Source organism: Acipenser ruthenus, chromosome 44 (genome assembly GCF_902713425.1).
Source record: "Acipenser ruthenus chromosome 44, fAciRut3.2 maternal haplotype, whole genome shotgun sequence".
In the NCBI taxonomy this organism is placed as follows: Eukaryota; Metazoa; Chordata; class Actinopteri; order Acipenseriformes; family Acipenseridae; genus Acipenser; species Acipenser ruthenus.
The window spans coordinates 7,268,593-7,390,204 of NC_081232.1; the positions used below are offsets into that span (position 1 = coordinate 7,268,593).

General features: G+C 40.3%; 5 protein-coding genes across 18 annotated transcripts; 4 read left to right on the forward strand and 1 right to left on the reverse strand.

Moving 5' to 3' along the window:
- The first annotated feature begins 2,524 nt into the window (after positions 1 to 2,524).
- Positions 2,525 to 8,487, forward strand: LOC117967124 (CD276 antigen-like). 2 transcript variants are annotated; one of them, XM_059012264.1, is made up of 3 exons: positions 2,525 to 2,658; positions 6,354 to 6,435; positions 6,906 to 8,487. In XM_059012264.1, the coding sequence occupies exons 2-3, from the start codon at positions 6,356 to 6,358 to the stop codon at positions 7,675 to 7,677; spliced, it is 852 nt and encodes a 283-aa protein (XP_058868247.1). In that variant the 5' UTR covers positions 2,525 to 2,658; positions 6,354 to 6,355; the 3' UTR covers positions 7,678 to 8,487. The 2 variants fall into 2 exon arrangements, with proteins under 2 accessions (XP_058868247.1, XP_058868248.1); XM_059012265.1 differs by lacking the exon at positions 2,525 to 2,658 and adding an exon at positions 4,556 to 4,945.
- Positions 8,488 to 39,839: 31,352 nt separating this feature from the next.
- Positions 39,840 to 70,936, forward strand: LOC117967141 (E3 ubiquitin-protein ligase TRIM39-like). 11 transcript variants are annotated; one of them, XM_059012295.1, is made up of 29 exons: positions 39,848 to 40,280; positions 42,692 to 42,758; positions 44,566 to 44,607; positions 45,249 to 45,338; positions 47,125 to 47,160; positions 47,524 to 47,565; positions 47,976 to 48,002; positions 48,102 to 48,137; positions 49,568 to 49,651; positions 54,780 to 54,815; positions 55,037 to 55,063; positions 55,174 to 55,209; positions 55,798 to 55,824; positions 55,934 to 55,969; positions 56,610 to 56,699; positions 62,714 to 62,749; positions 63,248 to 63,274; positions 63,374 to 63,409; positions 64,825 to 64,878; positions 66,771 to 66,851; positions 67,903 to 67,938; positions 68,167 to 68,193; positions 68,304 to 68,339; positions 68,703 to 68,729; positions 68,842 to 68,877; positions 69,094 to 69,120; positions 69,501 to 69,527; positions 69,625 to 69,651; positions 69,962 to 70,932. In XM_059012295.1, exons 2-29 carry the CDS (start codon positions 42,737 to 42,739, stop codon positions 70,462 to 70,464), a joined length of 1,611 nt encoding a protein of 536 aa, XP_058868278.1. In that variant the 5' UTR covers positions 39,848 to 40,280; positions 42,692 to 42,736; the 3' UTR covers positions 70,465 to 70,932. The 11 variants fall into 11 exon arrangements, with proteins under 11 accessions (XP_058868286.1, XP_058868281.1, XP_058868283.1 ...); XM_059012293.1 differs by having other exon boundaries at positions 39,851 to 40,280; positions 55,928 to 55,969; positions 69,962 to 70,930; XM_059012294.1 differs by lacking the exon at positions 39,848 to 40,280 and adding an exon at positions 40,521 to 41,270 and having other exon boundaries at positions 55,928 to 55,969; positions 69,962 to 70,931.
- A 6,017-nt stretch (positions 70,937 to 76,953) lies between these two features.
- Positions 76,954 to 83,077, forward strand: LOC117967127 (uncharacterized). Of its 2 annotated transcripts, XR_009311571.1 has the most exons (3): positions 76,954 to 77,090; positions 77,560 to 80,446; positions 82,945 to 83,077. XR_009311571.1 is itself a non-coding variant. In XM_059012344.1 (2 exons), the coding sequence occupies exons 1-2, from the start codon at positions 76,975 to 76,977 to the stop codon at positions 78,386 to 78,388; spliced, it is 945 nt and encodes a 314-aa protein (XP_058868327.1). In that variant the 5' UTR covers positions 76,954 to 76,974; the 3' UTR covers positions 78,389 to 81,966. The 2 variants fall into 2 exon arrangements, 1 of the variants encoding a protein (XP_058868327.1); XM_059012344.1 differs by lacking the exon at positions 82,945 to 83,077 and having other exon boundaries at positions 77,560 to 81,966.
- LOC131709687 (uncharacterized) lies at positions 80,955 to 83,429 on the reverse strand. Its single transcript, XM_059012356.1, has 2 exons — positions 83,067 to 83,429; positions 80,955 to 82,649 (listed from the first exon to the last, which is right to left on the reverse strand). Exons 1-2 carry the CDS (start codon positions 83,427 to 83,429, stop codon positions 82,152 to 82,154), a joined length of 861 nt encoding a protein of 286 aa, XP_058868339.1. The 3' UTR covers positions 80,955 to 82,151.
- A 2,773-nt stretch (positions 83,430 to 86,202) lies between these two features.
- Positions 86,203 to 93,598, forward strand: LOC117967146 (CD276 antigen-like). Of its 2 annotated transcripts, none has more exons than XM_059012372.1 (3): positions 86,203 to 86,386; positions 90,550 to 90,631; positions 90,901 to 93,598. In XM_059012372.1, the coding sequence occupies exons 2-3, from the start codon at positions 90,552 to 90,554 to the stop codon at positions 91,502 to 91,504; spliced, it is 684 nt and encodes a 227-aa protein (XP_058868355.1). In that variant the 5' UTR covers positions 86,203 to 86,386; positions 90,550 to 90,551; the 3' UTR covers positions 91,505 to 93,598. The 2 variants fall into 2 exon arrangements, with proteins under 2 accessions (XP_058868355.1, XP_058868354.1); XM_059012371.1 differs by lacking the exon at positions 86,203 to 86,386 and adding an exon at positions 88,287 to 88,383.
- The last annotated feature ends 28,014 nt before the right edge of the window (positions 93,599 to 121,612 follow it).

Consider the following 121,612-nt stretch of genomic DNA (forward strand, 5'->3'; position numbering starts at 1 on the left):
TGCACTGTCACCTGCCTGGAAGACAGCTAGACTGCACTGACACCTGCCTGGAAGACAGCTAGACTGCACTGACACCTGCCTGGAAGGCAGCTAGACTGCACTGACACCTGCCTGGAAGACAGCTAGACTGCACTGACACCTGCCTGGAAGACAGCTAGACTGCACTGACACCTGCCTGGAAGACAGCTAGACTGCACTGACACCTGCCTGGAAGACAGCTAGACTGCACTGACACCTGCCTGGAAGACAGCTAGACTGCACTGACACCTGCCTGGAAGACAGCTAGACTGCACTGACACCTGCCTGGAAGACAGCTAGACTGCACTGACACCTGCCTGGAAGACAGCTAGACTGCACTGACACCTGCCTGGAAGACAGCTAGACTGCACTGACACCTGCCTGGAAGACAGCTAGACTGCACTGACACCTGCCTGGAAGACAGCTAGACTGCACTGACACCTGCCTGGAAGACAGCTAGACTGCACTGACACCTGCCTGGAAGACAGCTAGACTGCACTGACACCTGCCTGGAAGACAGCTAGACTGCACTGACACCTGCCTGGAAGACAGCTAGACTGCACTGACACCTGCCTGGAAGACAGCTAGACTGCACTGACACCTGCCTGGAAGACAGCTAGACTGCACTGACACCTGCCTGGAAGACAGCTAGACTGCACTGACACCCGCCTGGAAGACAGCTAGACTGCACTGACACCCGCCTGGAAGACAGCTAGACTGCACTGACACCTGCCTGGAAGACAGCTAGACTGCACTGACACCTGCCTGGAAGACAGGTAGACTGCACTGACACCTGCCTGGAAGACAGCTAGACTGCACTGACACCTGCCTGGAAGACAGCTAGACTGCACTGTCACCTGCCTGGAAGACAGCTAGACTGCACTGACACCTGCCTGGAAGACAGCTAGACTGCACTGACACCTGCCTGGAAGGCAGCTAGACTGCACTGACACCTGCCTGGAAGACAGCTAGACTGCACTGACACCTGCCTGGAATACAGCTAGACTGCACTGACACCTGCCTGGAAGACAGCTAGACTGCACTGACACCTGCCTGGAAGACAGCTAGACTGCACTGACACCTGCCTGGAAGACAGCTAGACTGCACTGACACCTGCCTGGAAGACAGCTAGACTGCACTGACACCTGCCTGGAAGACAGCTAGACTGCACTGACACCTGCCTGGAAGACAGCTAGACTGCACTGACACCTGCCTGGAAGACAGCTAGACTGCACTGACACCTGCCTGGAAGACAGCTAGACTGCACTGACAGCTGCCTGGAAGACAGCTAGACTGCACTGACACCTGCCTGGAAGACAGCTAGACTGCACTGACACCCGCCTGGAAGACAGCTAGACTGCACTGACACCTGCCTGGAAGACAGCTAGACTGCACTGACACCCGCCTGGAAGACAGCTAGACTGCACTGACACCTGCCTGGAAGACAGCTAGACTGCACTGACACCTGCCTGGAAGACAGCTAGACTGCACTGACACCTGCCTGGAAGACAGCTAGACTGCACTGACACCTGCCTGGAAGACAGCTAGACTGCACTGACACCTGCCTGGAAGGCAGCTAGACTGCACTGACACCTGCCTGGAAGACAGCTAGACTGCACTGACACCTGCCTGGAAGACAGCTAGACTGCACTGACACCTGCCTGGAAGACAGCTAGACTGCACTGAAACCTGCCTGGAAGACAGCTACAGACTGCACTGACACCTGCCTGGAAGACAGCTAGACTGCACTGACACCTGCCTGGAAGGCAGCTAGACTGCACTGACACCTGCCTGGAAGACAGCTAGACTGCACTGACACCTGCCTGGAAGACAGCTAGACTGTACTGACACCTGCCTGGAAGACAGCTAGACTGCACTGACACCTGCCTGGAAGACAGCTAGACTGCACTGACACCTGCCTGGAAGACAGCTAGACTGCACTGAAACCTGCCTGGAAGACAGCTACAGACTGCACTGACACCTGCCTGGAAGACAGCTAGACTGCACTGACACCTGCCTGGAAGACAGCTAGACTGCACTGACACCTGCCTGGAAGACAGCTAGACTGCACTGACACCTGCCTGGAAGACAGCTAGACTGCACTGACACCTGCCTGGAAGACAGCTACAGACTGCACTGACACCTGCCTGGAAGACAGCTAGACTGCACTGACACCTGCCTGGAAGACAGCTACAGACTGCACTGACACCTGCCTGGAAGACAGCTAGACTGCACTGACACCTGCCTGGAAGTTTGTTTCTATAATAACCACCTGCTAGCGGTTATTATAGAAACAAACAAATACACGTCTAACTTTAAATATGCTCGCTTATAAATACAAAAAAAGAGGAACTTTAAATATACAGATTTTACAATCGAAGGGTATTTACCACGAGCATTACCCTGTCTTCAAAGCCAGGCCGCCACAAGAAAAAAAGGGCAGGATAAAGACAGAAATAAATGAATAATCACATGCATTAAACCTGTCCTGTGTGGGTGTGTCTGGTGTCGCTCCCTCTGCTTTAGACGAGTCTCCTCCTGCAGCCAGAGAGCCGGGACTCCGCCCACAAACACTACAGGCGGAGTGATACCAGACCCACAGCAAGTCGGCTGAGTGAACACAGCGGATAAGCGTTTAAGGTAAAGTGTTTTAAAGTTGTGTTTTTATTGTTTGCAAAGGGAATGCTTTGTCTCGTTATATTTATTAATGTATGTGTTTATTTATCCTGCCTTTTATTCTTTAGTCTGGCTTTGAGTTTGAAGACGGGGTAATGCTCGTGTTAAATACCCTTCGACTGTACAATCTGTGTTTTAAATACATTATTTATAAAAGAAAAATAGGTTTTGTTGAGCCTGATTCGAGTATATAATTTTTTTTTAACATTGTTTGAATTTTATTTATTTTAAAATGCTGTGATGGCATTTGAAAGCTCTGCAGTTTTAAACATAGCGCCGGATTAAAACGAATAGCAAACTACAACCCTGTACTCGGTGGCGGTTTTAGATTTTGTCAGATGCTTCTTTCTTCCATTCATAAATATAATCTCTATTAAATACAGGTTTGTAGTTTGCTATTAGTGGTTGGGTCAAAGTGTTTTTAAACTACGGTCCAGCGCTACAACACATTACAGAAGCGCATTACCGCACGGAATTGTGGGCATTGTAGTTTTCTGTAGAAACGGGTCGAAGTGGCCGAGTAATAGACACGAAGCGAAACTCAGGGAAGTTGACTCGCTGCTCCCATTAAGACCCGTTATTACTCTCTTTGACTTGAATTTTTACTTAATTTCTATTATAGGAAAAATAAAAATAAATAAATACATCCACATTTTTATTTTCATTTCCAAATATGAACTGGGTCTCGAGAAGGCAGTGAGTTACTGTTTTGGGTCCTAACATAGAAACGTTTAAGAACCCACAGTATGGAGGATATTCCATGCCCAAATTCAAAATAAATAAATACAGGAATAAATAAATACATTAATTAACTAAAATAAATACATGGGCATTTATTCATTCATTTATTTATTCATTCATTCATTCATTTATTTCCCTTTTTATTTATTCATTTATTTATTTATTTCCCTTTTTATTTATTTATTCATTTATTTATTCATTTCTCTTTTGTCACTTTTCATTTCACTGTCCATTTCATTTTCTGCTTCGTTTTCATTTCGATGTGACGCGAGCTGCTGTTCTTTTTACATTTCACTGTGCTGAAACTACTACTGTCAATCACAGCCAGTGGGCGGTATCAACAACTCCATTGGCTGATGATTAGCCAATGGCGTTGATGCTGCCCACTGACTGACACATTAGTTGATTGTTGGCTGTGAAATTCAAAACGAGTTTGACTAAAGTTACAGTTTATCAAACAGAGCCTGTCCTGTGTTGTATTTTTTTTTCATTGAGAAATACTCATACATGTTGGTAGTGTCTCGCTACTTAATTTAAAATAATATGCAAATGAAATGACACGTGCGAATCAAATTGATGCAAACTCTGTGTCTCAGAACTGCGATATATATTTTTTACATAATTACAATGTTAAGCCCCGTGTTAGTGGGGTAAGGGGGAGTTTGTGTGTGTGTGTCGAGTTCTGGTAATTTACATATTATAGTTAAATTGTCTAGAAAACAATGTGCTTTTTAAAATTCCACGTGATTGATGAGCTCTAGTAATGCTAGTTGGAAAATGCACATTTCAGCATTACAAGAGCCAATCAAATGACGTGAGAGCACAGTGGGTGGAGCTCATTTGCATACAAACTCCAGATTTAGCTGGCCAGTTAAATATTTAGCTAAATGTTAAATCTTGTAAGTAGATTTATAAATTATATGTGAATGTACACATTTAATATATATATATATATATATATATATATATATATATATAATTTCACAACATTTTATAAATCTGGGGAAATATACAAGATTTAAGTTGAATCTGGAAAAAAAGAAAATATGAATCCTTTTTTTTACACATGGAACTCCATATTTTAAGGTTTTAAGATAATTTCTTTCATTAAAAGAGCAGATTAACAATGCGCTTTTCCTGCCATGGCGTTAACTATTGAACCTTTTATTTAACCGCAGTGATTAATGGATTATGTGCTCAGTGTTTGATTAGATAAGACAGTCATTTCACTTACTCGTAAACTTAATTAAAAAAAAAAAAATCGTGGCCGCTACCAAAAGCCTGGTCTTCGCTGCTGCATTTTTAAAAATAAATAATTAAATAAAATCTAAACACTGTAAAGATTCAACTTTTAGAAATGTGAATTATCTGCAACACAAGAACAACTTGTTTTGACATTACGCAGCAAATGAGCTTTTCAGGGTTTAAGCTTATATAAATTGATGTAAGTGAACAGAAGTGAGGTGCCCCAACACATAGCCCACATGTTTGAATTTCTTTTATATTACCGGTAAGTAACTTCCATTTATAAACCCGGTTTATATCAAGTCTTTAAGAAATCGCACTGGTGGTTTTATGGTATAAAATAAAAAGTGCATTGCTTAGATGTTATTAAACTCGACTGTGTTTGACTCGATCGCATCGTCAGCGCGGAAAACAAAGCCTGGATCTGCAGCTGTGCTGTGAGCTGCATGCAGCTTGGAGAGAGAGAGAGAGATGTAAATACTAGTTTATTAAATATTGTGTTTAAAATAGATACCTTTTCGGAACAGACTGTTAAGTATGCAAGGTATACCGATATTAAAGTACGTGTTTCTTATATAAAGAACATCAAATATGTAGGCTGTGTGTTTGTATCCTAATGTCCTAAAGTGAAGCCGGACTATTTTTGTAAATAAGATTGTGTTTGGAATTAAAATGCAAACGAAGTCTAACAATGAGTTTACATGGCCTATGTTAACTTACATATCTGCAGTATACGGTTCTTTTTCTAATGTCTAAACAGCGGCAATTTTGAGGTGGATAATGGAAATGAACGCTCCGAATAAGCGGCTGTCCCAATTAAACGAGAGGCAGTTGAGACGACCCGAGTCACGCTTTTTTGATTCTTAATGAAAAGAAAACGAATGAAATCACATCACATTACGATTAAATGATAAATACATAATTGAAAATACGAGTCAATGTTTTTATTATTACTAAACAAACTGAATCGCACCTGCGATGCTGACACGCCAACTTTCTTTACAAGAGCAACCTGAGAAACCACAGGAGACTCCGACACCGACTCCGACTCCTCCTTCACCTTCAAGAGCTCAGCGTGCTTTACTCAATGTACTCAAGTCACAGTGTAATCACACACTCCCTGCACAGCGCTGCACCACCTGTCTTGCTCTGAAAAGCGATCTCCATTCATCATTTGAAAATACTGCATCCCAATTAAACAAAGTGACGTCCCAATTAAACAACGTCAACAGCATTGAGAAGAACCGTCTCCAAGAGTTGTATCCCATTTCAGCAGCAATCCCAATTAGGCGACGCGCGCGTGTGTGCAGCCAGGTTAGTTTATAATAAGCAGTGTTGGAGTGTATTCACAAGGGTTCAAAGTTGGCATGTTTGCTGCAGGCTGTCGGTCCTGAAAAAAAGGGAGAGACCCTGTGTCTCCTGCAGCTGAAGTGAACCTGCAAGAGAGGGTCATGGGAAGTGTAGTTTTTCTGGTTGTTAATCTGTAGGCATTCACAATGGCTCTTTCCTTGTGGGGTTAATTTCATGAAACTTTCCTGGAGTATATAGTCTATAACTAAGAGCGCTGTGATGTGTAATAATAATGATAAACAGACAGACGAGTCTTTGAATATTTAGTGACTCCAGTGTGTAACATGGTATGAATTTAAGATTTCTCTTGTGTGTCGGTACAGAGATGCAGACGGAGCGTGCAAAGAGGATGGACCCTGCAGGAGAAGAAGCGTCCCTGAATTCACCTGAGCTGCCCTGGAACCAGTAAGACCCCCGATCCAGTATTGTACTCCAGAGTTTCTTTTCTCTTGGCTTCAATGTGTGCCCTTCTCGTCCTGCTCACTGCGCTGAGTTTGATGCTTCACTTTCTCCTCTTCTTGTCTTCTGTTCTGTTTCAAGTTTCTGCTCGCTATTGAACTTGTTTCATTGGCACCGGATCACATCAGGCAGCCTGGGAGCAAACTGTCCCAGTGAGTGTCCGAGTCATAAATGTGCTGAACCCTGCGTGTCTGTTTACAACCCTCTGTGTGTGTGTTTATAACCCTTTGTGTGTGTGTTTATAACCCTGTGTGTGTGTGTGTGTCTCTCTCTCTCTCTCTTTCTGTGTTTCTGAACCCTGGTGCTGTGTGTGTGTGTGTGTCTCTCTCTTACTCATTCACTCACTCACTCACTCTCTGTCTCTCTCACTCTCTGACTCTCTCACTCTCTGAACTTTTTGCTCTTCTCCTGTTCAGGCTCTATTTGAAGAGAAGGACCGAGTCCAGGATCCAGTTAAGGAGGAGAGTGTTCTTCACTGGCCCTGCTGCTGCTGCTGTTACCGGGGTATTGGCAATCCTCATACTGGCTGCTGGCAGTGTGAGAAGCGACAGTGAGTTTGTGACAGTCCCGATCTCAGTGAACTGTACTGAGGGGCAGGACTGTATCCTGAGCTGCACCTTCTACTACACAGCCTGGGATGAGACGTCAGGTGTGATCTGGAGAAGAGCAGAAACGGATCACATCGTTCACAGTTACTATAAGAATACAGACCAGCTTGCCCATCAGCTCCCTCAGTATGTGAACAGGACCAGTCTGTTTGATTCTGAGCTGCAGCGTGGGAACGCTTCTCTACTGCTGAGGAGAGTCAGGGAGGAAGACGCTGGGAAATACAAGTGCTCTGTTTCCACTCCCAGACTGTCCGGGTCGGGCCTGACTGAGGTAGTCGTGGTTCCGGCTCCACCCACAACAGCACCAGCTCATGTGACAGTCCCGAGCTCTGACCGACACGCCTGGTGGGGTTTAGGAGCAGTTCTTCTTTGTGTGATTGCAGGGCTCTGTGTCGGTCTGTGGCTCTATAAAATACGCGCGGGTCACAGGTGGAAGTACAACAAGGCTTCTAGTCCAGCACAGGCAGTGCCGTTATCAGACGTGATCGAGGAGCCCAGTGAAGTCAGACCGCTCCCCTGCACTGCTCAATTTACCCAGTTTAATACAAGCTCCCAAAACGAAATAGTCACTTTGAATTAGGAAACGTGATCAGTGTTGAAGAGAAGTTTTTTAAATCGCATTGTTTCCGAGACAATTGAACTATAATCTGTACTCTCGTTGTCTTTGCACGATATCAGAACACTCCAGCAAATAGATACAGTAGTTTATTCAAAATGACATTAACCTCTTCAGCTCCAGGATGCACATCAAAGGAAAGAGCACTTGCATTACCATGCTTTTAAAATTAACTATAAAAGCAATAAGTATTATCTTTATCAAAACATATGTTATTTATTGTTCAGCCTGAAACTTGTACATTGATAAGCATGAACAAACCATGGAAAATGAACCAGCAAAGCATCTTCATTGCAAAACAACCTCATGAAATACTGTTAATAGGAAAATAAGGAAACTGTGTAAATATGAAGAAATAAGTTTATACTGTGGGCTCACAACACACTCAAAATGCTTAAACTGGTAAAGCCATAAATATTTTCAAGCCTTAGAAAACTTGCAACAATATTTCACAGTGTAACTCTATATAACTGTTTATTGTTCATAAAAATTACACATGTATATTTAACCTTTTACAAAAATGTTTTTTATGCATAATTTTGTATGTGGTTTACATTAAAAATATATATATATATTTCTGTTATATATATATATATATATAAAATATTTTTTTGCAGTGTACATTTTTCTAACTAACATATAGATATATAATGTATGTCTGTTTTGTTCTACAAAATAAAATGTAAAAAAAAGATAAAACGTTTCTGTCTGTCTTGCTTTATTGAATATGACTATCGAGCACACAGGAGCCTAAAGGGTTAATAAAATGTTATAAATGTATTGACTTTTTTCCAAATATTATTTTATACCAATTTCGGGGGTGAAATTACCAATTAGAATAATGTCTAAATCTGGTACCTGGAGTGCACATTCATTTTGAATCTGGAGTTGAAGAGGTTAACTCAGACACTGGCACACAGATACAGCAGTTATGAAACATGACATTAACTCAGACACTGGCACACAGATACAGCAGTTATTAAACATGACATTAACTCAGACACTGGCACACAGATACAGCAGTTATTAAACGTGACATTAACTCAGTCACTGGCACACAGATACAGCAGTTATGAAACATGACATTAACTCAGACACTGGCACACAGATACAGCAGTTATTAAACATGACATTAACTCAGACACTGGCTCACAGATACAGCAGTTATGAAACATGACATTAACTCAGACACTGGCACACAGATACAGCAGTTATTAAACATGACATTAACTCAGACACTGGCACACAGATACAGCAGTTATTAAACATGACATTAACTCAGACACTGGCACACAGATACAGCAGTTATTAAACATGACATTAACTCAGACACTGGCACACAGATACAGCAGTTATTAAACATGACATTAACTCAGACACTGGCACACAGATACAGCAGTTATGAAACATGACATTAACTCAGACACTGGCACGCAGATACAGCAGTTATTAAACATGACATTAACTCAGACACTGGCACACAGATACAGCAGTTATGAAACATGACATTAACTCAGACACTGGCACACAGATACAGCAGTTATTAAACATGACATTAACTCAGACACTGACACACAGATACAGCAGTTATTAAACATGACATTAACTCAGACACTGGCACACAGATACAGCAGTTATTAAACATGACATTAACTCAGACACTGGCACACAGATACAGCAGTTATTAAACATGACATTAACTCAGACACTGGCACACAGATACAGCAGTTATTAAACATGACATTAACTCAGACACTGGCACACAGATACAGCAGTTATTAAACATGACATTAACTCAGACACTGGCACACAGATACAGCAGTTATTAAACATGACATTAACCATTTCAAAGGAAAGAGCACCTCAAGGTTTGCCGTCTATTCTATTTTGTTTTTGTTTCAATCTGATCTCTTTGTGTTCATGCTCTGAGGCAGGGTTAGTAATATGATGTGTGTTTTGAAGTCAGGAAGGAGAGATTTTTTTTTTAATTATTCTGTTGGGATGAAACCACATGTCCTTATTTTTTATATATTTTTAGTTAATCATACGTTTCTAAATCACAGACTTTTTGAACTGTAGTTTAAAATTGGAAAAAGCTTTTTATTTATTTATTTATTTTATTTTGCTAATAAAAGTTAATAAGAGTTTTTGTTTATTATACAGTGAAGTAATTACCTGTTTATTACAAATGCAACTATGAATAACTGAACGATGACAAAACTGCCTCTGAATGTCCCTGATCAAAATATTCTGGAATGCCCCACTGGTAACTGTATTAACAAAATGTGAAGAGGATGCCTTTAATCCTCAAAAATGTGATTTAAAAAATGGATTTCTCGTGTGTGCACCGATCCCTGTGGAAGCTGTGGAAACATATGTAAGCTGTTTATTTTTATTTTATGTGTTATTACAGTATTATTGGTTTTGTTTTGTTTTTCTTTGAATAAAATGTAAATAAATAAAAATTCATATGTTCATATGGAGCTGTGGGAGGGAGGTGAAATTCACTGGACACCAGCAGGGGTGTATTTAATAATTCAGCCACAAGGTGGCACTGCGCTGCTGGCTCGCTTGGATACCAACAATGATAAACATAAGAACATAAGAAAGTTTACAAACGAGAGGAGGCCATTCAGCCAATCTTGCTCGTTTGGTTGTTAGTAGCTTATTGATCCCAGAATCTCATCAAGCAGCTTCTTGAAGGAACCCAGGGTGTCAGCTTCAACAACATTACTGGGTTCCAGACCCTCACAATTCTCTGTGTAAAAAAGTGCCTCCTATTTTCTGTTCTGAATGCCCCTTTATCTAATCTCCATTTGTGACCCCTGGTCCTTGTTTCCCTGGGTCGACATTGTCAATATCTTTTAGAAACTCAGACACTAAATAAGGAGCCAATGCTTTCTGCACACACACACGCAGGTGCGTCAAAATAATAATACAAACAAAAGACTAAAGCAAAAAGGGAAAATAAAACACAGTAACCAAACTACAACCTGCGCCCTGCTGTTCTTTTAACTATACATTATGGGGCTGCCCAGGGTTTCCCCGATAACTAATCCACCCCGTCTGGTCTTGTTCCACGGCTGTCTTGTCTGTCTGTCTCTCCTCCTCGCTTCAGAAGCTGTGTAGGGTCTGGAACGCAGTTTCCAACCACAGCTCCCGCTGTCATGCTTCCTAAAGGGACAGACCTGAGGAATAGCACAGCATTATTTATATAGGTCGAGTACCCCTCAAGGCCCGCCTCCCGACCACTCACAGAGAGAGAGAGATCTGAACGCCAGGACAGGCACACTGCCTGACTGTAACAGCACACAGGGAGACAACCACATATTTGGTCAAAAACCCCTATACTGCACACCCAGAAAAATACTGCAATTGGAAACCCAGAAATCCAATCATTAACAGACACCTTTCTGGTCACCCCATACCCACATAGTAAATAAGGTGTAAATCTGAGTAGATAATCTGAATAATATATATATAATCAGACAGCTCTAAAATCTAAATTAAAAATAAATAGGAACACTAAACAGAAAAAAATGGAAAGAAGACAATTGGTTTGACGAAGATTGTAAGAATTTAAGAAAACAACTTCGACAATTATCAAATAGAAAACACAGACAACCAAGATCTACGCCTCAGTTACAGTGAGACATTAAATAATTACAAACACACACTCAAAAAGAAAAAGAACAACCACATCAATAAACAACTGACAGAAATCGAGGAGTCTGTTAACTCAAACCAATCCTGGGAAAATTGGAACAAACGGAATAAATCAAAACCTGACAAATTGGCTATTCAAAATGGAAATACATGGAAAGAACATTTTGAAAAACTATACAAAACAATACCACAAAATGAACAAATATTAGACCAAAACAATATTTATGAAAAACTAAAACAAATGGAATTGTCAATTAAAGACAATCCGAACCCCCTCGACTCCCCGATCACTGAGCAGGAGCTAAAGGAGAAACTGCAGGCCCTCCAGAATAGAAAAGCCAGCGGGGCAGACAGCGTCTCCAATGAGATGCTGAAACACAGCAGCCCCAAGCTGCAGGAGGCCCTGCTCAAACTCCTCAATATCATTCTAAAGGGGGGTTATTTCCCTGACATCTGGAATCAAGGATTAATTACACCCATATATAAAAATGGAGACAAATTCGACCCCAATAACTACCGGGGCATCTGTGTGAGCAGTAATCTGGGGAAGGTGTTCTGCAGTATCATTAACGCCCAGATACTGGCCTTCCTTACCGAACACAGTGTCACACACTACACCTATCTAGCCTAGAAATCAGCGCGTCAGGGAGTTTCAACCTGGAAGTGAATGCACTAAAAGAAAAAACACACAGGGCATTTTATGCTATTAAGAGAAAAAAAAAGCTGGTCCTGAAGCTCACTGCACTAACACACACAACACCAACCAGCTTCAGGACAGCTCCACTCTAACACATACAATCAGAGTCAACCAAATTATAGCACAAAACAAGCAAGAATATCTTATTCATTGGGGGGCACACAGTTTGCTATCAGGCCCTAGAAAGACACTACACCCTGGCTGAACACCTGACCAGGCTGAAAAACAGTAAACAGACACAGACCTTAACAAAGTACAGGCTCAGTGAGCACAGCCTGGCCATCGAGAAGGGCCGACACAGGCAGACATGGCTGCCCAAAGAGGACAGGCTGTGTGATCACTGTCAGCTCAACCAGGTCAAGACAGAGATACACTTTTTACTGCAGTGCACAAAATATAAGAATATAAGAGTGTAGCGGTTCGCTACAGTACTGACTTTGATGCCAGTAATGTTGTCTTTTAGTTTAAGTATAAATGTAGTTTTATCCTATAGCAGTGTTAAAGAACTTCAGTACCCAGAAGGCATGGCGTTTATAAAGCAGTATGGCTTAATTTTATTGGGCTGTTTTTAGCTTTAATACCTACTGGCAGAGGAAGCACCAAATGAAACTATACCTGTTCAAATACTTCCAGCTGACTCGTATTGTGTTCACAATGTGCTATATCTGTTGATTTGTTTACTTGGTTGTTTGCTGATGTGGTTATTTTGTATTGCTGGGATCAGGGGTGAACGGGATGTTGTCATTTCAATGCTGTGTCAGTATTTATTGTATATGGTGAGTTATCTGCTGGTACGGAACATAAACACCATAGTACAATTTGAATAGTTATTAATTGTCCCTTGTGTTTTTTTTGCTGTCGGTATTTCCAGCTGATTTGGGAGTTATTAATTTTGTAACCTTGATCGGTGGTTATTTGAGTGTTAATCTGTACCCAGATACACTCGATATAGAGCGTCCACTACAAGGGAAGCCTTCTTCCCAAAAATACAAAATCTCTGCACAGATTTTTCAGACTTGCCAGACCCAGAAAAACTCCCCATCCTCCTCGGAGAGCAGACAAGCTGTATAGAAGTGGCAGCCCAGGACACAAGCGCCTGCCACAGCATGAGGGACAGGGAGTGACACTGAGGCTCCTCACACAGCCTGAGGGACAGGGAGCGACACTGAGGCTCCTCACACAGCATGAGGGACAGGGAGTGACACTGAGGCTCCTCACACAGCCTGAGGGACAGGGAGTGACACTGAGGCTCCTCACACAGCCTGAGGGACAGGGAGCGACACTGAGGCTCCTCACACAGCATGAGGGACAGGGAGCGACACTGAGGCTCCTCACACAGCATGAGGGACAGGGAGTGACACTGAGGCTCCTCACACAGCCTGAGGGACAGGGAGTGACACTGAGGCTCCCCACACAGCCTGAGGGACAGGGAGTGACACTGAGGCTCCCCACACAGCCTGAGGGACAGGGAGTGACACTGAGGCTCCTCACACAGCCTGAGGGACAGGGAGTGACACTGAGGCTCCCCACACAGCCTGAGGGACAGGGAGCGACACTGAGGCTCCTCACACAGCCTGAGGGACAGGGAGTGACACTGAGGCTCCTCACACAGCCTGAGGGACAGGGAGTGACACTGAGGCTCCTCACACAGCCTGAGGGACAGGGAGTGACACTGAGGCTCCTCACACAGCATGAGGGACAGGGAGTGACACTGAGGCTCCTCACACAGCATGAGGGACAGGGAGTGACACTGAGGCTCCTCACACAGCCTGAGGGACAGGGAGTGACACTGAGGCTCCTCACACAGGGAGGAAAAGAAGAAGAAATAAATACATAAATAAATAAACGTTATAGAATACATATATAAATGTATATCATTATTCTCATTATTACTGTTGTTGTGATGTGTTTGAAGTACCATGTTGTTTTTGTTTTATTTAGACATGTTTTAAATGTTACTTGTAAAGATGGAAATTACTCATCATTGCTTTGGCAATACTTGAGAGAGAGAGAGAGAGAGAGAGAGAGAGAGAGAGAGAGAGAGAGAGAGAGAGAGAGAGAGAGAGAGAGAGAGAGAGAGAGAGAGAGAGAGAGAGACAGAGACTTCTCTTGTGTGTCGTATATTAACCCCTTTTCACGTTAGAGCATATCCTGGCACACCGGGTGATCTAAAGGCATGCCTATATATGGGAGTAGAGTGTGTGGTGTGACGAGGAACTGGTAAGATCCACCAATCAGAATGTGTCTATAACATCACCTGTAAATGAGTCAGCTGGGGACTGCTTGTTTAAAAACGATGTGATGTGTTTCACATTTGTGAAGCAAGGCAAGGTCTGGTGGCAACATCTATTAAACAGACTGCTACACAGATGGCTTTAAAACCACTTACTAGAGGATAAGTTGATCATAGGAATTTAAGAAGATAACTGCACTCGGACCACTCTACCAAGGACGCACTGTAAGAGGCTTTTTAAATATACTGTTACATTATCACTGTAATGATTTGTTTTCACTTTAAGTCTTTACAAGAAATTGCTTCACAATCTACTAATGGAAGGTCATTATTCTCATATTATTGTGCTTTAAAATATTTAAAAGCATGCCATGTGGTTGCTAAAACGTGATATATATTGAAACTAAACTCTTACTAAACTGTACACGATCTGCATATATGATTTGATTATTTTAACATACTGTCCTTTATGCAGTTAGTAGAGTTTTCCATTTGGTGATTTAAATGTTATTGAACACATGTATATTCTTGCTTGTCTCGGGGTCTTTGGAGTTGGGTTTATATTAATATATTATTTTCCAGTTTATATTGATTGTGATGGATTTTGTATCTGACATATTACAGTGAACAAACTACCATGCACAAGTGAAGAGTTAGAATTATATTCAGAATGGAAAAGGCATTTCGTAGGTGCGGTTGAACTGCAGAACAAAATGCCTAGTTTCCAGAGAGGATAAGGTTACAGAATCTTGAATTTAAGATTTCTCTTGTGTGTCGGTACAGAGATGCAGACGGAGCGTGCAAAGAGGATGGACTCTGCAGGAGAAGAAGCGTCCCTGAATTCACCTGAGCTGCCCTGGAACCAGTAAGACCCCCAATCCAGTATTGTACTCCCGGGTTTCTTTTCTCTTGGCTTCAATGTGTGCCCTTCTCGTCCTGCTCTCTGCGATGAGTTTTGTCATGAATTCTGAGGGTTCAGGTTTCATACATACTCTTTTTATTTGCTCAGCACACACTCTTATCTCAGGGGACATGCTAGGAGGACAGAGATGTTATTACTCCTAATGGGGTATGGTTCATGCATTGGACCCGCAATATATCCACATTACTATTTTAGTACTCAAGAAATTCACTCATGTATTTAAAGTTCTTTTTACGAATCAGAGTATGATCAGTACTCATTCGGTTTATTAACGGTTAAATATTGGATTGAGTAGCTACAGGCTACTTCATATCCCCAGCTGATAGACGCTCTGGGCAGTCCAGTGTCTTAACAGATATCAACGTTAACACTTTAATACATTTATATGTATTTGCAAGGCCTGCGGGCAGGCCAAGAACACATCACCCAAAGCACCCAATGCTATATTTCAGCACATTCAACAGAATACTCTATTAATTCGAAAACATAGTGTGAATCCCTTATAGCAATGCATTCAGTACATGTGAGATAAAATAATAATTGATTAATGCTTACCCTTTAATATGAATCGTAAAAGAATATAAATGTCTTCACCAGGCAAATGAAACTGAGTTCAATCAACTCAGTTGTGTAGGTCTGCAGATAATGGACCACCTCCATATTTTATTAGAAATTCCCAGATTACTAAATAATTAATTTTCTGCAAAACAACGAGTGGACTGACCTATTTCATGGAGCAAGGGAGCCATCTACTGGCGGTACAAGTATAGTCTCTCTTTATCCTTCCTTCAAAAAAACCTCTAACCCTTTATTTTTTATATCAAAGTACATTCCATATTTGAAATCGCCTAGTACATGTCTAGCATATCTGCCCGTTCCCAGCAGGATTCAACTTCTGTACCACGTTCAACTCTAGTTGGTTCCATAACAAGTCCCTTGATCCAAAGTTTCTCCAGCACAGGTGTGGATTTCCATGGCCTGACTTCATTCCTATAAGATACTTGGACACGTTTAGCTGTACATATTATTTCTATATATTTCCTTTTGTTCACACCGGGTCATTTTGCAAGGTATGCCTTCCATCCAGAATACTAAAGGAGGTCAAAACTCACTGTGATTCATATTTTTAGGCACTCAGTTGTTGCCTTGCCCTACATCATCAGTTGGCAGACTTAACATAACTGAATCTGAATCAGTTGATGAACCATGCATTGTAGCTTACTGAGATCCTCCATGCAAAGGAGTCTAGTGTTTAAATACACGGAATAACTAGTTCAGCGTCACCTGCGACATTTCCCCCTCTAGGTTCTTTAAATGAATCAGATTCAAACCAAGACTCTGGGTCCTCATAAAGGACACGAATAGAGGAAAGCTGAGGTGCATATAACAATATGTTTACATGGGTTATAAAAATCCTCATTATTTTACTTACGTTTTTCAAATATTAACACGTTTCCAAAATCCTTACTGCTTTATGAAATGGATATTTATCATTCCCCACATCCAGGAGTTACACAAATATATCTCTTTATATACCATAAGGTCTGCTGGAAAGGTATTTAAAGATCATCCTATATAAATGTCCCATTAATCCCTGGGACATAAGGAACATCTTCAGCAGATTTCAATGCTCATGATATGGGTCCTTGTTTATTCATCTTATTATTTTATTTTATTTTATTTTTTAATGTATTTGTATTATTATTATTATTATTATTATTATTATTATTATTATTATTATTATTATTATCTGGGAAAGCAGCTTGTAACAGAGAAAAAAAACTCGCTTCTCGATCAACGACCTGTCTCACCTTTCGGTTATTTATTCACAAGGTCTTTATTGAAATATGAGTGCAAGTTTTTATTTTGTCTTATTACAAGCAGATATACAGTATCTGTTATAATTAATATATCTCCCAGACTTGAATAAACTTCAAAGTGTCTTAATGTTAAAATGTTCTCAAAATGATGTTACAAAAACCCATAGGTCTTAACAAAGTATACATAATTACTAAAACCAAGACAGGCTCAACTATCCAAGAAGTTATTTTTATTTCAAACTTATAATATTTCATTGCTTACAGCAGCATACCCTATTGGCTGCTTCCACTGTATCTGTACCTAAGGAGTTAATCTGGCTTCCAGCTGGCTTGCTTATCAGTGTTGCTATGGTTTCCAAGCAAGTTTCACTCCCTCTTTTCAGTCCTGGCCAGTACATATACATTTAAAGCACAGACTAATCTCCTTATCTCCTTCATTTGGCAAAATGCCCAGAATACATCAAAACTGAATTTAAGAAAGTGTTAAAAGGAAAAATATTGATTGTACATTTTCTTTCTTTTTTTAAAAATAGTTTTGCAATACAGAAGCTGCTTGCTGTATTTCCAGAGGACAGTGTATATTAACACACTTTTTCAATTACTTTCCAAATTGCTCTCTTAAATCTCCGTTATTTTCCTTTGCATGGTTTTACTTTACTTAACAAGACAATAATTCTGTTACATTCCTTTTATGAAAGCAGTTTTATTTTAATAATAGTCAAATGGATCCATTAAAATAATTACATTTATTGTATAAACGGTTTTACTTTCATTACTATTCAAATGTATTATTACTAATTTTGATTTCAAAGTTGTTTTTTTTCAATTCATGTAATACAATAAAACCATGTCGTGCTTCAATTACAACCCTTACAGAATTACTAGTAAACTGCAATAACAATTTTCTTTCATTGTTAACAGAATTTCATTTATTTAAATTATACTCTAGTTATAAATAGTATAATGCATTCTTTCTTTTCCTAAATTATTTTAGCCAAATTAATAAATATGTCTTTAATTTTTCATGCAATTTATAATCCAAATATTTATTTTTGATTCTTAAGAAACAGTTACTTCATTCATGAAAATATTTTCAATATAATATTTCCAGGTACAGTTCTTAATTTGTTCCATTTGCACAGTGACTTTATCAAACAGAAGTCTCTCTCTCTCTTACCTCTGCCTGCCTGCATGTACCACTAAAGTACTGGCAAAGTAACACACTCTATCTGCTGTTCTCATATTACCTCAGTAGTTGTCAGCTGTTTCTTTATGTTTTTGGTATCTCCTACTTTTGAGGAGTGGTTCCACAAAATCCATCATTACTTTTTACCAAGGCTGTTCCCTTTCAAGCTGAGCATGGGTTCCACTGCCCTTCTATTGTTTTCCATTTGTTATAGGCAGGGCAAACATTCTTTGCAAGCTTCCACAGTTTCAGCATACAATTCAGGACACCTGACTTAAGATTCCCCTGAGTGCACTATGTAATGCATTTACTCCTTAGTGAGCTGTCAGTAATATGATCTGTCAGCTTGCTTCAGGAGGCACTATCTTTCTGCTTGTTTTAAACAGTTTGTATAAGATCCCTGGTTCCAGCTGGTATCTGTCTCCATTTAGCAGATATTCAGACAACAATTGGCTATCAGTGAGCAAACTAATCAGCCTTGCTGCTGATGCTAGGTAGGTCAAATTTTAATAACCTTGCACTGCTTCTTATGCCAATTCATCAGCATGATTATTTCCAATTATTGTTACTTCCTTCCCCCTCTGCTGTATGCTGAACACTGATTCTATTACTTATTCATTTGTAAATCTCTCTCCATATACCAGCATGTGCTATAGGACTACCCCTACAACAGAATACTCTCTTAATTCTAAAACATAGTGCGAATCCCTTATAACAATGCATTCAATGCATGTGAGATAAAATAACACTATGTAACACAATTTTTGTTCCTGGGTAGTAAGTGTTATTTCCTAATTGCTTATGCCTCAAAAGTATAGAAAATGGCTATTATTCCCCACAGACTTTGCTTTTGTGACCAGGACAGTGATATTTTGAAATGTACCTATTTCCAATGAGAAAACAGGCAAATTTGTGTCTTTTCGTTCACATAAAGTCAGAAAAAAACAACATATGAATCCAAATTAACATGTATTTATACTAAAGTAATACAAAAATGACTACAAAAGATTTAGAAGTGAGTAGTTTTTCAAGATTTACGATTATACTGTAAATCACTTTCACGAATCAGCCCCCAAATGTAGTCTCCCATCATGTTCTCATTATACTGTCCTTGGTAGCGGCGTTCAAAGTCCAGTATATCCTGGTGGAAGCACTCGCCTTGCTCCTCCGAATACGCTCCCATGTTCTCCTTGAATTTATCAAGATGAGCATCAAGGATATGGACTTTGAGGGACATCCTACAGCCCATTGTGCCGTAGTTCTTCACCAGTCTCAACCAGCTCCACATAGTTTTTGGCCTTGTGATTGCCCAGGAAGCCCCGAACCACTGCGACAAAGCTGTTCCAAGCCGCTTTCTCCTTACTAGTGAGCTTCTTGGGGAATTCATTGCACTCCAGGATCTTCTTTATCTGTGGTCCGACGAAGACACCGGCTTTGACCTTTGCCTCAGACAGCTTAGGGAAGAAGTCTTGAAGGTACTTGAAGGCTGCCAACTCCTTATCTAGAGCTCTGACAAATTGTTTCATAAGGCCCAATTTGATGTGCAGTGGTGGCATCAGCACCTTCCGGGGGTCCACCAGTGGCTCCCACTTGACGTTGTTCCTCCCCACAGAGAACTCGGTCCGCTGTGGCCAGTCCCGCCTGTGGTAGTGCGCCTTGGTGTCCCTGCTGTCCCAAAGGCAAAGATAGCAGGGAAACTTGGTAAAACCGCGCTGGAGACCCATCAGGAATGCCACCATTTTGAAGTCTCCTATGACCTTGATGCCATCTCAGAAAAATGCAGATATGTATCCACTTAGGCAGCTGGAACTAAACTGAACTGGTGGGCTTAAGGCCCCTGTATTTATACTACTATTTATATTACTGGAAAGTTCTAGAAAGTTCTAGAAGTTACTCCAAGTTTACTCAGCACTGAATCTATCTGGAATGTTCTGAAAAATAGGTAAATTTCAAAATATCACTGTCCTGGTCACAAAAGCAAAGTTTGTGGGGAATAATAGCCATTTTCTATACTTTTGAGGCATAAGCAATTAGGAAATAACACTTACTACCCAGGAACCAAAAAAAAAAAAAAAATGTGTTACACGGTGTAATAATTGATTAGCGCTTACCCTTTAATATAGATCGTAAAAGAATATAACTGTCTTCACCAGGCAAATGAAACTGAGTTCAATCAGCTCAATTGTGTAGGTCTGCAGATAATGGACCTCCTCACCCTGCATGGTGTGAGTGTGGTGCTCCATTGTAATTATTTGGAGTTATATAGGTTTTTCGTCTCATTGGAATACATGGGATGCCTCAATTAAGTCCAGTCGTTAATCTGTTGAGACAGTTCATAGCTTTTTTTTTTTTTTTTTTTTACAAATAATAGTTTTCAAAAGATCCGGGCCATCTTTTCAGAATTAATTGGAGTCATGTACCAATAAATTCAAGACTTCATATTTGTCAAACTCCAAACCTATGATCTCATTCCTTGTTTTCCTCCGAGCCCCTCCTTTATCTGAAAAGTCAAGTGAACCAAGGTTCCCAGGATCCTGGTCTATAATATAATATAAAAACACTACTGTTATATGTGCAAGCAAACACTATTTATATATGTGTTATATATGAGAGATGTTCTTAATATGTGACATCATCTCTAATTGATTATATTTTAAAAATTAAAGGTATGTGTTTCTTTTAACCTCATATTGTGTTTCATCATGTTTTTAATGAGTCAGTTTTGATTCCATATACTATTGTCTAACAGAGTATTTGACAAAAGATTGCCCCATACAATATTCAAGTCAATTAGTTTCACTAAGTTTAAGTGGTAATAATTTTCATTACAATTATTTATCCCTTAAAAGGTGCACTAACCAGACTCTAACCTGTACCTCTCTGAGAATATGCTATTGCAAGCAATTTCCAGTGTCTCTTGTTTTTTCAAGGCCAAAGTCTATGCAAACACTTTTTTAGATATATGACCTATCAATGTCTGTTATGCCATAATTATTGCATATTATTTCAAGATATATTCTAATCTGTGCTAAACCACTAATTCCATAAACCTTAAATTCCAAATCTATAAGACTTGCAGCTTTGCTAGCGTGGAATGTAAGAAGACCCCTCCTTTCTCTACAGCCTGTACATCTTGATAAGGAGAGAGGCCCCTTTTTCAATACTAGGCAGCAGTTTCAAAGAATCACATTATAATGACTCCATCTACCATCATTAGACAATAGTATAGTGCATTAATAACAAGGTACATTGTAGTATATTATTACAAACTAACACACAAACATAGCATAATACCTTTTATATTCTGTAATGCAATGGATATCATAATGTCTAAAGGTCTTTTTGATCAATAGAAGGAGAAAGAAACTGTACCACTTTCCCATTTAATTAAATTGAATACTGCTCCGGCTTTTAATGTTTTTATCACTATAGTAAAGTCATGAACAAGCAATACCACTCGTCAGTTTAAATAATATGCTTTCTCATTATACCAAATACTTAAAACATATTATTAATCCTATGAAATCCAATAGGTATTTTTAGTTTCAAATATAATTCTGTCTAGAAAAGGTTAATCATTTACTTTATTAATTTGAAATACCTTTGTGTCTAATTTCTATTTTTTGACCATAATAAACTATAAACAGTGTCAATTAGCACTGAAACTTTTTTAACTATAAATGTGGCATTATAAGATCAACTTTTAATTAATTTACTTCAGTTTAACAGTTGCCCCTAGAATTTATAATATCACTTTATTTCTTTGGTGATTCCCTCTAAGATTTAAATGGAAATACAGGCCAGTTATTTATACATTCAACTTATATATATTTTATAATGACTGAACTAGGTTTGACCCTGTCCTTTGTTCATACAAAATCCAGTCGAAACTGGTTTTTTTCTTAAGACCTTGGCTGCTAAATTTTAATTGTTGATTTATATGTTGCAAATAATCCTTTCTAATCTTGTCTTTGGAAACATACATTTATAGGTGGGATTAATGCCCACTTTTTTAGCCGAAATTGTGCATTTTTATCAAGCGTCATGCTTTCTAAAGATAAGATATATAAGCAATAAATTGTTTATTCCATATTTTATTAGAAATTCCCAGATTACTAAATACTTAATTAGTTTTCTGCAAAACAACGAGTGGACTGACCTAGGTCATGGAGCAAGGGAGCCACCTACTGGCGGTACAAAGATACTCTCTCTTTATCCTTGTGTGTGTGGGTGTGTTATAACCCTGGTGGTCTGTGTGTGTGTGGGTGGGGTGTGGGGGGGTGCTCTGTCTGTCTGTCTGTCTGTCTGTCTGTCTGTCTGTCTGTCTCTGTGTTTCTGAACCCTGGTGTTTTTTTCTGAACTTTTTGCTGTTCTCCTGTTCAGGCTCTATTTGAAGAGAAGGACCGAGTCCAGGATCCAGTTAAGGAGGAGAGTGTTCTTCACTGGCCCTGCTGCTGCTGCTGCTGTTACCGGGGTATTGGCAATCCTCATACTGGCTGCTGGCAGTGTGAGCAGCGACAGTGAGTTTGTGAAAGTCCCGAGCTCAGTGAAGTGTACTGAGGGGCAGGACTGTATCCTGAGCTGCTCTTTCAACTACACAGCTGGAGGCTGGGATGAGAAGTCAGGTGTGATCTGGAGAAGAACAGAATCGGACCACATCGTTCACAGGTTCCGCAACAACATAGACCAGCTTGCCGATCAGTCCCCTCAGTATGTGAACAGGACCAGCCTGTTTGATTCTGAGCTGCAGTGCGGGAACGCTTCACTGCTGATGAGGAGAGTCAGGGAGGAAGATGCTGGAGAATACAAGTGCTCTGTTTACACTCCTAGACTGCCCGGGTCGGGCCTGACTGAGGTAGTCGTGGTTCCGGCTCAACGACATGCCTGGTGGGTTTCAGGAGCTCTTCTTCTTCCAGTTCTTCTTGCTCTTTGTGTGATTGCCGGGCTCTGTGTTGGTCTGTGGCTCTATAAAAAACGCACAGGTCACAGGTGGAAGTCCAACAAGGCTTCTAGTCCAGCACAGGCAGTGCCGTTATCAGACGTGATCGAGGATCCCAGTGAAGTCAGACCGCTCCCCTGCACTGCTCAATATACCCTGTTTAATACAAGCTCCCAAAACTAAATAGTCACATTGAATTAAGAAATGTGACCAGTGTTGAAGAGAAACTTTAAAAATCACATTGTTTCCCAAGACAATTGAACTATAATCTGTACTAGTATTGTCTTCGCTCGATATCAGAACAATCCAGCAAAGAGATACAGTAGTTTATTCAACATGACATTGACCTCTTCAGCTTCAGGATGCACATCAAAGGAAAGAGCACTTGCAGTACCACGCCCTGCCTGCGCACGTCAAGGTTTGCCGTCTGTTCTCTGGGGTTTTTATTTTCAATCTGATCTCTTTGTATTCATGCTCTGAGGCAGGGTTAGTGTGTGTGTTTTGAAGTCGGGGAGGAGAGATGGAAATCATCAGTTGACTTTATTATGCAGTTGCACAAATCCCTGTCTATCTGTGATGACATTGACAAGAGCTGGAGACGATCAACGATCTCAAGTATATACAGAGTATTTCATTGTATTATTTCTGCAGTTTTGCTTGTCTACCTTTATTTTATATTCGTATTTGATTGCAAAATATACAGATGTGTTCAAATTTGTTGGTACCCCTCCACAAAAAACGAAGAATGCACAATTTTCTCTGAAATAACTTGAAACTGACAAAAACATGCAGGTCACAGCTGGAAGTCCAGCAAGGCTTCTAGTCCAGCACAGGCAGTGCTGTTATCAGACGTGATCGAGGAGCCCAGTGAAGTCAGACCGCTCCCCTGCACTGCTCAATATACCCAGTTTAATACAAGCTCCCAAAACAAAATAGTCACTTTAAAAATCACATTGTTTCCCAAGACAATTGAACTATAATCTGTACTAGCATTGTTTCCGAGACAATTGCAATATAATCTGTACTCTCGTTGTCTTTGCACGATATTAGAACAATCCAGCAGAGATACAGGAGTTTATTCAACATGACATTAACCTCTTCAGCTCCAGGATGCACATCAAAGGAAAGAGCACTTGCAATACCATGCTTTTAAAATTAACTATAAAAGCAATAAGTATTAGCTTTATCAAAACATATTTTATTTATTGTTCAGCCTCAAACTTGTACATTGATAAGCATGAACAAACAATGGAAAATTAACTAGCAAAGCATCTACATTGCAAAACAACCTCATGAAATACTGTTAATAGGAAAATAAGGAATCCGTGTAAATATGAAGAAATAGGTTTATACTGTGGGCTCACAACATACTCACAAAATGCTTAAACTGGTAAAGACATAAATAATTCCAAGCTTTAAATATATTTTTTGTTTATAAAAATTACATTTGTATATTTTACCTTTTAGAAAAATGTTTGATTCTTTTTTTATGTATAATTTTGTATATGGTTTACATTAAAAAAAAAACTTGAATATTTTATGTATATATATAATGTATATTTATGTATAAAATATATATTTTGCAGTGTACATTTTGCTAACTAATATATAAATATAATGTATGTTTGTTCTACAATATAAAATGTAAAAAAGATCAAACGTTTGTCCTGTCTTGCTTTATTGAATATGACTATCTAGCACACAGGAGCATAAAGGCTTGTGGCAATGTCGTCCCCCCCCCCCCCGTGTGCAATTGTGTGTTATATGTTGTATGTTGCGTGTGTTAATGTTAGTGTATAGAGATTGGTACACGGGATATACGCGGGTCTGTGTTTCACGTGTGTGTAAAAATGTAGATTTGTATTTAGGCACGAGGAGGGCACAAATCACTTCACTTGCTTGTAAAATGTAATGTGTGGTCACGGGAGTACACTTAACTAATTCACGTGCTGGGATTCAAGTGACTAATTAATTAGTAATTGAATCCCAGCACAACAGTATATATAGATGCACATTTCTGTCACTCAGGGTTGGGTGTTCGGTGAGTGGAGAACGGGATTGGGGACGGAGGTAAAACTGAAAGTATCTGCTCATCGTGTTTGTTTGTCTGTCTGGTCCGTTTTGTTCGTCTATTTATTTTGGCCTCAAGTGCCGTGTCCTGTGTTTTTGTTGTTTCAAACCTTTTATTTTCTGTTCTGTTTAATTATTAAATGCTGAGCGCAATCACACGATCAGCTTCACCAAACCACATCTCTCTGTTTATTTATTTCCTGGCTCTGGTCTGACACCACCCACTCCGGCCGTCTTTGTGACAAGGCTTCATAAAAATGTTATAAATGTATTTACTTTTTTCCAAATATTATTTTACACCAATTTCAGGGGTAAAATTACCAATTACAATAATGTCTAAATCTGGTACCTGGAGTGCACGTTCATTTTGAATCTGGAGTTGAAGAGGTTAACGATTATCATGCGAGTTGTTATAATAGATATGAAATCTGCAATGGAGTGCTACGGAGTGCGGCTCATGTGAAATGTATACAGCTGTTGATCCAGCATGATTTTATATTAAATGGGGAGGAAGGGTGTTTTGTTATAGAGGTCCCAAACTTTGGAATGAGCTGCCAGCACATGTGGGGGAAGCTGAGACTCGATCTGTTTTTAAAACCAGACTAAAAAACATGTTTGAGATGGCATTTTTATAATATGTATATATCTGTTTAGTTTTTATTGTTGTATCTGTTTGTATTTGATCTGAATTTTTATATATATATATATATATATATATATATATATATATATATATATATATATATATATATATATATTACACACAGACATGCTCAAATTTGTTGTTACCCCTCCACAAAAAACGAAGAATGCACAATTTTCTCTGAAATAACTTGAAACTGACAAAAGTATTTGGCATCCACCATTGTTTATTCCATATTTAATAGAAATCAGACTTTGCTTTTGATTTTTTTTTTCAACATAATATTGTAAATAATAAAACAAATGAAAATGGCATGGACTAAAACGATGGGACTACTAACCTAATATTTTGTTGCACAACCTTTAGAGGCAATCACTGCAATCAAACGCTTTCTGTAGCTCTCAATGAGACTTCTGCACCTGTTAACAAGTAGTTTGGCCCACCCTTCCTGAGCAAACTGCTCCAGCTGTCTCAGGTTTGATGGGTGCCTTCTCCAGACTGCAAGTTTCAGCTCTTTCCATAGATGTTCAATAGGATTCAGATCAGGACTCATAGAAGGCCACTTCAGAATAGTCCAATGTTTTGTTCTTATCCATTCTTGGTTGCTCTTAGCTGTGTGTTTTGGGTCATTATCCTGTTGGAGGACCCATGACCTGCAACTGAGACAGAACTTTCTGACACTGGGCAGTACGTTTCGCTCCAGAATGCTTTGATAGTCTTGAGATTTCATTGTGCCCTGCACAGATTCAAGGCACCCTGTGCCAGGCGCAGCAAAGCAGCCCCAAAACATAACCGAGCCTCCTCCATGTTTCACTGTAGGTATGGTGTTCTTTTCTTTGAAAGCTTCATTTTTTCGTCTGTGAACATAGAGCTGATGTGACTTGCCAAAAAGCTCCAGTTTTGACTCGTCTGTCCAAAGGACATTCTCCCAGAAGGATTGTGGCTTGTCAATATGCATTTTAGCAAATTCCAGTCTGGCTTTTTTATGTTTTTCTTTCAAAAGTGTCCTCCTGGGTCTTCTTCCATGGAGCCCACTTTCACTCAAAAAGCGACGGATGGTGCGATCAGAAACTCACCTTGGAGTTCAGCTTGTATCTCTTTGGCAGTTATCCTTGGTTCTTTTTCTACCATTCGCACTATCCTTCTGGTCAATCTGGGGTCGATTTTCCTCTTGCGGCCGCGCCCAGGGAGGTTGGCTACAGTTCCATGGACCCTAAACTTCTTAATATTTGCAACTGTTGTCACAGGAACATCAAGCTGCTTGGAGATGGTCTTGTAGCCTTTACCTTTACCATGCTTGTCTATTATTTTCTTTCTGATCTCCTCAGACAACTCTCTCCTTTGCTTTCTCTGGTCCATGTTCAGTGTGGTGCACACAATGATACCAAACAGCACAGTGACTACTTTTCTCCATTTAAATAGGCTGAATGACTGATTACAAGATTGGAGATATGTGTGATACTAATTAAAGAAACTAATTAGTTTGAAATATCACTATAATCCAATTATTTATTATCTTTTCTAAGGGGTACCAATAAATGTGTCCAGGCCATTTCAGAATATCTTTGTAGAATAAGCAATAATTCATCTCTTTTCACAGCTTCTTTGCTTTATTCTATGACATACCAAAAGCATGCAAGTATACATGATAAAATAGCTTTTAATTTCATCACTTTTCAGGAGGAATGAAGCATTATTTCAATGAGCTGTAAGGGTGCCAACAAATTTGAGCACGTCTGTATATGGCAGCGTACATGGATTGTGAGAAGGGGAGCGCTGAAGAGTTTGAGCCGTGTTCGGAGGATTTCTGAAAGCAGCGACAGCACTTGGAGTATCTTTTACAGTGCTGGGACAAAATACTGTCATACCTCGAGGTTCACCGGCGTAGATTTAGCTAGGGACGGTAGGGACATGTCCCTACCAATGGCAAGGGACCGTTGAATTGTCACTACCAATAATTTTGATAAATCTGAAACGTCTTTTGTCAAGTCATTTTATCCGCTCCACAAAGGGTTAACTCTCTCAAGATCCCCTGGTTGCTCCTCCCTCCTCCAAAAAAAAACAACGCTAATTTGATTGGCTTAGGCCCTAGGTTCTCAACCAGGGGGTGCCGTGAAACCTTCCAGGGGGGGCGGTGAACGTTTGAATAATAACGTACTAGTAATAATAACAGTGACGTGCCAAACAATACTCCCGATTTCGCCCTTTGAGTGCAGCGAGTTATTAAAGAGAGAAAAAGAGATACCGGTAGCTTTAAAAAGAATGGCACCCTGGGATGTGTAGGTGTTTGGTGGGGTTTTGGGGTGTAATTAGCATACAAGAAAACTACAAATTCCATAATGCATCACTGTAACACGGACTCAGTGCGCGGCTGACGTCAGGGACCAAGCAGAGTGTGTTGTTTTCATTGAGGCGCGAAAGTGCACAAGGACTCGGGAGTGAAACGTCGTGTTCCGGGTTTAAAATTTTAAAAAATCTAGTCATTCTTAAAGGGTGTATATTGTGCCACAATATTTATGTTGTGTTTGTTGGTTAATGAGTTGTCGCATTATTTCTATCCTCCGCCTTCATCCCTTTCTAACTAACTTACTCCTTGCTAGATATTTTTGTATCGTGTGTGTAAAAAGCGAACACGAACATATGTTTTTGATTGAATGGACAGTGTGACTATCCAGGAGGCTAAATAAACGCACTATATTATATAGGCAGTACAAAAAATACATATTAAAAAGTCAAATTAACCGGGTGGCGGGGGCAGGGGCACAGATATAAAAAATAATTCCAGTGGGGCGTGAGTAAAACAAGGTTGGGAATCACTGGCTTAGGCTGGACTCTGGAAAGACGCTCATCTGAAGTTGCCGCTTGCCGGTCAGTCTGATATGAGTGTGAGCCACTGACTGAATGAAAGCCAGGTACCGGGGCTGAAGGTATTGTCAGCTCGTCAGCAACATAGTTTGAGAGAATAAACATACCTACCTACCTAATGGGTAGGTAAGTAGGTTTATTACGTTAGCGACCCATTGCTAGCTGCTAACCCCACGTCATTGGTGGCTAGCTAGCTTGTTTCACAGCTAAATCATTGTGTGTGAGAGAGAGAGAGAGAGAGAGACTTTTTGACTTTTAAGATCCTTTATTAAACCATTCCAATAAAAATCCATTCAATAACAATAATAAGGTAAAACACGATTAAGATACTTGCTGGCTCCGGGGAACAGCCGAAACCTCCCCAGCACATCAGCATAAAGTCCTAAAAAACAACATCGTGTTCTCCTTTTAAAAACAGATTTTAACCAAATAAAAGGATCATAAAATATAAATAAAACACAAAAAGCCAATATTAAAAAACTAAACAGTGTTTTCCTGTAAAAACAGTAAAGTGATAAAAACACTGTAAAAACAATAAAACAAAAATAAATTCAAACTAGAAATTAAACAGCAGCTCTCCCTCCTCACTCAATGAGCACAAGGCGTCTCCCACACACCACCTCTCCTGAAAGCCCTCCAGGTTACTGACCATTTTAAAATAGTTAAAATCCACCATTACCCGGGTGACAACTAAAATACGAAATAATCTGGCAGCATCTGCTAGCCCTGCCTCTAAAATCTTATTTTTCCTAGATTTTAAAATGGCCAATTTTGCCTGCCCTAAAATAAAATTGATTAAAAAACACCTATCCCTATTTTTAAAACTATAGGGGAACCCAAAAATAAAAGTATCTTTGCTGAAAAACACCCCAAGGATCTGCAGGAGCCCCTGCAAGAGGTGAAAGAGCGACCCCAGCCTGACACAGTCAGTGAATGTGTGGAACACGGTCTCCTCCTCCCCACAGAAGCAGCACTCAGCACTGATGCTGGGGTCCACTCTGTGGAGGAACCTACCGGTAGATACGGCACAGTGCAGGATCCTCCACTGCAGGTCCCCTGCTCTCTTGCTTAAAGGCAGTTTATACAGCACCCTCCATACTGGCTGTCTCTCTTCTGCTACCTGCAAATTGCTTCTCCATTTTGTGTCCACAGTCCCTTTTAGGTGGCTGGACTGGACTGTTTTAACATGCAGCTTGTATAGTTTTTTCCCCTCTGCTTCTTGGAGTGCTATATTTTTAACTCCCTCCATATTCCTTATTCTCTCTCCATCCCTACCCTCTTCCTCACCTAAACCTGGGGATAAAAAAACTGTGGGAAAAAAGGGGTCCCCTCCCTGATCAGGCCCCCCAGCTATTCCCTCCCCCAAAGCCTCCTTGAGCTTTGGTGAGAGAGAGTTCTTCAACTCATGAATCATCTTCTCAGCCAGCCTCTCCGAGTGCCAGCCCAGCCGCCTAGCCAGCTGAGCTGCTGAGATCCAACAGGGGGGCCCTGACACGATCAGGTGAGCCAGTCGGGTTACACCAGCCCTGACAAAACTGGTACACAGTGCCCCCGACTGAAAAAACTGAATGGGAAAAAGGAGATTAAAAAAGAGGGGTTCCTCCAGTAGAGACTGGCCTGTCACCGACCCCTCCTCCCTCTCCACGCTTACTGTCTGCCACACTTTAAAAAGATTCACATAAAAAGAGGGGAGACCTGTCTTGTCTAGCCTGGAGAAATCAATTAAAAACAAGCTGCGATCTAACCCCATTCCTCCTACCCGTCTCAGAAAATAAAAAGCTATCTCTCTCCAGTGAGTCCCTTCCTCGGCGTACAGGAGCCTCTTCACTGCCTGCAGTCTGAAAGCTGCCACCCTGCTGGCAATGCTGACCAGGCCTTGCCCCCCTTCATCAGTGGGGAGGTACAGGACTGCCGGCCTCAACCAATGTCTCCCGCTCCAGAAGAAATCCAGCAGTACTCTCTGAATTTCCTCTACCATTCCCCGTGGAGGGTCCAGGCACACCAGCTTGTGCCATAACATAGAGGCCACCAAATTATTGATGACCAGGACCCTCCCCTTGAATGACAGCTGAGCCAGCAGCCCCTGCCAGCTGAGCAGCCGCCCCTTCACCTTCTCCACCAGGCCCTCCCAATTCCTCTGCATGAAAAGCTCTGTCCCAAAGAACACCCCCAGCACCTTAATCCCAGTCCGATCCCACTGCAGGGCCTGAGGCAGCATGGTGTTGCATTTTTCCCAGTTTATCCGTGCTGAAGATGCTCTCTGAAACACTGCTAAGCTCTCCTCCAGGACCTGGACGTCCCCATCACTGCACACAAACACATTCACATCATCAGCGTAAGCTGATACTTTCACAGAGACAGGGACAGGTGAGGCAGGCACCGCCCAGCCAGACAACCTGCCCCTCAGAAGATGCAACAGTGGCTCTATAGACAATGAATACAGCATGCCAGACAGAGAGCAGCCCTGTCTAATGCCCATGCTCACCGAGAAAGGTTTACTCAACCCGTTATTAATCTTTAAGACACTAAAAACATTTGAGTATAAAAGCTCTATGTAAGAAATAAAAACAGGGCCAAACCCGAAGGCTCTCAGGACTTTCACAAGGTAGGTGTAGTCGACCCTATCAAAAGCCTTCTCCTGATCAAGGGAGACCAATCCCACATTAAAATGACATGTTTCACTCAGGGTTAAAAAATCTCTAATTAAAAACAGGTTATCAAAAATAGATCTTCCTGGGATACAATATGTTTGATCCTTATGTATTACAGTACCTATACATTTCTTAACCCTATTTGCGATACACTTGGAAATTATTTTCGAATCGGCACATAACAGCGAAACTGGTCTCCAGTTCTTTAAAAGGCAGAGGTCTCCTTTCTTAGGCAGCAGTGTGATCACTGCCCTGCGGCAGCTGAGAGGCAGTTCTTTTCTCTCCAGACTTTCCTTCAGCACCTGGAATAAGTCCTCCCCGATCACTGTCTAGAAATGTTTGAAAAACTCAGCGGGGAGGCCATCTATCCCAGGCGCCTTCCCGCTGGAGAGCTGTGTCATCGCAATGGTCAGTTCTTCAAAGGTCAGCTCTTTGTCCAGTCCACCCTGCTCCTCTTTGCTCAGGCTGGGTAGATCCTGGAACAGGGTCTCTGTGTCATCTTGATCACACTGTTCTTTTGTGAACAGCTGCTTGTAGAACTGCACAGCCGCCTCACTGATCTCCTCTCTGCTGTGTAGTTCTCTGCCGCAGGGCGTCCGCACACACCTCAGCTGCTGGCTGCATGCTCTCTTCTTCTCCAGGCCAAAGAAGAAGGAAGTGGGTGCATCCATGTCCCTCAGCGCCACGAAGCGAGAACGCACCAACGCCCCCTTCACCTTCTCCTCCAGCAAGCTGCCCAACACATGTCTTTTCTCTTTTATTTTTTGAAAGGTTTGCTCATTAGAGAGATCCCCATTATTCTCTATGTTTAGAATGTCTCTCTCTAACTCCCTGACTGCCTTGTCCAGTGACCTGGTAGCCTCCAGGGTGTACTGCTGACAAAAAATTTGAATTTGTTTTTTCCCAATGTCCCACCACTGCCTTAAATCTTGATAATTGTTTTTTTGATTTTGCCAAACTTTCCAAAACTCTTTAAAAACATTTCCAAATTTACAGTCTTTTAATAATTGAATGTTGAAATGCCAATAAGAAGATTTGTGTCCTTCAGTTGGAATAAGTACACTGACTAACAGGCAGTGGTGGTCCGATAGACTGTTAGGAATTATGCTTGCCCCTACAAAAAAATTGAGGTGACAACGAAATGAATAAAACTGATCCAGTCGTGCTCTAGATGTATAGTTGTTACGGGACTGGGACCAGGTGTACTGTCGGGCTTGAGGGTGCAGACACCTCCATACGTCAACCAGGTCACCGGACTGTAAAACTGCAGTCAGCTCTCTGGAGGATTGAGGATGTGGCTCTTCAGTATTCCTATCATTGGTAAAATCTATAGTGCAGTTAAAATCACCCGCAACCACTAATACGTCATTATTACTGCATTTTAAAATAGTTTGTTTCAACTTGTTAAACAATAAAATTCTGTCTCTTCCCGTATTTGGTGCATAAATATTTATAAAAGTAAAGTTAAAACCAGCTATTTGTGTCTCTACTTTTAAAAGCCGCCCCTTCTCAATCTCTTCTACGTGCTGTACACTGACAGGCAGGTCTGATTTAAAAAGCACCGCTACTCCCGCGCTGGTGCTGGAGCCGTGACTGAACACACCCTGACCGCCTCACTCTCCTGTTCAATATGCGTCTCCTGCACCATCACAACCCCAGCCCTTTTCTGCTTTAAAAATTCAAATAACTGTGCTCTTTTAAAAGACTGTCTACAACCATTAACGTTAAAAGAAATAAAAGTACACTTTTCCATGGCGGATAAAATATTTAAGACCATCAAGTTAAAACAAACACTAAAAAATAAAATGTTCCTTTTTTAAAAAAAATCCATTTTAAAATAAAGTTTTTGATCGTACCATCATTTTCTTAACAGTCTGCACTACTTTTTTTAAACGGTACCTCTTCTGCTGATCTAGCTCCTCAAGCGTTGACTTCCTGGAGACTATATGCGCAGAATGTAAAAACAATTTTAAATCGGGAAAAAACTTTTAATGTCCACTCCCCTCTTACCTTTGGTACTGTCGAGAAAGTTGTTAATGTGTTGCAGTGTATAGAGTTTTCTCCTGACTGGTTGGCTGTCAGGGACGTCCGAGATTAACGAGGAATCAGAGAGCCCCTCATCATCCGACTCGTACATGCCCTCATCTTGTTCGCCATCCGCCCCGTCCTCTTCAGCGGCCTCGCTGCTCTCCACAGCCACAGCTTCAGCTTCAGTGCCCCCTGTCTTGTAGCCAGACTGGGGGAGATCTGTGATTCTGCCTCCTTCTTCAGGGAAAGGTGGCACAGCCTCCGGGGAAGACGTCAGTTCCCCCTCAGGCATCGGTTGTGGATCGCCTCCACTCTCTGCAACTTTCACGCCGAGAGTCTTCTCTCTGCTGCTCACAGATACTGACCCAGAGTCCCGCCTTGGCTCTCCTTCCTCAGAGTGCTTGTTTTTCTTTTTCTTTTTTTTTGCCACCACTTCATCAGTTTGCCCAGCCTCTTGCCCCGAAGCTGTTTTCGCTTGGCTGTGTCTTTTGAGTTGTATCGACTCTGCTTCAGGTACCGCTGACCCGGGCTCTGCTGGTTCTACTGACCCGGGCTCTGCTGGTTCTGCTGACCCAGGCTTTGCTGTCCCGGGCTCTGCTGGTTCTACTGACCCGGGCTCTGCTGGTTCTGCTGACCCAGGCTTTGCTGTCCCGGGCTCTGCTGGCTCCGCTGACCCGGGCTCTGCTGGCTCCGGGGGCTGCTCATCCTCCCGCTCTTCCCGATCGCCCCCGACCTCCTCCCCGCCAGGAGCTCCCTTATCCTGCTCTGTTTCAGCCCGATCCCTGTTTCTGTTTTTAATGTCCCCTCGACATTAAAATTCCACGCTACTTCAATAGTTAAATTAGGATCATGCTGTAAAATGAACGCCTGTCTTCTAAAAGACAAAACATGTTTTACACTGGGATTTTTACATCCCAGAGGAATCGTTTTAATAGGATACATTAATTTTCCGTATCTTGATAACTCTCTTTCCAGTAACTCATTTTTTAAGAAGGGAGGGACATTAGACAGTATTACTTTGGTTACAGGTGTTACTAAAGGTGAAACTTCAATAAAAGACCCCTGCACACTAAACCCCTCCTCCACTAGCTTGTTTACCAACTCCAAATCAGTTTAAAAAATGACTAGAGCTTTACTCATCCTCGATGCCGATTTTATTTTATTAAAGCCCACAACCTCTCCTACCGCTACCAGGCATTCCTCCACCGACACCCCGATATCAGGCACACATCGGCAGCCGTGCCGGCGAGTCAGTACCCCCCCTCCCCCCGAGCTACACGCCATATCGGCGTTTCTGCTGATCTACGACCAGCTAAACAAACAACAATGACTCACAAATATACTAAAACTATTACGATAGACAGATAAACAAACAAACAAATTTTACATAAAACACAAAAATATAAATATATATAAATAAATAATTGCAAAAGTTTAGACTCTGCTGAATCACAACTCCCGCGCTCCACTCACCACCTGGCTCCTCCCACAATCCCACAATCCGAGAGAGAGAGAGAGAGAGAGAGAGAGAGAGAGAGAGAGAGAGAGAGAGAGAGAATACAGAGGCAGGGAACACCACAAAGAGGAGCCTGTGAAGGGCTGACAGAGAGAGAGAGTCAGACAGAGGGAAGAGAGAGTCATACTTTCTCTGGTGAGTTCTGTGGGGTTCTCCTTCCACACCTTGTGCAGAGTTCTGCAGAACTGGCCCATGGCATCGTAGGCAGCTTTGCGCACATTCTCATGGGGAAACTGGAGCACAAATTAAACATACAGATCAGGTCGGCACCAAAGAACCAGAGGGGTGGGCTGCTGAGGGAGGAGGGGGGGGGGCATTTATTTTGTGATTTCTAAGAGGTTAATACATCGTGTGGTGGGTGTCTTGTTACCTAGACACACTGGGGCTGATCAAGCTGGTAGTAAAACCTGGAATGGGTGACACTGCTGTGCAATTAGAGTCTGATTCCCATCCCTGGACAGGCAGAGACATGCACAGAGTGAATACAGAGATACAAAACAGAACAGACAGACTCAAAGTATGTCTATAATAATTCAACAAGCCCCTGAACAATACAAGACCATGCAGCTGAACTCACATCAAGCATCTTGTAGACCTCCTGAAAGCAGGACTCAATGTTGGGCAGGAAGTCAGAGCTGGGGGAGAGAGGGATGGAGGGATGCAGGGAGGAGGGAAAGAGTTTCTTTTGTTTTGGTTTTTTGTTAAATTGCACAAGTTTTTGAATGCAATAACACGACACCTGTGCTTGAGGGGGCACTTGAAAGTGCAGGTATCGTAAAACTACTGCACCTTGTGTGTTGAGGTTCTATTATAAAAATCAAGCAGGAGAAAATCAACCAGCAGAAAAACCATCTAAAACATCAATCATATACATCCATATTATAACTACACATTACCCAACCCCCAACGCTGACCCCCCCCCACCCCACCCCCAGCCTCAAACCCCAACCCCCACCAACCTCAAGTCCAACCCCCACCAATCTCAAGTCCAACCCCCACCAACCTCAAGTCCAACCCCCACCAACCTCAACTCCAACCCCCACCAACCTCAACTCCAACCCCAACCCGAACCCCACACTCAACTTCAACCCCCAATGCCAACGCCCCACCCCGCAAACCCCGACCCCAACTGCAACCGCCCACCCCCAACCCTTTTTAAAAGTGTAGATCCCACGCAACAGGACACTGAGGGCTCTCTTTTCACACATGTGCTTGCTATGCTGTTGAAATGACGGGGTTTCTGTGTCTGATCCACCCCTCCTTACCCAGAGTGAAAGGCGATCTTTTGATTCAGTTTGTATTGTGCTGTTGTATCGGTAGGATTTTAACTGGCACTCAGTCGGTTGGTTTCACTGGCGTTTCTCCTATTTAAAAAGTGCAATAGCTGCACAAAACAAGTTCTTCCTATAAATACTTACCCTTTCTATGCAGGTGGGTAACATGTGTTTTCCTGTTTGTTCAGCCCAGGGTAATATTAGTAATATAGAAACTCCACAAACTGGGCAGCAGTGTGGAGTAGTGGTTAGGGCTCTGGACTCTTGACCGGAGGGTCGTGTTCAATCCCAGGTGGGGGGACACTGCTGCTGTACCCTTGAGCAAGGTACTTTACCTAGATTGCTCCAGTAAAAACCCAACTGTATAAATGGGTAATTGTATGTAAAAAATAATGATATCTTGTAACAATTGTAAGTCGCCCTGGATAAGGGCGTCTGCTAAGAAATAAATAATAATAATAACTGCCACTCGATTTTTCTTCCACTCTCGTAAAAAGAACCGCCAGAAACAGCAGGAGACTCTCCATTGTATTATGGGGCTGGTTTTTACAGGGATATTAATAGTAGGCTACTGTTTATATATATTTATGTATTTAATGCACCATCATGTAATGAAAATAAACTACATAATGATATTGCAAATAATAGTAGAACAGCAGTATTTCGTGTTAGATTTAGAAAGATCACGTTTTTCACTTTGTCAGCTTTTCATTAAGCATATGGGAAAACTACAAAGCGGTGTGTAATTCAATATTTTAACATAACATTATTCACACGGTTTCATTGGACTTCATGAGCTCAATTCATTCTCTAGTGATGCAAAACTTTTGGCCAGAGCTGTACTAACTTCATAGCTTCACCCTTCATGGAGTCGCACGCGGTCCCACAGCAGATGCGCGTGCTCTCCTCAACACGCCTGTTAGTTTTTAGAACGTGTCACCCTTTCTCTAAAGATGTTTATATGGGTTTATTTCTTAAGCCCTGATGTTCAGTAAATCAAACTAGCAGCGTAATTCATATATCTTAACCGCTAATGTTAACGTTATTGATATTAATTATAATTTATAACCAGGCCCACCTAGAGGGCGGGGAAGACGGGAACATTTCCCCGGGGCCCACCGCCTCGAAGGGGGCCCAACGCCCCAAAGGGGGCCCTGATGAGGTGGGGGGGGTGGGGACTTTTTTTAAAAATATATAAATTAAATATTTTAAAACAACTAGCCCTGCACAAGACCCTTTGCGTTCCCACCACCACATTAAAAAGAAAAACTGCCGTCCTGCACACGGAGCCGATGTGCTTCTGTTGTGTAATGATTGTGTATCCAGGCGCTGTCAAACACTTCCTTTCACACAATGATCTGAACTTTAGCATTTCATGTTTTACACCAAAAAGCTGAAAAAAGGCGACATAGCAATTTAATGTATTTTTTAAAAGACTTTAAAAAACTTTAAAAGAACCCTACAGTTGCACAATATATACCACAGTAGAAATTATTATATTATTAATATCTATAATTTGCTCAAAAGAACGTGCTGCAGCTGTTTGTTATAAAAATTGTACCGTATAAATAAATAAAGTACTTTGTTCAGCTGGTGGTAAACACAGTTAGAGAATGATCGCTTATATTGCATCAAATACAACTATATTTACCAATACAAGCTATTAGTTAAGAACAGAGATGAGAGGTTTATTTTTGGCACAGGATAAATAAAATAGTGTATAACAGCAAAATTTAGTTTATTCTAAAATCGAATGTTATTTGATGTTAATTAAGCTTCTGATTAATGACCATTACACGTGGAGTTTGTACAGAAAAACATTTTTTCACTTACCTAAAAAAAAGTTTGAATACTGTAAATAAAATTGAGATTTTACACTTTAAGCGTCGTTGACAGTTTCCTTCAAACCCATTATCAAAATAATGTATAGGTTGAAATGACTTTCCTCAGACACTGGTAAGATTGCAAGTATCATTGCTTGGTTTAGACTACAGTAGACTACAAAGTCGGATAAATTTAGTACCACTTTAATTTGATCAACCTACATATACCCTGTTAGGATAAACAAGACCTGGATTTGTTTTAGAGCATTTTACAGCACTGGGGACTCCAAAAGTGCCGCATCATGTGATAGGCTGTAGGTTTATTCACATCCGATTGGATCCCAGGCCAGTAGAGTCTGAGAGTATAGTTATTTCGCCACTGCAGCCTCTAAACATGGAAACACAGTTGTTGAAATGTTTGTCTGCTTTACTGAGATTAATATGCACCACATCACTCACAATCCATACTGCTGTAGATTGATAGCACTGAAGACATTACCAGGGCTGTTATTGACTGGTATTGAAAATCTTCTATTTTCTTTCAACAGAATCCAAAGAATTTTTCCTCAAATCAGCTAAACTGGACATTTTTAGTCTAATTTTTTTTTTTTTTTTTTTTTTTTTTTACCAGGGCAGAGTTACTGATTGAAGTTCTGCATGAGCTGCCGGTAATCTCACAAGATCCACTTAACAAACAAACAAACAGACAGGAGAAGAAACAAACACTTCCAATATCTCTCACATCGTGTGGCAAAGTGGTTGATTGGGTTCAGGTGCAGGAGTGATGCAGTGCATGAATGAAACAGAGATTATAATCCAGACAGGAGAAGAAACAGACACTTCCAATATCTCTCACATCGTGTGGCAAAGTGGTTGATTGGGTACAGGTGCAGGAGTGATGCAGTGCGTGAATGAAACAGACAGAGATTATAATCCAGACAGGAGAAGAAACAGACACTTCCAATATCTCTCACATCGTGTGGCAAAGTGGTTGATTGGGTACAGGTGCAGGAGTGATGCAGTGCATGAATGAAACAGACAGAGATTATAATCCAGACAGGAGAAGAAACAGACACTTCCAATATCTCACATCGTGTGGCAAAGTGGTTGATTGGGTACAGGTGCAGGAGTGATGCAGTGCGTGAATGAAACAGACAGAGATTATAATCCAGACAGGAGAAGAAACAGACACTTCCAATATCTCTCACATCGTGTGGCAAAGTGGTTGATTGGGTACAGGTGCAGGAGTGATGCAGTGCGTGAATGAAACAGACAGAGATTATAATCCAGACAGGAGAAGAAACAGACACTTCCAATATCTCTCACATCGTGTGGCAAAGTGGTTGATTGGGTACAGGTGCAGGAGTGATGCAGTGCGTGAATGAAACAGACAGAGATTATAATCCAGACAGGAGAAGAAACAGACACTTCCAATATCTCTCACATCGTGTGGCAAAGTGGTTGATTGGGTACAAGTGCAGGAGTGATGCAGTGCGTGAATGAAACAGACAGAGATTATAATCCAGTTTGGAAAGGAGTTTTATTTTGTTTTCCAGGTCATTGATATTAATACATAGACTTTATGAAGCACAATTAGTTCATTCTATATAGAGGGGAATGCAACGCGTTTGGCCGGAGCTGTATATTGTATTCTCGGAGGATTTATGAATCCTAAACATATGGATCGAGAGCTCTTATTATTCATCCAAATATCAGCATATAACTTCTCGTTCATTATAGTGACACTCTCCGCTCGCTCCTCCCTCTCAACTCATGTAACGCATCGTCTATAATACATCTTTGTTAGTCTATTAACGCAACACTGTGTTGATGGTGCTGTTGCCAGCGTGTGAATTGCATGGGGTGTATCATTATACACAGAGTACAGGACAGATAGATAACGGGATGTGAGGTTCTGATTCATAGGGCTTGTTTTATAATGAAGTGTTTGCATCCTCCCCACTGCTCTGCTCAAAATCCCCTCGGCTACCGGCGGCGGAAGGGAGCGGTGAAAGAGAAAACGAAAGCGAAAGTATTGCCAGATTCTACAAAACAACAAAACCCGAGCCTACAGTCACACGAACAAGGTTATATTCTGCGATCCGTCGTCATGCTGTAGTGCGGGCTTCATATAACACTATATTGTGCAAATACATACAATATTGGGTGTTCAGAAGAAGACTTTAACAGCACATTATTGTCGGTTCGTGATAGTTTATCAATCACAAGGGACGGTAAGTGTGCATTGTTTCTGTTTATTTATCTGTTTGGTTGTTTGTTTAACTATTTTGTCGCCTTTTTTTCTGTTATACGTTTTCTTTGTTGCCTTTAATTCAGAATTTGCACTCATGGTGTTCGGACACGCCCAACCAACCTGCCAGGCAAAAATATTTCCATTACCCTATATATGTAGAATTAACTAACTTTGCTTCAGAAAATACTACTATTATGGCTTCTGGCAGACTTTTGCGATGTCGTTTTGTAGTTTCTTTGACTACATGAGATGTTAAATAAAAGACCTAAATGATGTTCATCTAGTTGTTTTTTTTAAATGGTGTATTCTGAATGCGCCTTGTTATTATTTGGTCACACTCGCCCGCCACCAAAGTGACGACTAATAGAATAATTCATACTGTGGTATATATTGTGAAACTTTAGGGTTATTTTAAAGTTTTTAAAAGTCTTTTAAAAAATACATAAAATTGCTATGCCTTTTTTCCAGCTTTTTGGTGTAAAATATGAGATGCGAAAGTTCAAATCATTGTGTGAAAGGAAGTGTTTGACAGCGCCTGGATACACAATCATTGTTATGTTAACATATTGAATTACACACCGCTTTGGAGTTTTCCCATATGCTTAATGAAAAGCTGACAAAGTGAAAAACGTGATCTTTCTAAATCTAACATGAAATACTACTGTTCTACTATTATTTGCAATATCATTTAGTAGTTTATTTTCATTACATGATGGTGCATTAAATACATAAATATATATAAACAATAGCCTACTATTAATATCCCTGTAAAAACCAACCCCATAATACAATGGAGAGTCTTCTGCTGTTTCTGGCGGTTCTTTTTACGAGAGTGGAAGAAAAATCGAGCGGCAGTTTGTGGAGTTTCTATATTACTAATATTACAGGAAAATCTCAAACTAGCGCCGCCATTTTACACCAGGGCTGAACAAACAGGAACTCTCACATGTTACCGACCTGCACAGAAAGGGTAAGTATTTATAGGAGGAACTTGTTTTGTGCAGCTATTGCACATTTTAAACGAGGGGAAACGCCAGTGAAACCAGCCGACTGAGCGCCAGTTAAAATCCTACCGATACAACAGCATGCATATATATATATATATATATATATATATATATATATATATATATATATATATATATATATATATGACCAAATAACAACAAGGCGCATTCAGAATGCACGTGTTTACTGTCAGCAATGTGAAGGGATGTGTCTATGAACCACGGCGCTTAAAATAGCTTACAACTATACATAGGTTTTGAATCAACTAGAATCTTAGGACTGAGGCCATTTTAAAAAAAACAACTATATGGACAGCATTTAGCTCTTTTTTTAACATCTCATGTAAAGAAACTACAAAACGACACCGCAAAAGTCTGCCGGAAGCCATAATAGTAGTATTTTCTGAAGCAAAGTTAGTTCATTCTATATATAGGGTGATGGATGCCCTGGCACGTGTATTTGCACACTGTATATAGTGTTAAATGAAGCCTGCACTACAGCACGACGAAGGATCGCAGAATATAACCTTGTTCGTGTGACTGTAGGCTCGGGTTTTGTTGTTTTGTAGAATCGGCAATACTTTCACTTTCGTGTTCTCTTTCACCGCTCCCTTCCGCAGCTAGTAGCCGAGGGGATGTTGAGCAGAGCAGTGGGGAGGATGCAAACGCTTCATTATAAAACAACCACTATGAATCAGAACCTCATATCCTCACGTTATCTATCTGTCCTATACTCTGTGTATAATTATACACCCCATGTAATTCACACGCTGGCAACAGCACCATCAACACAGTGTTGTGTTAATAGACTAACAAATATGTGTATTATAGATTATACGTTACATGAGTTGAGAGGGAGGAGCGAGCGGAGAGTGTCACTATAATGAACGAGAAGTTATATGCTAATATTTGGATGAATAATAAGAGCTCTCGATCCATATGTTTAGGTTTCATAAATCCTCCGAGAATACAATATACAGCTCCGGCCAAACGTGTTGCATCCCCCTCTATATAGAATGAACTAATTGTGCTTCATAAAGTCTAGGTATTAATATCAATGTGGGGACAACATTTGAGAAAATATCCCCACAAAAATAGTACATGTATAATTTTCCGGTCCCACAGAAATTCCTCTTTTTGTTCGCCTAGCTAAAAACAATAAGAAAACCGACGTTTTGAGACACTCCCGAATAGAACAAAACCTTTCACTGGAGGCTGAGGCAACGAGAAGAACGAGAACGAGAGAGAGGAGAGAGAGAGAGGGGACAGTTTGTGATAGTTGAACTGAAATACTCATTTCTAAACCGCCAATGAGATGCATGTTGAATATATTATTGGTGTTCTGAAATAGACAGAGATTTATTTATTTTTTGTCACTAACCAGGTCCGGTTTCTGTGCAACCTGCCACCCTATATAAAGTGAAAGTCTATGGCGACACAACACAGTTTAGGTAATTATTATTATTATTATTATTATTATTATTATTATTATTATTATTATTATTATTATTATTATTATTATTGGGTCATTCCACCAAAGCGGTACGATTTGGACTTTGACATTTTATTTTTTTACCAAAATAAATAATTATTCTGAACTCCCCATGACATGAAGGACATGTTTAACCTCCAAGAAAACATATTTTCCCATCTCAGGCATCAAAGCCCTATTATTATCAGCCATTTTCTTGTGATATGGACACCATTTGTCTTCAACTCTGTTACAGACACTATGGAAGTTGTCTGAATATGATTTTAAAAGATTCTTGTAATAAAATCAACATTTTCTTATTAATCATATGTCCCTCAAATGAATTCAATAATTGCAAATATAAAATTCATATAAAATCTCACACTTTTGCTAAACTAAAGCCTCAAATTCACACTTTGTGTGTCAGAGGCCTCATCATTTTTTATCAAAAGTATGGTTTCACTTTAGAATTTGAACTAAAATCAACAAACATTGAATTCATATTCCATAACCCTTCCAACATTTTATCACAAAATTGTCATGTAACAGGGTTGAGACTAGGGTAACGGGGTTGAAGAGACAAATAGGGCTTCCATATAAATTGGTTTTGTTTACTCTCAAATTCACTCAAAGATGTTCCATAAACATTGCATTTCTCATATATATAACCATGTAATGAGGACAATAGAAAGATCAATTTGAATTAAACTGAGTTTTATTAACCCAACTGCAGTAAAAAAAAAAAAAACAAACAAAAACATAGCAGACATTAATAACAGGTCAACAAGTTAGAACAGGTCATCAGAATCATAAAAACATTGTCTGCACATAGACATGGAGACACTCAGGAGCACTATGGTGCTGGTCTCACAGGTAGGTACATACTTTTGGTGTGTGTGTGTCTTGCTTCATGGCGTTCATCCCGAAAGTCTGTCCCACGCCTCTTTCAAGATCTCTACGTGGCATGATATCACAGGCTGTGGGGGTGGAATGATTTCAAGGACATCATCAAACAGGTACCAGAGGATGTCATCATGAACAGGCCAGAAGAATCTGTTTGATCCAGCGCGATGCATACACTTTACTTGGACATGCATTTCATCTGTGTTAAGGATGATGCCTGGATATAGGTCTTCATCGTATCTGAGCATACACCACTGCCCAAGCAGCCCTGGACTTCCCCACTGGATTTCCTTCACTGGTTGTGGCTTTCCTTCACTGGCTGTCTGTGGCGCAGCAGTTGGAACCTTCCTGCTGAAACTGAAATGCTTTGTGTTGACGCACTTGCAGTCGAGTTGCTTCTGTGTTGACCACATGCAGCTGACATCACGATATACCAGCTCTCTTGGAGCAAGAGTAATCACCTGGTGGATCCTCATTGTTGATGGCACTGCTGGTATCTGGGCTGGCATCTTCTCCAATGCGTTCAGAAAGAAAATCCATTTCAATCTCCCTTTATCAGAAACCCTAGCAGTTCTAATTCTAAATGCTCTGCAGTTTGTTTGGAGAATATTAAAGAGTTACAAACACACATCTCTCTTGTAATTGAACTACATTTAAAACTGAAATGAGGGAATGCTGTACCGCTAATGAAATGAAGGCAAAATCAAGCACTGGACAACGCGTTTGAGCATTGGGACCATTTTGTGTCTTTTAGAAAACGAGGATCTTCAGAAGCAAAATGGCAAGATGAATACATTCATCTCAATATTCTTTTTCTTAAATATTGTATCGAATTACATGAGTTCATCAGCTAAAATACAAACTAAACTTTTCATTGTTTTCAGTTTTAGGCATTGTAAGTGGAGCTTACGAGAGACTGAGAGAAGGTAAGCTTATAAATCAATCATTTGAAGAAAGAAAGTTTAACAAAATGCTCTGCAGTTTGTTTGGAGAATATTAAAGAGTTACAAACACACGAATTAACTTCTTTAAACAAAATGTAAATACATTAAAAACACCAGAACACGAATTACCAGAGAGAAAAAAAGACTCGTGTCTCTTTAGCTAACCTGTAGCTGTGTGTGGCGTGACAGTGCAGATTAGACAACCACGAGCTGATCATGAGATCGTCACCCGAAGAATCATAGAACACAAAAGAAATCACGGAAACAAAAAGGAAACAGTGGTCAAAACTTGATATGATTTGGCCACAAAATGCTCGCTCCAGACACCGCAGCACCGCACGCACGCATGTACGCACACGCATACACACACACACACACACACACACACACACACGCACACACACACACAGGAACCTGAAAATTAGCTTCTCCGGTCCATTTGAACGGAAGTGGCTTTTATCTCCGCTTCTATATCCAGCTTCCATAGACTTGCATCATAGAGGCGCAATGTGATTCTGTATTAACTCGCATCCCTTCATCCAGAGCCTCTCTCACCCAGCACACACAGCGCGCTTTCACAGGTTTGTTCATTTATGGATTTCTCCTCTTTCTTGTGTTTATAGAAGACTCTTTTCAAGCGGGTTTATACGTTGCGTTAGCTGCTGCTGTGGGGATTTTAGTGGCAGTAATCCTCTATTTTACTTGTTATACAGGTAATGTATTCTTTCTATATTCTTATGATTTATATTCTGTCATGACTGTATCCTCACCATGAGTAGCTCAATGCGCTGCTAGAGAGTTTAGAGGAGGAAAGGGATAATGTACCGAATTAACATGAAAAATAAATACACAAATACATCAATTAATACATAAACAAATCTATAAATACATACATACATGTCTGTATATGTATTTATTTCGACATGTATTTATTTGTTTATTTATTTATGCATTAATTTATTTATTTTTCATTTTGGCATAAAATATCATCCATAACCAAAACTATAATTTAATAGAGTGTACGTTTGGCTACATTAAAATAGGAGCTCTCTAACTTTATTTTGTTTTCTCTCTGTCCTGAGGTACTTTATTTTATCATTGTGTTCTATTAAATGTATCTTCTCTTGTTTCTCCGTATCTCATGAAACTCGCAACTGTTTTGTCAGAGTTTCCCTGAATATCTAACGTGTCTCCCGACAGTCCGAAACTCACTAGCTCCGTCTGTTTGAACCCGACTCTTAACCCGAACGCTGTTTCCATCATAAAATGAAAAACTTTTCTGCTGTTTTCCGACAGGCGGAATGGGTGTTATTTACATAAAGGCGGCGGAACAACTAATCAGGATTTAAATGAGAAACCTCTATGTTAATGACAGCTTTTACGTCATTTCACGATTTCAGTCACCTGACAGGTGGGATCGAAAGGTGTAAAGGCGGAGCGTGTTTAAGGAGACTCTGAGAAACAAGAGAAGATACATTTCACAGAACACAATAATAAAACAAAGTACATCAGGACAGAGAAAAAAATATATACTGTATTAAATTATAGTTTGTATTTATTTATTTCTATATTTATTCATTTATTTATGTGTTTGTTTATTTATTTTTCATGTCATTTCGGTAGCCGCTTCATTTGCATAACATTCCTCATACTGTCAGAATCGTGGTTTTGCGACTGTTCTCATCCTTCCTGGCCTTTTCTTATGTTTGCTCGGAACTTGAAAAACAGTCGGAAAACTGAAACTCAGCCACAAAAGCCCGCCCGACGGTCTGAAAAGCTTTGATATTCAAGCAAGTAAGTGGAAAGACAGTGGCGAGCATGCGCAGTACAAAAAGAAGCAAAAACTGATGAGAAGCAAAAAATGAGTGAACACCGGAACACAAACCTGACCTTGTTTTCTGTTTTGGCTCGTTTAAAAAGAGAGATGAAGAGGTAAGTGTTTAAATAATCTGTAGAAGGAAAGTTTCCATTTCAATCTCCCTTTATCAGAAACCCTAGCAGTTCTAATTCTAAATGCTCTGCAGTTTGTTTGGAGAATATTAAAGAGTTACAAACACACGTCCCTGTTGTGATTGAACTACATTTAAAACTGAATTGAGGGAATGCTGTACCGCTAATGAAATGGAGGCAATATCGTCCATTGGACAACGTGTTTGAGCATTGGGACCATTTTTGGTCTTATAAGTATATTAATAATGTAACTAATGCAGTGAAATCTAGTCACATCACTCTTCATGATGAATCTCAACTGTTCCAAACTAACAAAACTAACATAGCTGTCTTTGTTTGTGTACTTTAGAAAAGGAGGGTCTTCAGAAGAATTGTCAAGATTATATATGTTTAATATATATATATATATATATATATATATATATATATATATATATATATATATATATATATATTAATGTCAAATATAATTTTTTAAAATATTTTATTGAATTACATGAGTTCATGAGCTAAAATACAAACTAAACTTTTCATTGTTTTCTGTTTTAGGCATTTTAAAAAGAGAGAATGAGAGACTGGGAAAAGGTAAGTGTATAAATAATCTGCAGAAAGAAAATTTAACAAAAATGATGGAATGCTGTATCGCTAATTAAATTACAAAAAAAGAATGCATTGGGCAACGCCTATGTTTGGTCTTCTAAGTATATTAATAATGTAACTAATGCAATGAAATCTAGTCATATCACCGTTAATGATGAATCTCAACTGTTCCAAACTAGTAAAACTAACATAGCTGTCTTTGTTTGTGTATTTTAGAAAAGGAGGGTCTTCAGAAGAATTGTCGATATTATATATGTTATATATGTCAAATATTATTTTTTAAAATATTGTATTGAATTACATGAGTTCATGAGCTAAAATACAAACTAAACTTTTCATTGTTTTCAGTTTTAGGCAGTTTAAAAAGAGAGAAAGAGACACTGGGAAAAGGTAAGTGTATAAATAAATCATTTGAAGAAAGAAAGTTTAACAAAAATGATGGAATGCTGTATCGCTAATTAAATTACAACAAAAGAATGCATTGGGCAAAGCCTATGTTTGACTCTCAACTTCAAGGAGGCTGTGTGGTCCAGTGGTTAAAGAAAAGGGCTTGTAACCAGGAGGTCTCCGGTTCAAATCCCACCTCAGCCACTGACTCATTGTGTGACCCTGAGCAAGTCACAACCTCCTTGTGCTCCGTCTTTTGGGTGAGACGTAGTTGTAAGTGACTCTGCAGCTGATGCATAGTTCACACACCCTAGTCTCTGTCAGTCGCCTTGGATAAAGGCGTCTGCTAAATAAACAAATAACTGTTCTAAACTAGTAAAACTAACCAAGCTGTCTTTGTTTGTGTCTTTTAGAAAAGGAGGCTCTTCAGAAGAATTATGGCAAGATTAATACATTCATCATAATAATATTATTTTTATTAAATTACTTAAATTATAAGGCAGAACACAAACTAAACTTTTCACTCTATTCTGTTGTAGAAATTTTAAAAAGCAAGAATGAGAGACTGGGAAAAGGTAAGTGTATAAATAATCTGCAGAAAGAAAGTTTCCATTTCAATCTCCCTTTATCAGAAACCCTAGCAGTTCTAATTCTAAATGCTCTGCAGTTTGTTTGGAGAATATTAAAGAGTTACAAACACACAAATTAACTTCTTTAAACAAAATGTAAATACATTAAAAACATCAGAACACAAATTACCGAGAGAAAAAAAGACTCGTGTCTCTTTAGCTAGCCTGTAGCGAACTTCTTGGCTCTCTTTTCCCTTCTGTACCATCCTGCAAAAATACATTTATTTCACCCATGACTAATGTGTAAGAGATTCTCACAACATTTTTCATATATGATATATTTTTTCAATAACATTGAAAATTGTAAAACATTTTAAAATTAAATACTTTTACAATTTTAAAAATTAACAAATTTTATAACACAAAATTCCGAGCAACAATTGTCCATCTTACCTTCCTGAGTTTATTTGTAGTGCTTGCAGGTGAAATGAGGTGCCCAGGGTTTGTCTTGATCCCCGACAGGCATGCCGAAATATGCCTTGTAGGCCTCACACATCTTAGCAGATGCTTCCACGGAGTACTTTTTCACTCTTGTCTTGATAAATTGGCCGCAGACATAGCAAAATGCGTCTGCCGGATGCTTGCAGCCTCTTGATGCCATCTCAGAAAAATGCAGATATGTATCCATTTAGGCAGCTGGAACTAAACTGAACTGGTGGGCTTAAGGCCCCTGTATTTATACTACTATTTATATTACTGGAAAGTTCTAGAAAGTTCTAGAAGTTACTCCAAGTTTACTCAGCACTGAATCTATCTGGAATGGTCTGGAAAATAGGTAAATTTCAAAATATCACTGTCCTGGTCACAAAAGCAAAGTTTGTGGGGAATAATAGCCATTTTCTATACTTTTGCGGCATAAGCAATTAGGAAATAACACTTACTACCCAGGAACCAAAAAAAAAAAAATTGTTACATGGTGTTGTGATCATCACCCGAAGAATCATAGAACACAAAAGAAATCACGGAAACAAGAAGGAAACAGTGGTCAAGACTTGATATGATTTGGCCACGAAATGCTCGCTCCAGACACCGCAGCACCGCACGCACGCACACGCACACACACACACGCACACACGCACACACGCACACACGCACACACGCACACACGCACACACGCACACACACACACACACACACACACACACACACACACACACACACAGGAACCTGAAAATTAGCTTCTCCGGTCCATTTGAACGGAAGTGGCTTTTATCTCCGCTTCTATATCCAGCTTCCATAGACTTGCATCATAGAGGCGCAATGTGATTCTGTATTAACTCGCATCCCTTCATCCAGAGCCTCTCTCACCCAGCACACACAGCGCGCTTTTACAGGTTTGTTCATTTATGGATTTCTCCTCTTTCTTGTGTTTATAGAAGACTCTTCTAAAGTGGGTTTCTGCGTTGTGGTAGTTGTGGGGATTTTAGTGGCAGTAATCCTCTGGTGTGCTTATTATATAGGTAATGTATTCTTTCTATATTCTTATGATTTATATTCTGTCATGACTGTGTCCTCACCATGAGTAGCTCAATGCGCTGCTAGAGAGTTTAGAGGAGGAAAGGGATAATGTACCGAATTAACATGAAAAATAAATACACGAATACATCAATTAATACATAAACAAATCTATAAATAAATACATACATGTCTGTATATTTATTTATTTTGACATGTATTTATTTATTTATTTATGCATTCATTTATTTATTTTGGCATAAAATATCATCCATAACCAAAACTATAATTTAACACAGTATACGTTTGGCTACATTAAAATCGGAGTTCTCTAACTTTATTTTGTTTTCTCTCTGTCCTGAGGTACTTTATTTTATCATTGTGTTCTATTAAATGTATCTTCTCTTGTTTCTCCGTATCTCATGAAACTCGCGGCTGTTTTGTCAGAGTTTCCCTGAATATCTAACGTGTCTCCCAACAGTCCAAAACTCGCTGGCTCCGTTGTTTGAACCCGACTCTTAACCCGAACGCTGTTTCCATCATAAAATGAAAAACTTTTCTGCTATTTTCTGACAGACGGAATGGGTGTTATTTACATAAAGGCGGCGGAACAACTAATCAGTATTTAAATGAGAAACCTCTATGTTAATGACAGCTTTTACGTCATTTCAGGATTTCAGTCACCTGACAGGTGGGATCGAAAGGTGTAAAGGCGGAGCGTGTTTAAGGAGACTGTAACAGGGCGAGCAGCCCTGTACATTGATTTGTTTATTTTTAGAACGAGGGTTCCCCCTCCGCTCCTGTGTTATTTTGTGTTTGTTTATTTTGATTGTTGTATGCATGACGGCGAGCGCCGTATGTTTGTTATTGTTTCGTTTAGTTTTAAAACATGTCCTGGCAGAGGCGAGATCGGTGCTCGTCCTCTGCCAGGTGTAATGAAAAAACTCGTGCAGAAGGTGGCCATCTCCCGAATTAATTAAGTGATTAATTTTGTTGCTAATCGGGAGATGGTCACCTGAATATAAAAAGCCTGCAGCTCTCCAGCTCGGGGTGGGTGATAGAGACAGAGAGCGAGAGAAGGTTTATTTAAAAACGAAACTAAAGCATAGCCTACAGGAACAGTGACAGCGACTGCCCAGCCTGACCTGTATGGTTTATTTATTTTGGATTTTGTGTTCGAGATTTGTTTTTGTTTACACTTTTATTTTGCTCTGTGAGCAAGTGTTCTTTTGTTTAAATATTTATTTTATTTTTGGATTCATTAAATAAAACGGCGCCCGCGCCACTGCACAATACCTTTTTGTTTTTGTTGTCCCTGCTTCTGCCGTGACGTCAGACCACTCAGCCGTTCCTGCCACACGTGGTGTCCTGCGTGGGATTGCAGCGCCTCCAGGACGCAGGCAGAAGAGGGTACTGCAGGTTTTTTCGTTTTTTTTCGTTTTTGTGTGTGGAGAAAAGGAGAGTGAAGAGGAGGATGGGAGGAAGGAAGATGGGAGGAAGAAGGAGGATGAGGAGACAGCAGCCGCTGCAGCAACAAGAGCAGGCACAGGAGGAGATGAGCTGGGAAGCCCTCCTCCATAGCATAAGCCAGCTGAGTTGTTGCTGCATCTGTGGGGAGCGGGGGCATTTCCCAGTTAATTGCCCCCTCCCTGAAGACTGGGATTACAGCTGCTGGAGGGGAGACAAGAGGGAGGAGTTGGAACGTCCTGCGCCTAAAAGGGAGGAGCCCGAACGTCCTGCGCCTAAAAGGGAGGAGCCCGAACGTCCTGCGCCTGAGTGGGAGGAGCCCGAACGTCCTGCGCCTAAAAGGGAGGAGCCCGAACGTCCTGCGCCTAAAAGGGGGGAGTCGGTGCGTCCACGTCCCGAGAGGGGGGAGTCGGTGCGTCCACGTCCCGAGAGGGGGGAGTCGGTGCGTCCACGTCCCGAGAGGGGGGAGTCGGTGCGTCCACGTCCCGAGAGGGGGGAGTCGGTGCGTCCACGGCCCAAGAAGGGGAAGGCCGAAGGTCCACAGCCCAGGTACCTGCCAGCAGAGGGGGAATACCTGCTGGTGCCGCCTCCGTCTCCGTGGGAGGACTGTGAGTCGCTCCCACCTTCGCCAGCAGAGGGAGAATACCTGCTGGTGCTACCTCCGTCTCCGTGGGAGGACTGTGAGCCGCTCCCACCTCCACCAGCAGAGGGAGCATACCTGCTGGTTCCACCTCCACTGCCCTGGGAGGACTGTGAGTCGCTCCCACCTCCGCCAGCAGAGGGAGCATTCCTGCTGGTTCCACCTCCACCGCCCTGGGAGGACTGTGAGTCGCTCCCACCTCCGCCAGCAGAGGGAGAATACCTGCTGGTGCCACCTCCGTCTCCGTGGGAGGACGACATGTTGCTCCCACCACCACCACCAGCAGAGGGAGCATGCCTGCTGGTTCCGCTTCCACCACAACCAGCAGAGGGAACATGTCTGCTGGTTTCCCTGTCGCTGCCAGAAGGGGAGGAGCCGCCTTCGCAGCCTGAAGGGGAGGAAGCCCTGCCGCCTTCGCAGCCTGAAGGAGAGGAAGCCCTGCCGCCTGAAGGGGAGGAAGCCCTGCCGCCTTGGCCGCTTGAGGGGGAGGAAGCCCTGCCGCCTTGGCCGCCTGAAGGGGAGGAAGCCCTGCCGCCTGAAGGGGAGGAAGCCCTGCCGCCTTGGCCGCCTGAAGGGGAGGAAGCCCTGCCGCCTTGGCCGCCTGAAGGGGAGGAGCCCCTACCACCTCGGCCAGAAGGGGAGAAGCCCCTGCCGCCTGGGCCGCCTGAAGGCGAGGAAGCCCTGCCGCCTGGGCCGCCTGAAGGGGAGGAAGCCCTGCCGCCTTCGCAGCCTGAAGGGGAGGAAGCCCTGCCGCCTTCGCAGCCTGAAGGGGAGGAAGCCCTGCCGCCTTCGCAGCCTGAAGGGGAGGAAGCCCTGCCGCCTTCGCAGCCTGAAGGGGAGGAAGCCCTGCCGCCTTCGCAGCCTGAAGGGGAGGAAGCCCTGCCGCCTTCGCAGCCTGAAGGGGAGGAAGCCCTGCCGCCTTCGCAGCCTGAAGGGGAGGAAGCCCTGCCGCCTTCGCAGCCTGAAGGGGAGGAGCCCCTGCCGCCTTCGCAGCCTGAAGGGGAGGAAGCCCTGCCGCCTTGGCCGCCTGAAGGGGAGGAGCCCATGCCGCCTTGGCCGCCTGAAGGGGAGGAGCCCATGCCGCCTTGGCCGCCTGAAGGGGAGGAGCCCCTGCCGCCTTGGCCGCCAGAAGAGGAGGAGCCCCTGCCGCCTTTACCGTCTAGAGGAGAGGAGCAGGAGCTACCTCTACCTCCACCACCACCACCATTGGGAGAAGTGGAGCTCCTGCTGCCGCCTTCATGGCCAGGGGCTCCCCTCCCGCCGTCGGCATCGCCTGGGGTCGCCTGTGTTTCCCTTGCGTCTCCTAGGGTTGCTGCCGGTCCTGCGTCGCCTCCCGAGGGTCCGCTGCCGTCGCCTCCCGAGGGTCCGCTGCCGTCGCCTCCCGAGGGTCCGCTGCCGTCGCCTGGGGTCGCCAGGGATCCGGCTTCGCCTGGGGTCGCCAGGGATCCGGTTTCGCCTGGGATCACTACGCTATGGCCGGCGCCCCACGGAGGGGAACGGACGGCCATGAAGAAAGGGGGAGAGGTCCGGAGACCAGCTCCCCCAGCCGCACTTTCGCGGCAGGAGTTTGTGTGGTCGGAGCCCCACGGAGGGGAACTGCCGGCCATGAAGAAGGGGGGGGAGGTCAGGAGACCAGCTCCCCCAGCCGCACTTTCGCGGCCGGAGTCTGTGTGGTCAGAGCCCCACGGAGGGGAACTGCTGGCCATGAAGAGGAGGGGGAAGGTCAGGAGACCAGCTCCCCCAGCCGCAATTTCGCGGCAGGAGAGAGTGTGGCGGGAGCCCCGGAAGAGGGAGCTGCCGGCCATGAAGAATTGGGGGGTGGAGGACATCCCACCCTGGCCACCCCCATGGACACTGGGCTTTCCCCTCTTCCGGGACTATGAGACTGAGGGGGAAGGTGGCCGTTGGGCCATGTGTGCTTTGCACAAGGGGGGGGATATGTAACAGGGCGAGCAGCCCTGTACATTGATTTGTTTATTTTTAGAACGAGGGTTCCCCCTCCGCTCCTGTGTTATTTTGTGTTTGTTTATTTTGATTGTTGTATGCATGACGGCGAGCGCCGTATGTTTGTTATTGTTTCGTTTAGTTTTAAAACATGTCCTGGCAGAGGCGAGATCGGTGCTCGTCCTCTGCCAGGTGTAATGAAAAAACTCGTGCAGAAGGTGGCCATCTCCCGAATTAATTAAGTGATTAATTTTGTTGCTAATCGGGAGATGGTCACCTGAATATAAAAAGCCTGCAGCTCTCCAGCTCGGGGTGGGTGATAGAGACAGAGAGCGAGAGAAGGTTTATTTAAAAACGAAACTAAAGCATAGCCTACAGGAACAGTGACAGCGACTGCCCAGCCTGACCTGTATGGTTTATTTATTTTGGATTTTGTGTTCGAGATTTGTTTTTGTTTACACTTTTATTTTGCTCTGTGAGCAAGTGTTCTTTTGTTTAAATATTTATTTTATTTTTGGATTCATTAAATAAAACGGCGCCCGCGCCACTGCACAATACCTTTTTGTTTTTGTTGTCCCTGCTTCTGCCGTGACGTCAGACCACTCAGCCGTTCCTGCCACAGAGACACTGAGAAACATGAGGAGATACATTTCACAGAACACAATAATAAAGCAAAGTACATCAGGACAGATAGAAAACATATATATACTGTATTAAATTATAGTTTGTATTTATTTATTTCTATATTTGTTAATTTATTTATGTGTTCGTTTATTTATTTTCATGTTATTTCGGTAGCCGTTTCATTTCCGTAACATTCCTCATACTGTCAGAATCGTGGTTTTGCGACTGTTCTCATCCTTCCTGACCATTTCTTATGTTTGCTCGGAACTTGACAAACAGTCGGAAAACTGAAACTCCGCCACAAAAGCCCGCCCGACGGTCTGAAAAGCTTTGATATTCAGGCAAGTAAGTGGAAAGACAGTGGCGAGCAAGCGCAGTACAAAAAGAAGCAAAAACTGACGAGAAGCAAAAAATGAGTGAACACCGGAACACAAACCTGTCCTTGTTTTCTGTTTTAGCTTGTTTTAAAAGAGACATCAAGAGACTGACAAGAGGTAAATGTAATTAATTTGCAGAAAGAAAGTGTAACAAAAATGATGGAATGTTGTATCGCTAATGAAATTACGACAAATGCATTGGGCAACTCCCATATTTGGCTTTCTAAGTATATTTATAATGTAACCAATGCAATGAAATCTAGTCACATCACCCTTAATGATGAATCCCAACTGTTCTAAACTAGTAAAACTAACCAAGCTTTCTTTGTGTCTTTTAGAAAAGGAGGATCTTCAGAAGAATTATGGCAAGATTAATCCATTTATCTCAATATTCTTTTTCTTAAACTATTGTATTGAATCACATGAGTTCATGAGCTCAAATATAAACTAAACTTTTCACTCTTTTCTGTTTTAGACAGTTTGAAAGGCAAGAATGAAAGACTGGGAAAAGGTATGTGCATAAATAATTTGCAGAAAGAACGTTTAAGAAAAATTATGGAGTCTTCTTGAACAAAGAAGACTATGCGGTGATCTGATTCAAACATTCAAAATCCTAAAAGGTATAGACAATGTCGACCCAGGTGACTTCTTTGACCTGAAAAAGGAAACAAGAACCAGAGATCACAAATGGAAATTAGATAAAGGGGCATTCAGAACAGAAAATAGGAGGCACTTTTTTACACAGAGAATTGTAAGGGTCTGGAACCAGCTCCCCAGTAATGTTGTTGAAGCTGACACCCTGGGATCCTTCAAGAACCTGCTTGATGAGATTCTGGGATCAATAAGCTACTAACAACCAAACGAGCAAGATGGGCTGAATGGCCTCCTCTCGTTTGTAAACTTTCTTATGTTTCTTATGTTCTTATCACTAATAAAATTACGACAAAATAATGCATTGGGCACCTCCCATATTTGGTCTGATAAGTATATTAATAATGTAACTAATGCAATGAAATCTAGTCATATCACCCTTAATGATGAATCTCAACTGTTCTAAACTAGCAAAACTAACCAAGCTTTCTTTGTTTGTGTCTTTTAGAAAAGGAGGATCTTCAGAAGCAAAATGGCAAGATGAATACATTCCTCTCAATATTCTTTTTCTTAAATATTGTATTGAATTACATGAGTTCATGAGCTAAAATACAAACTAAACTTTTCATTGTTTTCAGTTTTAGGCATTGTAAGTGGAGAGAACGAGAGACTGGGAAAAGGTAAGTGTATAAATCAATCATTTGAAGAAAGAAAGTTTAACAAAATGCTCTGCAGTTTGTTTGGAGAATATTAAAGAGTTACAAACACACGAATTAACTTCTTTAAACAAAATGTAAATACATTAAAAACACCAGAACATGAATTACCAGAGAGAAAAAAAAGACTCATGTCTCTTTATCTAGCCTGTAGCTGTGTGTGGCGTGACAGTGCAGATTAGACAACCACGAGCTGATCATGAGATCGTCACCCGAAGAATCATAGAACACAAAAGAAATCACGGAAACAAAAAGGAAACAGTGGTCAAGACTTGATATGATTTGGCCACAAAATGCTCGCTCCAGACACCGCAGCACCGCACGCACGCATGTACGCACACGCATACACACACACACACACACACACACACGCACACGCACACACACACACAGGAACCTGAAATTAGCTTCTCCGGTCCATTTGAACGGAAGTGTCTTTTATCTCCGCTTCAATATCCAGCTTCCATAGACTTGCATCATAGAGGCGCAATGTGATTCTGTATTAACTCGCAGCCCTTCATCCAGAGCCTCTCTCACCCAGCACACACAGCGCGCTTTCACAGGTTTGTTCATTTATGGATTTCTCCTCTTTCTTGTGTTACAGGAGACTCTTTTGAAGCGGGTTTATACTTTGCGTTCGCTGCTGCTGTGGGGATTTTACTGTTAGTAATCCTCTATTTTGCTTGTTATACAGGTAATGTATTCTTTCTATATTCTTATGATTTATATTCTGTCATGACTGTGTCCTCACCATGAGTAGCTCAATGCGCTGCTAGAGAGTTTAGAGGAGGAAAGGGATAATGTACTGAATTAACATGAAAAATAAATACACGAATACATAAATTAATACATAAACAAATCTATAAATAAATACATACATGTCTGTATATTTATTTATTTCGACATGTATTTATTTGTTTATTTATTTATGCATTAATTTATTTTTCATTTTGGCATAAAATATCATCCATAACCAAAACTATAATTTAATAGAGTGTACGTTTGGCTACATTAAAATAAGAGTTATCTAACTTTATTTTGTTTTCTCTCTGTCTTGACGTACTTTATTTTATCATTGTGTTCTATTAAATGTATCTTCTCTTGTTTCTTCGTATCTCATGAAACTCGCAACTGTTTTGTCAGAGTTTCCCTGAATATCTAACGTGTCTCCCGACAGTCCGAAACTCGCTGGCTCCGTCTGTTTGAACCCGACTCTTAACCCGAACGCTGTTTCCATCATAAAATGAAAAACTCTTCTGCTGTTTTCCGACAGGCGGAATGGGTGTTATTTACATAAAGGCGGCGGAACAACTAATCAGTATTTAAATGAGAAACCTCTATGTTAATGACAGCTTTTACGTCATTTGAGGATTTCAGTCACCTGACAGGTGGGATCGAAAGGTGTAAAGGCGGAGCGTGTTTAAGGAGACACTGAGAAACAAGAGGAGATACATTTCACAGAACACAATAATAAAACAAAGTACATCAGGACAGAGAAAAAAATATATACTGTATTAAATTATAGTTTGTATTTATTTATTTATATATTTGTTCATTTATTTATGTGTTAGTTTATTTATTTTTCATGTTATTTCGGTAGCCGCTTCATTTCCGTAACATTCCTCATACTGTCAGAGTCGTGGTATTGCGACTGTTCTCATCCTTCCTGGTCATTTCTTATGTTTGCTCGGAACTTGACAAACAGTCGGAAAACTGAAACTCTGCCACAAAAGCCCGCGCGACGATCTGAAAAGCTTTGATATTCAAGCAAGTAAGTGAGGTATGACACAGGCCCGGTTTTTGGGATGGAACCGCATAACAGTCTCGCGTTTTGATTGGTCCATGTCTGTCACATGAATACGTCGTCACACGAGTGGAAAGCGTGCAGGCATTTTTAACATTGTGATCATATAGAGAGCGTGATCTGCTTTCCACAACCGTACTATTAAAATATAATGTGGTATTACACTGTACTGATATTACAAACTATGAGGAATTACTTTATATAAATTATGTTAAGAACGAATGTAAGAATTGGCTTTCTGTGGTGATGTACTTTTTTCTTTCAAGTAGCATATATCTATAATCGTTTTTGCGATATATTTTAATATAAAAGATATACGCTATTGCAATGTAATCACAGTTTTACATATAGACTGCCCCTGTTTTCATTTACGTCGCAAATTCTGGGGCGCTTTACTTTTCAGATAATGTCCCAAATTCTGGGCCGATTTGGTTTGCAGATAACATCCCAAATTCTGGGCCGCCTTGGTTTTTAGACAACGTCCCAAATTCTGGGCCGATTTGGTTTTTAGATAACGTCCCAAATTCTGGGCCGCTTTGATAACATCCCAATTTCTGGGCTGCTCTGGTTTTCAGATAACGTTCCGAATTCTGCATTTTCGAATTCAGGCCAGTTTTTGAGATATTCTGCTTAGCTGACAGCCGAGTTTGTAAGTCATGCATGCACAGTTTACCGTAAACTGGACCATTAATTCATTTAAGAGTACATGAATCAAAGTTAATGTATTTTTTACTCTCCTCAGAAAACATTTAGGAACATGGTATACCAAAAAAAAAAAAAAAAAGGTCATCTCATTTGCTTATGTAATGTCCATCAATATATAGTGAGGCATAGGGGTTTATCTGAACTTCTTGGTTTAAGAGACCAGTGCCCTTCAACAACTTCAAATAAATCCTATTTCATTGTATTAGTCAGCATTTCCCTTATCTATTCCTGATCATTTATACTGTAGGTCAGGGGTTTTCAACCTTTTTTTGAAACTGTACCCCTTCTATCTGGAGGTTTCAGCTCGAGTACCCCTTTACAATTTTCGCTCAACTGAATGGTACCTCAGTTACAATAAAATGGAGAATAATCTGATGACCCCCCCCCCCCCCCCCCCCCCCGTTTATTTAATAAATCTGGGTGACAAACTGCTGGTTTAGGACAGAACAACAAACAGTAAGCTTAATTCTTAAAACTTTTAACTACAAGTATTTGGATGCACAGAATTAAAAAGACAAGTATTGGGTTAGGAGCACACCTATTTTTTTGTAACTTTGACGGCCTTTTGTAAAAGTTTGAAGGCCTTTTGATACCCTGCAATACCCAGCAAAGTTATACACTGATATTCTGATAGCACAGCAATTCAAATGAAGTTTGTAATTGGTTGTGTTCCTCAAATACACAATAAAAAGTGATATTTATAGGGTATACAGTTATACAGCGATACAGTGGTTTTGGACATTTAAGAACAGGTACTGCGAGCATCTGGATTCATACTCAGAGGTACTCTGTAGCCTCCTGGGACATTCACAGCTTGTTTGACACCCTCTTGTAGTTGCCCATTTCTGCATATAAAGCAAAATGCTGTTTGTCAATCTCTCTTTTTTCTTATAAATCAGTCTTTGCAAGAATCATTCCAAAAACACTTGAATCAGTTAGGCACTACCAGTCTGACACTACAGGCCTTTAAATTGCAGTACCAATTTGCAAGTTGCTAAGTGGTTGCGTTCCTCAAATTTGCACTGCAAAGTGATATCTTAAAGAATAGGGTATATAGTGCTTTTTTTCGCCTCTGCTCGCTTTTGGTGCAAAACTGTGCTCCGATACACTCAGGCTGATACTGTGATCACAAAACACTTGGAATGGACTTAAATTGGTGCTTCTGTACTCTTTTTAGATGCACAACAATCTTAGCTAAAGAAAATGGGTTCCTCGAGTTTGTAAGACCCACGACCGCCATTAGCTGAGCCTTACCCCGATGGTGTTTTTATTATGGGATTTGCCATAGTGAAGGGGGTGGTCTCTTATCGTACCCGTATCTCCACGACCCCTGGGCCAACAAACTCAGAAGGACATTCTTTGCGTGCACAAGAGTCTTAGCTAAAGAAAGACATCAGCCACGGGTTCAAACGCCACCCCACCGCCAGATGGTGGGCGTTGCCCCAAAGGGGTTTTATAATGGGATTTCCCATAGACATTTTTCAGGGTGCTGTATCTCGGGTTCCGGGGGTCCCCAAGACTTGAAAATCGGTATGGAGGTCCACCTCAGGGCCCCTGTCTATCCCCCCAAGTGACGTGTCCCCAGCTAGAAAGGACACTAGTTTAGACTTTTTTTGCCAACCTGGAGCTTAAAAGCTATTGGAAATGCAACCTTGACATGCCATCATGCTGAAAATGTGAAAATTTGTTGAAAATGTAGCATTTGAAAACGGGTGGCTCCCTGTGAAAGAGGGCCCCCAGACATGACCCTAGGAAGTTCAACCCGGTTTCTAGGCCCCGGGGTCATGGAGATATGACCCCGAAAAGGGTAGTTTTTGGACATTTTTGACAGGGCGTATCTCGGGTTCTGTGGGGGTTAGGAACTTGATTTTTTTTTTGCGTTGGGGCCCCATGGGGCCCCGCACAAGGAGTCACCATTTTCATGGTTCAAATGCCAGGACGGCTTGGCAAAGTGAATTTTTTCGTCATGACATGAGTTTTTGGGTGAACCACCACACCTTTTTATGGGGTGGTTTGGGGTGCTCCCCTGAGTCTATATCACTTTGAATGGTGGTTCTACGTGCTCAGGTTCGAGAGATATGCCTGAAAATGTGTTTTAAAACACTGCCATAGACATGAATGGGGCTGAATACCCGAAAATATATTTTGCAAAGAATTGCTACGGTGGGTGTATGCGTGCAGGGGTTGCATGGAGGTGTGTGGGTGCAGGGGTTGCATGGTGGGTGTATGCGTGCAGGGGTTGCATGGTGGGTGTATGCGTGCAGGGGTTGCATGGTGGTGTGTGCGTGCCAGGGTTGCATGGTGGTACACGTGTGTGGAGGGGAATTGGAGTTCAGGTTTTGCGCACAAGAGGGGCGGGGAAAAGACTGGGAAGGGTAGGGTAAAAGAAAAATTACTACAGTCATTTATTTTCACTTTCGACTCCCAGTCTCCTTTCCCTCACTTTATGATTTTATTTTGTGATTATTTAATTATTGTCAAAATAAACGGCCTTCATCTACTCACAGTTGCAGTCTCATTTCTGTCCAAAAAGAACCTGAAACACTTCAATATATTGATGGACGTTACATAAGAAAACGAGATGTCCTTTTTTCGGAATACCATGTTCCTTCCCAAAAATGTGTTTTAATATTAGCCTTTAATAAAGGAAAACGACTGCTTAAATTAATTTTCATGTATCTATTTCAGTGCAATGTAGTTTCTTCGTGTAATAAGAAATACGTTTTTTAACATTTACATTTTTGTTTTTTTCATAAAAAAAAAAAAAAAAAAAAAAAGATTTCTGGGGAGAGTAAAAAATACATGAACTTTGATTAATGTACTAAGGGTTACTCTCAAATGAATTCACGATCCAGTTTATGGTAAACTGTGCATGCATGACTTAGAAACTCGGCTGTCAGCTGATTCCCCAAAACTGGGCTGAATTCGGAAATGCAAAGCGGACCAGAATTTGAGATGTTATCTAAAAACCAAGGCTGCCCAGAATTTGGGATGTTATCTAAAAACCAAAGCGGCCCATAATTTGGGACGTTATCTAAAAACCAAGGCGGCCCAGAATTTGGGACGTTATCTGAAAAGCAAAGCGGCCCAGAATTTGGGACGTAAATGAAAACAGGGGCAGTCTATATGTAAAACTGTGATTACATTAGAGATAAACTCATGTATCCTGTAACAAAACTGCAATAGCGTATATGTTTTATATTAAAATATATCGCAAAAACGATTATAGATATATGCTACTTGAAAGAAAAAAGTACACCACCACAGAAAGCCAATTCTTACATTCGTGCATAACATGATAATTTATATAAAGTAATTCCTCATAGTTTGTTATATCAGTACAGTGTAATACCACATTATATTTTAATGGTAAGGTTGTGGAAAGCAGATCACGCTCTCTATCTGATCACAATGTTAAAAATGCCTGCACGCTTCTCCACTCGTGTGACGACATATTCATGTGACAGACATGGACCATTCAAAACGCGAGACTGTTATGCGGTTCCATCCCAAAAACCGGGCCTGTGTCATACCTCAAGTAAGTGGAAAGACAGTGGCGAGCATGCGCAGTACAAAAAGAAGCAAAAACTGATCAGAAGCAAAAAATGAGTGAACACCGGAACACAAACCTGTCCTTGTTTTCTGTTTTGGCTCGTTTAAAAAGAGAGATGAAGAGGCAAGTGTTTAAATAATCTGTAGAAGGAAAGTTTCCATTTCAATCTCCCTTTATCAGAAACCCTAGCAGTTCTAATTCTAAATGCTCTGCAGTTTGTTTGGAGAATATTAAAGAGTTACAAACACACGTCCCTGTTGTGATTGAACTACATTTAAAACTGACATGAGGGAATGCTGTACCGCAAATGAAATGGAGGCAATGTCGTCCATTGGACAACGTGTTTGAGCATTGGGACCATTTTTGGTCTTATAAGTATATTAATAATGTAACTAATGCAGTGAAATCTAGTCACATCACTCTTCATGATGAATCTCAACTGTTCCAAACTAACAAAACTAACATAGCTGTCTTTGTTTGTGTACTTTAGAAAAGGAGGGTCTTCAGAAGAATTGTCAAGATTATATATGTTAAATATATATATATATATATATATGTCAAATATTATTTTTTAAAATATTGTATTGAATTACATGAGTTCATGAGCTAAAATACAAACTAAACTTTTCACTGTTTTCTGTTTTAGGCATTTTAAAAAGAGAGAACGAGAGACTGGGAAAAGGTAAGTGTATAAATAATCTGCAGAAAGAAAATTTAACAGAAATGATGGAATGCTGTATCGCTAATTAAATTACAAAAAAAGAATGCATTGGGCAACGCCTATGTTTGGTCTTCTAAGTATATTAATAATGTAACTAATGCAATGAAATCTAGTTATATCACCGTTAATGATGAATCTCAACTGTTCCAAACTAGTAAAACTAACATAGCTGTCTTTGTTTGTGTAATTTAGAAAAGGAGGGTCTTCAGAAGAATTGTCAAGAATTTATATGTTATATATGTCAAACACTGACTCATTGTGTGACCCTGAGCAAGTCACTTAACCTCCTTGTGCTCCATCTTTTGGGTGAGACGTAGTTGTAAGTGACTCTGCAGCTGATGCGTAGTTCACACACCCTAGTCTCTGTCAGTCGCCTTGGATAAAGGCGTCTGCTAAATAAACAAATAACTGTTCTAAACTAGTAAAACTCACCAAGCTGTCTTTGTTTGTGTCTTTTAGAAAAGAAGGCTCTTCAGAAGAATTATGGCAAGATTAATACATTCATCATAATAATATTATTTTTATTAAATTACTTAAATTATAAGCCAGAACACAAACTAAACTTTTCACTCTATTCTGTTGTAGAAATTTTAAAAAGCAAGAATGAGAGACTGGGAAAAGGTAAGTGTATAAATAATCTGCAGAAAGAAAGTTTCAATTTCAATCTCCCTTTATCAGAAACCCTAGCAGTTCTAATTCTAAATGCTCTGCAGTTTGTTTGGAGAATATTAAAGAGTTACAAACACACGAATTAACTTCTTTAAACAAAATGTAAATACATTAAAAACATCAGAACACAAATTACCGAGAGAAAAAAAGACTCGTGTCTCTTTAGCTAGCCTGTAGCGAACTTCTTGGCTCTCTTTTCCCCTCTGTACCATCCTGCAAAAATACATTTATTTCACCCATGACTAATGTGTAAGAGATTCTCGCAACATTTTTCATATATGATATATTTTTTCAATAACATTGAAAATCGTAAAACATTTTAAAATTAAATACTTTTACAATTTTAAAAATTAACAAATTCTATAACACAAAATTCCGAGCAACAATTGTCCATCTTACCTTCCTGAGTTTTTTTGTAGTGCTTGCAGGTGAAATGAGGTGCCCAGGGTTTGTCTTGATCCCCGACAGGCATGCCGAAATATGCCTTGTAGGCCTCACACATCTTAGCAGATGCTTCCACGGAGTACTTTTTCGCTCTTGTCTTGATAAATTGTCCGCAGACATAGCAAAATGCGTCTGCCGGATGCTTGCAGCCTCTTGATGCCATCTCAGAAAAATGCAGATATGTATCCACTTAGGCAGCTGGAACTAAACTGAACTGGTGGGCTTAAGGCCCCTGTATTTATACTACTATTTATATTACTGGAAAGTTCTAGAAGTTACTCCAAGTTTACTCAGCACTGAATCTATCTGGAATGTTCTGGAAAGTAGGTAAATTTCAAAATATCACTGTCCTGGTCACAAAAGCAAAGTTTGTGGGGAATAATAGCCATTTTCTATACTTTTGCGGCATAAGCAATTAGGAAATAACACTTACTACCCAGGAACCAAAAAAAAAAAAAAAAATTGTTACATGGTGTTGTGATCATCACCCGAAGAATCATAGAACACAAAAGAAATCGCGGAAACAAAAAGGAAACAGTGGTCAAGACTTGATATAATTTGGCCACGAAATGCTCGCTCCAGACACCGCAGCACCGCACGCACACGCACACACACACGCACACACACACACACACACACACACGCACACACACACACACGCACACACACACGCACACACACACGCACACGCACACGCACACACACACACAGGAACCTGAAAATTAGCTTCTCCGGTCCATTTGAACGGAAGTGTCTTTTATCTCCGCTTCTATATCCAGCTTCCATAGACTTGCATCATAGAGGCGCAATGTGATTCTGTATTAACTCACAGCCCTTCATCCAGAGCCTCTCTCACCCAGCACACACAGCGCGCTTTCACAGGTTTGTTCATTTATGGATTTCTCCTCTTTCTTGTGTTACAGGAGACTCTTTTGAAGCGGGTTTATTCGTAATCCTCTGTTTTGCTTTTTGTATAGGTAATGTATTCTTTCTATATTCTTATGATTTATATTCTGTCATGACTGTGTCCTCACCATGAGTAGCTCAATGCGCTGCTAGAGAGTTTAGAGGAGGAAAGGGATAATGTACCGAATTAACATGAAAAATAAATACACGAATACATCAATTAATACATAAACAAATCTATAAATAAATACATACATGTCTGTATATTTATTTATTTCGACATGTATTTATTTGTTTATTTATTTATGCATTCATTTATTTATTTTTCATTTTGGCATAAAATATCATCCATAACCAAAACTATAATTTAATACAGTATACGTTTGGCTACATTAAAATAGGAGTTCTCTAACTTTATTTTGTTTTCTCTCTGTCCTGAGGTACTTTATTTTATCATTGTGTTCTATTAAATGTATCTTCTCTTGTTTCTCCGTGTCTCATGAAACTCGCAACTGTTTTGTCAGAGTTTCTCTGAATATCTAACGTGTCTCCCGACAGTCCAAAACTCACTGGCTCCGTCTGTTTGAACCCGACTCTTATCCCAAACGCTGTTTCCATCATAAAATGAAAAACTTTTCTGCTGTTTTCCGACAGGCGGAATGAGTGTTATTTACATAAAGGCGACGGAACAACTAATCAGGATTTAAATGAGAAACCTCTATGTTAATGACAGCTTTTACGTCATTTCAGGATTTCAGTCACCTGACAGGTGTGATCGAAAGGTGTAAAGGCGGAGCGTGTTTAAGGAGACTCTGAGAAACAAGAGGAGATACATTTCACAGAACACAATAATAAAGCAAAGTACATCAGGACAGATAGAAAACATATATATATATACTGTATTAAATTATAGTTTGTATTTATTTATGTGTTCGTTTATTTATTTTTCATGTTATTTCGGTAGCCGCTTCATTTCCGTAACATTCCTCATACTGTTGTCATCCTTCCTGGTCATTTCTTATGTTTGCTCGGAACTTGACAAACAGTCGGAAAACTGAAACTCCGCCACAAAAGCCCGCGCGACGGTCTGAAAAGCTTTGATATTCAAGCAAGTAAGTGGAAAGACAGTGGCGAGCATGCGCAGTACAAAAAGAAGCAAAAACTGATGAGAAGCAAAAAATGAGTGAACACCGGAACACAAACCTGACCTTGTTTTCTGTTTTGGCTTGTTTAAAAAAAAGACCAAGACACTGGAAAAAGGTAAGTGTATAAATAATCTGCAGACAAAAAGTTTCCATTTCAATCTCCCTTTATCAGAAACCCTAGCAGTTCTAATTCTAAATGCTCTTTAGTTTGTTTGGAGAATATTAAAGAGTTACAAACACACGAATTAACTTCTTTAAACAAAATGTAAATACATTAAAAACACCACAACACGAATTACCAGAGAGAAAAAAAGTCTCGTGTCTCTTTAGCTAGCCTGTAGCTGTGTGTGGCGTGACAGTGCAGATTAGACAACCACGAGCTGATTATGCGATCGTCACCCGAAGAATCATAGAACACAAAAGAAATCGCGGAAACAAAAAGGAAACAGTGGTCAAGACTTGATATGATTTGGCCACGAAATGCTCGTTCCAGACACCGCAGCACCACACGCACGCATGTACGCACACGCACGCACACGCACACACACACACACACACACGCACACACACGCACGCGCACACACACACACACACACACACACAGAGGAACCTGAAAATTAGCTTCTCCGGTCCATTTGAACGGAAGTGTCTTTTATCTCCGCTTCTATATCCAGCTTCCATAGACTTGCATCATAGAGGCGCAATGTGATTCTGTATTAACTCGCAGCCCTTCATCCAGAGCCTCTCTCACCCAGCACACACAGCGCGCTTTCACAGGTTTGTTCATTTATGGATTTCTCCTCTTTCTTGTGTTACAGGAGCCTCTTCTGAAGAGGGTTTCTGCGTTGCGGTAGTGGGGATTTTAGTGGCAGTAATCCTCTGGTGTGCTTTTCGTATAGGTATTGTATTCTTTCTATATTCTTATGATTTATATTCTGTCATGACTGTGTCCTCACCATGAGTAGCTCAATGCGCTGCTAGAGAGTTTAGAGGAGGAAAGGGATAATGTACCGAATTAACATGAAAAATAAATACGGGAATACATAAATTAATACATAAACAAATCTAGAAATAAATACATACATGTCTGAATATTTATTTATTTCGACATGTATTTATTTGTTTATTTATGCATTAAATTATTTATTTTTTCATTTTGGCATAAAATATCATCCATAACCAAAACTATAATTTAATACAGTGTACGTTTGGCTACATTAAAATAGGAGTTCTCTAACTTTATTTGGTTTTCTCTCTGTCCTGAGGTACTTTATTTTATCATTGTGTTCTATTAAATGTATCTTCTCTTGTTTCTCCGTATCTCATGAAACACGCGGCTGTTTTGTCAGAGTGGCCCTGAGTATATAAATGCGGCGGAACAACTAATCAGTATTTAAATGAGAAACCTCTATGTTAATGACAGCTTTTACGTCATTTCACGATTTCAGTCACCTGACTGGTGTGATCGAAAGGTGTAAAGGCGGAGCGTTTTTAAGGAGACACTGAGAAACAAGAGGAGATACATTTCACAGAACACAATAATAAAGCAAAGTACATCAGGACAGAGAAAAAAATATATACCGTATTAAATTATAGTTTGTATTTAATTATTTATAAATTTGTTCATTTATTTATGTGTTCGTTTATTTATTTTTCATGTTATTTCGGTAGCCGCTTCATTTCCGTAACATTCCTCATACTGTCAGAATCGTGGTTTTGCGACTGTTCTCATTCTTCCTGGTCATTTGTTTGCTCGGAACTTGACAAACAGTCGGAAAACTGAAACTCCGCCACAAAAACCCGCCTGACGATCTGAAAAGCTTTGATATTCAAGCAAGTAAGTGGAAAGACAGTGGCGAGCATGCGCAGTACAAAAAGAAGCAAAAACTGATGAGAAGCAAGAATTGAGTGAACACCGGAACACAAACCTGTCCTTGTTTTCTGTTTTAGCCCGTGTGAAAAGAGAGATCAAGAAACTGACAAGAGGTAAGTGTATAAATAATCTGCAGAAAGAAAGTGTAACAAAAATGGTGGAATGCTGTATCACTAATGAAATTACAAAAAAGAATGCATTGGAAAAACCTATATTTGGGCTTTACGTATATTACTAATGTAACCAATGCAATGAAATCTAGTCATATAACCCTTAATGATAAATCTCAACTGTTCTAAACTAGTAAAACTAACCAAGCTGTCTTTGTTTGTGTCTTTTAGAAAAGGAGGATCTTCAGAAGAATTATGGCAAGATTAATACATTCATCTCAATATTATTTTTATTAAACTATTGTATTGAATCACATGAGTTCATGAGCTAAAATACAAACTCAACTTTTCACTCTTTTCTGTTTTAGACATTTTAAAAAGGGAGAATGAGAGTCTGGAAGAAGGTAAGTGTATAAATAATCTGCAGAAAGAAATTCCATTTCAATCTCCCTTTATCAGAAACCCTAGCAGTTCTAATTATAAATGCTCTGCAGTTTGTTTGGAGAATATTAGAGTTACAAACACACGCCTCTGTTGTGATTGAACTACATTTAAAACTGAAATGAGGGAATGCTGTACCGCTAATGAAATCAAGGCAAAATCATCCATTGGACAATGCGATTGAGCTTTGGGACCATTTATGGTCTTCTAAGTATATTAATAATGTAACTAATGCAATGAAATCTAGTCATATCACCCTTAATGATGAATCTCAACTGTTCTAAACTAGCAAAACTAACCAAGCCGTCTTTGTTTGCATCTTTTAGAAAAGGAGGATCTTCAGAAGAAATATGGCAAGATTAATACATTCATCTCATTATTCTTTATTAAATTAAACCATTGTATTGCATCACATGAGTTCATGAGCAGAAATACAATCTCAACTTTTCATTTTCTATCTTTTAGAGACTTTAAAACAGGAGAAAGAGAAGGTTGAAGCAGGTAAGATCATTATAAATCATATAAAAGCAGTCTGTACAATTTCAAATGCAATTGATCAGAAACACGTTATTATTTTATTAAAGTAACACTGAAAACCAATTGTAGAGAGAATATTAAATAGTTCAGAACTCTGTTGTGGTTTCTTTACATTGAAAACAGAAATGAGGGGAATGCTACTGCACTTAATGAAATGGTTTCTGTGTGTTTCATTCCTAGATTTTAAAGAACTTCTAAGAAATACCAGTAAGAAAATGTGTTGTGTTTTTTTCTATTGAGGATCTATATCTTTCTATCTCATATAAGTGAATTCAACATGTGTCATTGGTTCACTTCAATATTAATAAACTCCTGTCCTCTCTCTCTTTTGTTGTTTTTTCATTATGAATAATAAATTATCTTTCAAAACTGGTTCATTGGGTGTATTGAAAAAAGCAGCTGCTATCGAGGTCAGGTTTAATTGATTAGTTTAGATGTGTAAATTATTTAATGGGGTGGATCAAACCCTCTGTACCAAGTTGTGTGCAGATTAGAAGAGTCCCATTAAGGGTTTGTTTGAACACTAATTATAATTTTATTGTGGCAATTTCCTCTCACCCTTAAATATATTCTCTTCTCTCAAACAGACATGTGTGTCTATGCCGTTGACAGAGGTATAACATTTTAATCTGCATTAATACACTTACAGTAATCAGAATCCACAGATTCATTATCTTACACTTGATTCATTCTTCTATTCATTTATTTCAGATTGGAAAAAATTAATTGAAGTTTGTGGTAAGTTTGCATTGAATAAATCATATTCTCAAAATTCTCATTGAACACATTTAGTTTTAAATGTGTTTAAAAAAATATTAAATGTAGCATCGCTTGCAATTTCTAATGTAATATATAGAAGGAAAAAATATTAAATGTTTGTTTCCAGTTACAAGCATTAAAATCTGTCTAAATACAGTTGTTATGGTCAAAGAATGAAAGTGTTGTTGTTCATAATCGTGAGAGAGAGAAAGCATCAGTAGTCAAGTTCCCTGCTTTCTGCTTTTCCTGTGATTCTCAATAACACACTCTTCTCATCCCTTTACCCCAGTCAAAGTGACTCTAGACCCCGACACAGCCAGTCCCTGCCTCACAGTCTCTGAAGACGGCTCACGAGTGAGATTCACAGGGGAGGGATCAGCAGAGTGGCCCAGTGTGCTGGGCAGGGAGGGGTTCACCTCAGGGGGGCACTACTGGGAGGTGGAGGTGGGGGAGAAGGGCTACTGGGTCCTGGGGGTCTCCACACACCCTCATGAGAAGAGCATACCTGAGAAACCAGGGGAGGGCTACTGGCTTGTGAGGCTGGTTAAAGGGAAGACCTGTAAAGCTGTGAGCCAGTCAGTGGATCAGACCTTAAATCTGGAGAAGATGTGCAAGATGTGGGGGGTGTATCTGGATCACGGGGGAGGGAGGCTGTCGTTTTACAATGCAGAGACCAGATTTCACATCCATACTTTAGAAGGCTCATTCCCTGGGCAGGTCTACCCCATTTTCAGCCCAGGGTCACACGATAAAGGACCCTTGATAATCAATACAAAAGTGAAGAATGTGTAGTCCTGACTAGTAGCCTACTACACTATATTATATTATATATATATATATATATATATATATATATATATATATATATATATATATATATATATATATATATATATATATATCCACACAGTTATGTGCTGTGGATTCTAATTGAAGGACATAGATATTTTAACAACACATTGACACCACGATTTTATTTCAAATATTTAGACTCGTATTTCCTCAATCAGATATCCTGCTTGCATATTCATATTAGATTTGCTGGTTTAAGAGTGGTATTGGTTTGTATAGAAAAGCCACATGGATGAATGCTTGTTTTTCCATGTAGTTGATATTTACACTGAAGCTGGAATCACCTGGATATTATTGCTGGCTGAGATTAATGTTCTGACTTGTGCTATATTGATGCTAATCTTTTACATTTTTTTTTTCAATGTATTATTTTACTAACTTTAATAAAAATATATATACATAAATGTACTGATTTTTTTTCCTGGCCTGATGCTATTATATCATTTTAACTTCAAACATGGAAATATTATAATTAGTATTGTAAAAATGTGTTTTTAATTTCTGTTGAAAAAACACATAAGGAAAAGACACATTTTAAAAATTCAATTATTATTAATCTGTACCCTGGTAGTTAATCTGTACCCAAATCACTACAATTAAGAAATGTTGTCTATGGAAAGGATGGGAACAAAATATTTACAAACTGCTGTCTGTCTGTCTGTCTGTGACAGAATACAGGAAGGTATTGGAGTTTCGTTATTATTAGATATTTTGTATTCAGGTTATGAAAAGAAGAGTCTATAGGGGAAGAATGTGTGCTGGTGAGAGAAAAGAACGCGGGTTTTAAAGAAGCCTTGTATTGCGTATTTAAAATAAAACTTCAAGTCAAGGTTTCATCAGTGTATTGTATTGCATCCATGGTTGACTGTGGGTGAAGGTTCTGTTACATATTAAAGCACTGTATTCTGCATTATATATATAGCTGTGTGATACAGTGTATAACTATAGCAGGTTGTGCTTTGTTTCTTGTCTCTGTTTCTACTGTTCTGTGTGTTTTAAATACAGTAGCACCCTAAATAACAGGCGCGGACTGGCCATCGGGAAGTGCAGGAGAATCCCCGGTGGGCCGGTATGTTTGGACCTGCGTGGGACGCTGGTCTCTGTTTGATTTATAATTATTATTTTTTTCTTATTACATGCTGAGAATTACGCTGTTATTAACTCGCTCTCTCGCGCGCATACATCACCACACCAGTCATCTCTTGGGTAGATCCAATATCGCAATATCTAAGGGGGGGGGGGGCAAGGAGTGGCCACTCCCTGATTGGACTTGCCCGGATTTTCTTAGAAAGGGATTGGTCAGCCAGATTTCGTCTTTTGTTTGAACCTCTTGTATTGATAGTGAATGAGTTTCAGTGTAGAAAATGGAGAGAAAAAGAAAAGGTGGGGCAGAAAAGATTAGAGACAAACGGCAACGGTCTCTCGAGGCAGATGCCGCGAAGCGCACAAAAATGACTGACATGTTCTGTAGGCCGGCTGGTAGTAGGGAGAGCGAGGGACGCCAGGATGCCAGTGTTAATCAGACCCCTCAGCGGATGATTAACACTGTGGCAGGGTTGAGCACAGCAGGTACAAGCAGTAGAGTTTATGGATGCATTAAAATAGATTAAAGACTTGGCTGCGCCTCGTACCTAATAACACCCTAGCTGTGACGATATACACGATATATCACTGCCTCTCGTACCTTATTGATTTTATAAAACAGCTACACCAATATGTGTGACGTTAGTCACTTTTTGCGATCTAGTCAGTCATGTATAGCTATGCTATGCTAGCTGGGTTACTAAAAAAACATTAGCTCAAACATTTCCGAGGTCGCGTCTCTCTTTCTCTCCACCATTTAGCTGGTTACCCCTGATAGAAACTGAAACAAAATCATGGCAAGCCGAGCTGATGGTGGTATTAGCCAATTTTTATTTGTATAACTATAGCATGACATGCTATTTGGCTATAGTATTGCCCCCTGCTGGACACTCACAGCGTATTATTATTTATTTCTATCCAAGGGCGACTTACAATTGTTACAAGATATAACTTTTTTTTTTTTTTTTACATACAATTACATTATTTTTTACACATTATTTTTACATAGAATTACCCATTTATACAGTTGGGTTTTTACTGGAGCAATCTAGGTAAAGTACCTTGCACAAGGGTACAGCAGCAGTGTCAGATGCTGCTGAGCTTGAGGCGCGAGAGAGGGAGAGAATGGATGCTGTTGCAGGGTCCAGTGCAGAGAGAACAACAGCTGAGGAAAGAGAAGGAGAGCAAGAAGATGCAGGCATATGAAATGAATGCAGGGGGGTCAGCTGGTAGCTTTGATTACTTCACACGCCCTCAGTCCAAAGAGCTGGACACATTTTTTTGTTATCACTCAAACACAGTGTGATAGACTGAAGATGTCAGCTTGGGATGGATACAGAGTCAACACAACAAGTGAGATGCCTGAGGAGGATGGAAACAGTGGAGCATGTGAAGAAGAGCTGGAGCTAGAGAACAAAACGTGCACTTCATGCAAAAACTGTGCAATATGTTGCTATTTGATTCTATCCCGATACAATTTATTGACTGATGCCTATCATGTAATTGGTTTGGGCTACAAATTCCTCCTGACTTTGTCAGTAACGCAAGTAGCATGTGAAAGGTGTTTCTCTACTCTGAAGTTTGTCAAGAATAGACTGAGAAGCACAAGACCACTTGGAAGGGTTCATGTTAATGTCTACAGAGAAAGAGATACTGATGGCCCTAGACAGTGATGAGTTATTGACAGGATTGCGCAGAAGAGTGCACTGCTGCGACGTCTGCTGGCGACGTAAGGTAGGACAGTCTCATTAACTTTGGTTTTGGGTGAAGTAGTTGACTGTATTTTGAGATATAATTGGGGGTTCTGGAACCCTATTGTAATTTTGGGTTGGTATTGGCGCTGAGTGCTGCTAATGGTTTCTAGAATTGCTAAATATGAGCCGATGTGTTTAGAATTTACAGTTTTTTTTTTTAATTAGGCCTATTGAGAGACCGCAATCTGTGTGAGGTCGGTGATGGTTTATAGAATTGATAAATAAGATATGTGTTTATACTTTACAGTTTATTATTAGTTCTACTGAGGTTGGTATTGGCGTGCGGAGAATGGCTTTTTTTTACTTCATAAATGCCCATGTTTATTATTTGCTTACAGTAAATACCAAATCTAAATAACAGCCTACCAACTGAGGGCAATGTTGTGTTTAAAATAATCTGATATGCAATTAGATCTTAGACCACCGACTACTGTAAACAGAAGATTGTAATTGCATAGAGCAGAGCCATCAATTAAATAATCCCTGGTGCGTAAACTGGACAAACTGGCGAAAGAATTTAGCTCTGACACAATGTTGCATTCACTGACCGCAAAGCGGTGGCAGACAGAGAGACGTGCGGAGACAAAGAATAATGAATAGAAAAATATTTCGTAGACGGAAAAATCTGTGATATTTTCAATAGGATATTATTTGTGACTTCTAGATCATGAAGCCATGGTAATGCAACTGTCATAGCCTATACTTTGCATACCTAAATCGCCCCTAATATGTTTGAAAACATGATAGTAGCTATAGCTATAATTTAGAAAGAAGTTTTACCCTAACAATTTAAAACTTTTTTTTTTTTTGACCGATACTTCATCGTGACGGTGCGCTGAATTTTGGTATGTTGATTTTGACATAAATGTGGGCCAATGGACCCGATCTTCCCGGTCCGATTTTTTGTCCCAGTCCGCCCCTGCAAATATGGTGGGTATGAGATTCTGTATCAGGTTGTCCCGTCTCCCGTCATTCTAATACTTACTTTTGAGAGTCCTGGGCAGCATTTTAGCTGTGATTGGGCTACACCAAATCTGTCTGCAAAGGGAATGCTTTGGCTCGTTATATTTATTAATGTATGTGTTTATTTATTCATCCATTTCTGTCTTTATCTTGCCTTTCATTCTGGCGGCGGTCTGGCTTTGAAGAGTGATAATTATGGCTTATGTTTTTCGGTGTTATTTTGAGCTATGTTCGAGTTTTATGTCAATCATTTTTTTTCGGGGCTTTCGTTTTTGATATACTGTATGAAATTAGTGTTTTCGGTTACTTTTCAAAATACTTGCAAGTCATGATGCAAGTCAGAAAGGCTTTATTTTTTAATGGTTATAGGGTAAATTCAGCGTGAATTGATTAACCATTTCCACAGTTTTTTCCGGTGCTATGATGAATCCTGTACCCCCTTGATATCGTGTATCCCCGAGCAAGCGCCAACATTTCGCGCTTGCGCAGATCTCTCTAGATTTCGAGCGCGCGCATATTTCTTTAATAGAAGTCTGTATGTGTGTGTGGCCGTGAACGCGCATTTTCTCCGCTATTGTTGTGTGTGTGTGGCCGTGAACGCGCATTTTCTCCGCTATTGCTGTGCTTTCGAAAACAGTAGTAATGTTGCTCAACTACCCGAGCTACTTCGAGTCTTATTTCACGATGTATTTATTTTATTTATTTGACTGCAGTTTTATTTTAATAATGCAAACGTACAATTTAAAACACACACAGTAGCATATAATAATATTTTATCACCAAGTTATAAAAGAAAAAGGAATCGACCATAGAAATTAAAAAGGAATCATACTAAAAAGCTGCAGTACTGTAAATGTTAAGAAATTCATTATTTGGGAAAAATACAAATTGTAAAGCAGTAAGAAATAAAGAAATGCTGCGATATTAAATCATGTTTTGTTTTTCACAGCACCAGAGAAGCTGAAATATTTCGTATCCCCAGCCTTAAAGATTTTCTGAACGTAATAGGATTTTCTAATACTATACCAGATGAGTTCAGGGGGTCCAGTTATGGTCATACAGGTCATTTGTATTCTCTAGGGGTACCCCCTATATTTTATTACATGGGGGATACCACATTGTTCAGCTGAAATATTCTGTATCACCTGCCTTGAAGCCTTTCTAAACGCAATAGGATTCTAAGTTTGTACCTGATGTGTTCAGGGTGTCTAGACATGCTCGTACAGGTCATTTCTACAGAGGGGACACCCCCCTTCGTATACCAGCAGAGAAATAAGCAGCCAACTCAATTTATTCCCTTAAATGCAGTCCCCCATTAAATAATAGATAAAAAGTATACACATTAAGCAAGTGTCTAATTCTGATGTCTTTGATACACAGCTAATTAACTCACCCCAATATTAAAGTTTCACCCCCACTAGTATGCTTGATTACTGCACATTAACCATGATTTACTCATTCTATATGCTAACTTAGATTTTGTTAGATTGAGAAGCTGTTTTGTGTATTGCTTACAAAAGCTTGTAAGCAAAAAAATATATTATGCCATATGCTTAAATGTGGTATCCTCTAAACATTTATTAATGTTAATGTGCAGAAATCAAGCATAGTTGTGTGTCAAAGATATCAGAACTAGACACTTGCTTAATGTGTATACTTTTTTATCTATTATTTACCCCTCCAGTGGTGTCAATGAGCCGGAACCACGACTACCTCAGTCAGGTCCGACCCGGACAGTCTAGGAGTGGAAACAGATCACTTGTATTCTCCAGCATCTTCCTCCATGACTCTCCTCAGCAGCAGTGAAGCGTTCCCGCGCTGCAGCTCAGAATCAAACAGGCTGGTCCTGCTCACATACTGAGGGAGCTGATGGGCAAGCTGGTCTGTGTTGTCATGGTAACTGTGAACGATGCGGTCCGTTTCTGCTCTTCTCCAGATCACAGCTGACTTCTCATTCAAACCCTGTAAAGGGGACAATAACAGGCACGCAAAACAAAGATACAGACCTTAGAACAAGCTCACCCCAATAACAGAGGAATTAAAACAGACGTGTTTAAAAGAGCGAAACAAATGAAAACACAAGAAAAACACTTCCTGACATAAACCTCACAGTGTCGTGTTTGTGTTCAATGGGAGAAGCGAGAGAATTTCACGAGATACCGACCCCTGGACAAAAACCTTCCGAATTTCATCTTGTCAGTGAGAAAAAAGTAAATAAAATTGGGGACGACTTTGAACCAAGTTTCTACACCAGCGCATCAAAACAAAACTCAGCCAAAAGAAAACAGCTTAAGAAACATGCCTGTGAAATAAGGTGTGTCAGAATATTACTACACAATAATGTTGTGGTTGACCTGTTACTCGTGGCTGCCTGACTCAAAACCATCGAGACATAATATTGTGTGGTAATATATTCTGACCCTGTGCATCCTGTAGCTGAAGTGAAACTGCAAGAGAGGCTCATGGGAAGTGTAGTTTTTCTGGTTGTGAATCTGTAGGCGTTCACAATGACCCTTTCCTTGTGGGTTTAATTTCATGAAACTTTCCTGGAGTATATAGTCTATAACTAAGAGTGCTGTGATGTGTAATAATAATGATAAACAGACAGACCAGTCTTTGAATATTTAGTGACTCCAGTGTGTAACGTGGTATGAATTTAAGATTTCTCTTGTGTGTCGGTACAGAGATGCAGACGGAGCGTGCAAAGAGGATGGACTCTGCAGGAGAAGAAGCGTCCCTGAATTCACCTGAGCTGCCCTGGAACCAGTAAGACCCCCGATCCAGTATTGTACTCCAGGGTTTCTTTTCTCTTGGCTTCAATGTGTGCCCTTCTCGTCCTGCTCTCTGCGCTGAGTTTGATGCGCCACTTTCTCCTCTTCTTGTCTTCTGTTCTGTTTCAAGTTTCTGCTCGCTATTGAACTTGTTTCATTGGCACCGGATCACATCAGGCAGCCTGGGAGCAAACTGTCCCAGTGAGTGTCCGAGTCATAAATGTACTGAACCCTGTATGTGTGTTTATAACCCTGTGTGTGTGTTTATAACCCTGTGTGTGTGTTTAGAACCCTGGTGCTCTGTGTGTGTGTGCGTGTATGTCTCTCTGTGTGTTTCTCAACCTAGGTGCTCTCTTCTCTCTCTCTCTCTCTCTCTCTCTCTCTCTCTCTCTCTCTCTCTCTCTCTCTCTCTCTCTCTCTCTCTCTCTCTGTGTTTCTGAACTTTTTGCTCTTCTCCTGTTCAGGCTGTATTTGAAAAGAAGGACCGAGTCCAGGATCCAGTTAAGGAGGAGAGTGTGCTTCACTGGCCCTGCTGCTGCTGCTGTTACCGGGGTATTGGCAATCCTCATACTGGCTGCTGGCAGTGTGAGCAGCGACAGTGAGTTTGTGAAAGTCTTGCGCTCAGTGAAGTGTACGGAGGGGCAGGACTGTATCCTGAGCTGCACCTTCTACTACACAACTGGACACTGGGATGAGAGGTCAGGTGTGATCTGGAGACAAGCAGAAACGGGGCGCATTGTTCACAGTTACCATGACAACACAGACCAGCTTGCCGATCAGCTCCCTCAGTATGTGAGCAGGACCGTCCTGTTTGATTCTGAGCTGCAGCGCGGGAACGCTTCACTGCTGCTGAGGAGAGTCACGGAGGAAGATGCTGGAGAATACAAGTGCTCTGTTTACACTCTTAGACTGTACGGGTCGGGCCTGACTGAGGTAGTCGTGGTTCCGGCTCCACCCACAACAGCACCAGCTCATGTGACAGTCCCGAGCTCTGACCGACACGCCTGGTGGGTTTCAGGAGCAGTTCTTCTTTGTGTGATTGCAGGGCTCTGTGTCGGTCTGTGGCTCTATAAAAAACATGCAGGTCACAGCTGGAAGTCCAGCAAGGCTTCTAGTCCAGCACAGGCAGTGCCGTTATCAGACGTGATCGAGGAGCCCAGTGAAGTCAGACCACTCCCCTGCACTGCTCAATTTACCCAGTTTAATACAAGCTCCCAAAACGAAATACAGTGTAACCCCGTTAATGTCCCCTTGGTTAATATCCCAACCCGCTTATTATCATGGTTTTTTTAAAACCACTTGCCACTCCCCATAGGTTTCTATGTTAAATTAACTCTTTTAATATCACTAGGAACCCCGCTTATTATCCCCTTTTTGAGTCGTCTACCAAAGCTGTGCAGATGAGGAGTACTGTTTTAAATAAATTATTTAACCAATGATACTATCCCTAGATTATTAAACTCTGTGTAAACACTATCACAAGCGGTACTGGAAGGACGTTACTTCAGAAAGTCACACACCTTCAAAATGTTGGTTAAACTGGCTTTGGTTACATAACTAGCCTGATGTACTGTACGTAGCTCACTACAAGCAAAAACACCTGCTCGAAAAAGAAAAGATCTGACAGACACTCAGAAACAGCAAACAGGAAACTGTATGTCTCTGTGAAGGAACACCAAAGATTTCACATCAAAACATTGCATAACAATTCAGAATTGATCAGTCCACTCTTAATAAACTCTACCGAAACCGGGAGCTGGCTTTGCTGTGCCTGATTTCATTAGATTGTACACACGGCGTTGTTTGAGTTGTTAGTTACAGTAATTATGTTGCGTTACAGCAATAAACTTAAGCTTATGGTAGTGTTTTAGTGGACTGGTTTCCCCCTGCACTGATAGCATGTCAGCTAGCTAATTAAAGTATGCAGCAATTGTTCACGTTTGTTTGAGCTATCTAGACAAATAATTAATTTCTGCTATTGTCTAATTAAACCTATTTGATGTTACACTACTGTAACATTAGTACAATATTGTAATACAAGACTACAGATATGGATTATCCCCAAATAACTCTGTATGGTAATGGGGATATTAAACGGGTTACACTGTATATACAGAGTATTTCATTGGATTATTTCTGCAGTTTTGCTTGTCTACCTTTATTTTATATTGGTATTTGAGTGCAAAAAAATATATGGCAGCGTACATGGATTGTTAGAAGAGGAGCGCTGAAGAGTTTGAGCCGTGTTCGGAGGATTTCTGAAAGCAGCGACAGCACTTGGAGTATCTTTTACAGTGCTGGGACAAAATACTGTGAAGCCAGAAATACTTGAAACCAGTATTTTCAATCTACTGCTCGGGAGGAAAATAAAACAAAACACAACTCTGGAAAGAAATCTATATAAAACATCAGAATCAATTCTACAATCATCTCCTTTAGCGGAGTTTGAAATTCACCTTTGTGAATATTAATAGAGATTTATTGAAGTCTTTATATCCAGGCTGTGGATTCCTGGCCACTGTCTCACCAAGCTGTTCCTGCTTCACCCTGGGATTGAGAAGGATCATTTCTCCGAGCTGCCTTTCCATTTGGAAATGGTTTTTGTTGGAAGGATTTTTCCAAACCCAGGTGGTTCTGCGGCTGCACCGCTTCCTGAACGCTGGGGGAGATTAAGACAATTCACTCATTTTACTTGTGCTGGATTCATTTTGTTCAGCTTTTATATATATATATATATATATATATACATATATATCTCTGTGTGTATTTTTCCTTAATCACCTGGATTGTGTACTTATGCTTGTTCTGTTGTGTGTGTGTGTGTGTGTGTATATATTTCTGTGTGGATAGATGCTTGTTCTGTTGTGTATATATATTTCTGTGTGGATAGACGCTTGTTCTGTTGTGTATATATATTTCTGTGTGGATAGACGCTTGTTCTGTTGTGTGTATATTTCTGTGTGGATAGACGCTTGTTCTGTTGTGTGTATATATTTCTGTGTGGATAGACGCTTGTTCTGTTGTGTGTATATATTTCTGTGTGGATAGATGCTTGTTCTGTTGTGTGTATATATTTCTGTGTGGATAGACGCTTGTTCTGTTGTGTGTGTATATATTTCTGTGTGGATAGATGCTTGTTCTGTTGTGTGTATATATTTCTGTGTGGATAGATGCTTGTTCTGTTGTGTGTATATATTTCTGTGTGGATAGACGCTTGTTCTGTTGTGTGTGTATATATTTCTGTGTGGATATACGCTTGTTCTGTTGTGTAGTTTTACACAAATAGTTTAGTCCAGGGGACACTTTGGACTCTTTGGCAATGAAGGACTGAAATGGATCTGTCTTGTATTTGTTGGGTCAATTGAACTGATTCGTGTATCTGTGATTATTGGATGTGGTTTATATTTGAAAGCAATTGTGAATTGAATTCTGATTCTTCTAATTGTTTCTTCTGTCTCCTTGTCTTTCCCATTGCTGTGCTATTGTTATCGTTTCCCAATGTTTCTATCCTGTGTTTGTTGATTTACCTCAAAGCATGTTTATTGTAATGATGGTGACTTTCCCAGCGTTTATTGCTTGGATCTGGCACTCGGCTCACTTACCTTTTTTATACCTGTCTTATTGCTGCTGGGAATAGAATTCCAATCCGGTAATTCCAATCATGTTTATTATCCTCTAGAGTCACAATCTTTCACAACAGAAATACAACATTATATACTGTATGTGTTTTACCTTTTACAAAAGAAAGATTACTTTCTATGTGTAGAAATCTTGAATTTCTGTTGATATAAAGTGTTTATTTTACTGTGTACATTTTGCTAACTATGTTTTGTTCATACAACAATAAAATGGAAAAAGATAGCGTTTCTCTCTGTCTTGCTTTATTGAATATGACTATCCAGCACACAGGAGCCTAAAGGGTTAATAAAAATGTTAGAAATGCATTGACTTTTTTTTCCAAATATTATTTCATACCAATTTCAGCGGTAAAATTATCAATTACAATAATGTCTAAATCTGGTACCTGGAGTGCACATTCATTTTGAATCTGGATTTGAAGAAGTTAACTCAGACACTGGCACACAGATACAGCAGTTACTAAACATGACATTAACTCAGACACTGGCACACAGATACAGCAGTTATTAAACATGACATTAACTCAGACACTGACACACAGATACAGCAGTTATGAAACATGACATTAACTCAGACACTGGCACACAGATACAGCAGTTATGAAACATGATATTAACTCAGACACTGGCACACAATAGAGTTAATATAACAATGTATATCTTCTGTAACAAGATTTCATTTTGTAACACAACACACTGTGGAAACATGCAAGCTGTTTATTTTTATATTATGTGTTATTACAGTATTATTGGTTTTGTTTTTCTTTGAATAAAATATAAAAAATAAATAAATAAAAATGTTCATAAGGAGCTGTGGGAGGGAGGTGAAATTCACTGGACACCAGCAGGGGTGTACTTTAATAATTCGGCCACAAGGTGGCACTGCACTGCTGGCTAACTCGGATACCAACAATGGTAAACATAAGAACATAAGAAAGTTTACAAACGAGAGGAGGTCATTCACCCATCTTGCTCGTTTGGTTGTTATTATTATTATTACTTATTTATTAGCAGACGCCCTTATCCAGGGCGACTTACAATCGTAAGCAAATACATTTCAAGTGTTACAATACAAGTAATACAATAAGAGCAAGAAATACAATAACTTTTGTTCAAGCAAAGTACAAGTGTGACAAAACACAATTCAATAATACAGCAGATAATAGTGATAGTTACATCAGGATATGATTAAATAGTGATAGTTACATCAGGATGTGATTAAATACAAAGTACTACAGATTAAACACTTGGCAGATTACAGTATTCTGAAGTACAGGATTAAATGCAGTAAAATAGGGGGCAGATAAGAGTAAATAAAGCACATTTAAATGAAGGGTGATAGTGTCCCAGGGGAAAAACAGAGGAGTTCTACAGGTGCTGTTTGAAGAGGTGAGTCTTAAGGAGGCGCCGGAATGTGGTCAGGGACTGGGCAGTCCTGACATCTGTAGGAAGGTCATTCCACCACTGTGGGGCGAGGGTGGAGAAGGAGCGGGCTGTAGAGGAGGTAGAGCCAGTCTTCTAGTGCAGGAGGAGCGGAGAGGTCGAGTGGGGGTGTAGGGAGAGATGAGGGTCTGGAGGTAGCTGGGTGCAGTCTGGTCAAGGCATCTGTAGGCTAGTACAAGAGTCTTGAACTGGATGCGAGCGGTGATCGGGAGCCAGTGGAGCGAGCGGAGTAGTGGAGTAGCGTGGGAGAAGCGAGGCTGAGAGAACACCAGGCGGGCAGCAGAGTTCTGGATGAGCTGGAGCGGATGGGTGGCGGACTCAGGGAGGCCAGCCAGGAGGGAGTTGCAGTAGTCTAGGCGGGAGAGTACCAGGGCCTGGACCAGGAGCTGGGTAGCATAGTTGGTGAGGAAGGGTCGGATTCTTCGGATGTTGCTCAGGAAGAATCGGCAAGTGCGTGCCAGAGTGGAGATGTGCTGAGAATAAGAGAGGCAGGGGTCCAGGGTGACTCCAAGGTTCTTAGCGGAGGAAGAGGGAGAGAGTGTGGTTGATTTGAGAGGAACAGAGATAGAGAGATCAGAGGAGGGGGAGGAGGAGGAGGAAAAGAAAAGGTCAGATTTAGAGAGGTTGAGTTTGAGGTGATGCGAGTGCATCCAGGAGGAGATAGCAGACAGACAGGTAGAGATACAGGAGGAGATGGAGGAGTCAGAGGTGGGGAAGGAGAGGAAAATCTGAGCATCATCAGCATAGAAATGGTATGAGAAACCATAGGATGCAATGAGGGAGCCCAGGGAGCGAATGTAGAGAGAGAACAGGAGAGGACCCAAGACTGACCCTTGGGGGACTCCTGTTGAGAGAGGGCGAGGTGTGGAGGTTGCTCCACACCAGGTTACCTGGTAAGTGCGGTTGGAGAGGTAGGAGGAGAACCAGGCCAGAGCAGTGCCAGAGATCCCCAGGTCAGCGAGAGAGGATAGTAGGATAGAGTGATCGACAGTGTCAAAAGCGGTTGTGGCTTGCCCTGGAGGAAGGACAGTTCTTCGTCTCCCTGTCTTGACTACACCACCTTCACTGTCAAAGTGACACGAGTGCATCACATGGATGATAGTTTTGGCTATTTTTGGATCAATAGCGAAAGCTCCACTCACCACCCTGGCTGTGTTCTCATCAGGAGCTGTACTCATTTGTCCCTTGATGACTTCCTCAATTACATTGTAGCCAATGATGGGAACTTCTGCTACCTTGGGGTCACTGGACATCTTGTATTGGTACTTGAAAGCTTTGACTGGGGCCCGCCTCACTGCTCAGTCTGAACTCCACTTCTATCCAGCCAGTAAATGGTATAACTGTCTGATTGGCTGCCATCCCCGTAAAAGTGTCATGTCCCAGTAGCTCCTCAACTGGTCTGATAGTAGTGTGTGGGAGGTACTTGCTCCTCCAGGCTTCATTTACTAAACTAGCTTGGGCCCCTGTATCCCAGAGGACTGACATAGGGATATTGTCCAGTAAACACTGCACCAGGCATCTTTTTCTAATTAGCTTTAACAGCTTAGCGTTATGTTTTGGAGGGAGGTAACTACTTTGCATAAGCTTGGGTGTATCCACCTGGGTGCACTGTCCCTTGCTGTTTTCATTTCCAGTTGGTTGATTGCACTACAGAATGTCTGGTGCTCCCCCCAGTGTTGCCTCTGACATCTCTTTGAACAATACTGGACTGTAGAGCAGCCCTGACACTTCTTCAATCTGCAAGAATTATTTTGCTCCTGGAAGCAATACTGACACTGTGGGGACACTGATTGGTGGGTTGCTGTTGGTCCCCCTACAGTAACCCCTCCCCGTTTCCCTGTTGCTGGCGGGGAGCTCGACATCCTCTGGAAATGTGACCCACTTTGCCACACCTGAAGCAATGCTTACAGTTTTCCCCTTCTCCAATTTCCTGGCATGCTCTGCAGCGTTTCTTTCGCATTCCTCTCTCCATCCCTGGCTGTCTCTGGTACCCCTGTTTAGTCTCGGTTGCCATTGAGGCCATCCACATCTTCCTCATCTCTGCCATTTCTGTTTTAAGCTCACTCACCATTGCATGGATCCCTGCTTCAGACATCTGCCCTTTTTCTGAGGCCTTTTTCCCTTTCTCTGGCTGTGTGGGACCACGCACACTGCTTACCGGTTGTGTTATTGGTATCCATGTTGTATGACTTGTATTGTAACACTTGAATGTATTTGTATTTGCTTGCGATTGTAAGTCACCCTGGATAAGGGCGTCTGCTAAGAAATAAATAATAATAATAATAATAATAATAATAATAATAATAATAATAATAATGTTCCCTGCACATTCTGATGACCTTCTATAGAATTGTCCTTCAGCTCCATCTGTAGCTCATTTGTTCTTGTTGTTTTGACCGTAAAATTCTTCTTAAGCTTGTGCTGCCTCTCTAACTCTAAACTTGCGGCTTCGTTTATTCTTTCAACGAGCGCCTCATCGGTGACCGTCAGGTCATCAACACAAGGCTTTATTTGGAATTTTATGTGGTTACTCAGCAGTCCTGTGCCTACTGACCTCAGGAACTTCCTACGCACCAGGTCTGGACTGTACTGGTCTGACCCCTTTTCTTTTGATGCAGACAGCAGCCTATCTTTCAATTCAATGGCTCTAAACAAAAAGTTCTGGGCAGATTCTCTTGGTTCCTGGGAAATATTTACTAATTTCTGATAGAGATCAGATGTATTTTCTTCTTTGCAATGGCCTTTTAGAATGGTTTTAAGTTGCGGAAGAGTCAAGTCACTCTTTATTTCCAGCATGTCTCTCAGGTTTAAGCCAGTTTTGATTGCTTTAATTACTGCCTCGATAATGTCTTGATCAGCATGGCCTTTTCAGAGTCCAGCATCAATTTGGTGCATCAGATTAGTGTATGACAGTTTATCTTTCTGTCCTCCCTCACCAATCTGCCCACAGATCCGGAATTCCTTTCTAATCGTGACTTCAGGTACTTCCCGGGTGCAAGTGGTTGTATTGTACTTTCTGATACTGTGTCCATTGTGTTTAGCTTTGCACGCAGCACTTTTATTTCTTCCTCAAGGCCTCTCTCCTGGACTCTTCCTGTAACTTTTGCATCTCTATGTACTTCTCTTTCATTTCTTTTAACTGTGTGAGCTCCTGCTCTGTTCCCTTACTACTATCCTCATGCAGCAGCGTTTCAATGACATACTGACATGCCTCTCCTTCCTCTTGATTTACTTCAATACTATCTAGTTCTCGTTCTGCCAATCGAATTAAAGCTCGCTTACTTTTATTTTTCACAGTCTCATCATCATCCTTACTGCATTTTAAGTATTTGCATGTCTCTACTAGCTGGTCCCACTGCAACTGACTTAAAGCAGTACTTGCCTTCTCTTGTAGTTGTTCCAGCTCCATGATGACACTTTCAAATCCTTCCACAGTCTGAAAAAACGGTAGCGCTGATATTCCAGTTTTTATCTTGAGAAGTTGGTTCCTGTCCTTTTATTTTATGTCTACTCCTGGCTAGGCTCGCCAAAATATGTTGCAACTTTGAGTAACAATGAACGGAAACTGTGTTCTCCGGTTAATGGTCTTTATTTCCAGGCACACTGAAAAAGCAAAAAATATCTTATTTTTACACTGGCCGATCATACATGAACCATTGGCCTTGTTTACAGCATAAACAACGAGGCACTGCGTGTGCAATGCAGCTTCACCTTTTATTACTCTGCTGCTTGCACACTCGACACCATCTACTGGCCGGAGTTGTTGGAGATGTTTTTTTTATATAATATTCGTTATAATATTATATACTGTTGCAAGGGGTTAAAACTACTGGGGGGGAGGGGGAGATAAAAAAAAAAAAGGCGACGAGCCCCCTCTAGCGGCCGCAACTCGGATCACGTGATTTCTCGGAAAAGGAGCGATTTTGCACTAGTGACGTGAATGTGATGGGAAATACATTACATCGTTTAAGGAACTGGTAAGATCCACCAATCAGAATGTGTCTATAACATCACCTGTACATGAGTCAGCTGGGGACTGCTTGTTTAAAAACGATGTGATGTGTTTCACATTTGTGAAGCAAGGCAAGGTTTGATAGCCACGTCTAGAGAGTGCTACACAGCTGGCTTTAAAACCACTTACTAGAGGACAAGTTGATCATAGGAATTTAAGAAGATAACTGCACTCGGACCACGCTACCAAGGACGCACTGTAAGAGGCTTTATAAAAAATACTGTTATATTATCACTGTAATGATTTGTATTCACTTTTCAAGTCTTTACATGAAAGTGCTTCACAAACTACTAATGTAAGGTCATTATTATCATATTATTGTGCTTTAAAATATTTAAAAGCACGCCATGTGGTTGTTAAAACGTGATATATAGTGAAACTAAACTCTTACTAAACTGTACACGATCTGCAAATATGATTTGATTATTTTAACATACTGTCCTTTATGCAGTTAGTAGAGTTTTCCACTTGGTGATTTAAATGTTATTGAACACATGTATATTCTTGCTTGTCTAGGGGTCTTTGGAGTTGGGTTTATATTAATATATTATTTTCCAGTTTATATTGATTGTGATGGATTTTGTATTTGACATATTACAGTGAACAAACTACCATGCACAAGTGAAGAGTTAGAATTATATTCACAATGGAAAAGGCATTTCGTAGGTGCGGTTGAACTGCAGAACAAAATGCCTAGTTTCCAGAGAAGATGCGGTTACAGATTGCAAACAGCGCGGTCTACAGTACACACAGATACAGCAGCACATTTCACTGAGAGTTTAAACACGACACCATCGCGGCTGCATTATTATTATTATTATTATTATTATTATTATTATTATTATTATTATTATTATTATTATTATTTATTATAAATAATTAAATAAAATCTAAAAACTGTAAAGATTCAACTTGTATAAATGTGTATTATCTACAACACAAGAACAACTTTTTTTCGACAGCGCGGAAAACAAAGTCTGGATCTGCAGCCGTGCTGTGAGCTGCATGCAGCTTGGAGAGAGAGAGAGATGTAAATACTAGATTATTAAATATTGTGTTTAAAATAGATACCTTTTCGGAACAGACTGTTACGGATGCAAGGTATACCGATATTAAAGTACGTGTTACTTATATAAAGAACATCAAATATGAAGGCTGTGTGTTTGTATCCTAATGACCTAAAGTGAAGCCGGACTATTTTTGTAAATACAGATTGTATTACGAAGTCTAACAATGAGTTTACATGGACTATGTTAACTTACATATCTGCAGTATACGGTTCTTTTTCTAATGTCTAAACATCGGCAATTCTGAGGTGGATAATGGAAATGAACGCTCCGAATAAGCGGCTGTCCCAATTAAACGAGAGGCAGTTGAGACGACCCGAGTCACGTTATTTATTTATTTATTTATTTAATGTATTTATTTATTTATTTGTTAAATGAAAAACCCCTCACAAGCAGCAACCTCACAGTGTGAATCTGCACTCTGACTACCTTCTGGAAATTCATGCGGCTTTTCCTGTACTCTAAACCAAGCTTCTAAACCAAGCTGTGATATTTGCAATGTTAGCAGTGTCTGAGGAAGATCGTTTCAACCGATACAGTATATTGATAATGGACTGTCTCAGGTTTCAATGTCTCAATTAAAATCTGCAGCAGAATAGTTTACTCCCTCAAAGTAGTTATGTTTAAGTTACTTACAGTATTCAAACCTTTTTTTAGGTAAGTGAATATATATATATATATATATATCTTAATACAGTTATTGATGAATTTATAAAATAAAAGGAAAGATAATAACAAAAATCAAATGTATGTATTTTTTTAAATAATATTCGTTATAATATTATATACTGTCTGCAAGGGGTTAAAACTACTGAGGGGAGGGGGAGGAAAAAAAAGGCGACGCGCCCCCTCTAGCGGCCGCATCACACATCACATCGTTTAAGGAACTGGTAAGATCCACCAATCAGAATGTGTCTATAACATCACCTGTACATGAGTCAGGTGGGGACTGCTTGTTTAAAAACGATGTGATGTGTTTCACATTTGTGAAGCAAGGCCAGGTCTGGTGGCAACATCTATTAAACAGAGTGCTACACAGCTGGCTTTAAAACCACTTACTAGAGGACAAGTTGATCATAGGAATTTAAGAAGATAACTACACTCGGACCACGCTACCAAGGACGCACTGTAAGAGGCTTTTTATAGATACTGTTACATTAACACTGTAATGATTTGTATTCACTTTAAGTCTTTACAGGAAAGTGCTTCACAAACTACTAATGTAAGGTCATTATTATCATATTATTGTGCTTTAAAATATTTAAAAGCACGCCATGTGGTTGCTAAAACGTGATATGTAGTGAAACTAAACTCTTACTAAACTGTACACGATCTGCATATATGATTTGATTATTTTAACATACTGTCCTTTATGCAGTTAGTAGAGTTTTCCATTTGGTGATTTAAATGTTATTGAACACATGTATATTCTTGCTTGTCTAGGGGTCTTTGGAGTTGGGTTTATATTAATATATTATTTTCCAGTTTATATTGATTGTGATGGATTTTGTATTTGACATATTACAGTGAACAAACTACCATGCACAAGTGAAGAGTTAGAATTATATTCAACATGGAAAAGGCATTTCGTAGGTGCGGTTGAACTGCAGAACAAAGTGCCTAGTTTCTACAGTACACACAGATGCAGCAGCACATTTCACTGAGAGTTTAAACACGACACCTTCGCTGCTGCGTTATTATTATTATTTATTATAAATAATTAAATAAAATCTAAAAACTGTAAAGATTCAACTTGTATAAATGTGTATTATCTGCAACACAAGAACAACTTTTTTTCGACAGCGCGGAAAACAAAGCCTGGATCTGCAGCTGTGCTGTGAGCTGCATGCAGCTTGGAGAGAGAGAGAGATGTAAATACTAGTTTATTAAATATTGTGTTTAAAATAGATACCTTTTCGGAACAGACTGTTACGGATGCAAGGTATACCGATATTAAAGTACGTGTTACTTATATAAAGAACATCAAATATGAAGGCTGTGTGTTTGTATCCTAATGTCCTAAAGTGAAGCCGGACTATTTTTGTAAATACAGATTGTGTTTGGAATTAAAATCCAAACGAAGTCTAACAATGAGTTTACATGGACTATGTTAACTTACATATCTGCAGTATACGTTTCTTTTTCTAATGTCTAAACATCGGCAATTTTGAGGTGGGATAATGTAAATGAACGCTCCGAATAAGCGGCTGTCCCAATTAAACGAGAGGCAGTTGAGACTACCCGAGTCACGTTATTTATTTATTTATTTATTTAATGTATTTATTTATTTCTTTGTTAAAGGAAAAACCCCTCACAAGCAACAACCTCACAGTGTGAATCTGCACTCTGACTGCCTTCTGGAAATTCATGCGGCTTTTCCTGTACTGTAAACCAAGCTTCTAAACCAAGCTGTGATATTTGCAATGTTAGCAGTGTCTGAGGAAGATCGTTTCAACCGATACAGTATATTTATAATGGACTATATATATATATATGGCATTGTAGACCTGGACAATCTACCCCCCAATAATATACTTAAATGCTACAGAATTCTGGATGTTGGTTGCTTACTCTCTGTGGTAAAATTAATGTCCATTGAAGGTTGTTGGGCGATCAATACTAACTCCGGCCAGTAGGTGGAGTCGAGTGTGCAAGCAGCAGAGTAATAAAAGGTGAAGCTGCATTGCACACGCAGTGCCTCGTTGTTTATGCTGTAAACAAGGCCAATGGTTCATGTATGATCGGCCAGTGTAAGAATAAGATATTTTTTGCTTTTTGAGTGTGCATGGAAATAAAGACCATTAACCGGAGAACACAGTCTCCGTCCATTGTTACTCAAAGTTGCAACATATTTTGGCGAGCCTAGCCAGGAGTAGACATAAAATAAAAGGACAGGAACCAATATATATATATATATATATATATATATATATATATATATATATATATATATATATATATAGTACAAACTCCATGTGTAATAGTCATAAACTACACTTTAATGGTGTTGCTATACACTATTTTAGGCTCTGGGTCCTTATGGAGAAATGGCTGAACCTGCAAGAGAGGCTCATGGGAAATGTAGTTTTTCTGGTTGTGAATCTCTAGGCGTTCATAATGGCCCTTTCCTTGTGGGGTTCATTTCATGAAACTTTCCTGGAGTATATAGTCTATAACTAAGAGCGCTGTGATGTGTAATAATAATGATAAACAGACAGACGAGTCTTTGAATATTTAGTGACTCCAGTGTGTAACGTGGTATGAATTTAAGATTTCTCTTGTGTGTCGGTACAGAGATGCAGACGGAGCGTGCAAAGAGGATGGACTCTGCAGGAGAAGAAGCGTCCCTGAATTCACCTGAGCTGCCCTGGAACCAGTAAGACCCCCGATCCAGGATTGTACTCCAGGGTTTCTTTTCTCTTGGCTTCAATGTGTGCCCTTCTCGTCCTGCTCTCTGCGCTGAGTTTGATGCGTCACTTTCTCCTCTTCTTGTCTTCTGTTCTGTGTCATTTTTCTACTGCGTGTGTGTGTGTGTGTGTGTGTGTTTATAACCCTAGTGCTCCCTGTCTGTGTGGGGGGGGGGGGGGGGGGTTCTGTCTGTGTCTGTTTCCGTGTTTCTGAACTTTCTGTTCTTCTCCTGTTCAGGCTCTATTTGAAGAGAAGGACCGAGTCCAGGATCCAGTTAAGGAGGAGAGTGTGCTTCACTGGCCCTGCTGCTGCTCCTGTTACTGGGGTATTGGCAATCCTCATACTGGCTGCTGGCAGTGTGAGCAGCGACAGTGAGTCTGTGAAAGGCCCGAGCTCAGTGAAGTGTACTGAGGGGCAGGACTGTATCCTGAGCTGCACCTTCAACTACACAGCTGGAGGCTGGGATGAGAAGTTAGCTGTGATCTGGAGAAGAGCAGAAACGGACCGCATCGTTCACAGTTACCATGACAACACAGACCAGCTTGCCGATCAGTCCCCTCAGTATGTGAACAGGACCAGCCTGTTTGATTCTGAGCTGCAGCGCGGGAACGCTTCACTGCTGCTGAGGAGAGTCAGGGAGGAAGATGCTGGAGAATACGAGTGCTTCGTTTCCACTCCTAGACTGTACGGGTCGGGCCTGACTGACGTAGTCGTGGTTCCGGCTCAACCCACAACAGCTCCTGTGACAGTCCCGAGCTCTGACAGGAGGGGTTTAGGAGCACTTCTTCCTCTTCTTGCTCTTTGTGAGATTGCAAGTCTGTGTTGGTCTGTGACTCTATAAAAGACATGCAAGTCCAGCACAGGCAGTGCCGTTATCAGACGTGATCGAGGAGCCCATTGAAGTCAGACCGCTCCCCTGGACTGCTCAATATACCCAGTTTAATACAAGCTCCCAAAACAAAATACAATGTAACCCCGTTAATGTCCCCTTGGTTAATATCCCAACCCGCTTATTATCATGGTTTTTTTAAAAACCACTTGCCACTCCCCATAGGTTTCTATGTTAAATTAACTCTTTTAATATCGCTAGGAACCCCGCTTATTATCCCCTTTTTGAGTCGTCTACCAAAGCTGTGCAGATGAGGTGTACTGTTTTAAATAAATTATTTAACCAATGATACTATCCCTAGATTATTAAACTCTGTGTAAACACTATCACAAGCGGTACTGGAAGGACGTTACTTCAGAAAGTCACACACCTTCAAAATGTTGGTTAAACTGACTTTGGTTACATAACTAGCCTGATGTACTGTACGTAGCTCACTACAAACAAAAACACCTGCTCGAAAAAGAAAAGATCTGACAGACACTCAGAAACAGGAAACTTTATGTCTCTGTGAAGAAACACCAAAGATTTCACATCAAAACATTGCAAAACAATTCGGAATTGATCAGTCCACTCTTAATAAACTCTACCGAAATCGGGAGCTGGCTTTGCTGTGCCTGATTTCATTAGATTGTACACATAGCGTTGTTTGAGTTGTTAGTTACAGTAATTATGTTGCGTTACAGCAATAAACTTAAGCTTATGGTGCGGTAAGTGTTTTAGTGGACTGGTTTCCCCCTGCACTGATATCATGTCAGCTAGCTAATTAAAGTATGCAGCAATTGTTCATGTTGTTTTGAGCTATATAGACAAATAATTAATTTCTGCTATTGTCTAATTAAACCTATTTGATGTTACAGTAGTGTAACATTAGTACAATATTGCAATAAAAGACTACAGGTATGGATTATCCCCAAATAACTCTGTATGGTAATGGGGATAATAAACAGGTTACACTGTATATACAGAGTATTTCATTGTATTATTTCTGCAGTTTTGCTTGTCTACCTTTATTTTATATTCGTATTTGATTGCAATAAAATATATGGCAGCGTACATGTATTGTGAGAAGGGGAGCGCTGAAGAGTTTGATCCGTGTTCGGAGGATTTCTGAAAGCAGCGACAGCACTTGGAGTATCTTTTAGAGTGCTGGGACAAAATACTGTGAAGCCAGAAATACTTGCAACCAAAACATTCAGTGAATCACTCCCGTAAAACCTGTTTTACTCCAGAAATGTGGCAGCCTGTTGCAATATACGAAGTGGAATTTGAAAACCGTCTAATAAAAGTCTCGCAAAGATTTATATAATATAATATATTTACAGTACTTGCAATGCACAGCACTGGATATGAAACAACACATTAGTAATTATCCCTGCATCAGTTCTCTATTTATCTAGTTCATTGTTTAAGTGTCCTTATAGCAAAGTCCTGGTTCTATCTAATTGATTATCTTTGCCTCATTAACCCATTTGAAGATTTCTCTGTTACAGGCACCTGACTCTTAGAGAGTCAGTTTTTGTGTAGAGAAGGAGAGAGAAGGGTGTGGTTGCTGTGAGGGCTTGTGAAATAAAAAAAAATGTGTTCTAGAAAGTTCTAGAAATGCGTTCGAGTTCATCTGTGCCCTTGCCCTGTAACAACCTGTACTGCTTATCTATCTTGTTTTTCTAATTTATCTTGTTTTTCTCAGAATGTTATGGGAAAGGGATAGCTCACAGAAATGATTCACAGGGCGAGCCTCGAGAAAGTGATCTGGCCAATTACTCTCTCGCACGCAGAAGCCTAACTTGGTAAGCTATAAAAGAACGGGTTCCTCCCCTACTCTGGTGAGAGTCGGCCGTGAGGATTTGCGCAGTCCTGCTCGGTATTTTTGGAGACAGCTGCTTTCTCTTACCAGGGTCGAGGGGCTCTCCCGATCTGCTTGGAAGGGTAAGGATTAGTTCAGTTGCGTCTCTATGAGTATATTATATCTCTGATTAATATATTCTTGTATGTGTGTTTGTCTATTATTGTATCAAGGGTGTGAAATAAAGCGGACCTTATTTGGAATTACTCTGTGTAGTAATTGTCTTATTTACCTCCACATCAACTTCCTTATAATGTTGTAATTAAAATTTCACACAACAGCTTGTTAGAAAAAAAAAAAAGTATTTTCAATCTACTGCTCGGGAGGAAAATAAAACAAAACACAACTCAGGAAAGAAATCTATATAAAAAATCTGAATCAATTCTACAATCATCTCCTTTAGCAGAGTTTGAAATTCACTTTTGTGAATATTAATAGAGATTTGTTGAAGTCTTTATATCCAGGCTGTGGATTCCTGGCCACTGTCTCACCAAGCTGTTCCTGCTTCACCCTGGGATTGAAAAGGATCATTTCTCCGAGCTGCCTTTCCATTTGGAAATGGTTTTTGTTGGAAGGATTTTTCCAAACCCAGGTGGTTCTGCGGCTGCGCCGCTTCCTGAACGCTGGGGGAGATCAAGACAATTCACTCATTTTACTTGTGCTGGATTCATTTTGTTCAGCTTTTATATATATTTCTGTGTCGATAGACGCTTGTTCTGTTGTGTGTATATATTTCTGTGTCGATATACGCTTGTTCTGTTGTGTATATATATTTCTGTGTGGATAGACGCTTGTTCTGTTGTGTGTGTGTGTGTGTGTGTGTGTATATATATATTTCTGTGTGGATATACGCTTGTTCTGTTGTGTATATATATTTCTGTGTGGATAGACGCTTGTTCTGTTGTGTGTGTATATATTTCTGTGTGGATATACGCTTGTTCTGTTGTGTGTGTATATATTTATGTGTGCATAGACGCTTGTTCTGTTGTGTGTGTATATTTCTGTGTGGATATACGCTTGTTCCGTTGTGTATATATATTTCTGTGTGTACATACACTTGTTCTGTTGTGTGTATATATTTCTGTGTGGATAGACGCTTGTTCTGTTGTGTGTATATATTTCTGTGTGGATAGACGCTTGTTCTGTTGTGTGTATATATTTCTGTGTGGATAGACGCTTGTTCTGTTGTGTGTGTATATATTTCTGTGTGGATATACGCTTGTTCTGTTGTGTGTGTATATATTTATGTGTGCATAGACGCTTGTTCTGTTGTGTGTATATATTTCTGTGTGGATAGACGCTTGTTCTGTTGTGTGTATATATTTCTGTGTGGATAGACGCTTGTTCTGTTGTGTGTATATATTTCTGTGTGGATAGACGCTTGTTCTGTTGTGTGTATATATTTCTGTGTGGATAGACGCTTGTTCTGTTGTGTAGTTTTACACAAATAGTTTAGTCCAGGGTACACTTTGGACTCTTTGGCAATGAAGGACTGAAATGGATCTGTCTTCTATTTTTTGGGTCAATTGAACTGATTCGTGTATCTGTGATTATTGGATGTGGTTTATATTTGAAAGCAATTGTGAATTGAATTCTCATTCTTGTAATTGTTTCTTTGTCTCCTTGTCTTTCCCATTGCTGTGCTATTGTTATCGTTTCCCAATGTTTCTATCCTGTGTTTGTTGATTTACCTCAAGGCATGTTTATTGTAATGATAGTGACTTTCCCAGCGTTTATTGCTTGGATCTGGCACTCGGATCACTTACCTTTTTTATACCTGGCTTATTGCTGCTGGGAATAGAATTCCAATCAGGTAATTACAATCATGTTTATTGTCCTCTAGAGTCACAATCTTTCACAACAGAAATACAACATTATATATGTGTTTTATCTTTTACAAAAAACAGATTACTTTCTATGTGTAGAAATCTTGAATTTCTGTTGATATAAAGCGTTTATTTTACTGTATACATTTTGCTAACTAATATGTTTTGTTCATACAACAATAAAATGGAAAAAGATAGCGTTTCTCTCTGTCTTGCTTTATTGAATATGACTATCCAGCACACAGGAGCCTAAAGGGTTAATAAAAATGTTAGAAATGCACTGACTTTTTTTTCCAAATATTATTTCATACCAATTTCAGCGGTAAAATTATCAATTACAATAATGTCTAAATCTGGTACCTGGCGTGCACATTCATTTTTTAATCTGGAGTTGAAGAGGTTAATTCGGACACTGGCACACAAATACAGCAGTTATTAAACATGACATTAACTCAGACACTGGCACACAAATACAGCAGTTATTAAACATGACATTAACTCAGACACTGGCACACAGATACAGCAGTTATTAAACATGACATTAACTCAGACACTGGCACACAGATACAGCAGTTATTAAACATGACATTAACTCAGACACTGGCACACAGATACAGCAGTTATGAAACATGACATTAATTCAGACACTGGCACACAGATACAGTAGTTATTAAACATGACATTAACTCAGACAATGGCACACAGATACAGTAGTTATTAAACATGACATTAACTCAGACACTGGCACACAGGTACAGCAGTTATTAAACATGACATTAACTCAGACAATGGCACACAGATACAGCAGTTATTAAACATGACATTAACTCAGACACTGGCACACAGATACAGCAGTTATTAAACATGACATTAACTCAGACACTGGCACACAGATACAGCAGTTATGAAACATGACATTAATTCAGACACTGGCACACAGATACAGTAGTTATTAAACATGACATTAACTCAGACAATGGCACACAGATACAGTAGTTATTAAACATGACATTAACTCAGACACTGGCACACAGGTACAGCAGTTATTAAACATGACATTAACTCAGACACTGGCACACAGATACAGTAGTTATTAAACATGACATTAACTCAGACACTGGCACACAGGTACAGCAGTTATTAAACATGACATTAACTCAGACACTGTCACACAGATACAGCAGTTATTAAACATGACATGAACCACTTCAAAGGAAAGAGCACCTCAAGGTTTGCCGTCTATTCTATTTTGTTTTTGTTTCAATCTGATCTCTTTGTGTTCATGCTCTGAGGCAGGGTTAGTAATATGATTTGTGTTTTGAAGTCGGGAAGGAGAGATCAAAATCATCAGGTGACTTTATTATCCAATTGTGTTCCGTGCAAAAATTGCTGCGTCAGTTATGCGCAAACTTTTTTTTTTTTTTTTTTAATTATTCTGTTGGGATGAAACCACATGTCCTTATTTTTTATATATTTTTAGTTAATCATACGTTTGTAAATCACAGACTATTTGAACTGTAGTTTAAAATTGCAAAAAGCCTTTTATTTATTTTTTATTTTGCTAATAAAAGTTAATAAGATTTTTTGTTTATTATACAGTGAAGTAAGTACCTGTTTATTACAAATGCAACCATGAATAACTTAACGATGACAATACTGCCTCTGAATGTCCCTGCTCAAAATATTCTGGAATGCCCCACTGGTAACTGTATTAACAAAATGTGAAGAGGATGTCTTTAATCCTCAAAAATGTGATTTAAAAAATGGATTTCTCGTGTGTGCACCGATCCCTGAACAATAGAGTTAATATAACAATGTATATCTTCTGTAACAAGATTTCAGGTTGTAACACAACACACTGTGAAAACATATGCAAGCTGTTTATTTTTATTTTATGTGTTATTACAGTATTATTGGTTTTGTTTTGTTTTTCTTTGAATAAAATAAAAAATAAAAAAAAAAGGTTCATAAGGAGCTGTGGGAGGGAGGTGAAATTCACTGGACACCAGCAGGGGTGTACTTTAAGAATTCGGCCACAAGGTGGCACTGCGCTACTGGCTAACTCGGATACCAACAATGATAAACATAAGAGCATAAGAAAGTTTACAAACGAGAGGAGGCCATTCAGCCCATCTTGCTCGTTTGGTTGTTAGTAGCTTATTGATCCCAGAATCTCATCAAGCAGCTTCTTGAATGATCCCAGGGTGTCAGCTTCAACAACGTTACTGGGTTCCCAGGGGTCTCTTTAGGAAGATACACCTACAGCTCGGCTCTTGGTAACAGTGCAGTAGATTACACCATTACTGACCTAGACCCCTCCTGTATTCGTGCATTCACTGTCAGGCCTCAATCCCCTCTGTCAGATCAGGGTCAAACCACTGTGTTCCTTAAAAGAACAGAGCAAAGCTGCAACAGCGCCAGCAAGAAGCGCCAGCAAACCGAAGAGCCTCAACAAAAGAGCCGGGAGTCTAGCTGTGGGAGTCCAGCGAGGGGAGGCCTGCGCTGCGCTGAGACACTGGTCGAATAGATCCACACCTAACAGCGCTCTGGAAGAAGCCATCTACTAGTCAGGTCTGTATCCTCCACCCCACTGCTCCTACTGTGCCTTTTGTCTTGCTTGTCCTGCTATGTCTGTCTCTCACATCCCTGTTCTGTCCTCCCGTCCTCGTCCTCTGCCCTCCCTCCGCTGTTGCTCCTCCAACCCCTCTAACCTCATTTCTCTGCCTCTCCCCCCCTCCCGCACACTCTCTGGTGCACTCTGGAACTGTCACTCTTCTGCTAACAAAGCTGATTTCATCTCTGCCTTTGCCTCCCACCTCTCGCTCGATTTCCTTGCTCTCACTGAAACGTGGCTGTCCCCTGATAACATTGTTACTCCTGCTGCCCTGTCCTCTCTCTACGTCCTGTCCCATACCCCACGTCTTACCGGACGGGGAGGTGGGACGGGTCTTCTCCTCTCTCCCTCCTTACTCTTTTCTGTCCCCTCCGATCTCACCTCCCTCTCTGTCACTACCTTTGAATTTCATGCAGTCCAACTAACCTCTCCCTGTCAACTCCTGCTCATTGTTCTGTACCGCCCCCCTGGGCCTCTCACTCACTTTCTGGATGAACTCGACTATCTACTCTCCTCCCTCCCCTCTCTGTCTACCCCGACTGTCCTGTTGGGTGACTTCAACATCCATCTCTCCAACCCCAGCCACTCTGCTGGATTCCTCCCTCTCCTTTACTCCTTCGACTTCTGTCTCTCTCCGTCCCCTCCTACCCACAAAGCTGGCCGTCAACTGGACCTCACCTTCTCCAGGGCCTGCTGCCCCTCCAACCTCTCTGTCACCCCCCTGGACCTCTCTGATCACTATTTCATCTCTTTTTCTCTGTCTCTCCCCCCTCTCCCTGCTCCTCCTACCCCCACTGTCACCTCTCGCCGTAACCTCCGCTCTCTCTCCCCCTCTGTCCTTGCCTCCACTGCTCTCTCTCACCTCCCTCCTATCGACTCCTTTTCACAACTCTCCGTAGACTCTGCTACCTCCACCCTCTTCTCCTCGCTCACCTCCTCCCTCGACTCCCTCTGTCCCCTCACCTCCCGACCTGCTCGCCCCTCCCCTCCCCATCCCTGGCTCTCCTCTGTGCTCCGCTCGGCAAGAATCACACTGCGATCTGCTGAAAAGAAATGGAAGAGAACCAAACTCCCTGCTGCCCTAGACCTTTACCGCACTCTCCTCTCCTCCTTCTCCTCTACTCTCTCCTCTGCTAAATGTGCTTATTTCCAATCTGTAATCCAAGCCTCCACTAACAACCCACGTAAACTATTCTCCACCTTCTCCTCCCTCCTAAACCCTCCCCCCCCTCCTCCTCCCTCCTCTATCTCCCCTGACGACTTTGCCTCCTTCTTCTCTTCTAAAATCTCAGATATCCGCAAACTCTTTAACACCTCTCCCTCCCCCGCACCCCCTCCTGCTCCAACCCCTACACCCACTACATCCCCTACTAACTCGCCCTCCCTCTCCACCTTCTTGCCCCTCTTAGACTCTGACCTCTCCTCCCTGCTCCAGGGTCACAAACCCACCACGTGTGCCTTGGACCCCCTCCCCACTCACCTCTTTCAAGCTGCTGCTCCTGCTCTACTCCCCTTCATCTCCTCCCTCCTCAACACCTCTCTACTTTCTGGCATCTTCCCCTCTGCCTTCAAAAAAGCCTCTATCACTCCCCTCCTCAAAAAACCTACCCTCGACCCCACCTCCCTCCAGAGCTACCGTCCTGTCTCCCTCCTACCCTTCCTCTCCAAAACCCTCGAGCGGACTGTACACCGCCAGCTCTCTGCTTTCCTGTCCAACCACTCTCTGCTTGACCCTCTCCAATCTGGCTTCCGCTCTGCTCACTCCACTGAAACCGCCCTCCTGTCTGTCACCAACTCCCTTAAGTGTGCCCGAGCTGCCTCTCTCTCCTCTGTCCTAATTCTCCTCGACCTCTCTGCTGCCTTTGACACTGTTGATCACTCTATTCTACTATCATCTCTTGCTGACCTGGGGATCTCTGGCACTGCTCTGGCCTGGTTCTCCTCCTACCTCTCCAACCGCACTTACCAGGTAACCTGGCGTGGAGCAACCTCCGCACCTCACCCTCTCTTAACTGGAGTCCCCCAAGGGTCAGTCTTGGGTCCTCTCCTGTTCTCTCTCTACACCCGCTCCCTGGGCCCCCTCATCGCATCCCACGGTTTCTCATACCATTTCTATGCTGATGATGCTCAGATTTTCCTCTCCTTCCCCACCTCTGACTCCACCATCTCCTCCCGTATCTCTACCTGTCTGTCTGCTATTTCCTCCTGGATGCACTCGCATCATCTCAAACTCAACCTCTCTAAATCTGACCTCCTTTTCTTTCCCTCCTCCTCCCCCTCCTCTGATCTCTCTATCTCTGTTCCTCTGGAATCTACCACACTCTCTCCCTCTTCCTCAGCTAAGAACCTTGGAGTCACCCTGGACCCCTGCCTCTCTTATTCCCAGCACATCTCCACTCTGGCACGCACTTGCAGATTCTTCCTGAGCAACATCCGAAGAATCCGACCCTTCCTCACCAACTATGCTACCCAGCTCCTGGTCCAGGCCCTGGTACTCTCCCGCCTAGATTACTGCAACTCCCTCCTGGCTGGCCTCCCTGCGTCCGCCACCCGTCCGCTCCAGCTCATCCAGAACTCTGCCGCTCGCCTGGTGTTCTCTCTACCTCGCTTCGCCCACGCTACTCCACTACTCCGCTCGCTCCACTGGCTCCCGATCACCGCTCGCATCCAGTTCAAGACTCTTGTACTAGCCTACAGATGCCTTGATCAGTCTGCACCCAGCTACCTCCAGACCCTCATCTCTCCTTACACCCCCACTCGACCTCTCCGCTCCGCCTGCACTAGAAGACTGGCTCCACCTCCGCTACGCTCCCCTGCCTCCCGAGCCCGCTCCTTCTCCACCCTTGCTCCGCAGTGGTGGAACGACCTTCCTACAGATGTCAGGACTGCCCAGTCCCTGACCACATTCCGGCGCCTCCTTAAGACTCACCTCTTCAAACAGCACCTGTAGAACTCCTCTGTTGTATCCTGGGACACTTATCACCCTTCATTTAAATATGCTTTACTTTGCTCTTATCTGCCGCCTATTTTACTGCATTTAATCCTGTACTTCAGAATATTGTAATCTGCCAAGTGTTTAAACTGTAGTATTTTGTACTTAATCATATCCTGATGTAACTATCACTATTTAATCATATCCTGATTGTAACTTTCACTATTATCTGCTGTATTATTGAATTGTGGTTTGTCACACTTGAGAATTATTGTATTTCTTGTTTTTATTGTATGACTTATATTGTAACACTTGAATGTATTTGTATTTGCTTGCGATTGTAAGTCGCCCTGGATAAGGGCGTCTGCTAAGAAATAAATAATAATAATAATAATAACATGCAGACCCAGCCCAGCAAGCTGTACAACCTCAATCATTCATACAGAGGGGCTCCAAACAGAGCAGAAGAATACCAGAAAGCAACTGGAAACCCAGAAATTCAATCATTAATAGACACCTTTCTGGTCACCCCATACCAACCCAGTAAACAAGCTGTAAATCTGAGTAGATAATCTGAATAATATATATAATCAGACAGCTCTAAAATCTAAATTAAAAATAAATAGGAACACTAAACAGAAAAAATTGAAAGAAGACAATTGGTTTGACGAAGATTGTAAGAATTTAAGAAAACAACTTCGACAATTATCAAATAGAAAACACAGACAACCAAGATCTACGCCTCAGTTACAGTGAGACATTAAATAATTACAAACACACACTCCAAAAGAAAAAGAACAACCACATCAATAAACAACTGACAGAAATCGAGGAGTCCGTTAACTCAAACTGATTCTGGGAAAATTGGAACAAACTGAATAAATCAAAACCGGACGAATTGGCGATCCAAAATGGAAACACATGGAAAGAACATTTTGAATAACTATACAAAACAATACCACAAAATGGACACATATTAGACCACAAAATATTTATGAAAAACTAAAACAAATGGAATTGTCAATTAAAGACAATCCGAACCCCCTGGACTCCCCGATCACTGAGCAGGAGCTAAAGGAGAAACTGCAGGCCCTCCAGAATAGAAAAGCCAGCGGGGCAGACAGCGTCTCCAATGAGATGCTGAAACACAGCAGCCCCAAGCTGCAGGAGGCCCTGCTCGAACTCCTCAATATCATTCTAAAGGTGGGTTATTTCCCTGACATCTGGAATCAAGGATTAATTACACCCATATATAAAAATGGAGACAAATTCGACCCCAATAACTACCGTGGCATCTGTGTGAGCAGTAATCTGGGGAAGGTGTTCTGCAGTATCATTAACGCCCGGATACTGGCCTTCCTTACCGAACACAGTGTCACACACTACACCTATCTAGCCTAGAAATCAGTGCGTCAGGGAGTTTCAACCTGGAAGTGAATGCACTAAAAGAAAAAACACGCAGGGCATTTTATGCTATTAAGAGAAAAAAAAAGCGGGTCCTGAAGCTCACTGCACTAACACACACTAACACCAACCAGCTTCAGGACAGCTCCACTCTAACACATACAATCAGAGTAAACCAAATTATAGCACAAAACAAACAAGAATATCTTATTCATTGGGGGACACACATTTTGCTATCAGGCCCTAGAAAGACACTACACCCTGGCTGAACACCTGAGCAGGGTGAAAAACAGTAAACAGACACAGACCTTAACAAAGTACAGGCTCAGTGAGCACAGCCTGGCCATGGAGAAGGGCCGACACAGGCAGACATGGCTGCCCAAAGAGGACAGGCTGTGTGATCACTGTCAGCTCAACCAGGTCGAGACAGAGATACACTTTTTACTGCAGTGCACAAAATATAAGAATATAAGAGTGTAGCGGTTAGCTACAGTACTGACTTTGATGCCAGTAATGTTGTCTTTTAGTTTAAGTATAAATGTAGTTTTATCCTATAGCAGTGTTAAAGAACTTCAGTACCCAGAAGGCATGGCGTTTATAAAGCACTATGGCTTAATTTCATTGGGCTGTTTTTAGCTTTAATACCTACTGGCAGAGGAAGCACCAAATGAAACTATACCTGTTCAAATACTTCCAGCTGACTCGTATTGTGTTCACAATGTGCTATATCTGTTGATTTGTTTACTTGGTTGTTTGCTGATGTGGTTATTTTGTATTGCTGGGATCAGGGGAGAACGGGATGTTGTCATTTCAATGCTGTGTCAGTATTTATTGTATATGGTGAGTTATCTGCTGGTACGGAACATAAACACCATAGTACAATTTGAATAGTTATTAATTGTCCCTTGTGTTTTTTTTGCTGTCGGTATTTCCAGCTGATTTGGGAGTTATTAATTTTGTAACCTTGATCGGTGGTTATTTGAGTGTTAATCTGTACCCAGATACACTCGATATAGAGCGTCCACTACAAGGGAAGCCTTCTTCCCAAAAATACAAAATCTCTGCACAGATTTTTCAGACTTGCCAGACCCAGAAAAACTCCCCATCCTCCTCGGAGAGCAGACAAGCTGTATAGAAGTGGCAGCCCAGGACACAAGCGCCTGCCACAGCCTGAGGGACAGGGAGCGACACTGAGGCTCCTCACACAGGGAGGAAAAGAAGAAGAAATAAATACATAAATAAATACATGTTAGAATACATATATAAATGTATATCATTATTCTCATTATTACTGTTGTTGTGATGTGTTTGAAGTACCATGTTGTTTTTGTTTTATTTAGACATGTTTTAAATGTTCATTGTAAAGATGGAAATTACTCATCATTGCTTTGGCAATACATGTAAAAAATCAGTCATGCCAATAAAGCAATAGAGAGAGAGAGAGAGAGAGAGAGAGAGAGAGAGAGAGAGAGAGAGAGAGAGAGAGAGAGAGAGAGAGAGAGAGAGAGAGAGAGAGAGAGAGAGAGAGAGAGAGAGAGAGAGAGAGAGAGAGAGACTTCTCTTGTGTGTCCTATATTAACCCCTGTTCATGTTAGAGCATATCCTGCCACACCCTGTGATCTGAAGTCATGCCTATATATGGGAGTACAGTGTGTGGTGTGACGAGGAACCGGCAAGATCCACCAATCAGAATGTGTCTATAACATCACCTGTAAATGAGTCAGCTGGGGACTGCTTGTTTAAAAACGATGTGATGGGTTTCACATTTGTGAAGCAAGGCCAGGTCTGGTGGCAACATCTATTAAACAGACTGCTACACAGATGGCTATAAAACCACTTACTAGAGGATAAGTAGATCATAGGAATTTAAGAAGATATCTGCACTCGGACCACTCTACCAAGGACGCACTGTAAGAGGCTTTTTAAAAATACTGTTACATTATCACTGTAATGATGTGTTTTCACTTTTCAAGTCTTTACATGAAAGTGGTGATTTAAATGTTATTGAACACATGTATATTCTTGCTTGTCTAGGGGTCTTTGGAGTTGGGTTTATATTAATATATTATTTTCCAGTTTATATTGATTGTGTTGGATTTTGTATTTGACATATTACAGTGAACACACTACCATGCACAAGTGAAGAGTTAGAATTATATTCAACATGGAAAAGGCATTTCGTAGGTGCGGTTGAACTGCAGAACAAAATGCCTAGTTTCCAGAGAAGATAAGGTTGCAGAATCTTGAATTTAAGATTTCTCTTGTGTGTCGGTACAGAGATGCAGACGGAGCGTGCAAAGTGGATGGACTCTGCAGGAGAAGAAGCGTCCCTGAATTCACCTGAGCTGCCCTGGAACCAGTAAGACCCCCGATCCAGTATTGTACTCCAGGGTTTCTTTTCTCTTGGCTTCAATGTGTGCCCTTTTCGTCCTGCTGTCTGCGCTGAGTTTTGTCACGAATTCTGAGGGTTCAGGTTTCATACATACTCTTTTTGTTTGCTCAGCACACACTCTTATCTCAGGGGAGATGTTAGGAGGACAGATATGTTATTACTCCTAGTGGGGTATTGTTCATGCATTGGACCCGCAATATATCCAGATGACTAATTTAGTACTTAAGAAATTCACAGACTCATGTACTTAAAGTTCTTTTTACGAATCAGAGTATGATCAGTACTCATTCGGTTTATTAACGGTTAAATATTGGATTGAGTAGCTACAGGCTACTTCATATCCCCAGCTGATAGACGCTCTGGGCAGTCCAGTGTCTTAACAGATATCAACGTTAACACTTTAATACATTTATATGTATTTGCAAGGCCTGCAGGCGGGCCAAGAACACATCACCCAAAGCACCCAATGCTATATTTCAGCACATTCAACAGAATACTCTATTAATTCTAAAACATAGTGTGAATCCCTTATAGCAATGCATTCATTACATGTGAGATAAAATAATAATTGATTAATGCTTACCCTTTAATATGAATCGTAAAAGAATATAAATGTCTTCACCAGGCAAATGAAACTGAGTTCAATCAACTCAGTTGTGTAGGTCTGCAGATAATGGACCACCTCCATATTTTATTAGAAATTCCCATGGGTTATAAAAATCCTCATTATTTTACTTACATTTTTCAAATATTAACACGTTTCCAAAATCCTTACTGCTTTATGAAATGGATATTTATCATTCCCCACATCCAGGAGTTACACAAATATATTTATTTCTATACCATCAGGTCTGCTGGAAAGGTATTTAAAGATCATCCTATATAAATGAATCCCCATAAATCACTGGGACATAAGGAACATCTTCAGCAGATTTCAATGCTCATGCTATGGGTCCTTGTTTATTCATCTTATTATTTTATTTTATTTTTAAATGTATTTGTATTACTATTATTATTATTATTATTATTATTATTATTAGTATCTGGGAAAGCAGCTTGTAACAGAGAAAAAAAAACTCGCTTCTCGATCAACGACCTGTCTCACCTTTCGGTTATTTATTCGCAAGGTCTTTATTGAAATATGAGTGCAAGTTTTTATTTTGTCTTATTACAAGCAGATATACAGTATCTGTTATAATTAATATATCTCCCAGACTTGAATAAACTTCAAAGTGTCTTAATGTTAAAATGTTCTCAAAATGATGTTACAAAAACCCATAGGTCTTAACAAAGTATACATAATTACTAAAACCAAGACAGGCTCAACTATCCAAGAAGTTATTTTTATTTCAAACTTATAATATTTCATTGCTTACAGCAGCATACCCTATTGGCTGCTTCCACTGTACCTCTACCTAAGGAGTTAATCTGGCTTCCAGCTGGCTTGCTTATCAGTGTTGCTATGGTTTCCAAGCAAGTTTCACTCCCTCTTTTCAGTCCTGGCCAGTACATATACATTTAAAGCACAGACTAATCTCCTTATCTCCTTCATTTGGCAAAATGCCCAGAATACATCAAAACTGAATTTAAGAAAGTGTTAAAAGGAAAAATATTGATTGTACATTTTCTTTCTTTTTTTAAAAATAGTTTTGCAATACAGAAGCTGCTTGCTGTATTTCCAGAGGACAGTGTATATTAACACACTTTTTCAATTACTTTCCAAATTGCGCTCTTAAATTTCTGTTATTTTCCTTTGCATGGTTTTGCTTTACTTATCAAGACAATAATTCTGTTACATTCCTTTTATGAAAGCAGAATATAAAAGTTTCAGTTTTATTTTAATAATAACCAAATGGATCCATTAAAATAATTACATTTATTGTATAAACGGTTTTACTTTCATTACTATTCAAATGTATTATTACTAATTTTGATTTCAAAGTTGTTGTTTTTTCAATTCATCTAATACAATAAAACCATGTCGTGCTTCAATTACAACCCTTACAGAATTACTAGTAAACTGCAATAACAATTCTTTTTCATTGTTAACAGAATTTCATTTATTTAAATTATACTCTAGTTATAAATAGTATAATGCATTTTTTCTTTTCCTAAATTATTTTAGCCAAATTAATAAATATGTCTTTAATTTTTCATGCAATTTATAATCCAAATATTTATTTTTGATTCTTAAGAAACAGTTACTTCATTCATGAAAATATTTTCAATATAATATTTCCAGGTACAGTTCTTAATTTGTTCCATTTGCACAGTGACTTTATCAAACAGAAGTCTCTCTCTCTCTTACCTCTGCCTGCCTGCATGTACCACTAAAGTACTGGCAAAGTAACACACTCTATCTGCTGTTCTCATATTACCTCAGTAGTTGTCAGCTGTTTCTTTATGTTTTTGGTATCTCCTACTTTTGAGGAGTGGTTCCACAAAATCCATCATTACTTTTTACCAAGGCTGTTCCCTTTCAAGCTGAGCATGGGTTCCACTGTCCTTCTATTGTTTTCCATTTGTTATAGGCAGGGCAAACATTCTTTGCAAGCTTCCACAGTTTCAGCATACAATTCAGGACACCTGACTTAAGATTCCCCTGAGTGCACTATGTAATGCATTTACTCCTTAGTGAGCTGTCAGTAATATGATCTGTCAGCTTGCTTCAGGAGGCACTATCTTTCTGCTTGTTTTAAACAGTTTGTATAAGATCCCTGGTTCCAGCTGGTATCTGTCTCCATTTAGCAGATATTCAGACAACAATTGGCTATCAGTGAGCAAACTAATCAGCCTTGCTGCTGATGCTAGGTAGGTCAAATTTTAATAACCTTGCACTGCTTCTTATGCCAATTCATCAGCATGATTATTTCCAATTATTGTTACTTCCTTCCCACTCTGCTGTATGCTGTACGCTGATTCTATTACTTATTCATTTGTAAATCTCTCTCCATATACCAGCATGTGCTATAGGACTACCCCTACAACAGAATACTCTCTTAATTCTAAAACATAGTGCGAATCCCTTATAACAATGCATTCAATACATGTGAGATAAAATAACACTATGTAACACAATTTTTGTTCCTGGGTAGTAAGTGTTATTTCCTAATTGCTTATGCCTCAAAAGTATAGAAAATGGCTATTATTCCCCACAGACTTTGCTTTTGTGACCAGGACAGTGATATTTTGAAATGTACCTATTTCCAATGAGAAAACAGGCAAATTTGTGTCTTTTCGTTCACATAAAGTCAGAAAAAAACAACATATGAATCCAAATTAACATGTATTTATACTAAAGTAATACAAAAATGACTACAAAAGATTTAGAAGTGAGTAGTTTTTCAAGATTTACGATTATACTGTAAATCACTTTCACGAATCAGCCCCCAAATGTAGTCTCCCATCATGTTCTCATTATACTGTCCTTGGTAGTGGCGTTCAAAGTCCAGTATATCCTGGTGGAAGCACTCGCCTTGCTCCTCCGAATACGCTCCCATGTTCTCCTTGAATTTATCAAGATGAGCATCAAGGATATGGACTTTGAGGGACATCCTACAGCCCATTGTGCCGTAGTTCTTCACCAGAGTCTCAACCAGCTCCACATAGTTTTTGGCCTTGTGATTGCCCAGGAAGCCCCGAACCACTGCGACAAAGCTGTTCCAAGCCGCTTTCTCCTTACTAGTGAGCTTCTTGGGGAATTCATTGCACTCCAGGATTTTCTTTATCTGTGGTCCGACGAAGACACCGGCTTTGACCTTTGCCTCAGACAGCTTAGGGAAGAAGTCTTGAAGGTACTTGAAGGTTGCCAACTCCTTATCTAGAGCTCTGACAAATTGTTTCATAAGGCCCAATTTGATGTGCAGTGGTGGCATCAGCACCTTCCGGGGGTCCACCAGTGGCTCCCACTTGACGTTGTTCCTCCCCACAGAGAACTCGGTCCGCTGTGGCCAGTCCTGCCTGTGGTAGTGCGCCTTGGTGTCCCTGCTGTCCCAAAGGCAAAGATAGCTGGGCAACTTGGTAAAACCGCGCTGGAGACCCATCAGGAATGCCACCATTTTGAAGTCTCCTATGACCTTGATGCCATCTCAGAAAAATGCAGATATGTATCCACTTAGGCAGCTGGAACTAAACTGAACTGGTGGGCTTAAGGCCCCTGTATTTATACTACTATTTATATTACTGGAAAGTTCTAGAAAGTTCTAGAAGTTACTCCAAGTTTACTCAGCACTGAATCTATCTGGAATGTTCTGAAAAATAGGTAAATTTCAAAATATCACTGTCCTGGTCACAAAAGCAAAGTTTGTGGGGAATAATAGCCATTTTCTATACTTTTGAGGCATAAGCAATTAGGAAATAACACTTACTACCCAGGAACCAAAAAAAAAAAAAAAATGTGTTACACGGTGTAATAATTGATTAATGCTTACCCTTTAATATAGATCGTAAAAGAATATAACTGTCTTCACCAGGCAAATGAAACTGAGTTCAATCAGCTCAATTGTGTAGGTCTGCAGATAATGGACCTCCTCACCCTGCATGGTGTGAGTGTGGTGCTCCATTGTAATTATTTGGAGTTATATAGGTTTTTCGTCTCATTGGAATACATGGGACGCCTCAATTAAGTCCAGTCGTTAATCTGTTGAGACAGTTCATAGCTTTTTTTTTTTTTTTTTTTACAAATAATAGTTTTCAAAAGATCCGGGCCATCTTTTCAGAATTAATTGGAGTCATGTACCAATAAATTCAAGACTTCATATTTGTCAAACTCCAAACCTATGATCTCATTCCTTGTTTTCCTCCGAGCCCCTCCTTTATCTGAAAAGTCAAGTGAACCAAGGTTCCCAGGATCCTGGTCTATAATATAATATAAAAACACTACTGTTATATGTGCAAGCAAACACTATTTATATATGTGTTATATATGAGAGATGTTCTTAATATGTGACATCATCTCTAATTGATTATATTTTAAAAATTAAAGGTATGTGTTTCTTTTAACCTCATATTGTGTTTCATCATGTTTTTAATGAGTCAGTTTTGATTCCATATACTATTGTCTAACAGAGTATTTGACAAAAGATTGCCTCATACAATATTCAAGTCAATTAGTTTCACTAAGTTTAAGTGGTAATAATTTTCATTACAATTATTTATCCCTTAAAAGGTGCACTAACCAGACTCTAACCTGTACCTCTCTGAGAATATGCTATTGCAAGCAATTTCCAGTGTCTCTTGTTTTTTCAAGGCCAAAGTCTATGCAAACACTTTTTTAGATATATGACCTATCAATGTCTGTTATGCCATAATTATTGCATATTATTTCAAGATATATTCTAATCTGTGCTAAACCACTAATTCCATAAACCTTAAATTCCAAATCTATAAGACTTGCAGCTTTGCTAGCGTGGAATGTAAGAAGACCCCTCCTTTCTCTACAGCCTGTACATCTTGATAAGGAGAGAGGCCCCTTTTTCAATACTAGGCAGCAGTTTCAAAGAATCACATTATAATGACTCCATCTACCATCATTAGACAATAGTATAGTGCATTAATAACAAGGTACATTGTAGTATATTATTACAAACTAACACACAAACATAGCATAATACCTTTTATATTCTGTAATGCAATGGATATCATAATGTCTAAAGGTCTTTTTGATCAATAGAAGGAGAAAGAAACTGTACCACTTTCCCATTTAATTAAATTGAATACTGCTCCGGCTTTTAATGTTTTTATCACTATAGTAAAGTCATGAACAAGCAATACCACTCGTCAGTTTAAATAATATGCTTTCTCATTATACCAAATACTTAAAACATATTATTAATCCTATGAAATCCAATAGGTATTTTTAGTTTCAAATATAATTCTGTCTAGAAAAGGTTAATCATTTACTTTATTAATTTGAAATACCTTTGTGTCTAATTTCTATTTTTTGACCATAATAAACTATAAACAGTGTCAATTAGCACTGAAACTTTTTTAACTATAAATGTGGCATTATAAGATCAACTTTTAATTAATTTACTTCAGTTTAACAGTTGCCCCTAGAATTTATAATATCACTTTATTTCTTTGGTGATTCCCTCTAAGATTTAAATGGAAATACAGGCCAGTTATTTATACATTCAACTTATATATATTTTATAATGACTGAACTAGGTTTGACCCTGTCCTTTGTTCATACAAAATCCAGTCGAAACTGGTTTTTTTCTTAAGACCTTGGCTGCTAAATTTTAATTGTTGATTTATATGTTGCAAATAATCCTTTCTAATCTTGTCTTTGGAAACATACATTTATAGGTGGGATTAATGCCCACTTTTTTAGCCGAAATTGTGCATTTTTATCAAGCGTCATGCTTTCTAAAGATAAGATATATAAGCAATAAATTGTTTATTCCATATTTTATTAGAAATTCCCAGATTACTAAATACTTAATTAGTTTTCTGCAAAACAACGAGTGGACTGACCTAGGTCATGGAGCAAGGGAGCCACCTACTGGCGGTACAAAGATACTCTCTCTTTATCCTTGTGTGTGTGGGTGTGTTATAACCCTGGTGGTCTGTGTGTGTGTGGGTGGGGTGTGGGGGGGTGCTCTGTCTGTCTGTCTGTCTGTCTGTCTGTCTGTCTGTCTGTCTGTCTGTCTGTCTGTCTCTGTGTTTCTGAACCCTGGTGTTTTTTTCTGAACTTTTTGCTGTTCTCCTGTTCAGGCTCTATTTGAAGAGAAGGACCGAGTCCAGGATCCAGTTAAGGAGGAGAGTGTTCTTCACTGGCCCTGCTGCTGCTGCTGCTGTTACCGGGGTATTGGCAATCCTCATACTGGCTGCTGGCAGTGTGAGCAGCGACAGTGAGTTTGTGAAAGTCCCGAGCTCAGTGAAGTGTACTGAGGGGCAGGACTGTATCCTGAGCTGCTCTTTCAACTACACAGCTGGAGGCTGGGATGAGAAGTCAGGTGTGATCTGGAGAAGAACAGAATCGGACCACATCGTTCACAGGTTCCGCAACAACATAGACCAGCTTGCCGATCAGTCCCCTCAGTATGTGAACAGGACCAGCCTGTTTGATTCTGAGCTGCAGTGCGGGAACGCTTCACTGCTGATGAGGAGAGTCAGGGAGGAAGATGCTGGAGAATACAAGTGCTCTGTTTACACTCCTAGACTGCCCGGGTCGGGCCTGACTGAGGTAGTCGTGGTTCCGGCTCAACGACATGCCTGGTGGGTTTCAGGAGCTCTTCTTCTTCCAGTTCTTCTTGCTCTTTGTGTGATTGCCGGGCTCTGTGTTGGTCTGTGGCTCTATAAAAAACGCACAGGTCACAGGTGGAAGTCCAACAAGGCTTCTAGTCCAGCACAGGCAGTGCCGTTATCAGACGTGATCGAGGATCCCAGTGAAGTCAGACCGCTCCCCTGCACTGCTCAATATACCCTGTTTAATACAAGCTCCCAAAACTAAATAGTCACATTGAATTAAGAAATGTGACCAGTGTTGAAGAGAAACTTTAAAAATCACATTGTTTCCCAAGACAATTGCACTATAATCTGTACTCTCGTTGTCTTTGCACGATATCAGAACAATCCAGCAAAGAGATACAGTAGTTTATTCAACATGACATTAACCTCTTCAGCTCCAGGATGCACATCAAAGGAAAGAGCACTTGCAGTACCACGCCCTGCCTGCGCACGTCAAGGTTTGCCGTCTGTTCTCTGGGGTTTTTATTTCCAATCTGATCTCTTTGTATTCATGCTCTGAGGCAGGGTTAGTGTGTGTGTTTTGAAGTCGGGGAGGAGAGATGGAAATCATCAGGTGACTTTATTATCCAGTTGTGTTCCGTGCACAAATCCCTCTCTATCTGTGAAGACATTGACAAGAGCTGGAGACGATCAACGATCTCAAGTATATACAGAGTATTTAATTGTATTATTTCTGCAGTTTTGCTTGTCTACCTTTATTTTATATTCGTATTTGATTGCAAAATATACAAATGTGTTCAAATTTGTTGGTACCCCTCCACAAAAAACGAAGAATGCACAATTTTCTCTGAAATAACTTGAAACTGACAAAAACATGCAGGTCACAGCTGGAAGTCCAGCAAGGCTTCTAGTCCAGCACAGGCAGTGCCGTTATCAGACGTGATCGAGGAGCCCAGTGAAGTCAGACCGCTCCCCTGCACTGCTCAATATACCCAGTTTAATACAAGCTCCCAAAACAAAATAGTCACTTTAAAAATCACATTGTTTCCCAAGACAATTGAACTATAATCTGTACTAGCATTGTTTCCGAGACAATTGCAATATAATCTGTACTCTCGTTGTCTTTGCACGATATTAGAACAATCCAGCAGAGATACAGGAGTTTATTCAACATGACATTAACCTCTTCAGCTCCAGGATGCACATCAAAGGAAAGAGCACTTGCAATACCATGCTTTTAAAATTAACTATAAAAGCAATAAGTATTAGCTTTATCAAAACATATTTTATTTATTGTTCAGCCTCAAACTTGTACATTGATAAGCATGAACAAACAATGGAAAATTAACTAGCAAAGCATCTACATTGCAAAACAACCTCATGAAATACTGTTAATAGGAAAATAAGGAATCCGTGTAAATATGAAGAAATAGGTTTATACTGTGGGCTCACAACATACTCACAAAATGCTTAAACTGGTAAAGACATAAATAATTCCAAGCTTTAAATATATTTTTTGTTTATAAAAATTACATTTGTATATTTTACCTTTTAGAAAAATGTTTGATTCTTTTTTTATGTATAATTTTGTATATGGTTTACATTAAAAAAAAACTTGAATATTTTATGTATATATATAATGTATATTTATGTATAAAATATATATTTTGCAGTGTACATTTTGCTAACTAATATATAAATATAATGTATGTTTGTTCTACAATATAAAATGTAAAAAAGATCAAACGTTTGTCCTGTCTTGCTTTATTGAATATGACTATCTAGCACACAGGAGCATAAAGGCTTGTGGCAATGTCGTCCCCCCCCCCCCCCCCGTGTGCAATTGTGTGTTATGTGTTGTATGTTGCGTGTGTTAATGTTAGTGTATAGAGATTGGTACACGGGATATACGCGGGTCTGTGTTTCACGTGTGTGTAAAAATGTAGATTTGTATTTAGGCACGAGGAGGGCACAAATCACTTCACTTGCTTGTAAAATGTAATGTGTGGTCACGGGAGTACACTTAACTAATTCACGTGCTGGGATTCAAGTGACTAATTAATTAGTAATTGAATCCCAGCACAACAGTATATATAGATGCACATTTCTGTCACTCAGGGTTGGGTGTTCGGTGAGTGGAGAACGGGATTGGGGACGGAGGTAAAACTGAAAGTATCTGCTCATCGTGTTTGTTTGTCTGTCTGGTCCGTTTTGTTCGTCTATTTATTTTGGCCTCAAGTGCCGTGTCCTGTGTTTTTGTTGTTTCAAACCTTTTATTTTCTGTTCTGTTTAATTATTAAATGCTGAGCGCAATCACACGATCAGCTTCACCAAACCACATCTCTCTGTTTATTTATTTCCTGGCTCTGGTCTGACACCACCCACTCCGGCCGTCTTTGTGACAAGGCTTCATAAAAATTTTATAAATGTATTTACTTTTTTCCAAATATTATTTTACACCAATTTCAGGGGTAAAATTACCAATTACAATAATGTCTAAATCTGGTACCTGGAGTGCACGTTCATTTTGAATCTGGAGTTGAAGAGGTTAACGATTATCATGCGAGTTGTTATAATAGATATGAAATCTGCAATGGAGTGCTACGGAGTGCGGCTCATGTGAAATGTATACAGCTGTTGATCCAGCATGATTTTATATTAAATGGGGAGGAAGGGTGTTTTGTTATAGAGGTCCCAAACTTTGGAATGAGCTGCCAGCACATGTGGGGGAAGCTGAGACTCGATCTGTTTTTAAAACCAGACTAAAAAACATGTTTGAGATGGCATTTTTATAATATGTATATATCTGTTTAGTTTTTATTGTTGTATCTGTTTGTATTTGATCTGAATTTTTATATATATATATATATATATATATATATATATATATATATATATTACACACAGACATGCTCAAATTTGTTGTTACCCCTCCACAAAAAACGAAGAATGCACAATTTTCTCTGAAATAACTTGAAACTGACAAAAGTATTTGGCATCCACCATTGTTTATTCCATATTTAATAGAAATCAGACTTTGCTTTTGATTTTTTTTTTCAACATAATATTGTAAATAATAAAACAAATGAAAATGGCATGGACTAAAACGATGGGACTACTAACCTAATATTTTGTTGCACAACCTTTAGAGGCAATCACTGCAATCAAACGCTTTCTGTAGCTCTCAATGAGACTTCTGCACCTGTTAACAAGTAGTTTGGCCCACCCTTCCTGAGCAAACTGCTCCAGCTGTCTCAGGTTTGATGGGTGCCTTCTCCAGACTGCAAGTTTCAGCTCTTTCCATAGATGTTCAATAGGATTCAGATCAGGACTCATAGAAGGCCACTTCAGAATAGTCCAATGTTTTGTTCTTATCCATTCTTGGTTGCTCTTAGCTGTGTGTTTTGGGTCATTATCCTGTTGGAGGACCCATGACCTGCAACTGAGACAGAACTTTCTGACACTGGGCAGTACGTTTCGCTCCAGAATGCTTTGATAGTCTTGAGATTTCATTGTGCCCTGCACAGATTCAAGGCACCCTGTGCCAGGCGCAGCAAAGCAGCCCCAAAACATAACCGAGCCTCCTCCATGTTTCACTGTAGGTATGGTGTTCTTTTCTTTGAAAGCTTCATTTTTTCGTCTGTGAACATAGAGCTGATGTGACTTGCCAAAAAGCTCCAGTTTTGACTCGTCTGTCCAAAGGACATTCTCCCAGAAGGATTGTGGCTTGTCAATATGCATTTTAGCAAATTCCAGTCTGGCTTTTTTATGTTTTTCTTTCAAAAGTGTCCTCCTGGGTCTTCTTCCATGGAGCCCACTTTCACTCAAAAAGCGACGGATGGTGCGATCAGAAACTCACCTTGGAGTTCAGCTTGTATCTCTTTGGCAGTTATCCTTGGTTCTTTTTCTACCATTCGCACTATCCTTCTGGTCAATCTGGGGTCGATTTTCCTCTTGCGGCCGCGCCCAGGGAGGTTGGCTACAGTTCCATGGACCCTAAACTTCTTAATATTTGCAACTGTTGTCACAGGAACATCAAGCTGCTTGGAGATGGTCTTGTAGCCTTTACCTTTACCATGCTTGTCTATTATTTTCTTTCTGATCTCCTCAGACAACTCTCTCCTTTGCTTTCTCTGGTCCATGTTCAGTGTGGTGCACACAATGATACCAAACAGCACAGTGACTACTTTTCTCCATTTAAATAGGCTGAATGACTGATTACAAGATTGGAGATATGTGTGATACTAATTAAAGAAACTAATTAGTTTGAAATATCACTATAATCCAATTATTTATTATCTTTTCTAAGGGGTACCAATAAATGTGTCCAGGCCATTTCAGAATATCTTTGTAGAATAAGCAATAATTCATCTCTTTTCACAGCTTCTTTGCTTTATTCTATGACATACCAAAAGCATGCAAGTATACATGATAAAATAGCTTTTAATTTCATCACTTTTCAGGAGGAATGAAGCATTATTTCAATGAGCTGTAAGGGTGCCAACAAATTTGAGCACGTCTGTATATGGCAGCGTACATGGATTGTGAGAAGGGGAGCGCTGAAGAGTTTGAGCCGTGTTCGGAGGATTTCTGAAAGCAGCGACAGCACTTGGAGTATCTTTTACAGTGCTGGGACAAAATACTGTCATACCTCGAGGTTCACCGGCGTAGATTTAGCTAGGGACGGTAGGGACATGTCCCTACCAATGGCAAGGGACCGTTGAATTGTCACTACCAATAATTTTGATAAATCTGAAACGTCTTTTGTCAAGTCATTTTATCCGCTCCACAAAGGGTTAACTCTCTCAAGATCCCCTGGTTGCTCCTCCCTCCTCCAAAAAAAAAAAACGCTAATTTGATTGGCTTAGGCCCTAGGTTCTCAACCAGGGGGTGCCGTGAAACCTTCCAGGGGGGGCGGTGAACGTTTGAATAATAACGTACTAGTAATAATAACAGTGACGTGCCAAACAATACTCCCGATTTCGCCCTTTGAGTGCAGCGAGTTATTAAAGAGAGAAAAAGAGATACCGGTAGCTTTAAAAAGAATGGCACCCTGGGATGTGTAGGTGTTTGGTGGGGTTTTGGGGTGTAATTAGCATACAAGAAAACTACAAATTCCATAATGCATCACTGTAACACGGACTCAGTGCGCGGCTGACGTCAGGGACCAAGCAGAGTGGTTGTTTTCATTGAGGCGCGAAAGTGCACAAGGACTCGGGAGTGAAACGTCGTGTTCCGGGTTTAAAATTTAAAAAAATCTAGTCATTCTTAAACGGTGTATATTGTGCCACAATTTTCACATTTATTTTTTAAAATAAGAATAAATATAATCAGTTTAATTCCATATTTATGTTGTGTTTGTTGGTTAATGAGTTGTCGCATTATTTCTATCCTCCTTCCTCCCTTTGTAACTAACTTACTCCTTGCTAGATATTTTTGTATCGTGTGTGTAAAAAGCGAACACGAACATATGTATTTGATTGAATGGACAGTGTGACTATCCAGGCGGCTAAATAAACGCACTATATTATATAGGCAGTAATAAAAATATATATATTAAAAAGTCAAATTAACCGGGTGGCGGGGGCGGGGGCGGGGGCGGGGGCACAGATATAAAAAATAATTCCAGTGGGGCGTGAGTAAAACAAGGTTGGGAATCACTGGCTTAGGCTGGACTCTGGAAAGACGCTCATCTGAAGTTGCCGCTTGCCGATCAGTCTGATATGAGTGTGAGCCACTGACTGAATGAAAGCCAGGTGCCGGGGCTGAAGGTATTGTCAGCTCGTCAGCAACATAGTTTGAGAGAATAAACATACCTACCTACCTAATGGGTAGGTAAGTAGGTTTATTACGTTAGCGACCCATTGCTAGCTGCTAACCCCACGTCATTGGTGGCTAGCTAGCTTGTTTCACAGCTATGTTTTGATATCGTCAACCAACTAAGGTTATCTAATCACTTCAATTTGGCTTTAGGTGACGAAAGTATAATGGCAGCCAAAAAAAGAAAGATGGACATAAGGAAGTTTTTTTTTTTTTTTTACAAAAAGTCAAAGTGTAAGTAGGAAGATGTCGTTAAAGTAATAAACACAATTGATAATGATTCTCATAGCAAATGATAAAATAATTTACTAATGAAGTTAGCAGAGTCATACTTTCTCTCTAAACAGCATGCATCAATTTATCATTTTATCAGGCAAACGAAGCAGTGTAACCTGGTAAAAGCAGTACAGAGGCAGGTGGAGCAACAGGGTCGCCGGTGAGGTCTGTAATGGCTTAGTGATTATAACAGTGAAAGTGTTAAGACTCAGTTTTGAGATATATTATTGTTTGAGGCACATTGTGATATGATAGTAGGCTAATGCTATATAGTAATACTCAGCAAATAAAGTTAGCATAGCCATATATTTTCTCTTTATATGACATGCATCAGTTTATTATTTTATCAGGTGAATGAAGCAATGCACCCAGGTACGAGCAGCAGCACAGACACAGCAGAGGCAGGCAGAGCACGTAAGCGTGCATGTGCTCATGCTTGTAGCGCCAGGGGTATTGGTAGCTTACAGTAAGGCTGGGATAGGTTATAATTCAGGTTATTAGTAATTCTATAGCAGGGATGTCAAACCAGCTTCCAGGAGGGACACTTTATCATAGTGTTTTAAGTGTATACCAGCCAACTTCATGTCAATCAGATTGTCCTCGATTCATGTCCAGCATTCATTTCAAGCCACCAGATGTGACCATTTAACAGCTGTCTCCTAAAAAAAATTTTCCCGGGTGGGCATGCCCCCGAACCCCCCTAGCAACCGCGACTCCGCCCCCCTAAATAATTGTGTCCCCACCAATGTTCAAACCAAACCTACGCCCTTGTCGAGGTTAGAAATAATCAAACTACGACACTCCTATGGTAAAGAACGCAGCATAACCAATGAAATCGTATCTCGTGCTGTCAGGACGCCGGAATATTAGCTGATCTTGAAGCGGAGTTCCACACTAGAAAATACAGACCACAGAAAGTCTGCTGAGTGAACGCTGTGGACAAAATGAAGGTAAAGTGTTTTAAGTTGTGTTTAAGTGTTTGCAAAGGCAATGCTTGGTCTTGTTATATTTGTTAATGTATGTATGTATGTATGTACTTATTTTTGTCTTTATGTCGCTTTTCATTCTTTGAAGACGGGGTAATAAGAACATAAGTAAGTTTTGTTGAAAGAGCAGATGAAGGACAGAGGTGAATTGAGATGGGTAAATGATTTGGAAAATTATTGCAAGTTGTTTACAGACGGGTCACAAAAATACAGGTAAGGGCACAATATTCTAGATGAGGTCTTACTAATGCATTGTAAAGTTTTAACATTACTTCCCTTGATTTAAATTCAACACTTCTCACAATATATCTGAGCATCTTGTTGGCCTTTTTTATAGCTTCCCCAAATTGTCAAGATGAAGACATTTCTGAGTCAACATAAACTCCTAGGTCTTTTTCATAGTTCCCTTCTTCAATTTCAGTATCTCCCATATGGTATTTATAATGAACATTTTTATTGCCTGCGTGCAGTACCTTACACCTTTCTCTATTAAATGTCATGTGCCATGTGTCTGCCCAGACAGTTTATTTCTGTCAAAGTGTATTGGGGTGAGAATTCAAAAAGATATTGAGGATCAGGATGAGATAATGTCATGTGCTTGTGTGAATGAGATTTTAAAGAATATGTTCTAATTTGAGTCCGTGGGGGTCTCAGAACTCCTCGGATTGATTTATTCTTGTTGAAAGAGCAGGTGAAGGACAGAGGTGAATTGAGATGGGTAAATGATTTGGAAAATTATTGCAATTGTTTACAGACGGGTCAAAAAAATACAGGTAAGGGCAGGGTTGCAGCAGCTTCTTATATAGCGGAATTTGAGGTGGGAAAGCATTTTCATATTACAGACGCTGTGTCAATTATGACAGCAGAATTGATAGGTTATATTGGCATTGCAATGGATTGTGATGTCAAGGTGAACAGAGCAGTCACCGTTTCAGATTCCTTATCGGGATCACAGGCGGTTTAAAAATGGAGGGGCGGGTGATAGAAGAGATTTAGTGAAGGAAATAAATACATTTCAGAATGCTGCTGTTTTAGGGTTATATGTAGTTTTAGCATGGATTCCGGCTCACATTGGACTAGATGGGAATGAGAGGGTGGATACGTTAGCTAAAATAGGAGTGAAGAAAGAGGAAGTGGATATGGATGTGCAGGATGGTTTAAATGAATATTCTAGAATTATTAGAACATTCAACATTAAAGGAACACCTGTATAGAATTGGAATGCATGAGAATGGGTTAAGGGTGGAATGTTGTGTAAAGGAAACAGCATCTGATGACTGAATGTGTTTGATTATTGGAGGGGAGAGAAGATATGTGGAAACAATTAAAGGATTGCAATAGTTCCATTTTTTAATGGTATAGGTGACGGAAGAAAAATAGAAAAGGTATTATTGGATGTATTGCAAAAAATAACCAGGAACACGGGAAGATTCAAGAATATTTAACATGCAGAGATTTTAAAAGGTTAAGTGTGCACAGCAGCTTTAATAGCCGAATCTGAACAGTAGGTGGCGACAGTAATCGTTGTCCAAGATTATTCATATTAATAATATTACACGATATTAAATAAACCGGCGGTCCACCGCTAACACTATATTTCCGCCGGCTACTTTATTTGAAAAATATTAAGATTATTTTTGGGTATCATCATTGTCTTTTTTTTGTCGTATTATTGTACTGTAAGGTGAGATATATATATATATATATATATATATATATATATATATATATATATATATATATATATATATATATATATATATTACACAATAGCTATACCAAAAATAATACACTTCAGGTTTGTGTGTTGCAGACGTCGTGCCATTAACAAAATGCTCTGAAATCAAGAAAATGATTTGAATGAAGGGGAGTAATGCAGCAAAAAGCTAATAATTAAGCTAATAATAAAAACCAAAAAAGCAAGATAAAAGGTTATTGGAACAAGCAAACACGTTTTTTGTAAACTTCAATAAACCAGCCTTATCTTTGGCCAGTCAAATCGTAATGCCTGAAGTTCCGAGTCCCAGGAAACATGTTTTGTTTTTTTTTTTCTTTTTTTCTGTTGCGTCTTTTTTAGCAGCCGCAACATTGGCTGGGTTTACATGCACATGAAAATCGACTCTGGATTTGAAGGATGATTTAATTGCATGGATTTCCCAGTTTAGATGATCAGCTGATAAGATCAGCCAAAGAAGCAAGAGCGGTAATTTATATATATAAAGATAGCAAAATGTATACTGTAAAATAAATATTCTGTATACATAAAATATTCAAGATTTTTTTTTTTTTTATTTACACCACATACAAAATTATGCATAAAAAAGAATCACAAAACATTTTTTTTTTGTAAAAAGTAAAAAATCTCAACTCTGGCGGAAAATCAATTATTTTAACTAGTTGATAGAAATTGAATTCCTACCTATAAATACAAACAATTAAAAGGCAGGTGAGCTGAGTGCCAGAAACCAATACAAAAATGCAGAGTAAGACAGGAATCACTGTGATAAATGTGTTTTGAGGTGTGGAGAACAACAAAACAGAAATAGAAATACTGGGTGTGAGTCTGCCAAAGAAATCAAATAAAGAAAAACACATTCACAATGAAAATAAATATGTGCAATCGATATGAAGAACAAATAGTCCAATTGGAGGCCGTCTCCACAGGGCAGAATTCACCCAAAACCAATGCAAAGGTCCAAAAAGAGAAAGAAATAATGTCCTCATTGAAACTGTCCTTGCCCAGGGCAGAAAAAAATAAACTCAGCTCAAGAAG

Excerpts from the sequence above, each read along its gene's own strand:
- LOC117967127 (XM_059012344.1), top strand. The coding sequence starts at position 76,975 with ATGAATTTAAGATTTCTCTTGTGTGTCGGTACAGAGATGCAGACGGAG. Across the intron at positions 77,091-77,559 it reads CCTGAGCTGCCCTGGAACCA|GCTGTATTTGAAAAGAAGGA; the intron begins GTAAGACCCCCG and ends TCTCCTGTTCAG.
- LOC117967146 (XM_059012372.1), top strand. The coding sequence starts at position 90,552 with ATGCAGACGGAGCGTGCAAAGAGGATGGACTCTGCAGGAGAAGAAGCG. Across the intron at positions 90,632-90,900 it reads CCTGAGCTGCCCTGGAACCA|GCTCTATTTGAAGAGAAGGA; the intron begins GTAAGACCCCCG and ends TCTCCTGTTCAG.
- LOC117967141 (XM_059012293.1), top strand. The coding sequence starts at position 42,737 with ATGGCGACACAACACAGTTTAG. Across the intron at positions 55,210-55,797 it reads GAATGAAAGACTGGGAAAAG|AAAAGGAGGATCTTCAGAAG; the intron begins GTATGTGCATAA and ends TGTGTCTTTTAG. Across the intron at positions 68,340-68,702 it reads GAATGAGAGTCTGGAAGAAG|AAAAGGAGGATCTTCAGAAG; the intron begins GTAAGTGTATAA and ends TGCATCTTTTAG.
- LOC131709687 (XM_059012356.1), bottom strand. The coding sequence starts at position 83,429 with ATGTCCAGTGACCCCAAGGTAGCAGAAGTTCCCATCATTGGCTACAAT. Across the intron at positions 82,650-83,066 it reads TCTCCAACCGCACTTACCAG|CACATCTCCACTCTGGCACG; the intron begins GTAACCTGGTGT and ends TCTTATTCTCAG.
- LOC117967124 (XM_059012264.1), top strand. The coding sequence starts at position 6,356 with ATGCAGACGGAGCGTGCAAAGAGGATGGACCCTGCAGGAGAAGAAGCG. Across the intron at positions 6,436-6,905 it reads CCTGAGCTGCCCTGGAACCA|GCTCTATTTGAAGAGAAGGA; the intron begins GTAAGACCCCCG and ends TCTCCTGTTCAG.